At 44.8% G+C, this 131,768-nt stretch overlaps 1 protein-coding gene across 1 annotated transcript; it reads right to left on the reverse strand.

The window, feature by feature from the left end:
• Positions 1-4,584: 4,584 nt before the first annotated feature.
• Agk (acylglycerol kinase) lies at positions 4,585-66,255 on the reverse strand. Its single transcript, XM_051174625.1, has 15 exons — positions 66,153-66,255; positions 45,878-45,917; positions 42,416-42,495; positions 37,959-38,034; positions 33,224-33,316; positions 30,903-30,935; positions 29,011-29,105; positions 22,919-22,988; positions 17,302-17,381; positions 15,738-15,795; positions 12,686-12,833; positions 12,230-12,327; positions 7,441-7,511; positions 5,691-5,775; positions 4,585-5,463 (listed from the first exon to the last, which is right to left on the reverse strand). The coding sequence occupies exons 1-15, from the start codon at positions 66,251-66,253 to the stop codon at positions 5,326-5,328; spliced, it is 1,266 nt and encodes a 421-aa protein (XP_051030582.1). The 5' UTR covers positions 66,254-66,255; the 3' UTR covers positions 4,585-5,325.
• Positions 66,256-131,768: the final 65,513 nt, after the last annotated feature.

A 131,768-nucleotide genomic window follows, 5' to 3' on the forward strand; every position in this document is an offset into this window, starting at 1 on the left:
TTTGTGGATACCCATGCTACGCATAAGATACTAAGTGTAACAAAAGCCTCTTAAAGTGGACGTTGTCCATTTTGTTAGCAGATGGTAATATTTAATTAGCTATTGATTGGTAGGTAATATTTAGCTATCGATCGGCTCTGGACTGTTTCTCCAGAGTAAAAAAATAGTAGAGCTTATCTCCTACCAGTCTTCAAAGGAGGGAGGGCCAAGTCATTACTTGGTGTTATTAGCTTTGACTTTAACTATGAAGCCTCTGTTATGCTGGGCGCCGATCCAGGCCAGCGCCAGCCTCCTACCTGGGGACCATCCGGTCCTGCTAGTTAGGAGTGCAACGTGACAGGAGGTATCCCTCGCCCCCCCCCCCCCGGGCTGTGGGAGCAAAGCTGTCTTCATTGCTGTGACAAAATAGGATAGGAACTTGAACCGGAACTTACTTGCTGGAAACCCATGTTCCCGTCTGAGTGACATTCAGACAGTAGTGCCAAATGCCTCCCAGGAAGGTCCACATACATAATTATCTAACATATTTTAGGTAGAAGATAAAGGTAAATTAAATCATAGCTAATCGCTGTGTTCCTTGTGGGGGCGAGGGGAATGAACTTTGTCTCGAGGGACTGAAAGCCCGTGCAGTGAGAAGGTAAAACGGAACTCAGCCTTCCGCTAGGATTTCTGGAGACTTTTAAAGGGCGGTAGCAAATTAGCCTTCTGGTGGCAAGCGCTAGCCTCCTAGAGATGCAGGTACTCAGGAACGGTCTTTTTCCTAAAACTGCACAAGCAGAGTGGACTGAGGTGCGTCCTCCAGGTCCGGTGCGATGGTCCTTGCAGAGCTACAGAAGGGTTGCAGGGTGTGGATGGATAGAGCTGAAGGGTACTGCTCTTCACAGAGACCTTGCCTTACCATGAGAAGAGTTTGAAAACCGACATGTGTAGAAGACCAGCAGGCCCTCTAGGGGCTGCTCCTCCCATCGGGCTCCCAGCTGATCCTGAGAGCTCTCTGTCCAGTGCTCTTATGGCTCCCACAGGGTGGGGAGGACCCTGAGTCCTATGAGCTCATTGCTTCTCACCCGATGAAAACCTTTTTGGATTCAAGTAGGGGAGGGTGAGGAGCTGAGGGCCCCTTTATAGCCCTGGGTTTTGACTATTCCACTTTATTGCTAATACCCCTCTGTTCCCAGGAGCTACCGGAGTACTGACCGTTGTAGGGGAGAGGCTGGATTAAGGGAATGTTTTCCCTATGAGAAGCGGAAGTCTATTTTTATGTCAGTGGTGAGTTTTGAGTACTGAGAAGTTACAATCTTAAGAAGGAAAGGGCAGCTCTGTATTTTGATAGTAGCTGCATTGAAGTATGAGCACAGATTGGTGCATTTTTCCAGCAGCACTGTTGGCCTGGGAAGGATGGGATGGGTCTCAGCCGTGGGTGAAGCCCCCGGACAGAAGGGGTAAAAACAGTCTTCCAGTGACTGCTCCCTCTTGGCCAAGGGGGAGGGTGGGAATGGGGCAGGGTTTTCTAACTGGCACTTTAATTCACTGTAGCGGCTGGAAGTTGGGTGATGTAAATTTAGAAAAGGAACAGGGATTTTCTGGTGCTATCTAGAGAATGAAGATGGGATAGATAAAACTCTGCTTTCATCTTCGTAGACTTTATTCTAGGATTTCAACATGGCCCTGGCTCTTAGAACCATGTTGACTTAAATTCTGAAAAGTTATAGCAGAGGGTTTATTTATGTTTGCAGCAGGCGCCTGCCCACCCAGTCTAACGGTGAGTTTACTTTGCTTCCTAACGATACGGGGGGCAGAACAGGGTTTTATAAATTGTGCATAGATGGAACTTCAATGTGAAAAGCCCATACAGAGCAAATATATTTAATTGGCATTGTATCTGGGTAAAGTAAGCAAAGACATGTAAGTTAGGAAAATGAGTTCTGAGTTGGCTGTGTCCACATCAGCCATCAGAAATGGGGGGTTCCGGGCCCCTGAAGTGCCAGCAGGGGTGGCTTCTGGGATGGGGCAGAGGCAAACAAGCACAGCTTCCTTTATTTGTTCAACGCGTGCTGGGTAAACTTTTGTATAAGCCTGGAATGTAACCCTTTCCTGAAAAAGAAATAGTTGTAACCGAGGAAGTCTGTTTTCCTAGTTGCTTTTCTTTTCCTTTAAAGACCTAAGTGTCCCCTGTTGCCTTAAATGTAAAAACCTATTTTGAGTAACAACCCCAGCCTAAGAGTTATAGCAATAAGAGAACCCGAATCTATTTTTGTTCCAAGCCTTTACCTCGTATGACGGAGTCAGAAGGATGATTGGTAAGTTTTGCTCTGGGTACCGCTGCAGACCCATGTCTTCAGTCGTGTGTTTACAGATCTGGAGAAAGCTGGGCTTAACCCTGAGGCTAAGTGTGAATGTTTCTTCAGTTGATTCTTCCCGTGGTACAAGTAACACCTGTGTTTATCATATCTGTATATATCTGAACCAAGTTATGTGCAGAAGTTGATAATAACTATATTTACAAAACAAAACAAAAAAAAAAAAAAACAACCCCAGTTTTTACAATTAAAGTTCACATTTTAATTTGAGCCCGTTTGCTGTGATCTTTTACCAAGTGCTTTTTGGTAGGCAGGGATGAGGGTGGCCCAGCCTGTGGGAAGAACAGTGCTAAATGCTGCTTTTACTTACAGGGACGAGGACAGACAAGGGCAGCTGCCACCAGTCTTTTCTGAGACTGTGCTTGGATAAGCACCCTCCAGGTAATGGAAACTAAAGTCAAAGAGCCAGGACTGTGCGCCCTCAGTCCCCACAGGAAACTTCTAGACTCTAGAGAAGCTGTCCGTTTCAGAACTCTCTATCAGAGTTTTACGGGGCATTTCGGTTTTACCTTTGAGGGAGTTATTTTAAACCAGTATAGAGTGAATTGTAACACTGGTCACATAGCTAGGTTTCTGTTTTCTAAGTAATAGCGTGCTTTCTAATGTTCATATAATTATTCTCATAATAATGTCCTTAAAATGTCAGTTACTTGTATAAGGGCCCATGATCCCCTTTGTAGAGCTGAGCATCTGTATGCCTGTTGTTAAATGTGTGTGTGCATATGATGGGTGTCCAGAGAACAAAGCAGTAGACAATGAAACTCAAGTCCTTAGAGGAAGCTAGGGAGTAAAATTCGGCCCCACACCCCTCAAAAGAGGGTTTCCCTGTGTTAACAGCCTTGGCTGTCCCAGAACTCACTGTAGACCAGGCTTGTCTTGAACTCAAGAGATTCTCCTGCCTCTGCTACCTGAGTGCTGGGATTAAAGGTGTGCAACACCATGCCAGTCACATGTGTAAAATCCTTAATCTGGGTCCAGTATCCTTTCCTAACCATGTGGCATTATCGGCAGAGCTGCAGCTTTATACAGCGTTTTCAGAACAAATGCTGGATTCGAACCTTCACTGCTGTTACGAAAGGACACGGCAGCCCCTTGACCTCCGCAGCTGGCACAGGGTAAGTGACTTATGCTCATCTTCAGACTTATCTATTGTTAAAGCAGAACATTTACCTCCACCAGAAGATACAGAAAGCAACAGACAAGCCTTATTTTTTGTGGTCTTCAGTTACGGGCTATTTTCTAGGTTTTGTCTACTCTGTTCATGCATTGATTTTACCCCAGCGGGACGTGTGGGTGGATATATATATACATTTGAATTTTTCTTCCTGCAGTTCCTGCTGCTAAGGGTGGTACTTTCCCTTTCCCAATGACAAACCAATTTCATACAGTGCAGCCTTGTAGAGTTCAAGGACTCCTGGGCAGGAGCAAAGGAAATGGTCATGCTGGTATTAACAGAGAAAGGTACTGGGCCCGGAGAACCTTCAGTGCTTAGGACCTGGTCCAGTTCCCAGCACCCACATGGCAGCTCACAACTGTAACCTAAGATCTGATCCTCACACAGATACACGTGCAGGCAAAACACTAATGCACATAAAATTAAAAAAAAAAAAATGTAACTAATGACCTGGCCGGAACTCTTTATAGGAAGTCAAGTGTTATCAGTTCTCAGCTTGCAACAGATTAGAGGAAGATCTAATCAGGTTATTAGTTAAAAGATCATTATTAACTTTAACTTCCCACTAATTTCAAAAAAATTAAAAATATTATAATTCTTAAAATGATGTAATTACAATTCTTATGCCCATCTACTTTCTGGGCTCCTAAAAAATAAAAACGAAAAAGGGATATAACTGATACTGGATACCCTTGTCTCACTGGAAATAATATTTATATACTGGATAAATGAACTAGTTAGAAACAAGAACATTCTAATAACATAACTTTTAATTACCAAAAAATTAGTTACTGCTTCAAATAACTATTTGTATATAAAACAATAAAATTGTTAAGTGGTAACTCACTATAAAACAACTGTTTTATTAGATTTATAATTTTTCTAAGGAAAAGCAAATGATAAAAAATGCCAAGCATAAAAATAAACTATGATAAAAAATCCCTTATAGCGATATATCCAGGGGCGAAAAAGCATAATTTAAACTTTTCAAATAGTGAAGAGTTATTTCACGAGTTTATTTGTATAAATAAACGAGAGGTGCATTTAAATTACACTGGATATGTTTAAAAGAATGATGGAACACTTTATTTTTAAACAACAGTATTTACACACCAAGTGGAAAATGACAGATGTCACAACATGAATTCGTGATTTTTTAAAAACATATATATATAATACACTTGGGAAAAGCAGGTTTATGGAGTCTTTTTAAAATACGTGCTCCAGGTCTGGTTGATGCACCTGGGATCCGCCTGCCAGATTGGGTGGCCTCAGTCGCACACAGGACAAGCTAACAGTGAAAAAGCACTACTTTGTCTGAGTAGCATTTGACGTTAGCCAGGGCTGGAAAGGGAACAACCTCACATCTGCTTTCCAGACTGACACCGGCCAATGTGGGGGTGGGGGAACAGCACCCATGGCAGCCCAGAAGGCAGCGGCTTCCCTGGGATGCCCTGGGACAGTCAGAGCCTGCAACAGGAAGCAGCTGAGTCTACACAGCCCATTCTCCACTGCGGGGAGAGCTCATGGAGTGCAGGAGTGACGGCCTGAGAAACCACTATGTAGGGGGATCAACTATCACAACACAAGGAAGGCGTGGGTTAACAGGATGTTGGTCACCGGCTGGCTGGCTGGCTGCCGTGTTTGTGCTAGGAAGCACCACAGGAGGAGGGGCAGGAGTACTTGCCAAGAACATTCCCTTGGGATCCTGCGACAACACTCTGGGGACAGATGAAGCCACCGTCCGTCCCCTTGTGGTCCCACAGGTGGCTCGAAGCGCCTCGATCTGGCGGCTCACGGGGATGCCGTCTGCAGCATCTGCGCTCTCTTCCGTGGGTCACAGAAGAATTTCAGTTTCCGGGGCAGCAGCTTCACCTCCACAGGCATGGCTTCATACTCCTCGCTGTCAATGCTGAAGGAGCCCTGGGTTCCCTGGGGAGAGGAGGGTTCTGAGTGCTCCTCTGACTCACTGTGGATGAGGACCGGTCCCTGCTGAGGGATCAATCTAACACAGTCGCCCAGGGCAAGGAAAATTTTAAAGTATTTATCAAAAGGTAAGAGCCCTTCCATATTATAGATGCTTGAAATCATCAGGGAACTAACATGTAACAGAGCCAGGGAGAAACTTGGCTTAGAGCCTGGGATTGGGGCCCCCTTACCTCGGGAAGTAGCAGCGTGCAGTGGCTGGCTTGGAGACACTCCGTACCAGCTGCTCGCAGGCTAGGGTCTCTCATCTTCTTACTTCTATTAGTATAAGAAAAAGCAAAGTCAGGCTCTTTGATGGCAACTGCATCAAAGTGCAGAGAAGCCCAGGTCTCCCCTGGTGAGGGAGAGTAGGGCAGACGAAGGCGACCAGGGGTAGGGTCTGTGTGCCAGGTGAGCACACTGGCTGGCTGAAGCGACGTTCTCTCAGTTCTTTAAGTGGCTTGTTCTTCAGCTGCTAATCTCTTTACAAATGAGGATGTAAGTAAATCCTTCCAGGAAAGCATGAGACTCCTGGGTAAATAATTCTTCAATCTCTATAGACAGTGTTATACTCGCTGATAAAACTCCATATGGGACAGCCCACTTAGCACATTTACCTTTACTTACAGCCCTGGAGTAAAGCAGCCAGGCACAAACATGCCTGACCTCAAGGCATATGTACCCCATTGGGCTACTTACGGTAAATACAAAAAGAGTTAGGAGGCAGAAGCTTAGGGCCAGCCTGCGCTACCTGGGAGTCAAAGGCCGTAAGGGACCCTGTCTCAAAAAAAAAAAAAAAAAAAAAAAAAAAAAAGTCTATTATCTATCGTTATTTGGAAACAGCAATTTCTTCATGCATGGAATTATCAGTCTCAACATCAGCTTTACCATGTTCCATTAAGATATTCACATGAATTACACAATTTACTTCCCTCAAGGACGAAAAGGAAACGTGCTGATAGGGATGCCACCTCACTCCACAGATACAGTGGGGTTCTTTGTTTGGGTGTCAGTTTATAAAGGGGATTTGAATATGGCTGCTGCTACCAGTAGCCAGAATCACTTAAGATACTGTGTGATTTGTGCACACTGTAGAAAGGAAAGCCTTTTTCCTTCTTCCCTTACTATACAGCAAGAAAAAAGTCAAAGGCTCCAAGGAGCCATTCAGTATCTGAAGAATTTGTATCAAAGGCGACAACAACTCAGACTAATGAAAGACACTCTGCTGCCTCCGCCGGCATAGATAATGAATGACTCAGCATGGAGACGGCTGCGATGTCCAATCCCTAAACGGGCTCCAGGGGGAGCACCAGGACAGTGCAAGGCACTGAGCAGATGACTTGGTCGGCATGGAAACACACAGCTCCTTAGATACGGGGAAGATGTCTGGAGGGTGTACAGAACTCCCAGCCAATGAAGTTCCAGCTAAGGCAGGACCTAAGAGTCTATTGGCTTAGAGAAGGGGAAGCCTGGGCAATGTTCAGGTCCCCAGTGTCCTTTCAAGTCTGTCCTTGATGCTCTGGGAACAGGAAGAAGACAAGGTGAATGAAATGCACAGTAAAAGACAGTGGCAAGTGCTCGACGACAATGACAAAAGCCTCCTTGAGCCAGCAAGCAGACATGGTAATAATGTCCTTCCGATTCACAGATGGGAAAGGACTCCGACAAGGCCAGTGAGGAGCCAGTCACGTTCTTGGACTGAAACTAGGATCTGTGGCTAGGTCCGCACCACTGAATTCTTCCATTTCAACTGAAAGGCACACCGTAACATTCTCCTCCCAAAATGAGCAGAGGAGGCAAAAGTACACAGGCATGCCAACTCCATTACGAAAAAGAGCAGCTCGCAGTAGACAGACATGGCCCGGTCTCCATCTTAAGACAGCTCACTCTGCACAGACAGGTTATCTCACGAAGCTCTGTCCCCACAGGCAGGCAGGCACTTACCCCATGATTATGAAGTCTCCTTTGCTGACAGAATCGGGTTCAATGCAAATATTCATAAAGTCTTCTTTGCTCTAGAAAGACCAAGGATTTTGGAAATTGAGCTAATGCAGCTGGCACCCATAGGTGTCTGTGTTCTTTAAAATGCTCTAAATGCAAACATGACAGGCACCCAGAGCAGCAAACGGCACCCTATTAATTTATTCCCCTATCCATACAAAGCCCTGGGCTGTGCTGTGCTGTGGGAAGTCATCAATCCTGTCTGTGTCCCTCTGCAGTTTGCTACTAGTCATTGGCTAGCACAAGCCTAGCCTTCATGAAGCAATCCCAGATCTTCTGGAGGCTTTCTTGGAGGATTTCAAAACACACAGGGCCAGGAGAACACACACAAGCCTGAGTTTCAAAGGTGCCGTCAACTAGATTACAAACACAATGTTGTGACACGTTCACACTTCATTCAACCACCCACTGAACATTATCACAAAGGGTTGCATCCACAAAGAACCTATACTTCCCTACAGGGAGTGCAGGGAGGGACAGAACAATAAAACAGTGTATTTCTGAAAATAGTAGGAAATAGGTATGTTAGAAGCTAGCAGAGGCCTTCAGGCCAGGGCAACCCTGAAATATACAGAGAACAGCAAAGAAATCCCCATGTCTGGAGCAGAATGAGTGGCAGGGACCATCTGGTCGGGTAGGGCTCTGTAGACCACTTTAAGGAACGTGTCTCTTAGGCTGTGTGAAATGGAGAGCCGTGGAAGGTTCCAAGGAGGGTAATGTTATGGCTTTTTGTACTGGGGTCACTCTGCCCGCTGTCTAACTGCAGGGTGGGCAGTGAGCCAGTAAAGAACATTACTGAGAAGTGAGCAGTACCATCAAAGGTTCAGGGGATGCCAGGGCAGCGCTAAGGGCCAGTGATGGGTCGCGGCATTGGGAGCTGGCGGGGAGGAGGCGCACAGCCATGCTCCAGTCAGGAGACACCAACTGTCAAGGCCCAGAGAGAGTTCTCAGAAGGCTATGGTTGCCACCAGATTCTGCTGTGTGCTATGTAAAATAGACATGCAGTAATTAATGTGTTGGTGTGTTTGCATTCCACTAGAATCCACAGAAACTGAAATTCTGTGTGATTCCAACTGTTTAAACTGTGGCAGCTGGCCAGGTGGGCCTGTTGTTACCCTCTACTGACAGCTGTCTTCAGCTTTTTCAGAGGCACAGTTAGGTTGCCTAGCACTGCTCCAGATTCTGCTAGAAGAAACGCCAGCCTGGAATCAAACTGCTTTTGTCCCATTACTGAGGACATGTCTTTTTAAGAACCAACACCCCAGGTCTGACAGCAGTTTGCACCTTTACCTGGTAGGAATACTCTTGGTCCTGTAAGGTGACTAAAATTTCCTAGGACTGAGCCTGTTTCTTGTGATTTCTTTCTTCAACTCAGATACTTCTATGTATGTATCAGTGGAAATACGGATGGAGTTTACAGACATCTGTGGATCCCTGGCTCAGCCCTCAAGGCAGCCTTTGAATTCTCAAAGATGTCTTCCCGGAGGAGACCCTGAAATCCTGGTAAGCCGTGCCGGAGGCTGGGGCAGACATAGGGCACAGCTGGCCTGAGAGCCTTCGCTCTGGGACCCCTGTTGCTGCTTGTTTCCTGCCAGTGTTGTCTAACAGTTGTTTCATAGATTTTGTTCAGCGTTTAAGGGCCAAAGGTAAAGCTAATGCTTGTTCCATATCTTGGCCCATAGTTTCATATCCATTCAAAAATCAACTCATATTGGCAGCTTTAATGAGAATCTTAAATTGGATGATGAAAAGATGCTTAATAGAATTTAATGCCTAAGACATCTATCTATTTAAAGTTAATAAAACTCTTAGCAAACCTAGAGTTTTATTAGAAACTTCCTTAGCTAGTAAAAGGTAGCCAAAAAACTGTATCAAATTCAAGAACAAAGCAATGGCTCCCATAAGCATTGCGCCTGTCCAGCACCACTGAAACCCTCACAGAGAAGTAAGGGAGACAGAGAATCAAAAGTGGCAATGTCTGCTGTTGATGCTATAGGTCTGCTGCAAATCTAAAGAGGCCATAGGCAGACATGAGAATTTAATGAGGACGCTGATTCAGCATCAACACGTGCACACACACACTAATCAATTGCATGTCTTTTTCTTTAGTCAGCTAGAAAACGGAGTTTTGAGAGATAATTGGTAAGAGCACCAAAAATAAGGTACGATAGTATATACAGCAATAGGCAAATACCATAAAACTTCATTGAGAGAAACTGAAGACCTCGGTAGATGAAGAGAAACACAGCACTGATATGCCAGAAGGATTAATACTATAGAAATGCCATTTCTCCTCAAACTGATCTATATGTACAGTGCAACCTTAGAGAATCTAATAAAACATTCTAAAATATTTATAGAAATCATGGGGCTCAGGAGATGACAGTGCTTGCTGCTCTTCAGAGGAGCCGAGTTCTGTCCCCAGCACCCACATTGGGTGGCTCACAGCCACCTGTCCAGCTCCAGGGAAAGAGGTGGGCAGCATTTCAACAACTGGTACTAGAATGAATAAACAAAATTATAGCCTTACCTTCATTCACAAAGCTCAATTATAGGTAGCAGTTTTCCTTTTTTGACTAAAAATGGAACCAGTCACCTCCTAAAAATCATTTTGTTAGTTTTTCATTCAGCAATATATGGTGAGCATTTTGCCACATTAATAAATATAAAGGTTACTTTATATTTACTTTAAATATTTATTTTATAAATATATATTTAAATATAAATAAAATATATTTAAATAAAAGCACAATATTCATTTATCAGTCTGTTTAACATGTATTGCTGTTAAAGACATCACATTTCTGACTGAAGATGGGTTTTATACTATGGAAGTATCATCTAATGATTAGCTTATTGTATTTGCTTTGCAGAGTGGTGAGAAAAAGGGGAATGTGGTAAGAAGTACAGTGTCACACGCCTCCGTAATCAGCAAAGATGAAAGCCTCGGCGGCAGCAGCACAGGTAGAGCTGAAATTACATGCTCAGAGAAAAGGACACGAGCAAATGCTGGGGATACTGTTACCAAAGGAGACGTGTAACAGGAGTCTTCTTTTCAGACGTCCCTCTGAACACAGCACTTTCCAATCTCATCAACTCACTCATGGTGGTGTGTATGTGTGTGCATGGGTTCTAGACACTCAACATTATCAACTAGTATTACAGCCTATAGTTTTACAAGGGTAAGAGAGAACTCCCTTCCCATGCACAGCACCTGAGTGCTACTGTGCTGTAGCACATGGCAGTCCAAGTAACTGTTTCAGCTGGCATTTCTTGGGCATTCAACACTAGATACATACATCTGTATATGAGATATATATATATACACACACACACACACACACACACACACACACACACACGCATCTGTATATGAGAAAGTGTGTATGTGTGGGGGGGGGGTTTGGTTTGGTTTTTCGAGACAGAGTTTCTTTGTGAAATGGTCCTGGCTGTCCTGGCAGGCTGGCCTCGAACTCACAGAGAGAGAGATTCACCTGCCTCTGCCTCCTGATTGCTAGGATTAAAGGTGTGTGCCACCACCTCCCAGCTGAATACTTTTTTCTTTAACGTTAGTACAGAATGCAGTTAAGTACAGAATGCAGTTAAACATTCTCACACAGGCACATATGGTGCAATCTGAGGATAGTATGTAAGTAATTTATGTAAGATTCTTAGGACAATGACTCCCACGTAATAAATTCAGCAGCAAATGTTTCCGTTTGTGCATTTTCTATTTTCAGCCATTGGGCCATTATTTAAGAAGTGAACAGAGACAGTATTATTGATTTAAGAAGTTTGAGATAAGGAATGCTAATAAATGCTGGTCTGCCACATTCTAATATTCTCCCTAATTGCCATTCAGAAGATGAATGAATCAATATAAAATTTGACATAAGGGTCATGCTTAGAAAAAGTTTTGATTAATTCAACTGGAATTCCTTCAGATACAAATTATCTGTATAAGTAGAAAACAAAGCAGTACTCCAAACATGAATGTTGGGATTAACGTTCCCCACTACCCTACAGCTCGATTGGCCAGGACAACAGTGAACAGACTACTCTGATTTTCATAAAAGCTGAATATATTATAGTAATTAGCCAACAGCCACATTTCAGAATCCAGCACAAAGCAGTAATACCGACACAAATGTGTCCCTTGCAGTGTATCTGACAAGGTGGGGTAGTTGTGATAGACTGCAGCTCCAAAGCCATTTTTGGAAAATGGAGAATGTTGTGTTACCAACAGTGCCAGTTAAGTCCAAATTAAAATTATATCTGATAGGTGGCCTACACGTGGCACACTGACCTATAATTCCACCATTCAGGAAGCTGAAGCAGGAAGGTCACAATTTGGCTAGCCTATACTATATAGCAAGACCCTGTCTTACCAAAAACAAGCAAACCCCACATGTGTGCAGCAATAGGTCTGTGTGTTTCCCCTGGGGAATCTGAGTCTGTATACTTAATATTAATATAGTCACAGAATAATGCAAGTGAAAGTTCAGCTTTTTTCTAGCTTTTCACCTGTAAAGCTTTTGTCCTGAGTCCTCCAAAGGTCACCCAAACATGTGCACAATACTTGTTCAGAGTGTGCCCCAACACACTCAACTACCATGTCTCAAAGGCAAGCTCACATGGTACAACATAAAAATAAATACTGAATTAGTGCAAGAAAGGCACCTGTTGTTTTTCCCAGACACCAAATTCTCTTTTTTAAAACGAGGCCACTTACCATCAGGTCAAGTTGGCTGTTTCGGGTTGTGATGGACAGTTCAATGGTGGACAGTTGTACATCTTTCCAGACCTCTGGGCTCACCTCTCGGGAGAAGGCTGTGGGAGTCCATCAGACATGGGTTAGTGCTTCTATTGACATTACACACACACACACACACACACCCTTAGACTACTGAGCTGCTGACTTCCTCAGCCCTTCGTCTAACTCTGGACTTCATCTTTCCTATACAAAAGGATAAACACTGATGCCCTATGCCTAAAGCAAGCTCACAGCATAAATGTCAGTGACAGAGATTCACAAGACATTGAAGCTTGCCCAGACAACACCCCAAGTCTGAATTCAACTGGAACGGCTCATGCTGTAGTTAAGTGTCCAGAACTGATTCTGTGTGTCTGCTCCACAGCACTGTGAATCTGGGCAGAGCTTGTAACCTACAGTCACCACGCTGCTCACCATCCTGTGGCTGTGCCCAGAATGAAGCAAGCCTGCGTAATATTCTCCTGTAGAGCGAAGGTCGGGGAGGGGTCTCTTCAGGCTCACTGGGCAGTCTCTCCGTAGGTCCCGTGTAGGAGATAGAGGCCTGATGAGTCTGTGGCCACTCCTGTTGATGAAGAAGAAGAAGAAGGTGGTTTTCAGCATGTTCATAAAACTCCTAACTTGGGGCTTTGCTCTGCAAAGGTCAGAATCCTAACAAGCTAATTGTGTCTCCAATAGGCAGAGTCCTCTCTACTTTGGAATATGAAGTCTTAAAGCTTCCTTTTCCTCTTCAAACCCTGACCTTAAAACCATGAATACAGTGACCTATCGTTTCTATTACTTCCCCTAACATACAACAGAAATCAACCTTGGGTTTATCAATGGCACACAAAAACCTCCCTCAAATGCCTACTTCACTGCTGTATCATACTCCATGTGGAGGACAGGATGCTTTGGCCAAGACTCGATTCAAATGCAGCCTCATCAATGCCTCAAAGCCTATCATTCTCACACTAGATATGTTTATACGTTTTTATCTATTAGTAGTATCGGGAGGGAGGGAGAGCCTTAAATCAGGGCTTAACATTTACTTGGGTGAGGGGAAGCACCGAGGAGCCTATCTGTGACGTCACAACCCTCAGGCCCTGGGGCTCTGCGACAGTACACATGGATATTTACTCTGTGCCGCCTTTACCACCAGTCGCCTGCTTTATTTTCAGAAGACCAATTATTCCAAAGCATATCAGGCCCGTCAGGGAGAAAGTCCTGATTCCTTCGGGTGTCACTTCCATCGGGGAAAAGGGAGGCTTCCCCTGTGTAAGGGTAACCAGACCCCATCCTTCTGTGGATGGGTTTAACCAACTCAGTCGTCTCTTCCTTTCTTTCCCCTCCCCATTCTCCTCTCCTGCTTTGGGATATATAAAAGACACAATGTGTTCATGGAAAACCCAACGCTCTATTGCCCTCCTGTTTCCTGAAGAAGAAACAATCTACCCTTGCTATTACCATACATCCCCCCCTTTACTCTCTCCTGGACCTCGCTCTGTAGACAGGCTGGCCTCAAACCCACAGAGATTCACCTGCCTCTGTCCCCTGAGTGCTGCGATTAAAGGCGTGTGCCAGCTGTCTCCATTTTTCCGCTCCCATTTATTTCTTAGCTTTCTTGTTATACTCTAACCCATTACTTTGGAGTCCTGCTCTTATTTAAACCCCTGCGGTGGCTTCCTAACCCTGTACGTCTCCTCTCCTCATTATGGGCTGAGATGTGGTCTCTCTTTCGGCTTTTCTTAGTACAGTCACTTTCCACCTTAGTTTTCTAAACGTTTACAGTCCTAAGTGCTATCCCTCCCATCTGTTCCTAATGGCACCTTCCCCAAACCCACACTTTGAATGGCAGTGGAAACATTTATCTGAGTTCCTGATAGATCACAAGTGTATCTATACTCCTTTGTACCACCGATATGCTATACTAACCACATACCAAACTGAGATTGTTCTTACCCTAATGTCATCAACGATAATAATTAATAAACAAAAGACTAAGTTACACAAGTCTAGCCCCTCAGCCTAGAAACCTTACAATCTTTGACCCATCTGCCATTAGCAACCCCAGTCCACACCACAGCGGTCAGTCTTCTATCTACTGTCTTTGCCTGTAGTTACTCATGCCCACCTGCATGTTAAGGCCAATTTTTCCACAGTGCAGATCTGTGTACGGTACCTGCCCAGGTCAACCCTACCCTTGCAGTTCCATTGCAGAAACTCTACTGCACTAACAGTGACTTCACACAGCTCGCCTCTCCATCCCCAAAGCCTGCATCCAGTTCTGTAGAGTCCCAAATTCAGCATAAATGCCAGCTCCCCAGAAGGCTTTGTGGTCCTCAGTCAAGTTTAGGAGGCCCTCCTCTGTCTCCTCGCCCATCTGTCCCTCCCTCCTGCCGTCTGTCCGGCCGCCATGCTGCTGCACTTCTGGGGAGCTCTGCACTGTGTGCTCTGTGCGCCAATCACAGCAATAAGGACACTGAGTGGAGGGCGACTGTAGGACCCAGAGTGCCATCATTTAAACATACGGCTCCTATTTCTGCCTAGGTGTTACTACTTCACCAGGCAAATTATTCTCCTTAACAACAACACTTTTTACTAATCAGTGTGCCTTTTCTATTTGATTTTTTAAAAGTATTGTGTGTTTATTCCAAGAATTTTACTGACTTTAGTTTTTTACATTTAATTTTTTTTTTTTTTTGTAAAGTGCACACACCCCATCCATCACCACCACCACCAGATGACTCTAAATATTAACATTGGAGCCTAGTTTCTCACACCGATTTTGAGATTAGCCAACTAGACTATAGTCTGCATGAAAGATGAACACAGTGTAGTTGTCTACTGAGGGGCTTTCCTATTTGCTTTTCCATCAATATGAAACTGTTGAGCCTCTTTTCCGTACCTGGGGCTTTGTACATGCTAGGCAAATGCCCTGCCATGCTGCCCTGCTACAACCTCAGACCTTACTACTGTTCAATGTGTTTTATGTATGGCACTACCCGGTAGGACTCTGTGATGAGGGAAGTGTTCTTTATCAGCACTACCCAATACAGTAAGCACCACACTTACTTAACCAACACAGTTTAAACCCTACTCATAATATGCATACTCCCATGTAATTTAGAATCATTACAACCTTTCAGCTCATTACCAGATACTAATATAGACACACATATTAACGATCTGGACATTTTACTCATTCTGTTCAAGGTTTGTCTGGCAAGACTGGTTGAGTGAGTAGCAAAGGCAAGTATCTAAGACAGACATGAGAGAGTGAGGACAGATAGGTGGTTAGATAGACACCAGGGGGCGCTTGTATATCAAAACAGGAATGTTTTCTGAAATTATATAAATCACGTGACTCCATTTTGGTGTTGAACATATGATATGGTTCTGTGAGGAGGAATAAATGTCTCAAATATGTGCATCACAGAGAAACATAAAATTAACATCCTTCAAACTCTACATTGTAAATTGCATTTACCTGAAGAGTGCTGAAAAAGTGGGCTGCTTTGATTTTTAGTGGACCAAGATACCAGTACCTAAGAAAAACCAAGACAAAAAGATGAAAAGAGCTACCAATGTGCTAGGTGTCAATCATCTAAGACAATTCATCAGGACTGTACCTCTGTGACAATATGCAATTAGGTGGTAGAATTGTACCATCTAATGGTAGTTAATAAGTGATGTATCTAGCCTAAGTCTCTGACCCCTAAATTTATAAGTCATTATAATACAGACTTTCACCCATAAAATAAGTTGAGCATATGGTCAAAAGGGCTACACGGAGAGAGCAATAAGGCCACATAGAGAGAGTATTATAGATGCTGTGTTAGAAGATTCAGGACTGGATCCTGTATCCCAGGGCCCTTCTCAGACAAAGTGCACACATTCATATAAACCAGTATAATTCACATTACTCATGTTAGATAGCTTTAATATGCCAAATGTTAAGTCTCGGAGTAAAAATACATTGCATATTGCTAAGCACATAAAAGCTCTAGGGAGGAAGGTGCCATTCTTTAGATTAGCTCTAATACCAACATGCTACTTGATTTACGTCATAAGGCCTTTGTTTAGCTCCTATTACATAGAGAACCACATATAGAGTATAGACATAGAGGAGAACAGTGTAGAACCTCTATCTTTGGGCCCTTACATAATAGTAAATAATAAGTGACTACATATGTCCTGGTATAAACTGATCACTAGTTATTGGTAAGAAAAGTCAAGACAAAAGAGTAGCCACGCTGTGCAACAGAACCCACAACAGTAAAGTACAGGCACGGAGCGGAGAGCGGCTGGGAGTGAACTGAACCTGGACAGATGAGAGGAGGAAAGGACAAGGCTTAAAACCCCACACAGCACTGGCCATTAGGGACGCTGGCACAGCCAAAGGGCAGCCCTTCTCAGTTACCGTCCAGGTCAGTATTGTGATGGCAGTAATGAGGGCCTTCTTCTGAAGCTCTTTATACTTTATTCCTTCTCCCAGTTTGCCAACTAGAAAAGCACCCTGATTCTGGCGACTTCTAAAGAATCAGCACATTGCAGTAGTAAATTTGAACACTATGCTTTTAGTCTTCCTATGGCCAACAAGGGGATGTTTCTCATTTCACACCAGAAGTGACTCAGCACTCAGGCCTAGCCAAGGTATCACGTGACCACTGCAGACTCTGAAACATCGTTCAGAAAAGCCAGCCAAAATACGGAGCAGGTAGATGCGCTCTCCTGAGACAGCCTCTGTGCTAGTGCGGAACTGGCGATCACTTTGGAAAGCAATCTGCTCTGAGCAGACTTCCTCAAAGAAAGCTAGCTAAGCATGCTGCTGTATGATAAGCAATGCCAGTTCCTCCTGTGTGGAAACAGGCAGGCACTTCTCTGTCTGGAACCTTCCTGTCCTTTCGGCCCATAGACGCCATACTCTTACCTGGGTGCTCCTATTTCATTATCAACACCTAATACGGCTTCCTGGCCCAAAGGACTTACTACTCGATGGAATAAAACTTTTAAAGAATGAATCGTCACATATCACAACAGTAATCCTTTACTTGCTAACGTTGACGCCAGCATCCCTGAAGGATCCCCATCGGAGGCCAGTCATTGCAAATACAGGTAGATCCTTTTCGCCCTGCAAGTTAAATACAATCGATTTAGCTTTGTAAATATAGTAAATTCATAAGTATCTAGAAAATGTTCTTGGCCTATTTCTCACCAGCCCAAACATTTTATATGTAAGTTCAAATATTAAAGCAGTTTACCCTATGAACACATGGTAAGAGAGCTTGACTGATACACACTTGTATTAGTTCTCATGAATCTGCTGGCAAGGGAACATATTCGCTGTAATTCTGAGTAGCCAAATTCCAGTAGCTGAAAACTGATAGATAGAAGGTCCCACATTCTAGGAGGAGGTACAGTACTGTACACAACTCCACAGAGTTTGCTGAAAGACAGAGGGACCAACTTGGATTCTCCCATACCACCAATCCTCTGCCCTATGCAATAATAAGCTCAAATTAAGGATCTTTGGCACTGAAGTTGCTGGCCCTAAGAAAGCTCCTTGCACCTTGTTCTCATGGGATCAAGGGCTCCTTCACTCCCAGCCTCAGCATCATTCCACTGTGTGAAAGCCAAGCACGGGGAACCACACCAGGAGCGCTGTGTCACCCCTTTGGTGGGTCTGCTCACACAGGAGACTGGCTTTCCTACTGTGTAGTCAAACAAGCGAAGAGGAGAATGGACTAGAGAGAGAGCAGAGCCAACAGAGAGGAGCGGATGGAGCCCATGAGACAACCGGCTGACTGGCGTGGCAAGGACATGTTTGTCTCTAGGTGCCGAGCCGAGAGTACTTCATCTGAGAGTTGCGGGCCAGGGACCAAGGCACTCAAGTATGAAGAGGCTGTGGAGAGTACTTAGCCTGAGAACTAGAGGACGAGTTCAAAGAAATGGAGCCAAAACAGATTTCCAACCTCAAAATGCAATGTCATGGGGAGGTATACAAAAAGAAATTCAGGTATGAGCCCATCAGGGACCTAGCAGCAAGTCATCAGCAACCAACAGGGGGCTTTAACACTGCCAGTTAAGCAAGAGGAGTTTCTGCTAACCCTCCTCACAGGCTCCAACAGGAGACAGTATGAGAGCACAGTGGAGCCAAAGTAAGTATTTCAAAGACACTGCTAAGAGGACCAATGACTAGTTGATCTAGGAGATGAGAGAAGACGTTGGTAAGTGTCATGTGAACAGAGACTGAAATCAGTGTAGTCCAGATGAAAGGCTTCTGAATGGCCTATGCGTTTACTGAGGGAACACACACTGCACTACCTAGGGCTCTGAGCAGAGAAGTGATATGCCCTAACGTGTGACCACACATTGGTTGCTGAAAACAGCCCATGGGGAGGCAAGGTCCTAGCCAGAGAGCTCTGTGGTAAGATTAAAGTCACCAGGGTGGCCACGAGAGACTGAAGGAGAGACACTGGCCTCTCGATCGGTTTTGGAGATGGAGCCAACATGGCTTCCTGCCTCCCTCCCTCCCTCCCTCCCTCCCTCCCTCTCTCCCTCCCTCCCTCCCTCCTGTGGTCCTTTCTAATACATCACAGGAAGAAACACACCTTGACTGCCTCACCAGATTAAACACTCAGCGACATGTGAGCACACAAGGAACAAGCTAAATATGACACTATTATATTCATGGTTTCTTGTACTTCCGGAGAATCTTCAGTTCATGTTAGCAGGTTGTGCTTGTGGGAGGGTGGGAGGGAGGGAGGGAGGGAGGGAGGGGGGGGGAAGGCTGGCATCAAACATTACCTATAAAGTTTATGGCATCACACTTTGTCTACAGAAATTTTTCTTCACATTCTGAAAGCAATTTTTCAGAAATAAGAAAAGGAAGAAAAAAAATCAATTAAACTAAAGTGGTTCCTCAGAAACTAGGGTAGAAGCTATTGCTCCACACTTTCTAGAATTGATTAAAATTTTTCTGCTCCCTGGGCTGTGTCATTAATATACAGAGATTGTAAAAAAACATCTGACATCAATTTACAAAATGAGCATGAGGGAAGGGGGTTGAGGCAAGAGAGACTTAAGGACGAGCACAGCAAGAGTTTCCAGTTAAGTTTGATTTACTTTGCAATGTATCAAATACATAGATAACAAATACTAAATCACCGAGTTATTTAAAAGATCTCCTGACTCGCCTCCTTTGGTAAGAATCATATTTTACAACAAAGTCTTTATAGATACTAATCTCTACTAGCTATCCTTTAATCATAGTCCTTCTGTTTTGTGGAAACAACTTAGCTGTATTACATGCTGAAGAGCAATTGCAATTTAGATTATGATTAATGAGGTCATGATGGAAAGTCTAGACACTGCTGCATGAAGAAAAATTAAAGGAGACCTGGCTGTAAACTTTAAAGTTACTGTTGCTGATTTTTTTTTAAATCCACCCCCAGCCCCCATGAATGCCTGGCTTTGCTTGACTCTTTTCTAGCCAGCTCTTCCTGCTTCTCTGTAACTGTGCTTTGCTCCTGAGTTTTCTACCTTTCTTTAGTCTGTGTTTCTTCCTTCCTATTCCATGGCTGGCTGGGTGTCAGGGGGTCTGGCCGCTGGCATCCTCCTCGCCTCTTTTTCTTGCTTCCCTCCCTCTTCTCTCTAGCCTAGATTTCTCCTCCTATTTACTCTGTCAGGCAGCCCCGCCTGCCCCTCTCCTGCCTGGCTATTGGCCGTTCAGCTCTTTATTAGACCATCAGCTGTTTTAGCAGGCAAAGTAACACAGCTTTACAGAGTTAAACAAATGCAACATGAAAGAATGCAACACCCCTTTCATCATTACACAGATTTCCACAGCATGAACCAATGTAACGCATCTTAAACTAATACTCCACAACAGTTCACCAGTTATAAATATGTACTAGTAAACTACATATGGGTTAGGTGTCCCTTGCCTGAGAGGTTATAAGGCCACAAATGCTCCCTGTTTTGGAGTTTCTCAGATTTTAGATATTTTCAAAAACTATTGGTTTAAAATTCTTAATGCCAAATCAAAAATGTGCTTTCCAAATTTTGGAGCCTGTAGCATTTTGATCTTCAGATCAGGGATGCTCAACCAGTGTAACATCAAATTCCAGGGTTAAAGTTGGGGTCGTGGCACAGTGTATAGATCCTTAAACGTCTTACAAAACCATAGAGTGAGTGAGTGCTAAACGCTCATCCACAGTGGAACTGGCACATGTTAAGGCTGGATGTAAGCAAACACACACAGGGTTCACTACGGCAAGATGATTTTAACTCCACAGCTCTGCCTTCTGGGCCATTTGCTTTTTTCAGTTTTGTTTTCTAAGTGAGATGAAGAAAGAATACTTGCTTAACTCTTGACTAAATATTTCTATCTTGATAATGTTCTAGGCTTCTAAAAGGATACTGACCAAATATTAGAAACTGCTAATGAACCATTTCTTATAATATATGCATGCATGCATGCATACATGCACATATATATAGGCAAAACTGTAAATAGTACAATGAACACTATTTATACCTCTCATCTAAAGTCAGCATTGATAAAGTGTTCTCTTTATATCTATCTGTTTTTATTTTGTTTAATTTATGTGTATATTCACAAGCTTGTCTATGCACCACATACATGCAGTGCCCACAATGGCCAGAAGAGGGCATCAGATTCCCTAGAGCTGTATTTCCAGCAGGTTCTGAGCTGTCCCTCTAATGCTTTCCCCAGGCCCTGTGTATGTTCTGTGGTGTTAGGTTTGCAGTTATAGACACCACCCCAGAATATGTCAGCAGTGACCTCCTGAGAGCAAAGACTTACATGGGAGGAAATGCAACACTCTTGGAGAATCTAATGCTGAGATGCAGTCTCTAAAATACAGTACATGTATAATTGGTTTTCAATCTTGAAATCCAGGATTCTTTACCAGATTTGGGATTTTTTGTTTGTTTGTTTGTTTTCTGTTTTATATTGTTTTTCATCTTGAACAGACCACTTACTTTCTTTGGATTTTCTAACTGATATTTTTGAGACAGGCAGTATAAATGTTTAGAATGACCCAGAGTTTGGATTTTTCTGATTACCTCTCGATTAGATTCAGATTATCTGACATTTGGGGCAGGAAACTACATGGACATGGCATCATTCTCAGAAGGCAGATACGGCCAGTTTTCTACATATGCTAGATTTCTCTGCTTCGAATATAGGTTTGCCCCTTTTAATGACTAAGTAAATAATTTTAGGAATGCTTGTAGATTTGCTTCCCAATGGATTTCTATCCATTGCGTTCAGTTTCTGCTGATGATCTTGACATAAAATCAAATATCAAAATGATTAAAAAAATAAACATTAACATACTATCACTCCTTCTATACTTACAACATGGCAATTCTTCTGTAATATTACCTGGACCTCAGGAACTCCCCATTTTTATGTAGGACATTATAATCTATCACAGTTAATAATTTTGATATCCACACACCAGTAGGTTGGCTCTTAACATCTTTCTGTGATGTCCCTATCAATTTCTGAGTGATTTTTTTATCTGACACTTACTCATTGAGTCCTGGTAGATTTTTGTTTGTGTTTCTAAGAGAGTAGTAATTACAGCCCAGAGGCTGAGTGCCCGCCCGGTATGCTGTGAGGTGTAATTGCTTCTATGCCCTTTCATTGGCACAACTAGCCAACATATTTCTAAATCAAATTATTCTCTACAAATCTACAAATAAGAGAATGTTACACAGCTCAATAGAAAAATGTAGAATCCTAAGATGCAGGAAACTACAGAAAATCTATACAATCCTAACTATTCTTAAGCCCGCACCAAAGCTAAGATTCCGAGATAACTGAATGACAAAGACCAGCGGCTCTGGCAGGTCCTATGAAGTAGTTCACTTGTGGCTAAGCACGGATAAAGGTACAGCCACCATTCAAACAGGTACAGAACACTCATCCCAAGTACTTTATGTGTCTTTTTTTTTTTTTTTTTTTTTTTTTTTTTAAAGCAGGGATTCATGTGGTACAGGTTAGCTCTAGTTGCTGGGTAGTGGAGGATGACCTTGAACCCTTCACCCTTGTGCTAATACAGAGGGTTAGCCTATAGGTATACAGCAAAAAGTCTGGCCTCGGGGGCCCTTCTATTGCTCAAAACAACCACAGATGGATTTCTTGCAGTAAGTGAGGAATTAAAACTATTTATCATTATATTAGGGAGTGATACAGAGGAATTTTTGTATGTAATAAAGAGGCCAACAGGTAATTCAAAGCTAATGTGTGAAAAGATGACTCCATACAGTTAACACCACCAAAGTGCAGACTTAGACCGGCCACGCTGTAAATTATATATCATGACTTTTTTTTTTTTTTAAAATCACAATTACCTTTTTCGGTGAGGTCCTAAGGGTTAAACCCCATACAGGTAAACACACATTCTATCATTTATCTACACCTTCAGCACCAACTACAATGGTATTTAAAGTGGGATCACATACACATAATTAGTGGTAAAAGAATCATGCATAATAGTGCTTTTCTGGAGATAGGAAGAGAAAAAGAATGCTCTGTTCATCATAATCTCATGTGAGCTGTTTAAACTTGATTCTCTTTGATGTGTGCTTATTACTTTGATAACTTTTCCGAAATATGAAGGAAAGATTTTTTACCTTGATCTGCAAGACGTCAAGTGGAACCGTCTCTCCTTTCACGATGGCAAGCGTGGCGTCTGTGATATGTCTAAACAGGGAAAAAATGCAGAGAAAGCTGTGTGCAAGGTAAACGCCACCTCCTTGAGTGCACAGCACGCCCACGTGTACATACACATCCACGCTCACACTCAAAGCAGTCAGGGAAAGCTGGTCGTGTGCAGAGTTACCAATTCAGAACAGTGCAATGCTCTGAGAGACTCCCAGAGAAAGATTTGGAGCTTACGTAAGAGTGATCATCTGTTGACATTTACTGAATCACTCCATTGTGCCTATTATTGGAAAATGTGGTCTTTGATTGGGGTGGGGGGATTCTAAAAAAACCAAAGAACAGAGACAAGGACAGCTTCTTGGCAGCAGCAATTTCTCGGGTGGGCTGTTTGCTAGAGACAAGCAGAGGCTTGCGGCTCCTGACTCCTGACTCAGCATAAGCAGCAAAAAACCACATGGCTCTTTAAGAGGCCCTGCTACCAAACAGTTGAATGGTGTGTACGAGCAGCTGCTGGCAGCAAGAGTTTACATTATTATCCTTCTGAGGCCTCTGATGGAGTTGAAGGCAGAAAATTATCATCATGGTTTTCCTTAGCTGTGATAAAACGATAAGTTACATAAAAGACTTTAGACTCATAAAGATAGGATAGAATACTTTCTCTGAATTTTGCCAAATGTTAATGGACTAAATATTGTAACTGTAGTTCTTACTTGATAACTGTTTCATTATTTATAATTCCACTCTGTTAAAGTTAAAACTCTCCTTTTTACTTAGACAGAAAAGAGGAGATGATGGAGGAGGTTCTTCTGTGTATATGTTTCTCTTATTGGTTGATGAATAAAATACTGTTTGACCAATAGCCAGCAGAGGCAGGAAGAAAGGCAGGGCTAGGAGATAAGAATGATGGGGTCCCCCAAATCAACAGAAAGCAGTCTACAGCTATGCCCACACTTCAAACAAACAAACAAACAAACAAAAGGTTATTGGTTATGGGAGTTGGTTACAAGTTGTTATTGATAATAGTCACCAAAAAAAAAAAAAAAAAAAAAAAAAAAAGCTGAACAAAGGAGAACAGATTCAAGGATATCTTTCTGGAAAGAAAAAGGGGGTACAGAAATAGGATTAAAGGTAGATCACTGAATCTACCTTTAAACCAAAAAAGCAACTACTAGTCTTAAATATTTTACAGGTATAGATTTTGGTATACTGATACAAATTTAAAGTTAATTTTGTTATAACATATGTATATTTCTACTCATTTCAGGTACTGTGTTTATACAGCTCATTTAAAAATATACAATTAAAAGTAAAGGTCAATAGTCATCTATAGTAGTCAAACTTAGTCATGTGAGTTGGATTTTCAAGTCATAACAAATATATTTAAATAGATGGTCTTCAAACTCCTCAGAGACTTACAGAAAATTAATAGGATTACCATGTAATTATAATTAATGGTGAGAGATAGTCACCACAGAAGTGCATGCTGATGTCAACAAAACTCAGGAGAAACTAGAATACATCTCTAATGCTTGCTTAATCAAGTAAAGTTATTGCAATTTCAAAGGACTATACTTATTTTCAAACACTGTGTGTGTGTGTTAGGTCAGGTTCGTAGTAATATTTAAAGGCAAGTCCAGAGATTCCCTATATAACCCTTCCCCTCCTCCTACAAACACAGCTGTTTCATTATCTTATCCTCTCCACCCCCAAAACTGGCTGGCTCATCTGTCACACTGAAGACTTACATTGATTTATTACTGTCGCTCCTCATAACCCAGTTTTGATCACCGTTTCAGTCTGAATGGGCTGAGATAAACGTCAATTACATGTACCCACTACAGTGGTTTATACAAAGTAGTTTCACCACCACACAAACCTCTGTACCACTCCAAGCCCTAACAACTCTCCCCTTACTGTCACAATTGTACCTAGTCCAGATCTCCAACAGTTGGAGCCACATCGTGCAGCCTTTCCAGACTGTTTCCCTTTACTTGTAATATGCATCCAAGTTTCTTTTTTCTGTGGCTTCGGCTCTTTTTACCGTGGAGTGAGATTCCACTGTTTGCACGCGCCAGTTTGTTAACCCACTTGTCAGTTATCACTTCTTGCATGAGCTGTGCCAAAGCATCTTTGGATGAGTTGTTGCAAGGTTACCAACTTATGGGCCTGGAGTCGCCTGTTTCCTTCATAACCTTCTTCATGTCCATAGGCTCTCCAGTGGCATCTTCTCCTTCGTCACTAAAATTAACCATTTGCATTCTTTCTAGTTTTTATTTTTCCTGGCTAGAGATTTGCTGACCTATTTCTAAGAACCAACGTTTCCACTGACTTCTGTTTTCAGTTTCATTGAGTTGTTATTATTCCTTTTCCCTTGTTTACCCTGGATTTAAATGCTTCTTGCCTTGCGCTACAGTGGCTCTGGCTTGTTTCCCCTCCCTCCTGACTTCAGAGGCATGGCTGGCTGCAGACTCACACAGTGTGCCCTCCTGTTCTAATGCGTACACCAAGCGCTTTAAGTCTCTTTTTACTGCCACTACCAGGTGGAAGTCGCTTTTACTTAGTTCAAAGTATTTTAAAATTCCTCGACTTCTTCCCTCGACATATGTGTTATTTAGAAGTATACTGTATAATCTGCACAGACCTGAGACTGTTCACTTTCCACTTTAATCTTCAACTCTTTTCGACCCCATTATTAGTTAAGGAAGGCCTGAAGAGTAGGTTGGAGTTAGGTTACTTCCCTCCTCCCATGGGGAAGGCCAGAGCCAGCTAGAGTCCAGCAATCCCTGTTGAGATCCAGTACTACCCCAGAAGCTTGGGTTCTGAATAAATAGTTTCTCCTGGTGCAGACCTTGCAAGGGAAAGACTGCATCAGAGTATTAAAAATCCTTCCTTTCCCCTTTTCTAGTGCTTAGCGTGGGATCTTCACAAATGCCTGGAGGCACGTCTCACACGTCTTATAGGAAACCCGTAAGGCTGGGAGCCAAAGGGCTGACCACACACAGCCGCACGGTTTCCTGCGTCAGCACTCACGGCCACAGCAGCTTCCATCCACGCGTCCCTGCCTCGGTAAGTCACGACCCTGTTCCCACCGTCTCTTCAGCCACAGGGCAGCTGCTTGGCTGCTGCCCTCCCCTGCTGTTCCGGTCCTACAAGAGTGTGTGGTGTGGTTTCCACCTTGGTGCTGGGCAGGCACTCGGCCCGCCAGCTTTCCGTTTACCCTTCCACTTAGAATCAGGGTTACTAAGTCGGAACCCACACACAGTACAGCCTGTCCTCGTAGACATGCCTTTCCATGCTTTGTCAAATGTATTCATGTAACCAACACATCACCAAAATACCCGTTCCCAGCATCTCTCCAAGCCCCTCCTCAATCTGCAGCCCACTCCCAACACCATCACCGGTTCCCGGCAATTAGCGTGTCCAGTTTAATATTTTGTACAACTGTCATATAACAGAAGAAAAAGCACGGGGTTGAGGATATTCACGCTACTCAGTATATCAACATGGTGGATGGTTTCTTTCTATGGTTAAATAGCACTCTGTTGTATGGATGCACCATGATTTGTACAGCCGCCGAATCATGAGTTGGCTGACACTAGCATTATGCCTGCTTTGTAGCAACTAGCAACAGAGTCTACAAATAAGGTTTAGGTTGCTGTATGGATCTGTGTTTCTGCATTTCTCTTATAAATGTGTCGTAAATGCCTAAAAGTATGACACATTTATGTTGAATTTGATAAGAAACAGCCACATTAGTTCCTATCAAGGCTGCTTGATAGGCATGCTTATGTTGTCTTAGAATGCTTTTCTTCCTTTTAAGTAATGTAAGCCATAGTGAGTTGGAGAGATGGTTTAGTAGTTAAAAGTACTTGCTGCTCTTGCAAAGAGCCGTGGTTCGATCCCTGGCGTTCACATGAGTGTACAGCCGCCAGTGACTTCCCCTGGCCTCCTTGGCACCCGGATTCTATGTGCAGGCAAAACACCAGTATTTATCATCTATGAACCCCTTGTTCTCCTTTCAATGTAAATGCTGCCTGGGCAGTGGACAGCAAAGTCTCTCAAATGAGATTCCTTCTACTTGAAGGAAGCAAGAAGTCTGCCCCTAAGTCTAGGCCCGTTTGTTCCGAGTGTGTATGGGCTATGTACGAAGGAAGTACCACAGATGTGTGCATTGTACCCACGTAATCTGAAGAGCACCTGGCACACGGGGAGAGACTCAGAAAGAAGTGCCTTTGAGAGACTGACCTAAAAAACATCCCAAACTATTGCAATTCAAAAAGGCTTTTTGCATTAAATTGCTTCGCCAAATTGCTTGGCAGAAGACAACTAAAATGCAAACTCAAATTTATCATTCTCTAACAACAGCTCCAAGTTCTAACAGAGAAGCACTGTAGCCTGGCACTTAGGATTATTTACCTGCAACAGTCCACATTCCAAGAAAAAAGATGTTTTTCCTCTTTAATAATTATGCGACAAGAGATCTTGACAGCAGGGCAAAGGCAAAGCTTGCTCTTATTAAACAGCCCCAGGCAGCAGCCATGTTAAAAAGTCTGAAAAATTCTGAGCCCAGGGCAGTTACTGATTACCTAAGGGCCCTGGAGCATGCTTATACATTAGACTTTATTAATCTTTAAATTATAAATAGCAGCAGCAACAATAGTAGTTTAAGAATGTGGAAAAAAGCTGCTCCTGAAAAGCAGAATGCTACCTCAGATCCTGGGGGTGTCCACATGGGAGAGTAAATTAGCTTTTGGACAGCCAATGTTTTCTGCAAGGAAAATAGCCCATCTCTGACCACTGACATGCTATTGGAAATGCTGGCTACGGCAGTTCAATAATCCTGATACAAAGAAGGCATGCTCACTAAAGCAGTCAAGTCTTAAACTGGACAGGGTTTACATCAGATCACCAAAAATGCCTGAGTCATTCATTCGTCATTATCTACCGCCCCTCAAAGACTCTAACCTGTGAACAGAAAGTATGACCCATTAAAAGGCTTCCCCTGTTTGCTAGGAGAGTGGCTGCAGGGTCCTGTAATGGTGTGACATGAGAAATATTAGAATGAGGGTCTGATAAATATTTATATGCATACCGGGGCATTCCTACGCGCAGCTAGGCTTTTATGAGCATCACAGAATTATTAAAAGATATATTTGTTGGCCCTCAAATTTTTAACAGGGAAAGTCAATCTATAATATAAGAACCCGTATTAGAAAAAACTGTAAAGCAGGAAAAAAAAAATATTTAAACCAAGTAAAAGTCACTTGAGTATCATTACTATTGACTTAGAAGGTTGTAACAAGGAAAACATTCTGAGAAATTTTAACTAATTCAGCAAATATTTACTTCCTGACATCTCCTGTCACAAACCTTACATTGCATGTGGTGTAAACCATTTGCTCAAGACTGTGTTATTAACTGCTGTGAAAGCCAGGCCTCACCTTTCGAAGGATTTGGGCTTTGTTCCCTAAAGCTTTCAAGAAAAAAGAACTATTGTAACAATAATCTGCCTGACTCCCAAAGACACTGTTAGACTCTCGGCAGTTTAGATGTCAGGACTTGGCCCTTCTCTATCTGCTATGTCTGTAATACCTAGCAATCCAGGCAGTCACGGAAGGGTGGGACTGCACTGAGTTCTTCTACTGGCTTACAGCTGCAAGGTAAGGAGGCCAATGGAGGCCAGCGGTTCAGTTACCACAAGAGACTTGCCATTTGACATCCTGTGTACCTAAAGGAGGCCATCAGTGCAAATCTGCCCGCAGCTTACACCGTAAAAGCAGAAAAACTGGCAGGTCAGAGATGCCATCTCCAATCAGCTCCAATGACAGACAGAGAGTGCTTGCCTCCACCCTGACGTTAGGACTTACTATTTAGATTAGGAAGGCACCACAGCTCAACTGGGAAACACCCCAATTCTCTGAAAGACTGGATGCTCTCTCTTAATCTCTCTCAATAACTTCAAGTTTCTTTCAAGTTACCAAAATGTGCACACCATGCATGTGGTTTTCAGTCGCAGGCGCTAGTCCCCCACAAACGTTAGCATCCCATATTGACAACCTACTGGACTTTGTTTCCACTTTCGGCAAAGAGTGTGTGACTCAAACTACTGGTCTGTCCCAGCGGGATGAATCCAATTGGAATCTTACTGAAGGTGGCCTGGTAGAACAAAAAGAAGAAAGGTGCACTGTTACAGTCAGAGAGTTAGGGTTAACAGAGGCACATGCGTCTCTATGACAAAGCTACTGGCCCGTGTCTTCCTTCTCAACTCCAATCCCCATCCCTAGGCGAATACTCCAGGTGAGGGAGTTTCTAAAACAAACAGCCCATGAAAACACGGAGACGTGGAATTTAGAAGATGGATTTGGGTACTCAGTGGCTGCAATTGTTTGTATGAGTCTGGGTTAAGATGACACCAGTGTGAGAGCCATTCGAAGCTCAGATAGGAAATAGGCAGATAAAATTCAACTAGAATATCTACAGTCTCTACAATGACCAACGACAGGTGACAGTGTTTTATATGCTGCATCAAATACAAACAAAGCAGAGAGAGTAAGTCAAATAGCTGTCAGTTAATGACAAACTAGGTGATTTAAATGCTACACATACAATAGTTATTTGAAGATTCTTAGAGACTATTTTGAATACAACCTCCTGTTTTTACTTAAATATTTTCAACTATGGCAGGAAAACGAATGAGATGTTACAAAACCCCATAAGCCCACAACCCAGAACATTTACCATTTTGCCTTTGATGTTTTAAGAAATAAATTGATCTCAAAACTAAAGTAAATAAATAGGCAGAGACAGATAAAGGCCTTTGAGATTCTGGTCTCCTGCCTCCTCTTTGAGGAGATCATTATGCTAGGTTGGTATGACTCTTTCCCAACTACATTAATTTTTTTCTTACTACATACTTATATACTAAATAACACACAGTGATCGTATTGTTTTCCTGCATTCTAAAACCGTAGAAATATCTCACCCCTTCTTTAGAAACTTACTTCGTATTTAATTTCTAAGCTCTAAAGAGGTAGACATTTACATGTCTAGATCATTCACGTGTACACAGGCACAGCTAGCTGTCTGTGCACAGGTGTGAGGAGGGGCGGCGTTAAGGGTGCACAAAGGGGCCCGGGGTGACTTCCCATCTGTGCCCTAGGCACTGCCCACATTGTTCTTAGACAAGGTCTTACACATGGCCAGCCGGCACTCGGATTAGCAGCTGCACCACCCACTACACCTAGCTGATTTTATATGGGTCTTGGGCTCAAACACAGGTCCTTGTGCTCACCCTTAACTAAGTAAGCCTAGTCCATTCACTTCAGTGCTATCTAGTTCCTCATATATGAACAGATCACTATTAATTTGGGAAAGAATTCCTAGAAGAAAAGATTCTACAGGAAACTGCTGTATAGCACAAACTGTTGTTTAAAGGTCCTGGGTTCTCTAGATTACCAACAGAGGAAGTCAGTCCACCGCGGCTCCATACGAGTGACCTGTGACGAGGAACCAGTACTGCATCATCTGTTCAAACATCTAATCCTGGCACAACTGCACTGAACTGAAACTATAACTCAAGAGTTGAGCACGGTGCTCTGTGCCTGGAATCCCAGCGACTCCAGAGACCAAGGCAGGAGAGTCACAAGTTCAAGGCCAGACTGGGCAATTTGTCAGAACCATGTATCAAAAGAAAAACTAAATAAGGAAAGGGCTGGAGATATAGCTCAGTGATATAGGACTCACCCAGCATGCCCAAAGCCCTGGGTTCAATCCTCAGTACAGCATATATATATATATATGTATATATGTGTATATATATATATGTATATATATATATCTACATATATGTATATCTACATATACACACATACATATAAATAGGCATTATGCATCATGAGGAGCAAAAGACAAAAGAATGATTAAGTCAAACTTTAAATTTTGTTACAGACTCACCTCATCTGTTCTTCGAAGTAATCCAGTAACAACCTATGAATATAACAAAATTATTATAAACAACATGCATTTTCTTTATCATAACAAAATTAGATTCAAATTTCATGTACTACAGCCTTACTTGTTTTCTTCTAGAAACTATGTTAAATGATGTACTAGAACCTAAAAACACATAATTTTCTCAACTATGATCGGGGCTAAATTGGATTTTACTCTTAACCTAGAAGTAATAATAAAAACTAAGACAGATTATAAAAATTCCACACAGCGTTAGTAGAACTATGTTTGAAGGTCCACAAAACATAACTTTACTAATGCTTACATGTTGTAGATTCTATAGGAATGTGAGCTCTTTGCAATTGTACCCTTTGAGGTGCGCAGAGGAAAATGCCATACTGTATTCAGAAATCTGTACTCAAGTGTTTCTTCTTGAGGGCAGTGAGGACAAAGGGGCTAAGCAGCCAGCATTACTCACTTGTTTACTGTATTCATTTTTGGGGCAGGGTCTCATTAGGTGCCGAGCAACCCTCCTGCCTCAGCCTGCTCGGCGTGCCTAACTAACCCTTTCTCTAGCCAATGCCTACTTTCATGACTACAGATACAGCAAATGTACAATTTACTGTCTTTCTTTAAAAACATTTTGTCATCCCCTGTCTTGTCCTACCTGGCTGGGTTTCAGTATTAAGCAGGCAATCAGAACTCTCCACATCTCATTAACAGGCTATAAAAACAATTACAAGATCATTGGCAGGAACTTTTTAAAAACAAGCTCACTAAGGCGCATATAAATGCCAAGACAGACATAGGAAGGTTTCTGCTGTTCATCTCTGGTCCCTCACACTGAGGAAGCCACCAAAGAGAGGTCAAAGGTAATGCACAGGTGTAAAACTGATGAGCCTACATTACAATCGCCATCGAGACTGGTGCTTAGATTGGTGCTCACGGAGCTGTACACTTACAGGGTTTCACAACATGGGATGACGCGGGTCGGTCAGCCGTCTCATCTCCCAAGTATCTTCCCCGCGCTGAGCCCCGCCCTGAGCCCCGCCCTGAGCCCCGCCCTTCTCACCCTCCTCTTATCCCGGTTTCAGACAGTCTCTCGCCTTTCACCTTTTTACACCCTCCTTGTGCTTGGCCCACAAGTCAAGCAGCTGAACTGTAAACTATAGTCATCTCATGGTTTCTTTTCCTTAGTAGTGATCACTGTGCTCCCTCCAAGTCTTGTCATGACTGGACAATTCTATTTTTGTTTTTTCACGCTAAATAATCTATTACTCGAGTGTGCAATTCTACTGACCTATTAAAGGAAACCTTCCTTCCTTCCAAGTTTTGTCAGTTGTAAATAAAGACACTGTAAACGTCCATGTACAGATTCCTTTTGTATGCACAATAGCTGTGAACTCCTCGGATAGCTTCCAATGAGCACAGTCACGGACTACATGTAAGAGCGTGTATGTTCAGTTTTCTGTGAAACCATTCATTTTCCATTTTGCTTATCCTGGACTTGGTTACTTTATAGGAAGAGTGACTAAATGGTTCTGCATCCCCACCATCGATGAATGGCAACTGCCCACCCTCATCAGCATTTGGTACTGCTGTGTTCTGGATCATAGCCATTCTCACAGGTGTAGAGTCTCACTAAGGGTCAATGACGTTAACATCAAAGAGAACAAAGATGAGGTGTATGCGCAGCACACATGAGCTTGTCCTCTAAAACAGCAACGGAAAAGGAGACTCACACATCGGAGCAAGCAGCGCCTCTTCTACAGATGCAGTTTTAAGAGTTAACGCTACACAATGAGAATGATGTGAATGGGCAGAGAGGCGTTTTCTTGAGAGAATCTGTCATTTGATGAGAACGTATCTGTATAACAGGATACACAACATAACAAGCCCAGCCCATCCGTACCCATTCTGCCTCCTGTCTTATTCAGTATTTGAGATTTGAGGTCTAATCTTGCTTTGTAGCCCAAGATTAACTAGAACTCAAGATCTCCACTACATCCTAAGTGCTCAAATTATAGAGCCTTGCTTCTTTTATTTAATTTTATTAAACAATTTTGATTATATGTAAGTCCTTCTTTTTGCTTACCAAAAACAAGGTAAGAAAAGCTTAGGGCTATATTAACTTGAAAGCAACAGCCCTAAAACCACAACAATCATAAACAATTTCCTTAACTATTGTTGCCATTGTCCTAGAACCTAATGTCCATTTTTCTCCCCTTAAAAATGTTCCTGTTCCGGACAGGGGGGTTGGGGGTGGGGGGTAGGGTGGGGGTGAAGGGTAGGGGGTGGGGGGTAGGGTGGGGGAGGCAGCCTACCTCCTGCAGTGTCCCATCTCCTCCAGCAACGATGATCACATCTGTGCTTTCTATCAGTTCCAGGAGCTTCTTGGCTTGTCCCTCGTAATCTGTCTGAAATATAAAAGGCGGCTTTGGTAAGTCTGTCACTGGAGGACCACGGTTCAAAGGATAAAAAGGGGAGATACGTTCTTTAAAGTTTTACATTGGTTCTATTGATTTTACACAGGTGACAGACAAAAATTCTATGAAAGCAGCTAGGTAAGGAATTTTATAGCTGGAAAGGCTTCAGAAACTGTCCACTCAGCTCCTTGTTTTAAAAATAAAGTTCAAGGCCAATAATTTGCTTAGTCCAGTGTGGCTGCTATGGCACTGACCACACGCTGCCTTTCACCTGAAGGCAGGAAGTCCAGTGCATATGCAGATAGGAAAGTCTGTGATGAGACGAGCGGACTTCAGAGCCAAGGGGACCTACAGTAAATCTCAGCTCTGCGAGTGGCCTTAAACTCATTGGATCTTAATTTCCTGATCAACGAATTTCCATGTATCAAGGGAGGGCTAATCAAAGCTTCCTGTACTACTGCTACACAGCAGAATTTAAGACAGCGAGAAAATTGTTTACAACTGGTACTGTGTTAAGTGGATAGAGATTATTATTGTTTTGCTATGATGCTACATAAAAAAATGAAGATGTGTTTTGAAATATAAAAGAGCATTCCACCTTCCCATTTTTACTAAGAATATTCATCTCAGATATATGCGTGCACTTAAATGTACATTTCAGCCACCACCAAGGTGTGCATTGATATGTACAGCCCTGAAGAAAAATGGTAAAAGCTTAAAGGGCAGAAAGCAAATGAAACAGAAATACTACCTTCAGTTCAAAACACACTAAACAGTCTAGTAGGCAAAAACCAATTAATTAATTATCAGATGGCTAAAACACCTGTAGTATAATTTGAACTATCTGGTCTTTGTGCTCTGTTCCTAGCAAAGAGCTTCGAGGATCCATGGAAATTATGTTGTTACCTCCAGCATACCCTCCAGCATACCAGAGTATGTGGTACAGAGGTAACTTTGGGAGGACCCCGGATGGTTTGGGGATGGGAACTGGGCAGCAGAGATGCCAACAGAGGACTTAAGGGTTAGAACCTTGTTTGTTCCATACCCTGACTTCCGGGGGGGGGGGGGGAGAGGAGCCTAAAAACGAGTTCATCCATCAGGAGTCAATGACTTCATCTGTGGTGGCACTATTAGGAGATGTGGGAGGAGGTGTTGTCACTGTGGCTTTGAGGGCTTCTTCCCAAGTCTCACTCGGTGTGACAGTCAGTTGACTTGTTACTGCCTCTGAGTCAAGATGTAGGACTCAGCTGCAGCACCGCATCTGCCTGCGAGCTGCCATGATTCCCTTCCCGATGATAATGGACTGAACCTCCGAAACTGGGAGCCAGCCACCCTCAACTGTTTGCTTTAGGAGAGTTGCCATGGTCATGGTGTCTCTTCACAGCAAAAGTAAACCCTAACTAATACATCATCCATAAGTTATATATATATATATATATATATATATATTTACATATATATATATTTATATACCTATATGCATATTTATGTAGAGAAATTGTGTGCCAACCCAGTAAAATCTTAACAGTCTGGGTGAAGTAGGTAACTACATATGTATTGTTTTTGTAACTTTTTTTGCAAATTTGAAACTGTTTCTAAGTAAAATTTAAAAGATAAGAAATTAAACTTTCAAAGATTAATAGTTTCAATTAAACTACAAGAAGAGAATATTAATATTTCTACTAAGATTTAAATCTAATACCTATTTTTTGAGTATGTAACATAAATAATATACTAATTTTTATATATAATTTCAGAATATCTTAAATTATAAAAATTACAAAATGCAAGAGGCCATAGGCCTTTGGTATTAAGGACTGGTTAAATTTGCTGAAGATATCATTATAGTTACACAGGAAAATGCCCTTCCTTATTAAAATATATATCCAAGTATCTAGAAGTGAAATTTGATACTGTTTTATTTATGTCAGAGAACTCAGCTACCATGTGAGGATGCTTGGATGGGCCACCAGCCGTCACATCAACCTGACGTGTAAGCAAGGCAGTTGGGCAGGAGAGAGGGCTCAGTCACTAGAGGCTGACGTTCACATCCAAAATGTAGCAGCACTCACAACAAGCATTTATGGACCAACATCATCTCAAGATATAAAACTTGAAAAAACAGATAAAATTATCTATAGGAATGGGAAAATGCAGTCATGCTAGCAGATCTGCAACTCCGATGGCGGGATAGTTTAGAGTAGCCATTATCAATCAGGGAGGGAAAGAGAAGATTGGTTTGTAGGACATAAACAAACAGTTTCCACTAGTTGATAACGAGTCACTTTTTGGCACATACACAACACTTTTTTTTTTTTTTTTTAAATAAAAACAGACTATTAAAACCCAAAATCATCACACAGAATTTTTCTTGATGATGTAGTTAATTCAGAAATCATTAACAAAATGATACCCAGAAAAACTTTAGATCTAGAAATTAAATAACCCACAGGTCTAGCAAAAATCATGATAGAAATGAGAAAGCCGTCAGCAGTGGTAAGGAGAGAAGCGGTCAGAAGTGATGGGCGCAGGCGAAGCAACAGCTCTAACAGGGTTAAATAATACGGTCGGAGGGAAAGTAAACCAATGGGAAGTCAGAGCAGAGAACAGCAAAAAGTGAGGCGAAGGAAATCGTTTTCAAAGAAAGACCAGACAGCCTGGGCAGTGAGAAGACTGCGGGGCGGGGCGGGGCGGGGCGGGGCGGGGCGGGGCGGGCGGGGCGGGGCACACAACAGTACAATAAGGAGGCACAGCTAAGGTGTAGGGTAAAATGTGACGTTACAAAAGCTACACAGTTAAAAGATAACAAGACGACATTATCAACAACTTGATGCCAATTAATTTGAAAACCAAATAAGAGGAACAAATTCCTTGAAGAATTTACATTGCCAAAGAGAAACAGAATTTATGTATTGTAGTACTATTTTAAAAGCCTAATAATGCAGGGTCTCCCTTTAGCAAAGCTCCAGGCCCAGAGTGTTATCCAAGGGTTTCATCAAATAATAAGGAACTATTATTTGATCTTACACGATCACCCTCAGGGCTCTCAGACTTGGACTGCGGCACGTTATAGATGCTCACGAAAATGATTCTCCTTTATCCTAGCCCCAAAGGCAAGCAATTGCAAGATCAAGCCTGACAAGTTAGAAAAGAGAATTCAAAACTGCATGGCAAATTGTACTACATGACCTTCTCTAATCTCTATGAGATACTCAAAGTGTAATTTAGAAACAGATGAACATCAGTCATTCTAGGATGGAGAAGGGAGGGGTTTAGGAGCTGCCACTACTAATTAAGGAGTTAGTGACAACCGGTGGCTTCTCAGGAAGGGAAGATAAGTTTTCATTAGGGGTTAGTAGTCCCTGGTAGGTCCACTACTCCAGTCACAAAGTTAGGAGGGGCTGAGGAGTTGGGGGTACAGTTGGGGGGCAGATCTAAGATGAGTTGGGGGAGGAGTGGGGAATGACAATTATCAAAATACATAATTTGAATGCAATTCTCAAAGAATCAGTAAGATATCATTAAAAACAGTATTTTAGCAACGGAGGGTATAAGGGAGGGTGGAGACGGAGGGGATAGAAGGGGAGACGGTGCAATTATAATTATATTATAATTTCAAAAGGAATAAACACAGGACTAAAACACTGGAGAGGCAGGAGCTGAAGGCAGGGCTCTGCGGTTAAGTGACTTACTGCTCCTCCAGCGAGCGAGTCTGGTTTTCAGTCCCAGCACCCACATGGTGGCTCACAATAGTCTGTAGCTCCAGTTGCAGGGAACATGATACTCTCTCCTGGCTTCTGTGGGTACTAGGCATGTATGCAGGGCTTGTACATACACACAGTTTCCTTTAATTAATTAAAAATAAATAAAGCAGAAGACTAGTTTTGACTATTCATACTTCATACACGCACACATGAAGTTCAACAAGACAGAAACCTGAGACACTGTCTAAAATGAACAATTCTTCTAACTTTGTCTTTTTTCTTCTTACCTAAAATCTCAGAAACTCTAATGATTTCCTTTTTAAAATTCCTAGTCACAATTCTTTACGAGGAAGAAAATGTTCACATGCTAGCCGAATTACCAAGAAATTAAACCACTCAAACTAGAGGGCTTTGTATTGTGGGGGATGCACTCCGACAACTAAGAGATAATGGAAAGTCTCAGGGTCTCCATGCACCCGTGCGAGCCCATGTTCCATACACCCATGTGGGCCCATGTGTGCTCCACGTACCCATGTGAGCCCGTGATCCTCGCACCCATGAGAGCGCATGCTGAAATGAAAAGCAGACAATGTGGAAGAGAAAACAAAACCTCTTTGAGTAATTAATAGAACAAGACACAACACTGATCTTCTTCTTGTCTTAATGGAAACTGAGCTCTGTTTTGAAGGTAAGAGCAAAGGATATATTAGAAGTGGCGGTCTCACCGGGTGGTGGTGGCGCACGCCTTTAGTCCCAGCACTCGGGAGACAGAGGCTGGGGGATGGATCTCTGTGAGTTCGAGTCCAGCCTGGTCTACAGAGCCAGTTCCAGGCCAGCCTCCAAAGCCACAGAGAAACCCTGTCTCAAAAACAAACAAACAAGGTAAAAAGGTGGCCTTGTTCACATAAAGACTCAGGAGTCATTCTCACCTTGACAACAGTCACATCCATGCCAGACAGGTGTAAAATTGGGGCAGCATTTTTTTCAAATAGAGTTCTGGCTTTACTGTAGACAAAAAGGGGGAAAACACACACAATTATTTTAAGACATTCTCAAGCTGGGAATAAAAAATATAACCAGGTACCCTAGAGAACACAGACTTTACTTGTTCAAATATAGTGAGTTACCCTAGATAGAAAAAAGAATTTGTCCTTGTTTCATACAATCAGCTTGTATACATTTGGGATGCTACATCCTCTACACAACAGTCAAAACAACAAAGCTTGACCCACTCAGAATTCCCAATGCCAGGGCCAGCAGAGGTACAGATAGGACAGAAACAGGGCTTGTCTGCAGGACTCATTCACAGAGCACGCGCATTCTATTGCAATTTATTCATATTCTAACAAAGGGAGTAGAGGTATTTACTGTAACATTATTCATATGCCCCAGGGGAACAAAACAGATTCACTTATGATCTTCTGGGAAGAGAGACATTGTTATAAAAGTTTAAACACTAGGGGTCATCCCAAATCTTTAAAGTTGTAGAGAAAGAGCAAGTGTTTTCAGGACAGCTGAATTTACAGCAGGAAAGGAAGTCAAAGGTGTCTGTTAGGGCAGATGACTAGCAAGAATGGTTAACGAGGAGCTGGTCTACACCTCCCAGGTGCAGAAGCCCATCTCTGTCCCTCCAGCACTTTGTACATCTGTCCATCAACAGTGTTTTCACTGTTGCAAACCTGTTTAGGACTAGAGAAGAAGCTTACAAAAATAGATACCAGTTCTTAGTAATTGTTGAACCCTCCAACTTCTAGGATGGGGAATTTCAAAGGTACTTATTAGTAAGTATCTGACAGATTAGTATAAAAATGAATGAGGTAAATTCTGAGGAAAGGCGATCATGATTTGATATCTTACAATTAGGGAAATCATTAAGCAGCCTTTGGATGGGTTTGTGCCTGTCTCATGAACATCATTGCATTAGTGCACTCTAGTCCAATTCAGGTCACAACTAAAAAAACAGTCTCTCAGCACAAATGGCAGAGTTGATATCAAATAAATATCAAAATATGTAAACTAGCAGGCCTTTCTTTTACCCTGGTATTTTCAACTATCACGCACGCACACAAACAGTATTAAAACACCTAACACATTCTTAGTTCTTTTCCTAAAATAGTTTCTTTAAAAACCAATGAAGTATGCGCTTTACCTTTTTTAAATATACAAGAAATACAAAGGCAGCTATCGAGGAATACTTAAGAGCTGAACACAGAACAAATTCACCATCTTTACTGAAAGCTAGACCCACAGAATAGCACATGAAAGGAATATTACTTAACTTATCAGGAAATGCGATGGAAACTGAAAAGACCCCTCAAGATCCCACAAGAACCATCAAGGCTCTAACTGGGAACACAAGTTCAGTGTTTGCCACCTTCTCTGATGCTTGAGTAATTATCAGAATGAACATGAAAAGCTACTTGGGAACGGACTCCCCCTTCCCCCTCACCAGTCCTGCACCATAATAAAATGTGAAGCTAGGGACATTGTAAGGGATGCCTTTACTGCTGCAACGCTAAGAGCAGAACACTTGGGAGCGGATCAGATCTATCTCCTAAATGCAAAACGTTGACAAGGTCTCACTCTGTTACATCAATCACAACAAATCTGTAGCCTCCGGTGAGTTTCAGAAAAACGATTTGAACATTTGTTGTTTATTCATATCTTTATATGATGCCACAGGTTCAGAAAATCTCTAAAATAAAAGCAAAGACTTTTCTTCAGATTGAGAAATAAGTGTTGCCAGTAAGAAATACATTATTTATTACATAATTAAGGGTGCAATAGCACCAGGCCTGAATAAAAACTTTATGTACTTACAGCAATTTCTAGACTCAGGCACCACAGAAGATAATTACTCTTTAATGTATTATTTATTAACACTAAACGCATAGTTATCCTATTTCTTAAGAGTCTACTGAAGTTTTAAACCAGTCCTACATAATGAGATAGCTGTGCAATAAATTATACATTGTGTTTGCACATGGCCAGGAAGACAAAAAAGTGGCATTAAATAGTAAAAGCTTTAAAACTAAAGGTGCTGGAGAGCATCCGTGTCCTCCATGTGTGTAGGGATCGCCTTGATATAGGAAGCAGTGCACTCAGGAAAGGCTGTCTGGCAGCATCTTAATCCACCTTCACACGTATTGCACTTACAAACAAGAATCTGCTTTAACTTTAAATGTGTAAGTAGGAGCTGGAGTGAGGGTTCAGTGTCTAGGGCTGGCTGAAGAAGCTCAAGTGTAAAGACTTAGAGTTCTGACCCCTGGAACCCCATAAGTGCCTGGTGGGTGTGGTGGCCAGCCAGGGACAGAGGGCAGCGGATCCCCACGGCAAGCTAGTTGGGGGCAGCAGACATGGACAGGCTCTGGGTTTGATTGAGAGGCCTTGACTCAATGAAGACGCTGGAAGAGCAACTGAAAATGATCCCTGCCACAACCCCGGGCTTCCATAAGCATGTGTACACACGTGCCCACACATGTGCATACACACACCCCACGTATGTGTGAGAAAAGGTTTAAAAAACAAACTTGTAGTACATGCAGTTATATGTAAGATGGACCTAAATGTTCTATAAAATATTAAGTTTAGCCTGGCCGTTGGTGGCTCATGCCTTTAATCCCAGACTCGGAAGGTAGAGGCAGGCGGATCTCTCTTGAGTTCGAGGCCAGCCTGGTCTACAGAGCTAGTTCCAGGACAGGCTCCAAAGCCACAGAGAAATCCTGTCTCGAAAAACAAGAAAAAAAAAAAAAAAAAAAAAAAGTGGCCTGGGGGAAAACAAAACAGCAGCAAAAACAACAACAACTTAACAACACCATTTCTATCGTAAAGAAATTGCTAAAACCCTGTCACCAGAAATTGAAGATTTTTAAAGGACAAGCACAAGAAATAGCAATCTTTAAAGGAAGGTGAAAGGGGACTTGCCAGATTCTCGGGAAACGTGAGGATGCAAAGTGGAGAATATTCTGAGCCCAGCAGGACACCGACAGCAGCGGCAAACCTCCAGGACTTTGTATAAACAACCGATACTCATGAGCACTGTCCCATTTCATGCAGTACAGAAGACAGCTGCATCCCACATGGTAATGCTCCAGGGCTGTGTTTCTGTCTATTTTGTCGTTTACTTTTATAGCTGAGTAAACTAAGGATTTAGGAGGCTGAGTAATTCAGAATATTCTGGAAGCAGAGTAACACACATACACACACACACACACACACACACACACACACACACACACACAGAGAGAGAGAGAAAGAGAGAGAGAGAGGAGAAAGAGACTGAGTATTTCAGCTGTACTGTGTAAGGACTTCTTAATATGGTTTATTATTGATAGGAAAATGGGTGTTTATGGAGAAGGGGAGTAGCTTTAACCAAACCTAGCAATAGTCTATAAGCGAGGTTAGTCTGCATAATCAGGCACAATTTACAGAAGGGGTCAATATACCCCTTACTGTGAAGTCTAGCTCAAGCTTCCCCAAAAGATACTACATACCCCCAAAACTGAGTTTTGGGCTCTTGCTTCTTTTTGATCCAGACAAAGGGCCTATACACATAAAATCTGGCCCCAACTAGTCATTATCGATGTCATGTGACTTCAATTTTATAGCATCCAACCTAATACATATATACATACATACATACACACACACACACACAGACACACACACACACATATATTCACAAACTACTAAAACCTAGAAAACACAATTGATCTAGACACCTAGACCCTGGAATGATAATAGGTATTTTTTTTTTCTTCTTCAGTTCTGTCATCCTGTTTTTTAAAAAGTACATTTTAAATTCTTCTTCTTTTTTTTTAAATGACCAACCTCCTAACTAGCACTATAAGCTTTCTTTTTCCTGCGTATGGCTTCTTTCTCCCACTTAGGATAACTTGAGTCCCTCCACACGCTCTCTATAGTAACCCTCCTTTTCAGTGGGTACAATAAACTCACCAAAAATACAAATCTTAAAAAAGGTCCAGCTATCTGTCATATTTCCCCCAGAATCCCTTTATGCGGCCGTTACTGAAGAACGCGGGCCTTCTGACACTAGGATACTGCTCTACAGGCCACGTCCTCCCTTGGAAAGAACACTGTCCTGAACGCACAGTGCTCTGGTCATCTCTGCAGGGTCTGTCTGTGATGACCGCCTAGCACAGTTACGCGGAGCAGGAGAACACTCAGTCCCGCGAGGACCACTGCCAAGCTGACAGGAATGCTTGCTGTTTGCGGAACACCAGTCATGCTTCACAGCTAACTGCTCTCCCACTGCAGAGTGATGGTCCCGGTCATCCCAGTCCTACACAGTCTAACCACCTGTCCTGTGCTGGTTTTGTCTTTTGCCTTTCAGAAACTGAACACAGTAAGGCCCAGGCTGAGATACCCTTTGCAAGCTGCAGGGTTGAGAAGGACGGTGGCTTTCTTCACTTGTGCATTGGGAGGGATGAGCTGGTTGCCAAACACCTGAAAAGGAAAAAGAGAAGTTTTCAAACAAATGCCCTTTATTCAGCTAGTGATCAAATGCTCTTTATTCAGCTAGTGATCAAATGCCCTTTATTCAGCTAGTGATCAAATGCTCTTTATTCAGCTAGTGATCAAATACTTTTTTTTTTTAATTCCCAGAGAATTTACTTCTAGCCAGAGAACAAAAGCTCACTCATGATCTCCATAACAGAACCCACTAGCAACATAAAGGTACACCGCTATTCAACGACAATCAGCCTGATTTTACATCAGGGTAAAAACCTTGCTTCACTATCAGTGGCAGTATCTTCTAGAACCCATGTTAACAATCCTTCCTCCTTCAATGTATCACTAAAACTTATTCCCAAGGAATTTATGTTATCAGTTAGTTTCCATATCCATATACACAAAAGAAACCCATTATGCAAACCTTTCTACTCCATTGGCTCTAAGGCTGAATGGAACTAAGAAGCAGAGAATTAAATGTGAGGATTCAAAATGTCAGAATTGGAGCTACTGCTGTGATGTAGAAAAGAATGATGACAGAGAACACTAAAAAGAGCAAAACTTCAGGCCTTGGGTGTTAAGAAGCAAGTCTGAGCCAGGTGGCGGCGGCGGCGCACACCTTTAATGCAGCGCTCGGAAGGCAGAGGCAGGGGGATCTCCATGAGGTCAAGGCTAGTCTGGTCTACAAATCAGAGTTCCAGGACAGCCAGGGCTGTTACACAGAGAAACTCTGTCTCAGGAAAGAAGAAAGAGGAGGAAGAGGAGGAAAGTCTGGGCTATGGCAGCAGAATTCTAGAAGAGAAGTATAAAGATTAGAGGGGAAAAAATTCACACAAAGATACTGTATTGAGTGACTCATCCTAAATGTGACACCTCCCTGACTGTCCATTACAAGTCCTTTCTTTCTGTGCTGGGAAGATGACTCAGTAGGTAAATGAAGAGTAAAGCGCGTGCTGTGCAAGCATCAGGAATTGAGTTCAGACCCCTGCACCCAGGTGAAAAGCCGAGCGTGCCTGTGTCTGTGCAGAACGGTGCTGGGAGGTGAAGTGGACAGAGCCTGGGTGCCGCAGGTCTAGCTAACATGCAAGCCCATGTTCAGAAAGAGACACTGTCGCAAAAATATGTGGGAAAGCTATTTCTTTATGAAAAACAAGACAAAACAAAAATGCCTGACTGATTATCAGTTCTGTTCTCTTTTTACTCATACTCAGATTTTGACATTTTGCTGCGAAATCTCCAAATATTGTACTTTGTTCTGCTCCACCTCATTCTAGAGTTCCACCAGGAAAGACACAGCTAGTCCAGCTGTGGCAGTCTGACTGCAAATGGCCCCATGGACACATAGGGAGTGGCACTGTTGGAGGAGGCGTGTCATCTGTGGGGTGGGCTTTGCAGTTTCAGATGCTCAAGCCAGGCCCAGTGTGGCACTCTCTTCCTGCTGTCTGCCAATCTGGATGTAGAACTCTCCAGCACCACGCCTGCCCAAGTGCTGCCCTGCTTCCCACCATGACGACAATGGACTAACCCTCTGAACTGTAAGCCGACCCCAATTAAATGCTTCCCTTTTAAGAGTTGCTGGGTCCTGATGCCTTTTCGAGCAATAGAAACCCTAACTAAGACACCAGCTCTCTGGCAAACCAGACTCCAGATCTATAGCACTAAACTGTACCTCCCTGTCCTCGTTTCTTAGTCCCTACAATTCCTAACCATACCTGTAACTCAAGTCTAGGTTCCATAATGGATCAAAACATTAGTGAAGCCCAGCAGTGGTGGTGCACGCCCTTAATCCCAGCACTCGGGAGGCAGAAGCAGGAGAATCTCTGTGAGTTCGAGACTAGGCTGGTCTACAGAGTGAGTTCCAGGAAAAGCCTACAGAAGCCACAGAGAAACCCTGTCTCAAAAAAAAAAAAAAAAGGACATTTGTGAAACTAGAATTTACATCGTTTTCATTTTAATCATTCACTAATTTAGACTGTAAAAGAGCAGAGGAAAACTAAAGAAAGCTTTACTTTTTACTGGACCAACCCACCTCAGTCACATGGGAGGAGCTAGACCATGTGCAGGGCACTGGAGGGCATCAAGGTCAGGGTGTGGGGGAGTATCTAACAAGGCCTTATTCCTGGGGAAGCAGGAGGAGAGGGAATTCAGAACAAAGGCAGAGGATGCACCTTTGGTAAGAGGAGGGACTGTCGACAGGACGACCTGGAACTCAATATAAGGGTTATTTGGTAGTAACCTTAATTTGATCCTTAAAAGTACTGCATACACGTACTGGAATATCATTCTGAGACTCAGAAGAAGATATAAAAAATTTGTGTCGATTAAAAAAATAATTCAAAAGCTTGTTTTTTGGGCAGAGGGTCTCCCAAATTTCAGGCTGGTCTACAATTCATTATGTAACCCAGGAGGTAAGCTCATGGCAATCCTCCTGCCTCAGCTTCCCAGAAACTGTAATTATATATAGTTTTGAACCACCACACTGATCTTTAAAAGAAGATTTAAAGTTTATTTACATTAATTTTTAAATAACTTGAAGCTATACTAGATGGTACATCTGTGCAGAAATAAAATCAAATTCTCATAGCATATTTAGAGCCAGGGAGAGTTTATTAATAGTATCTACTGTCATTATCATCTATGAAAACACTTCCGGAACAAACAAGATTTGCCACCCACTTCTACCAAATGCGTTCTCTTTGTCATTTTAACTTTCATACATCTCTTTAGACATTTCTGACATTACGAGCTTAAATGGCATAGAATAAAAAAGCACTGAGTCACAGAGCTCCATCTGCAGGGTATAAATTACAAACACGGAAGAGAGCAAAGCCGGGGTCTTGAGTCTGAAAGGATTTACCACCACCACAATCTGATAAACGGGTGCTTGAGCAGAGTCCCAGGGAACTGGACAGCAGTGTGAAGCCATGAATCAGCCGAGCTAGTTAGGGAGTCAGGCTTTAAAGGCAGGAGCCAACAATTTTAACAAGATTCAACTTTGAGGGTAACATCTGCTCTGAGCCATTATCCTAGGGGGGGCAGTTCAGTCAGGAATGAGGGTTTAGCCACCTCCCCAAGGATAACTGCAAACATGTATCACTCCCAGCTCTTCAGCCAGTCCAGTTAAGTGTTCTTGGGAGTGATCCAGAAGTAAACAAGTCTAAAGGGGTGGGCGTCAGGCGTCAGAACCGCTCTTCACCAGATGGCTAACTTCCACCCGTTCTACTCAGGATTGGCTGACAGCCTAACCCATCTGGAGGTGGAGGGAAAGACTCAAACTGCACTGATGCAAGACCCCATGCAAGTCCCTGGAGTGGCTGCGTCTCCTGCACCGTGGAGATAAGGGGTGAGTTAATTTCATCACAGAAAATGGCATTACCTGAGCTTCTTGACAGGCTGCTCTTCTTAGCAGGTTATCACTATCAAAGCAAACAAGAGAGACCCAGCATTAGCATTCCTAGAGATTAAGACCCAAACAGAATTGCTGAGTTCTTAAAAAAAAAAAAAAAAAAAAAAAAAAAAAAAGGTGGGGGGGGGCGGGAGTGGGGAGAGGGGGAGTACCTTAAGTCAAGATTTCTTAGAAGGCCTGACACCAAATCAGGAGCCCATGGAGCATAGTAGGGAGGCACATTCCCCAAGCACAGGCTCGTGTTAGCTATCTCCGCATGCTGGTGGGTACAGTGCCCTCGACCCCTGAGACACCTACAACCCAAGCTCCAGAACCTGAAACCTGTGACTCCAATTGCAACAGGAAGTGCAGATTAATTCAGGGCTTCAGGACAGGGAGCACATCTTGCATCATCTTTTAGGCAGAGCAGCCTTTCCAGCTGTGGTCAGAGCACATGTGACTCTGGGAGGTGGCCACTTGCTGGCTTTAAAGATGGAGGGGATGTGAGCCAGGATCGCTGACAGCCTTGAGAAACTGGAAAAGTCAGGAAGTAGCGCCTCCCCTAGAGCCTCCAGAGGACAGTGGGCCTTGTCCACCTTTGCACTTTAGCCCATGCAACAGAAAGGTAAATACTGATGGTGTGTTAAACTGCAAGCTATCAGGCAACACAGGAGACTAATATACATGTCTGGGGCTTCTCTTACCCACAGGACATTACTCACAGGTCATTTGCCAAAGCTAAATTTGATGTTTAGCTGCTTCTGCTACTATTTTATCCAAGTCCCCTGTTTTTGTTTTTTATATCACTATCAGATACTCCATTATATCACAAATGGAAATAAGAGGCAAAAGTTTGGCTTCCAAAAGTAAAACGTTCTATCAGCATGCAATCATGTGGGGAGAGATGGCTCAGTGGTTAAAAGCATCGAGTGCTCTTCCAGAGGATCCGGGTTCAATTCTCAGCACCCACATGACAGCCCACGACTGTCTGTAACTCCAGTTCCAGGTAATCTGATACCCTCACACAGACACACATGCAGGCAAAACACCGATATGCATAAAATAATAATTAAAAAAATAATCTGTCTAAAAGGGAAAAAAATACAACCATGTGTTTAACACAAAGCTCTCCAAAATGTGTAATGAGAGCATACTACATGACCCCAATTCCCTGAGCACACTACATGACCCCCTGAGCACACTAATGACCCCCCCCCCGATTCCCTGAGCACACTACATGACCCCCTGATTCCCTGAGCACACTACATGACCCCAATTCCCTGAGCACACTACATGACCCCAATTCCCTGAGCACACTACATGACCCCGATTCCCTGAGCACACTACATGACCCCCTGAGCACACTAATGACCCCAACTCCCTGAGCACACTACATGACCCCGATTCCCTGAGCACACTAATGACCCCCCTGAGCACACTAATGACCCCCCCCGATTTCCTGAGCACACTACATGACCCCCTGAGCACACTAATGACCCCCTGATTCCCTGAGCACACTACATGACCACCTGATTCCCTGAGCACACTACATGACCCCCTGATTCCCTGAGCACACTACATGACCCCCCTGAGCACACTAATGACCCCCCCGATTTCCTGAGCACACTACATGGCCCCGATTCCCTGAGCACACTGGCTCCCCTGAGCACACTAATGACCCCTGATTCCCTGAGCACACTACATGGCCCCGATTCCCTGAGCACACTGGCTCCCCTGAGCACACTACATGACCCCTGATTTCCTGAGCACACTACATGGCCCCGATTCCCTGAGCACACTGGCTCCCCTGAGCACACTAATGACCCCTGATTCCCTGAGCACACTACATGGCCCCGATTCCCTGCAGAGCCAGTTTTTAATACTCTGTACTCACACAGTTGGTACTGCTAAGAAAATACAGGAGAATTTTAAAGGAAAAAGAGGTGTTACTTTACATATATTCCTTGACCATCTCTACAACACTGGAGGCCTAGAATTTGGAATTTCGAGAGTAATTTCAAGACAAATACTGGTAATTAAGGACGAATGAGGAGAAATAAAATCAGTCAAGCTACAAAATACCCCCCCAATGGTTGATGGCCTGAAAGCTATAACAGTGCTCCATGAGTATCACAATGAAAGCTAGCACAGTGCTCCACACTGCTCCATGAGTATCACAATGAAAGCTAGCACAGTGCTCCACACTGCTCCATGAGTATCACAATGAAAGCTAGCACAGTGCTCCACACTGCTCCATGAGTATCACAATGAAAGCTAGCACAGTGCTCCACACTGCTCCATGAGTATCACAATGAAAGCTAGCACAGTGCTCCACACTGCTCCATGAGTATCACAATGAAAGCTAGCACAGTGCTCCACACTGCTCCATGAGTATCACAATGAAAGCTAGCACAGTGCTCCACAGTGCTCCATGAGTATCACGATGAAAGCTAGCACAGTGCTCCACAGTGCTCCATGAGTATCACGATGGCTCCAGCACTCAGGCGCACACTGATAGTGGGGCACTGCTCTGTTACCAGGCCTGGTCCACAAGGGGCCCTGGCAGCCAGGTTCAGGTCCCACCTGCTAGGTAATAGTGCACAGGTACCAGGTGGCAGGGAGCTGTGCAACCTTCTGCCACCCAACACTTGTGAATATGTGCTGCTCTTCCCTCAAACACAGACACCACGAGGTAAATCTGAGGGTACAAATTTCATTTTTAAAGACAGCAGAAGCTGGTGACAGCCTTTGCGGTTTACTTGGCATTTCACACCTATTATATGCACTGGAATACTTAAACACTGAATTTAGGGCACCCCATGGCACAGATATTACCAGGTTCTTTGCAGCGATGGTAGCATGGTACTAAGGGCCCCTGGCTGCACCAATTACTAGCTAGTTTCCATGCAACCCTGGGAATACTGCTTCTAGTCTTCCTGGATCCTCTCAAATGTTTGCTTTTAAGATATTTTGTAGTAGGCCAATTCTGTTTGCTCCCAGTGTTTACCCATGACCCCTGTGACTCTACCTAAGCGCTCTTGCCTCTACAAATGCTACAGGCTGGTCTCTCCACCTCTGCTCATTCCCTCCTCTGCTTCCTCCCAGGGTCCTCCCATAGCACAGGGTGACCACCAGAAGGCAATGGCTCCTCTGGGGTTGTAGGCAGAGAACTCACCCTTGCTTTGTGTCAGACATGACTCCCAGGCACTATCTATCTAAAGAGAACAATCCCGATGAGTATGAGAACGTAAGTTAAGACCTCTGATTATTTCCCTCCTAATTTCCTAATTGTTGCTCCACATAACATTTTGATAGTTAACCAGTGAGAAGTATTTTAAAGATCATATGTCTGTTGAGATGTAATCTAATGTGCAAAACAGAATATGCTGTCAAAGGTATCTGTAGGAAAGCAAGAATATGCACTGGCTTAGCTCTTACAAAGAAAACTGCAGGGTAATCATGGCTAACTCTAATATCTGAATTACATAAACTACTGTGATCTTACTCTTTCAACCAGAATGTTTATAAAAGACAAATACATTCACAAAGAAAGAGTCCTTGCACTAAGATGGACAGTCCCTCAGTATCCTACAAGGGTGGCTCTAGGACATCCTCCTCTACTACACATACCCAAATCAACACTCAGAATATTTAAGATAAGGTAAGTGCTACCTATACAAACAGTTGCAATATACTGTCCAGAGACAAAAAAAAAAATCTATACATGTTCAGTATATTAATTTTTTTTCTGAATACTATTTATCGGCAATTGGTTCAGTCCACAGATGGCAGTCAATTATATTCTGATGATCTATAGCAAACTCTAAAACTACTTCAAGAAATTCCAGAAATGTTTCAAAAATATGGCTTTTGCTAGAACTGGATGTACAGTGAGAGCTACAGCTGTAGAGAGGACTGTGGGTCCCATAGGCCATCTCCTCCTAATGTCCCCTCCCCACACATGTGGCTTTACCCATCTCCCAATCCCAGCAGGTAACCCTGCTAAAGCACATATAGAAGAATGCAAATAGACCCCATCTATTACCCCCACACTAAACAAACCTAAGTGAATCAAAGACCTTAACATAAAACCAGACACACTGAACCTGACAGAAGAGAAATGTGGGAATAGCCTTGAGCACATTGGCACAGGAGACAACTTTCTGAACAATAGGCACTAAGATCAATGATTAATAAATGGGACCTCATAAAACTGAAAAGATTATGTAAGGCGAAGGACACTGTCAATCAGACAAAGAGGAAGTCTCCAGAATGGGAAAAGATTTTTACCAATTCCACATTTGACAGAGGGCTAATATCCAAAACATATAAAGAACTCAAGAAATCTGATATAAAAAACAAACAAACAAGTAATCAACTTTAAAAATGGGGTATACATATAAACAGAATTCTCACTAGAGGAACTGCAAATGGCTGAGAAATGCTGAAAGAAATGTTCAACCTTCTTAGCCACCAAGGAAATGCAAATCAAAACTACTTTGAGATTCCATCTGACACCTGACAAGTGGCTAAGATCAACAGCACAAGTTCATGCTGGAGAGGATGTGGAGCAAGGGGAGCCCTCCCCCACTGCTGGGGGAAGTACAGACTCACACGGCCACTTTGGAAAATCAGTATGGCGGTTCCTCAGAAAACTGGGAATCATCGCTCAAGACCCAGCTCTACCACTCTTGGGCATATGCCCAAAGGATGCTCCATCCGACCACAAGGACACTTGCTCAACTATGTTCATTGAGGCTTTATTCATAATAGCCAGAACCTGGAAACAACCCAGATGTCCCTCAACAGAAGAACAGATAAAGAAATTGTGGAACATTTATACAATGGAGTATTACTCAGCTGTTTAAAAAAAAAAAAAAAAAGACGTGAAATTTGTAAACGAATAAATGAAACTAGAAAAAATCATCCGGAGAGGTAACCCAGACCCAGAAAGATAAATATAAGGGGATATAACCCAGTAAGTAAGTTCTAATAATGAGGAATATGGAGTCTCAACTGGCATCTCTTGTTGACAGGCAAGGGTGCATTTAATGGAGTTGTTGGCCAAGGGGGTCCCAGACTGATGCTAAGACAAAAGGCTGCCCCCAAAAACACTGAGAGCAGGGCCCCATTACACAACTCACTCAACACGGAGAGGTCAAGCTAGCACCTACCTACACAGAGCCTCCACCTCTACATTCTAGGTCTCTCTGGTGCAGGAAGATACTCTGCAGGCTACAAAACGAAAAACACGGACAGCAAATGATACACAAACCCTTCGACCCGCAATCTGTCCTGCCTGTGTAAATGCTAGGGTAATGGTGGCACAGAGCTTGTGGGAGAAGCCTGATTTGAACTCGGGCTCACTCCACAAGAAGGAACCTACACCCAACACTATTTGGGTAATGAAGAATCAGAGACTAGACAGCCCAGAGACTTAGGGTAAAACCAAACACAACTGTTCAAAACAATCAACAAAATGATTCCTAATACTATTCTGCATACTCATGGATCAGTCGGTGCTTTATGCAGTCATCATCAGAGAGGTTTCCTCCGACAGCAGATGGGAACAGACGCAGGGACCACAGCCTGAAATTATGTGGAAAGTCTAAACTGGAGGTCTCCGTCAAATCCCTCCCCGCAGAGCTCAGGGAACCCTTTGAGTCCAGAAGAGTAGATGGAGGAGCAGGAGGACACCAGGAGAGCAAGGCGCTCTGAACCAACTAAGCAAGGCTCACATGAGCTCACAGAGGCGGCGGCGGCGAGCACGGGGCCTCCAGGGTCTGCACCGGGTCCCTGGGCGTGTCCTAGCTAGTGGCTGAGTCTTTTTATGGCATTCCTGGGAGAACAAGTGGCTCTCCTTCTCTTTTGCCTCTCTTGGGACTCTTCTCCTACTCGGTTACCATGTTCAATTTTCATGATCGTTTTTGCTTCGTTTTATGTATTTTATTTTGCTATCTTCGTTGTTACCTGTTAGGAATCTTTCTTTTCTAATGAGGTGGGGAGAGCTGGGAGTAAGACAGGGAGGGAAACTACAGGCAGGGTGCATTATATGAGAAAAGTCTATCTTCAGCCAGGCGGTGGTGGCGCACGCCTTTAATCCCAGCACTCGGGAGGCAGAGGCAGGTGGATCTTGGCGAGTTTGAGGCCAGCCCTGTCTACAGAGCGAGTTCCAGGACAGCCTCCAAAGCCACGGAGAAACCCAGTCTCAAATGAACCCCCCCCAAAAAAAATTCTATTTTCAATAAAAGAGAAACATGTAGGGGGAAAAAAAGGAAAAAAAGGCAAGGCAAAGAGCTACTTTTTCCTTATTTCCCATCATCCTCTTTGATGGTGCTTTATACTTCTTGCTTTGTTTCTCCTAAAACGTAGCGGTGTTCAGACCGCCAAGAATTTGGTCATCTCTCTCTCTCTCTCTCCAGATATTATGGTTTAACTATGAACTATCTCTGGTCCATGTTTCAGACACTCAGTCACCAGTATGGGTGCTACTGAACGCTGTGGTGCCTTAGGAGGCAGTGCCTAGCTGACTGAGGGTCACTGTCCCTCCCCTGGTCCTGGCTACCGTCCTCCCCCCCCCCCTCTGATCCACATGCTCCCATTGTCATGCCTTCCCCAGAGTGAAGAACTGTACCTCACGGGAAACATGACTCAAAGTAAGACTTTTGTCCATTACTATAAGTTGTTTCTGTCCATTATTTTGGTCATAATGATGAAAAGCAACTAACACAAGTTTCCAGGAAAACAAAAAGACCAAATATAAAGCTACCCTTGCCTTTAACCCCATCACACATGAAACTTGCGGATTATAAACTTCCTTAAATAATGGATAATTTGTCAGTATTTTCTCCTGTACAACCCACAGCACAGCCTCTTGTAGACAGTGGGAACTCAATGAATACTTGTTAATAAATAAGTGGCAAATGTTTGAACAGGAAAATTGACTCACTGTCCTCGAAAGGGACACTTGCATCATTGAAGGGAAACTGAAGGTTAGTTTCGTATGAGAACCTGGCGGCCCTGAAGAGATTAACTGAGAAAGCTCTCCAGTGTAGCCACGGGCAGGAATGAAAAAGCCACATTCACAGGAGCTGCCAGGTCAGAAGGACCTCAGGCTGTGTGTGAGCATGGACATGCAGAACAGTATGCAACTGGTACTCTTAAAAACCAAAGCAAGGAGTTCCTTCTGTATACCACGGAGCCCAAGGATTGTTCCAGTGTCAGAAAACTCCAGATGCCTAAAATAGACGAGGAGTCTGAATGTGAGCCAGAAACCTACCCACCAAACACAGAAAACCGATGTCAACTGGCAGCCTGAGTTCCTTCTACACAGCAAGGTGCCTCCAGGACACTAATGGTAAATACAATTTACATACAAGAGGTGCTCCAAAATGTAGTCGTATCAGTAAGAGTCCCTGAAGACCTGCTCAGAACCAAAATGGAAGCTCTCTGACAGAAAGAAATGAGAAGCTTCTGGATTAGAGAATAAGGAAGGAAAAAAAAGTCTGCTGATGCTACTGCCTAAGGCTTTAAAAAAATATGAACTTGCCTGCTACTACAGGTAATGGGGTGCTCTCAATTTATTCCAAGCCATAAATGTTTTATTTATTACATTAGGACTGCAAAATAAGGTAAGTTGTTACTTCAATAACAGCTTTACGTGGAGAAAAGAATTACATTGATCCATCTTATTTCCCAAAAAGGATATTTCCCACTACAGTTAGAGGCAAATTGCTCAGCAATTTCCACCACCAGTTTCCCCTTGGTGCATGCAAACACTGTCTTTGCTTTGCACAAAACAGATTTCAAGTTTAAATGTTTACTGCGACCACGGAGACTTACTCAGGCTTCCTAAAATAATTAGTCATCACACTGCCGGGGGCTGTGCTCACTGGCTGTCGATGGAGAAGAAGGGATGGGAAAACATGATAGCAAAGCTAACAGTGGATCTTAGGAGTGACTACAGAGGGGAAGCCATTTCTAATTACAAATGTCAGCCCCTTCCTCACGCCCTAAACACAAAGGCTGTGGCAGGGGCCTCTGCTACACAGAGAAGAATGAAGGACGAGCCAAAGGACGGTATATACAATGAACCAAACACTCCAACAAACAAGCTTTGCCAAATGTGTGAGCACACTTACTCAATGAGATTTGTGGTTCAACCCAGAGTTTTGAATTTGCTCACTGTCAAAACATGATTCCTGTATACTGAGAGCAATGTTAAGGTCTACAATCCTGCTTTTACTATCTTTGTTTCTTTGACAAAACACAAAAGGCAAACAAATACATACTTATAGTCAGAGCAAATAAATACTTTTTTGTCAAAGGTGTCCAAACCCAAGCTAGAGATCTGGAATTTTAAGGTTGAAAGCTTTTTAAGAAACGATCTAGCCCATTGCAATTTCCCTCCATACATCTCAACCCCCATCAATCAAATGGTATGACACCACTCCACCAGCAACAATGTTCTCCAGCAGTGATTCCAACCTAGGCAATGACAGAGAAAGAACATGGAGAGACCCAACCTGTCTCAGAGCCCTAAGATTCTCTCTGTCTCTCTGTCTCTCTGTCTCTCTCTCTCTCTTTCTCTCTCTCTCTGTGCGTGCGTGCGTGCGTGTGCTTACACCGTTTTCTCAACTCCTTTGAGCTCCTAGAAAATGACTAATTGGCCTGGCGTGAGGAAACCTCTGGCCCGGGACATGCTTGGGCAGGAACTGAATCTGCGATACTCCCTGCGTTCTACAGACGTTCTCAGAGAAATGCAGCCCAAAGCCCTGTCCCCTGCTCATCAGTCCCCTCTTCAGTTTCTCAGGGCACTGCTGGGGCTGGGGGGGGGGGCTATCACAGCCTTCCTTCCTGCCATCATTTAACAATTCCACAGTACTAATCAGGCAAAGACTAGACGTCTACCCAAGGTAAGAAGGCCTCGCCACTAACTGCTCCAAAGACTGCTCTGAACAGCTCTCATCTGGTGCCCATTCTTTCTGGCTTTCACACTTTGAAGTAAGAAGCCCCAACACCTTTCCCCAACCTTACTGTCAGATCACAGCACCTGTCTACATGTGTGCAGAGCAAGCTATTGCTCACACACAGTTGAACAATCTCCTGTTTCTCAGTGGCCCTCCTCATAACCCGTTCCCTTCCAGCTCAGGAGAGGAAATTATTCAAGCAAAGATGGCACCCTTGAGGGAATCCCACTCCCGACTAAGCTGTCCTGTGAGCGGCCTATGCCCGCCACACCCATCCATCGGCCAAGAGAAAGGGATCTGGAAAAGCCCTAACCTGCAAGCCTTTTCTTCCCCTAGAATATGGAGCTACTCCAGTTTCACTGTTCTGATACTCACGGGAGCACACGTGGGTGGACTGTATAAAAGCTCCATCCTGACGGGTAGCTACATTTCCGTAAGGTCTACATTAGAGGATGCTTCAGCTGCCATCAGAGAGCATTCTTTGCCCTATAGCTTTTCTTTTTTTCTTTCTTTTAAAGAGTTCTACTCCTGTTGAATTCATTTTTAATTACACATTTATTTGTGTGCACACACGTATGTGTGTATGTGTGGCAGGTACATATGCACAGCGCATGTGTGGAGGTCACAGGACAGCTCACAGGTGTCCGTTCTCTTCCCACTGGAAATTAAACTCAGACGCTCAGCCTTGGCAGGAAGTACCGCCTTAGTGGCTCCTATCTAATTCTGAGAAGACATTCTTTCAATGTTCATTCACTTCTATTTCTCTTTATTTTTTCCATCCATTTAAACACCTTAGTCCAAGTTTCCCACCCCTCATACAAATGTATCCTTCATTTTACTAGGCAACCAAAACATTAGCTCTCTAGATTCCAATGACCATCATCATACATTGGCAAGTGTGTTTAATTAAAAGTAAATATACACTGAGTCTCAGTTATGTGCAAGGTACTCAAGTCTAGAGAAGAAGAGAAGACAAAGTATTACACAGAGATTATGAAGTTACTCAAGAATGCAGGCAGAGAGCAAACCTAGCAGTCTGTCTAAAACTTCCCCCATGGGATGGCATTCACTGTGTTCTCAAAGCTCCACAACAGAGCTGGACAGCTTCTGACTGACCTGAAAACACATGCGTTGATGGCGACCATGATCAGTGTTCTGTAGTTTTGAAACATGACATCCTTGAAATGTCGGTTACTACCTAGAAAGGAGCTGCTGTCAGCATAGGTAGGCTTGCTTTTGTACAGGTCTTAGATACAGGAAAGTACTTTTTTTTTTTTTTTTTGTAAGTCAGAAATCTGTTTTCCACACAATCTAACAAAAGGACTTGGAAAGAAAGGGAATATAATTAAACTTCATTGTATTTAAAAGTTAAAAAAAAAGTTTCCTTATTCCCTATCAAATCTGGGCTGACAAGCATGTTATTTAATTGCCCACAAACGAGCTTCTTTAAATAGCACCAATTAAACCCCAATTTCAGCATCGGCCTGTGCACAGGGGTGAGGGTTTGAAATGACTGAAAAGCCAAACAAATTGCTTTACCAAAATTTTAACAAAGTCAGAAACAAAGAGAAGCTGTGAAGGGGAATAACCTCCTCCTTCCATCAGCCACTGGAAAGGCAGCTGCTGCAGGGAAGTTAGCCAGACCCCCCCCCCCCACACACACACACCCCACCCCCGGACAACCACTGCAGAATCAGAGGCTGCTCTGAGTGGGAGGGCATCAAGGTGAAGCATCTGCTCCCAGACATCCAGAAATACCGGGAACCAAAACACAAGACATTCCTGAAACCATAATCTCCACCGAAAGAAAAATATCAGTCTAGTTAAGTGTGGCTCATGTATAATTTACCCTGTCAGGGTCTCAAACTCAGTGTGCCTAAAATAGAATATAATATCTCTTCCTCAAACCAATTCTCCCTGGTGACTTTCTTCTTTCTGCATCACCAATTATACCAGTCTTGAAGCCATGAAACGATGTGTCCCATGTCCCTCTACCTCAGCCAAACACCCAGTCAGTTACCTACAATAACAGCAGCTAGCATCTGCAGAGAGCTAAATTTAAGCACAGCATGAGGTACTTGACCTCCTCATTCGGTCCCTGCAACCCACCTGCCAAGCACATACAATTCCGCCTCATGGCCTCATGTGGGGATAAGGAACTGAAGGCAGAGGTAAGTGGTTTAAGTAACTTGACAAGGCCACACAGCTGACAGGTAGCAAAACTGAACCCAGAGATGCCCACACGTCCTCGGAGCTGTATTAGTCCCAGTACCACAGTTTCACAGCTGCCCATCTGTGTCCCTTTCCTCGTGCTACCCTCAACTTTAGGCCATTGGTAGCTTTGAGGTCAACTTCTGAAATGTGCCTTGCACAGGAGGCTAAGTTAAACTTCTAGAATGTTACCTTGTTCATAATACTCTTGTCCCCTCAAGATCTTTACAACCTCTCAAACACAGGATCCTGTGTGCAAGCCTCCCACAGTCTGGCTTTTCCAGTCTGATGAACACATGCAACTTCAGTCACTCCTTACCAGTCTCCACAAATCCTCTACACTGCCATTCCCTGTGTGCTTGAGCACCTAGAACTCTGTGCCACTGAGTCCCCAAGGCCCAGCTCAAGTGGCATCTTTCTTAGATTTCCCTCATGAGGGAAAAGCCAAGGGATGTTGTTTCTGTTAGGGTTCTAAGGAAAATCTGTATGACAACTCATAGGGATGGACACTGTTCCTGCCTACAACCTCCGGTTTACAGGCAGAGAATCCAAACTGGAGATGCAGTTACTCAGGGCCTCCCTGCTCCTGCTGGTTTGAACTGGAGTGCTCCCTGTACTTGTACTGGTTACTTTTCTGTTGCTGTGATAAAACACCAGGCCGATGAAAGCCATATAAGGAGAGTTCATTTGGGCTTCCGGCTCCAGAGATTGACGGTCCATGATGACAGAGTGTGAAAAACTTTACAGGGAAAAGAAGGCCATTTACAACTAAACCAAAAGACACAGGGGAAGCTCTCAGAGGGTAAAGGCGCGTGCCACCAAGCCTCACGAACTAAGTTCAATTTCTGGGACTCAGATCGGGGAAAGAGAGAGCTAACCCCCCCCCCCCACGCTGTCCTCTAACCTCTACACATGTGCTGTGGCATACACTAGCTCACATGCACACATGCAAATACAACACACAAATGTACTAAATTAAAAAAGGAATCAAGGAAGTGACAGCTTAAGAGACCTAACAGTCTAAGTAAATGAAGTGTGAAACTTAGCTTTTACATAACAAACCCGTAAAACAGACCATTTGGAAACAAGAAAAATAAAAACAGACTTAGATGGCATGAAAAATTATTTTTGTTAGGTTCATCACAATGGCACTTATTTTACGTTTTTGCTTTAAGTCTTGTTCATTGGAGGGGAAGTCGGGGTAGTCAGGGTTAGAATGGCATTGCTATTAACTGCTTTGTAATATTATTATAAAAGAAAACAGGTAAAAGGAGATTAGTATGCTAACAGAGACTTTTGTGTTTGAACAAAGCAAATCAAAATGATTGGTCAGCTCGGCTGCTCCACAAACCAAAACAAACTGGAAGAACTGCAACCAACTAAGGAATCGGACGACGTGTCCTGAGACATGGCAGGGAGGCTTGGAAAGCCACCTGACTGGCTATGACAGTCCATCAGCCAATCAGCTATGGTTCTGTTGACTGTTCACAATTCAGCTTATTAACTAGGTACAAGACCTTCAGCGCCTGACCTGAGCTCAGATGCTGTGAGAATACTATATCCTTAGTTCGAGGGCCTGGTGCAGGGGCCTAGTCCAAATCAGTACTGTTGTACAAATTACTAAACAAGTGTAAGGCTGGTATTTGTTTACGTGGTAACTTCTTGTACTATCCTATCTATTTTATGTTTAAATATTGTTTTCCTAAAACACCCATGACAATTACTTTGTAGCCCTTAAACAAGAACAGCATAGCACATGCAGCCTTACTTCTAAGCCCCAAGGGGCGGGGGGGGGGGGGAGGGAGGGGAAGAAATGGGTGCTATCTTCAATATATGCCAGGAGATACGAGTGTCTCTCAGGTGTCACAATGGTGCTATGGTTTATTAATCTCATGCTACATCGAGGCAGTGAGTGGCGGTGCATACCTCTAGTCTTACTCGGAAGGCAGAGGCAGGCAGATCTCTGTGAGTTCCAGGACAGCCAGAGCTACACAGGGACACCAGCCTCTGTCTCAAAAAATAAAAATAAAATCTCATGATACTGTGAGAGTAATAAGCACATCATCAAATTATTACAAGAATGAAACAATGCCATCAGTATCAAGAGCTGAGAATCCAGGCCAGCAACACTGGCCTGAATGGCACTGAACAAACCCTGTGGACAACTTCAGAACCACTGTTTAGGAAGGCCTAATGCACATGTAGTCATGTGTTACAAGACTCGGAGGAAACAAACTTCTAAGTTCAATGCAAACCTATCAGCACAGGGCCCACAGCATCACAGTTGCTCTGCAAGCTTAACTTAAGGTGACTGAGATTTAAAAACATCTTCAGGAAAACATACCAGCAATTCTAACCACGTTGAGATGCTAGATATTCCCTTGAAACAAGTGAAGGGAGTCTTGAGTCACAGGCAAGGGTCAGTGATAGAACTAGTAATACCAGAAGTCTGGCTGGAGCCAAAGACATAAACAGAAATGGGGGGGAGGGGCAGAAAGAAGCAGGGTTAGGACCATCGCGTGCTGAGCCAAAGGGGCTAGCTGAACAGTGGTGACAAGGGACAATGACCAATGGCAGACTAAGCGAGGACAAGGTCTCCAGTGATTACAGGACAGGAAGAGCATGAATCAGATCCAGGGGTTCAGGTATGCCTTGTGTTAGTCTTTACAGTTAGTCTGTGCCCTACTCTCCTGAAGTCATGCCGTGTGGGGTCTAAGGTTTATTTATACTTATTTTATGTATATATGTGAGTACCCGCATATATGTATGTGCACCATGTACATTCCTGGCGCCCGCAGAGCCAGAAGGAGGTATCAGATCCTCCTGAGGACAGAGCGGGAGACTGTGCAGGTGCTGGCGAACACACACAGGTCCTCCACACGAGCGGCGAGTGCTCTGAACCACAGAGCCATCTCTCAGGTCCTACCTGGACTCCGCGCTAGTGTTTCTCAGACTGCCTCATTACACGTGGGGGACAAGTGGGAACGGGCTCAGATCGTATTCAGTCACCTGACAGGTCCTTGTCCTCCGGTCCCGCTGGGCATCTCTCCTGCCTTTCAAACGCCCTCATCACGTGTGCTGCGCAGTTTCTACATCAAATCACTCAGGGCGTTCCATGAACTCATGTCTACAATACACTGAGCTAGAGTTCTGCAGTTACCTTATTCAACCCAGTAACATACAACTGTACCCATTCCTCAGCTGAAGAATATCCAGCTTCAAGAGCCCAAGGTCACACTGCTGGGGTTTGTCACTGCGACTCCAGTGACAGCCTGCACACACACAGCTTCCTCTCCTCTGCTACTAACGGACGAGGAAAGCGTGAAAGGCTGTTGCAGGTGAATGCTGGCGTGATGAACTAGCAGCCCGGGAGATACTCTTCCCCAGGGATCCCAGAAGGCTCGGTGAGAGCATCTGGAGCTCGGAGAGAGCATCTGGAGAGGGTCTGCACTCTCAGCCCACAGGATCATTTCCCCCTCTTCAGTGGCTCTCACAGAGCTGCCTTGAGAGCCATCCCTGCCAACTACTGCAGCCTTCAGCAGGAAAATGATACAGGAGAAATCTTAAAAAAAAAAAAAAAAAAAAAAAAAAAAAAAAAATTACTTTCTTCTTTGAAACTTGGGAGAAGGGAGAAAATGGAAGGAATTCTCAAAAGAGAAGAAATCTATAAATAATATAAACAATGGAATAAAGCCTACACATAAATGTGATCTCAAAAGAGTAATAGGAGCCTGCAGTAAAAATGAATTATGGGCAGATAAAATAAATTAAAATCAGCCCCCCCAAGACCTGCTGTCAATGTCCCCTCGCCTTATGTTTACATGGAACGTCAAGAGAACATGGATACCTAAAGAAACACAATGGTCCCAGAGTCTACATCTCTCACCTGAGAACAGCTACGTCACGGGTCGCGGGGTCACTTACCAAATAAGCCACGTAGGGATGGAGTGTGGGGACACCAGAGTGAAAGACAAACAGAACAAAAGGACAGCCTGAAAGTGACCGAGAAGATGACAGACGACTGAACTCGGCAGGTGAAGACTGCAAAGTACGCATTCACTAGGAGGCCACTTACGACCGTCAAGATCATGCTCAATAAATGATGAGGTAGGAACCAAATTTTACCAGCCTGGTTTTATTTACTTATTTTGGTTATTTGAGACAGGGTTTCTCTGTGGCTTTGGAGCCTGTCCTAGAACTGGCTCTGTAGACCAGGCTGGCCTGGAACTCACAGAGATCCTCCTGCCTCTGCCTCCAGAGTGCTGGGATTAAAGGCGTACGCCACCAACGCCCAGCTCAACCTGGTTTTAAAGTGGCAGAAAAGTTAAGAGGTTAACATTAAAAACTGTTAGAAATGGAAAGATAGGGAGGAACAGACAGACGATGAGGCACAGGCAGCAGGCACGGAGCCTGGCGTTGGACAGTAGGGCGGCTGCCTTTCACACGGAAGGAAAGAGCACAGGTATGCATGGGGACTGCCGCCTATGACCTTCAGTGTCCTCTTTAAAATGGGAGGTAGGGTTGTCTGAGCATGGAGAAGGCGGAAGATGAAACAGAAAGTCATGAATATTACAAGTGCATTTGTGAAAGATGGAAGAGGAACCTGACTACGGATGAAATGCATTATTGTTTTAAGGATCAATAGCCTGGATGTGTGAATTCAGAAGGGATCAATGGAGATGACCCTTTGCTTCTGAATCCTATCCTTACGTCCCCTCCCATTAACAAAATGTGCATTGAGTCCCTCTATGTGTGGGGCTTCAGGACAATACACGCAAGACGAAGTCCATATAGTATTATGATAAGAAAAGAGCAAGCAGAAAAAAAATCAGTACAACAGCAAAGAACTGTGTGTGTGCGCGCGCGCATGTGCGTGCATGTGTTTGTGCACGCGCGTGTGCGTGCGTGTGTGCGCGTGCGTGCGTGTGTTGCACTTTGTATAGGTGAGCTCACCTGTACTTCTCTACTTGAGAGGACAGAGGTTGATGTGGGGTGTCTTCCTCTATCAGTCTACACCCTCATTTTGGAGACAGAGTCTCTCTCGGGGAACCTGGGACTCAGTTTTGACTAGACTGGCTAGCCAGGAAGCCCAGGGGACTGTCCGTCCTGTCTCCACAACTCCAAAGGTGGGCTGACAGATGCACACGCCATCTAACTTTCCTGTGGGTGCACGGCAAGCTCTGGGCCCATTCAGCCATCTCACTGGCCCGCAATAGCAAGGGGAGTTTTATAGGAAGAGTTCACAGCATTATGCAGATGTGCGCCGCCCTTTTGTCTGTCCCTTCCATGGCTGTCTTCACCCACCGCCCTCCCCAGCTTTTTAAGTCTCTGTTCAGCACACCATTGCCATGCTGTTGTCTGTGCAAGTGACAGAGAAAGACAAAGGGAAGGGTAGCAGGAGCTTGGGGGCAGAGACAAGGGGGAGGAGGGTGTGCTGTGTAGGCCAGGCAGTACAGGAAAGGGGCAACTGAGTCCCAGCGAGTGTGGAGGGAAACTAAACTACAAGTGCTAGGTGAAGGCACATGCCTACAGCTCCAGCACATGGGAGGCTGAGGCAGGAAGGTCCTAAGTTCATAGCCAGCTTGGGCTGCATAGCAAGACCCCATGGAGTTGAGGGTTGGGGGTGGAAAAAAAAAAAAAGAAAAAAGAAAAGAAAAAGGAGAAGGAAGAAATAAAATGCATCTAAACTGGAAGGGAAGAAGAAAATTATCTCTCTTTACAGATAACATGATCTTTTATAGAACACCAGAATAGTTATAACCCAAACACAGGAAAAGTGTTAAAACCATAAAACAATTTCAGCAAAGCTGCCAGACAGAAAAAGAATTAACAAAGAAAACTAAGAAATCACACAAGAAGATAAAAAGTAACAAATATTTAGAAGTTTAGGTAGGTGAGAGATGTGTTCACTGAAAACCACAAACAGACAGGAAGACATCATGTGTTCATATATTGGAAGACGATACAAAGCACTCTACCAATTTCATGCAATGGCACTTCACAGAAATAGGAAAAAGCCACCTCAGAATCGATATGAAATCTCAAATAGCCTAAATGGCCAAAATAATCTAGAAGAAGAAAAAAGCTGGAAGCTTCTCACTTTGTAATTTCTCAACTTCTTGAAAGGCAACAGTAATCAAAACATGGTTCTGGCGTACAGACATACACACAGATACACAAAACAACACAAAACCTAGAAACAAAGTTCCATTTCATATAAAATATCTTCAACAAAAGTCCCAAGACCACACAGCAAAGAAAAAAATACTTTTCTATGAATGGTGCCAGCCCAGACACCCATATGCAAAACAACGAGGCTGTGCCGTGCCGTAGTGTTGCACCATATGCAGATTAAACATACAGGCCTAAACAGACCTGCACCTATGAAGCTCCTAGATGCAAACATGGGGGAAAGCTTAGCGCCGCTGCATGTGGCACCCACTTCTGGGATGTGAGTGACACTAGAAGCTGAGGCAAGGGCTGAGGAGATGAGTCAGTTGGGGATGTACACGCCCTGCGTGCACGAGGATCTAAGTATGCAACCCCAGCACTCACGTGAAACACCAGGGTGACATCTGCAACCCTCGCCCCGAGGAGCAGACAGAGATAACCAGGACCTGCTGGCCAGTTAGTGTCACCCAATCAATGAGTTCCGGGGTTGATGAGTAACTGTCCCCAAAAACAATGTGGAGGGCAATTAAGGAAGACACTCAACACGGACTTCTGAGCAACACACGTACATGCAGACACATACACCACACACAAAAATCTACTCAGAGCAAAGACAGACAAGCGGGCCATCAACTTTAAAAACTTCTGGATTCCCAAAGACACAACAAAGTGCAAGGCCAACATAAAGACGAGGAAGGAAAAACCCTGCGAATCATCTCCTAAGGGTTAATATATGGGATATATAAAGAATTCAGACAGCTCAACAACTAAGCTAAAGGAAGAACTGGGCAAAAATCTTCAACAGACTTTTCTCCAAAGGAAAATGGGGGGGGGGGGAGAGTGAAAAATACTGTATCTTTAGAAAAATGAAAATAAATACCGCAACACACTGTAGTGAGATAGTCCTTCTGTGGCACTGACCACGCCCATTGGGGGTGGAGCCATGGGCGGAGGTGACCTGAGGAAGGAGGTCGGAGGGGGCGAGGAAGGCGCCCTCTCTTTCTGGCGTGACTCGGACAGGAGAGGATCGGGTTGAATTTCCTGGTGTTCATCTGTCTAGGTTGTAAGTTATTTCTCCCTAAATAAACATCTATTCAGCCTATTTGTTTATCCTGATCCTTATTTACCGCAATAACACACCTCACATCCATCGCAGCAAAGCAAAGGTTAACGCAGATGTAGAGAAACTGGAATTCTTTTTGCACTACTGATAGTACTGCAAAAGCTGTTAGCAAAAACAATTTGAAGGCTCCTTAAAAAAACTAACATTCCCACACAAAATCCAGCAGCCATCCTTCTAGGTATGTCTCTAAAACAACCACAACCTAAGAGGCGTTTGCTCTCCCAAGTCCACTGCAGCATTATTGCCAATGGCCAGCAGGCAGAAGGAACCCGAATCTCGGCTGGTTAATGAGTCGCGCATGCTGTACACACACAGAGGTATATAATTGTTCAGCCTTTAAAGTGACAAGGCTACCCCCATTCTACAGTGTGAATACTGAGGGCAGCTGACAAGTGCAATGGGCCAGCCACCGACGGCAGACTCGCGAGGGGTGAGGGAAGGGAACCAGGACGTCCAAAGGGCGTAGTTTCAGCTCTGCAAAAGCAAAGGCGTCCAAGAAATCTCCTGCACAACAACGTGAGTGCACTCAGCATCGAGCCACTGTGAATAATCAAGGTGGGAAACCGGAAAGTGAGAAGGCCCATGAGGCATCATCAGCCTATGCAGAGGTGTGATAAAGAGAAGAGCAGGCACGGGAGCTGCCTCTGCAGCCGTAATCTCAGCACAGGAGGCAGGCCTGCCTTCTGTCAAGCTGTCTCAACCCTTTCAGAGCAAGGCCTCTTCATCCTGGAGAACCGAGGGCCCTTTAAAAGGTCAGACTTCAGGGAGTAAAGGGGACCTCTGAAGACACAGATTTTCACCTGGCGGGCACGGGGGCCCCCGTGACCAGCATCAGTGTACCTTAGGGTCCCTGCAAAGGCAGTACAGGCTCCCCTGAGCACCAGGTCAGAACAGAGGAAAGGTCTGCTCTCGTTCACCTTTCAAATGCTAAGCTCAGTGGACACTAGCTAACAGAACTCGGTGCTTAGCTCCGAGAATACTTACAAAGACAGAACCACTCTGCTGCAAAATACCAGACCACACACTCAGGGTCAAGGTTTCTGTCAGCGGTAAGCTGAGAGCACTCATAGAAGTATCAAATGTGGATGTCTTTCCCAATATTATTCCTCACGCTTCCCTACTCAGCAAAGCAATATTGAATGTGTCTGGCACACACAAGACGTGGCATTTGGTCACTTATAAAGACTACAATTATGTTAAATCTTTATGACATTTTTGCATTTTTTAAATTTTTTTTTGTTTTTATGATTTTTATACCAAAGAAAAATCTGTTTATGAGCTGGCACTTTCTTCTCCTGCTATGTCTGAATGCTGATACAACCCATGATTATACTAAATTCCTTATGCAAACACAAAGGGTGCTAAGCTGTGACCTCATTTAAATTAACCAATCTAATGAAATAGGCGAAGGTAGTCAGTCACAGGGGATGGAGAAAGCAGAGCCAACAAATATCCAGCAACCAGGGGCTAACAATAGTGTCCACAGTAAGACAAACTGGACAGCAATCCCAAGGAGATACAGGAGTTACGGTTTCAATGTACTACTACTTGGGAGAGGACCGTATTCTGTCCAGAATGTGTCCTCATGTCTTCAATAACAAAGTGAAGAAATACCGCTTGCTTTCCGACCTCATTAACCACATGCATTAATGTGTGTGTTACAGGTATAATTAACTGTACAGTGTCGTATGGGTAATTACATGGGACAGGTCACCAGAAGCGTTTGCCTTTGCTTTTTCCTTCGGGTCTCCCTGTAGCAGGGTGCAGATGGGGCAGGACTATCAACATTTACCAGTGCTTTCCATAGAGCCAGTGACCTCCCCACGTCAGCAGACACAGCCCCGCTGTAGTCTTCTTCCAGTGATTTCGAAGTGTTTTGAAGAATGCAGTCATCTTCTCCTGCAGGTTTGACAGGCGGGAAAAGAAGAAGAAAACACAATTATCCAAGATAAGCATGGAGCACCCCATTATTCATGCCCTGTGGTCTCCCCATCCCCACTCCCTTTGCCACGCCTGCTGTGGCTCTTCTCGCCCTTTCCGTCCAGTCTCAGCAGCAGCGCCTTCTCATCCACTCAGCAACCGTCATTTCCTTTATTCACGCTCCTTTTGTTTTTTTGTTTGGTTTGTTTTGTTTTTCGAGACAGGATTACTCAGTGTAGCATTGGAACCTATCCTGGAACTCGCTCTGTAGACCAGGCTGGTCTCGAACTCACAGAGATCCGCCTGCCTCTGCCTCCCGAGTGCTGGGTGAAATTAAAGGCGTGCGCCATCACCGCCAATCATCTTTCCCTATCCGCATTAGCAGGGAGGAGGAGGGAACAGAGTGGAGAAGAGGGTCTCCAGGCTTCCTGATGCCTGACTTCTTACTGTCTCACTGTTCCACTACTGAGTGTTTGTCCCCTACATATGATGGATCCAAAATACCAGCAACGGCTTATTCAAATCAGAAGAAAACACCAGGTCTGCAGTATAAAATTAGCAAAAATATGCATTAAAAAAAACAACTCAACGCACATGGCTAAGTAAAAGATGCTCAATTAACTAGAGACATGCAAAGTACAAAGAGCTATTATTATCTCATATAAAACTAAGTTAAAATGATATTCACTAATGACAAAATACAACCAGAAAAACACTCTTCAAGACAGGGTTTCTCTCTGTGGCTTTGGAGCCTGTTCTGGAACTCATTCTGTAGACCAGGCTGGCCGTGATCTCAGAGAGATCCTCCTGCCTCTGCCTCCCAAGTGCTGGGATTAAAGCCGTGCACCACCGACGCCTGGGAAAAAAAATATTCTTGCCTACTTCCTGTAAGTAATTTAAATTAGCTCGTTATGGAAAACCAAAATGTTTTGCAATGGCATCATTTGATGGTATTTATATTTATTAATATGTTACTTAGCTTATCCAGTGGATAAGCTGTAAATGTAGGGCTTTGGTCACTGCTAGAAGCTACACATCAAGTGAAATCTGGCACATGATAGGTATTTTAGCAACATCTATCAAGTGAGTGAGACATACAACAATTCAAATTTTTTAATGGAGAATTTTCAGATGCAGAAAAAAAAAACTCAAAATACAATGTAAGTAAAATTAGCAGGGTAAAGACATCTATAACCAGTGTTATCCCAATTATGTTCAAATAGGACTATCAATCAAAAAACCAATAAGCAAAAGAAGTTTTACATAATTTCCTCTAAGTTGTAGGATGGCAATTGACATCTTAAAATTACTACATATATGCAACGTTAAGTTTTTCTAAAATATATTATTACCTAAAGAGATGAAAATCATTTCTTCCTTTAACTTCCCTTGGTTAAAATTTCTCCCCTAGGAAGAAACATCCACACCGCAAATATCAATGAAGCCATCAAGGCTAGTACAGAAAAAGTCCCAAAGGCCTGCGTAATTATTGACTTCTCTCCATCTGGCCCTAAACACTCATTTAAGAGGGCTTTGATAGACAGCACCTGCCCTGTGTTAAGAGCTAGGGCAAGGAAGAGAAGTCTCGAAGTCAGCTGCGCATAATCATTAAATTTCTAAGTGCCATACAACCACACAAGCAACGCTGCAGCACCGTAGGATGAATGTTGAGGGATGAGGACATGGGTCCACAACCATGGGCCTAACTGGGATGGACGTGGAGGGGCCAGACAGACCCTACAGATTCAGAGGAGTCACAAAGTGAAGGCATTAGGAATATGCTATGGCCTGAGCATTTGTGTCTCCAAACTTGTAAGTGGCTGTCCTAACTCCAACTGAACTGGTATTAGGGTGTGGAGAAAAGGGGGCTATAAGGGTGTTGTCCTCATGAGTAGGATCAGCACCTCTCTAAGAAGAGACATCAGCCAGCTGTCACATTCCATCTACCCCAAAGCCCACCACTAAAGACACAGCATCAAGACAGCCATTTGCAAACTAAGACGATTGTACCACACCCAGTGCAGCCATCCTGGGTTCAAACTTCCTGTCTGCACATTGTGAGAAAGAAATTGTTATTTAAGACACCCCAGTTATAGCAACCCGAGGAAAGAAGTATACAAAAGCCACATGTTTTTGTGTGTCTGTGCGCATGTGTATAAAGACTACATACAAAATGTATACATACAACACATACATACATACACACACGAATCAAATTATGTTCTAAAAAACATAGGAAGGTGGCAGACTGAATTTCTCTACTCAGCCACAGCTAAGACTCCTGTAACAAACACATTAACAAACAAAAAAGGGATATAAATCTATTTAATGTTTTTGTTTTTTTGGAGACAGGGTTTTTCTGTGGCTTTGGAACCTATTCTGCCACGTGCTCTGTAGACCAGGCTGGCCTCGAACTCACAGAGATCCACCTGCCTCTGCCTCCCGAGGGCTGGGACTAAAGGTGTGCACTACCAACACCCAGCTTCTATTTAATGTTTTACCTGACACAAAAATTCAGAAATAAAACCCAGTGTGCATTAAATTTGATGAGGAGTAGAAAGCTGTATATAAACATGACTGAACAAGGTGCTATGATTTAAAGACACCAGCAAAGTCCTTCTGTGTCCCCTCACCTTAAGAAATAAAAGTGCTCACTTCCTGCATGCATAAGGCAGGCATCTCTAACACGAGAGCCTTATACAGGAAGTCCGATTCAGGTTAGGACAGTGACAGCTTCCTGTTTCTGTTTCCTGAACTGCCAATGCACTACTTTAGGCACTAACAGGTGCTCAGCACCATTAATAGAGTCTAAGTACAGGACAGCTTCTAGAACACTGGTTCTCGGTGCACAAAATTTGCTGGAAATTTATATTCTTGGTTATTACCTCCCTTCTGCCAAAGCCCCCTTTGTTCCAGAACTGAGAAATCATCTCATTTTTAGTTAGTTAGCAGTTACCACCATAACTGTAATGTGGGGATAAACAAAGCAGGCTTTGAGAAACAGTAAAGACAAAAAGAAAAAAACTTTGAGCCCACACTAAGGGCTTTGGATATTATGAAGACAATGAAATGAGAGACTTGATATTTTCAGCAGATAGATGACATAATCATATTTGAGCTGCAGAATATTAAAAACAGACTGCTAGAACCTGAAAGTAACGCTGAAGAAAGCCACGGCAGGGAAGGGGGCGGGGACGCCATAATTTCTAGGCAGCTCTAAAGGGAGGAGCAAGAGTCCCCAGAGGGTTTGGAGGTCTTGCCCTGGCAGCACTTGGTGACCAAGGGATTGCAGGAGGTGAGAGATGAGGAGGCAGGTCGGGTTTTGTGCCTGGGCAGCAGATGGAAAGGTCGCGATTTCAAGCCTTTGACTGATACTGCAGGTTTGTGGGGGAAAGAGTGTGCAGCTAAAGAGACCCCAGCCTGTTACACCTGCCCAGCGCGCTTACGTGGAGCCCAGACAGATGCCTGGACCCCGCTGCTTGGAAACAGGAGAAATGGAGCACAAGCTACAGACCCGCTCATGCCTGTGAAGGTAAAGTGTGAGGGTTGCCGAAACTACCCAGGTGGAGGGTAGTCCGTCAGTCGAGGGCACTGAGTGGCCTGCCTTTTTAAAAGCCTCCCCTACTCCATGCCAAGTCCCTTTTGTCATCAATGATTCATATATTACCAAAAGATGGGGGGGGGGGATGCGCCGGTAGCCTAGTGTGCAAAGAGGAGTCGTCCAGGTGCCTGAACTAAATCAAATCCTCGCTTCGCTTCTGTTCTGCCCCGGATAGCGAGACCCTGATTATTAACTTTTCACAAGTAAAATGAGGAAACACCCCCACCACCTGCCCTGATTGCTTAATTTGGCCGTGATGGGGTTGTGTGAATAGAACCTGTGAATTTCCCCGTACTTTAAGTTGTCTTCACAAATACGTACCACCCGGACAGTATCTATTTCCCTCTCGGTAGCCAGGATTTTCATCCTCATCAACGTCAGTTAAAAAAAAAAAAAAAAAATCTCCATTTTCTTTTCTTGTTTAATCGTTACAGCAGCAGCAGCACCGCTCTGCCTTTAAGGCGGGCTGTCCCTCTAACGCCCAGCTCCCACATTTCCAGCCGCTGCCTCCGCGGTGGCCAGGGCGGTAGGAGGAGGATGCTCCGCTAGAGCGGAGCGGTAGCATCCCTAACCCACTACAGAGCCGGGTACACGGGAGGGAGGGAGGCAGGGAGGGAGGAGTGGCCCGCCCGCCCCGCCCCGCCCGCCCCGCCCGCCCCGCCGTCGGGGGTGCGGCGTGCACAGGTTAGGAACTCCGGGGACTCGAACTAGCACACCTGACTGCAGCGGCCGCGGCCGCCACGCCGGCCCGGTGCCCTGCTCCCGCCGCTCGCCCGCCGCCACCGCCCGCACTCACCGCCGCCGCTCCGCTCCGCCCGGCTTCCTGTGTGCGCCCGCGAAGCGCTTCCGCCCCGCACGGGGAAACCGCTCCCGCCGCCCTCGGGTTCCCACTCCCGGCTGCGCAGGCTGGGAGGGGCCGGGCCCTCCCCGCCCTCTCCGTCTCTGGCTCGTGCGTGCGTGCGTGCGTGCGTGCGTGCGTCCACCCGCCTGTCGCCGGCCCATCGTTTCCCCCCCATCGAGAGTCCACCAGGATAAACACAAACTGTTCTGCGATTTGGAAGTAAATCGGAAAGCGATGACAGGGGCGAGGCGATTGCAGACAGGGGCGAATAAAGCAGAGAAAAGAGAGCCGGGCGGTAGGGGTCGTGCAGGGGGCGGGGTGGGGGCTCTGTGATAAATGAAAAAAGAAAAAAGAAGCCAAAGTTTGAGCTCCCCAAGTTGCAGGGAGAAGAGGATCGGGTCAGGGTAGAGGAGAATGAAGCTCAAAATCAGGGCGAGCAAGGAAGCAGGAAAGGTGGGCAGGAGAGCGGCCTGGGACGCGGGACGGCGCGTGTCCTGGAAATACAAAGATTACTGAACTGAAGGGGGGGCAGATGCAGGCGAGCTTCCCGCTCCCCCTCTGTTCGCCCAAGACCAAGGCAGTAACAAACGCTTGTGTCTCCATGGCCACTGCTGTCGTGACATGGAACAGTCGAGATTCACTCACCCCAGATCTAGACTTCCGTGGGATCCATTCACAGATCTAGACTTCCGTGGGATCCATTCACAGATCTAGACTTCCGTGGGATCCATTCACAGATCTAGACTTCCGTGGGATCCATTCACAGATCTAGACTTCCGTGGGATCCATTCACAGATCTAGACTTCCGTGGGATCCATTCACAGATCTAGACTTCCGTGGGATCCATTCACAGATCTAGACTTCCGTGGGATCATTTCTGTGGTGGTGGTGGTGGTGGTGGAGGGTCTGTCCTTGACGCCCCACCTGGAGAGAATGGGCATTCATTTGCTGCTCTCTCCCTAGGGAAACCCAACGGGAAGTGAATTTATTCTGAGCCAAATAGGAATGGCCATAGTTTTGGGACACAGACTCAAGTTGCCCTGAATGGCTTGTTCCACTGTGGAAGAGGTTAGTCGAACGTTTGGACTCACAGAATAAAATAAAGTCATAATTTTATTTGGGATGTCAGGTTGGCAGATTCCAGCAAAGCAGGCACATCTCTCCCATTGGGTTTCGGATGCTGTGTGATGATTTGGGTGGGCAGAAGCTTACAGTTGTGCCATTCCTAACGTTTGCTCTAGTAGTCATAAAGCTGGGCCGGGTAGAGGGCTTGGTGGCAAATGGCCATTGAAGGTAAGACGGGATGATGTTGGCTGTCCAGCTGCAACATCCCATCTCTCTGTTGTGAGGTCTGTGGACTCTTGAACACCAACGCATCTTTTTTCCTCAGAGCTTTAGATCACAGACATTATGGACACCCATTCAGCGGGATAGGATTTCGTCAGCAGAGCTGTGGGATCTGGTTTCCATTTTCCAGACAGTTTACATTCTGTGCCAACAACCCCATGCCGGTGTGGGGATCGAGCCAAGCAATACAACTTCCTTCTCTTCTTCCATCTTTGCTGAGAGCTGTGTGATGGGCCTCAGGGAGAGCTCTGAGGTCGGGCTCATGCTTAGTGCCCTTGAAGTGCCCACCCCCTCCAGGCTTGCACTCTACCCTGCCAGGTCCTGGATTTTTCTTCTATAGCTTAGATTACACGTGAACATTTGAAGGACAATGAAAACATCCAACAAGGTTATGTACAGTAAAGCATACTTCGTGTCCAAATTCTTACTGGGGCAGTGTGAGCTTCCTACTATTCTGTCCACTTGCAAATTGGAAGATGGAAACATATCATATTTTTTTTTTTAAATTCCCTTTCAGTCTAAAATATTTTAATGCTGAGGGAGTCAGTGAATTACTTTCCAAATTTCTTTCCCCAACTGTCTAAAATGTTTATATTTGGAAATGGGTTTGTGTAACTCCTTGACTGAAAGCTAGAAAAACCTGAGGTTTGTGGGATTGTCCATATGCTTTAGGTATTGGGAACCGGTGAACTTTGATACATTTTCAAATCAGAATACACACACACACACACACACACACACACACACACACACACACACATATATATGGTTTTTTGTTTGTATGTTTTTTGGTTTTGGTTTATTTGTTTGTTTTGTTTTTTTAGATAGGGTTTCTCTGTGTAACTTTGGAGACTGTCCTAGAACTCACTCTGTAGACCAGGCTGGTCTCAAACTCACAAAAATCCACCTATCTTTGCCTCCCAAGTGCTGGGAACAAAGGCATGTGCCACTACCGCCCAGCAGAAAACAATATTTTAAAAAACCTTAAAAATAATTTCACGTGCAAGTGCTGTGTGTGTGTGTGTGTCTTTGTCCTTTTTTAGGGCTAATGTCTTGTTTTAGATCTTATATGTGAAGGGAACACTACACTCATTTCCGGATTTAGGACCTCTCAAGACCAGAATTGCTGCCACATGGCCATCTCCTGTGAGTGTGAACTTGACCTCATGGAATGTTCTAACACTCTGTCTGAAGTTTTTGTTTGTATGTTTGGTTTGTTTTTTTGTTTGTTTTTTCAAGACAGGGTTTCTCTGTATTGCTTTGGAGGCTGTCCTGGAACTATCTCTGTAGACCATGTTGGCCTCAAACTCACAGAGATCCTCCTGCCTCTGCCTCCCGGAGTGCTGGGATCAAAGGCATGCACCACCACTGCCCAGCCAGAACCAGGATCCTTAATGATCTCATGGAACCAAGTGGCCAGTCTGTGTCTGTACTGTGCCCAAATACTATACATCCTATAATGCAAAACAATGAAGTTTATTTAGATGGAAGGCAGGAGCCATGAGCACCAATGGACAACTTATAAACCACAGGCCGTTGGTGGCCAGAGTGAGGACATTGTTTTTAATAGGACAAGTAGAGGCTTTAAGGTAGGAAATAAGTGAAAATCAGTGGCAGAAATAGCCGGCGGACATCAGTGCTATGCTTAATCTTTTACTGTTGGTGGCTCATTCTCCAGTCGTTTTGACTGGGCTGTGCTCCTCATTTACCATAGCTGCATTATCGGTAACAGGGAAGAGAGTTCCAGGAAAAAGGTGTTGAGATGCTTGTCTGCCTGTTGGTAGACTTTCCTGTATCTCTTCCGATAAATTCTGTAGTGGGAGCAGACGCTCCCCAGTGTAAGCGTTTCTATCATGAAAAATGTGAGCAAATTCTTTTAATATTCACTTTGGTGTATTTACTCACTTTATGCACACAGATACTTCTTTAGACTCTGTGTTTCCTGTTTAAAAAAATATGAAGTGATGTTCTTGTGGTATTTATGCTTAAAATCCTTTCCTTATTATGACCTTTAATATCCACTGAATCTACAGCTACCAGATTGGAAATATGCAAATGAGGCCTTTCAAGAAACCAGTAGCTTCCTAGGAGACAGAATATTTTCCATGTCATTGCATGGGATTTTTAGAGAACCCTCTGTGAAGCTCCTTGTCACCTGTGTCTACCAGGGCACTTTTCTTCTTCTCCTCCTCTTCCTCCTCCTCCTCCTCCTGATGGTTCCTTGTTTTAATGTGTCTCCTTGTCGCCCTGTACCACCTCTTCCCCACCTCATTTGGGCCCCAGCTGGCAATTGTAGCTGCCTGTTCTGTGTGACTGTTTAGAAGGACAAAGGCCAGGCCTAGGATGAAGCAGGGTCTATGATGTTGTTCTTCAAAGCCAAGGCTCCCAGATAATCCAATCGCTACATATTCTGAAACAAGACGGGGAAATTCTACCTGTAATGCATCTACTTTTGTTTTTAACTTGGTGGGTCTTTTGTTTTATTTTCTCTTTTAGAAGGAATACATCCATCAGCTTCTTAATGGTTTGGTTTGGTTTGGTTAGGCATTGCTATCGTTTAGGAAAGCTGAAATTTCAGTCAAAATGATAATTCTGCCCCACCATTCTAAGAAACAACCACAGTTAAAATAGCTGCATCTTTTCACCTGTATTAAATAGGAGTAGCTCGTTAGGTGGAGGGACCAGAGAGCAGCAGCAATCTAACGTATCCATAAGATTCATTCAGCATTTTGTTTTGGGCATGGTGGAATAGATCTGAAAATCTATTAAAGGTGTGGTGGCACACACCTCTTACCTCAACACTCAGGAGGCAGAGGCAGGCACATCTCTGAGTTTGAGGCCAGCCTGGTCTACAGAGTGAGTTCCAGGACAGCCAGGGCTGTTGTACAGAGAAACCCCGTTTCGAGAAACAAGAAAAAAAAAATCTCTATACTCCAATATCAATAAATTCTATCTAAAACAAAATTATCCTAAGTGCATAACAGAAAGAAAGCCAGCGGGACTGGGAACCAAACAGGACATGATCCCAGAATGGATATGTGCTTGAATGACAAGCACTTTCCTAACTGAGCCATCTCCCAGCCCTCTATAATTATCATTTTTTTAAAAACATCAGGGCATACCAAACTCTTCCTAGCCTGAAGGTCTCCGCTCCATCGTTCCACTTACTTAGCAGCTAACTTTCATTTGCCCTCCTGTGCTCACATCAGCGTTTTCTCCCAGGAAAACTCTCTTACGTACATGTGTGATTCGTCAGGGTTGGAGTACAGCTCAATGCTAAATCAAACACAAAAGTACTCTGGAGAAAACAGAAATGCCCCCACGCAACAGAAAAGTGCAAGCCCCAAGACCCTTGGTTCAACCCCAACACCATAAAATTAGGAAAAATAAAAAAACTGACAAACTTATTCCTATCTCTTCCCTAGCTTTCTCATCTTATTAGTCTCACAGTGACCTGTAAATATGTATTTAATAGTTTGCTTATTTAGTTTTATACCCAGCATCCTCTCCTTGATGACATTCCTAATTATACAAGAGAGATAATATTGTTTTTTGTTTTCCTTCAAAATATCCATTTCCTCATGTCCATATAGTAAGTACTTGATAAGGTTGAATGACAGAACGAGCCAGACACATCCTTAATTTCCTCCCCAGCCCCACATGCAAAGACCATGCGTATTTACTCAAACTTAGCGTCTGGCAGCACTAACCTCCACTGCAGGCTCTGAAGAGAATCCAGCCTCCCTGCTCCAGGTCCATCCATGACCCTTCCACCCGCCCATACTCTGGAGGGCACCTACTTCTCCCACACTACAAACAATCTGCTCATGGGCCATCTCCTTTGCCCACTCTTTCCTTCTTAACAGAGAACCTACTAAGACACCAGAATCTACCCTTTATAGCCCTTGTTTTCCGCGCTCCAATTTTGATTTTACATGCAGTAAAATGTACCCATGCTAAGTACTCAGATGCATGACTTTTGGAAAAGGTAAACACTCCCATACTGGCCTCGCGAAGTTATAGAGCATTTCTAGCGCCACCTAGGTGCTAACCCTTCCCGTACGCCTCAGTCCGTCCCCTGCACCGTGCAACCTCTAGTCCATTCCCCCTTACCACCTACTGCATTTGTCTTCTGCGGAGTTGCCTAAAAAGCAGCCCCAATGCCTAGCAATGGTGCGTTCCTTTTATGGGACCTGTCCTGTCCTGTGGATTTGTCAGTTTGTTCATCCATTCACTTGTTGATTTCACTTGTTGACGGATAGTTAGATTTATTTCTCTCTTCCACCACGAATAAAGGTGGATTTAACGTCTACATATACATCTGTGTAGGCATATGTTTGTGTTTTAATTTGGGTAAATAAAATGATAGCCAGATTGTATGGTTAAGTGCATGCTTAAAATTTTAAGACATGGCCAACCTATTTTCCAGACTGCTTGAAATTTCATATTCCTAGAAATTGTGTCCAATAGTCCCAGGGGCACACATCATTATATTTATGTCTTTTTTTTTTTTTAAATCTGAAGATATCCTGATCCGTGTAATTGTCTACAGCCGATAGATCTTCCTTGATGAAGCAGCTGCTCAAATGTTTTGCACATTAAAAAAAAAAAAAGATAATCTTTTTCTTATTGAATTGTAAGAACTCTTTATACATTTTGATTTCATGTTCTCCTCCATATGTTTTGCAAGTACTTTTTTACCAGTCTATGCTTCGCCTTTTTATTTTTGAACAGCTCATAGAGAAAACATTTAATTGGGGCTTGTCTACAGTTTCAGAAGTTCAGTCCATTATCATCATGGTGAGGAGCACAGCAGCTTGAAGACAGACAAGATGCTAGAGTAGCAGCTGAGAGTCCTACATCTTGCAGGCAACAGGAAGTTGACTGAGACACTGGGCCATATGCTGAGCATAGGAAACCTCAAAGCTGGCACCCATAGTGACACACTTCAACAAGGCCACACCCACCCCAACATAGCCACACCTCCTAATGGCGCCACTCCCCGTGAGATTATGGGGGCCCATTGCAGTCAAACTGCCACAACGAGTTTTGCTAGTTTTATTTTTCTCACACTACCATCCAGTTCCCACACTGTTTGACAAAATACCGTCCTTCCTAGCTCTGGCTTACCTTGGGAAGCCGTTGGATCGCGTATATACTGATTTACTTCTGGGTCATTCCTTTTCCCCCCTTGGTCTCTCTGTCTATCCTGACACCAACACTATTCTTGTAATGGTTGCCTTGCTTGTCAGATGGACAGGATTCAGAGTTACCCGAGAGAATTACACACATATGGGCATGGCTGTGCGGATTTCTCCTTAGATGTTTAAGTGAGGAGGGAAGACCTCCTCGGTGCGCAGCACTGGCTCATGGGCTAGAGTCAGACTCACTACAAGGGGGAAGGGGAAAGCTGCTGTACTCATCTCTCTGCTTCCTGCCTGGGCACAGCATGACCAGCTAACTAACTGCATGGTTCTTTTGCCATCCACTGGCTTACCTTCCCCGCCATGATGAAGCACCCTCAAATGTTGGAATAAAGTAAACTTTGCCTCAGTATTTCACCACAGCAGTAAGAAAAGTGACTTACACATTTCTACTTTGAGTAGTAAGAAGATTTTTTTTTTTTGGAGATAGTATAAGTTATCAAATTTTATTCATGTTGAATCTATTGGGGTTTTTTGGTTTGTTTGTTTGTCTTGGTATTTTTGTTGTTTTGTTTTGGGTTTTTTTTTATTGGTTGACTTGTTGGATCCATTTTAAAAATACTTTAAACTCTCAGTCTCAGCACTCAGGAAGCAGAGGCAAGAGGATCACTGTGAGTTCAAGTCCAGCCTGGTCTACATAGAGAGTCCTAGAACCATCAGGGATACAAAGAGAAAGAGGGATAGCTCAGGGGGGGGGGGGAAAAGATATTTAACCCTTCAACAACATTGAATTTAAATTCCCAAACATGATATTTATCTCTATTTAGGTGTCATTTAATTAATTGCAGCACTGTTTAAGGATATAAGTCTTAGATCCTTAAATATAATACCTGTTTTTATTTTTAGAAATATTATAAATGCTGTTGTTTTATTGCTTTCAATTTCAATTTCTAGTTGCTTGGTGCTAGAATATGGAAATACATTTTTATATTTACACTGGACCCTACAATGTTACTAAGGTGAACTAGAACTTATGTTGATGTTGTTGTTGGGTGGATTCTCTGTGTATACAATCAAATCATCTGCATGAAGATGTTACTGGTGACAGGACTTTAGGGATCCCAGAAAACAAGATTCAGCCACATGTAGCCTTAGAGCTGAGTGTACTGCAGTGTGAAATGAACTTACTCAGTGTGACCACACTGTGAAGAAAAGGAGGGACCAGGTTAGCAAGCCCTACTCTGGAGGGAGCAGGTTCCTATGTCCTGCTCTGGAGGGACCAGCATCCTAAGCCCTGCCCTGGAGATATTAGCATCCTAAACCCTGCTCTGGAGGGACCAGCATCCTAAGCCCTGCCCTGGAGATATTAGCATCCTAAGCCCTGCTCTGGAAATATCAGCATCCTAAGCCCTGCCCTGGAGGGATACCAGCATCCTAAGGCCTGCCCTGGGGATACCAGCATTGTCTGTTTGAGGACAGACAATGAGGGAAACACAGTTATACTTAGTCAAGAGCCTGGTCATACTGCTCACTGATTGATCGTTAGCTCAGGTCTGATTCTATGATGTCCCATCAGGGGGATCTGTTTATAAGCCTCACTGTTCCAGGAATCTGAGATAAACTGAGGAAAACTGACTCAGACGGAGATCACCCAAGAGGGGAAAAATGGAGTCAGTTAGGACAGTGACTGCGTTCTCTTTATATTCTCACCCTTACAGGAGTCCCCGTCACAAAGGCAGTTTTACTGCTAAGAATCTGAATACGTAGTAGCTGTTTTTACTTCTATAGCTCACCATGGCTATGTTAAGTCGAGTTGGTAAGAGTGGCTATTGTTGTCTAGTTCTTAATGTAAGAAAAGAAAACGAGCACTCAGAGTCTTACCATGAAGAATGAGCATAATAATGCATTGTTCAGAGATGCTCTCCGTGTTCGGTGAGTCATCTATGTTTTCTAGTTTTGAAATGGTCACAAATTGTTCATGCCACACTCCCCATCTGCACGTGTTTCCTATGCTAGGCTTAGGGCTGGAATGTAAGTTGAAACATCATAATTTATCATATTATATATTCCTGTACAAAAGCCCAATGCTTTAGGCTCAATTCCCAGCACCACTGCCAGAACACACAGACACGCAGATACAGACAGACAAGACACACACACGCAGATACAGACAGACAGACAGACAGACAGACAGACACACACACACACACACACACACACACACACGCGCGCGCGCGCGCGCGCGCGCATGTTTATTGAGCTCTTGATTCTAGTAGCACAGAGGTCCAAACAACCTGTAGCTAACAGCAGCAGCACCTGGTGATGCCCCCTCAGCTACATCACAAATGGCAGGGAAAGCAGAAAGGGGGAAGAAAGGGCATTCGCGTGAGCAAGGAAGAAGCACCAGGCTCCCTTTTCAAACAGCCCGATTCCTTGGGAATTCATTCATGGGAACCTGACTCACCCCCCGAGAGACGGCATTAAAGTATTCATGAGGGTAGAAACGCAGACTTAATTACCTCGGTTCCAGCCCTGTCTCTTAAAGGTTTCTGCACCAAGCCATCACCAGGTTGTGGCATCAAGGTTCAAGCCATTTTCTAAAGAACGCACTCAGAATGGAGTAGCGAGTGGGCTGGCACAGGCCGAGCGGCGGGGAAAACGCAACAGGCGCGTTAGAGCTGAAAGAGCCTTACGTTGTCTTAGGTACCGTTTCTTCCAAGCCTTAGATACCATTCCTCTCAAATCTCATTCAGACCTTTTTGACTTTTCCAGTTAGAGGCTACTTAGTACAGCTACAAATGCCCATGGCGCACAAGAGGCTGGTAATAGAGCGAACAGTGTGTTGATCAGATTGCTACGCCATCACCAAACTGACAGATTCTAAGACAACCAGGATAGGAGTGAGATGGGCAGATGAAGACGGCTACCAGAGTGGGAAGCAGCCCAAGAGGAGGGCAAAAGAACAGAGAAAGTTAGAGGGAGCCAGAGATGCATTTGACGGCTTCATTGATGATGCTGGGTGACAAGCACCAAGCCAATTAAAATTCCGTTCTCTTATATTAATTCTTTCTTCAGCAAGAACGTTTGCAAACAAATATTTGCATGAAATTCTGCATTGAACTATTTTGGCAAGTATGCCCAAGACCCGTTCGAGGAGACTAGGTGTTTGTTCGGCTCAGGGTCTGGACCTCTCCAGTAGACTCTCTAGCACACTACCTTGCCAGCCAGCGTTTCTTTACAGTATCTTTTATAGAGGACTATTGCAGAGGAAAGCTGCACACACACACACACACACACACACACACACACACATACACACACACACACACACACACACCAGTTGTGCAGTACCACCACCAGCACCACCAGGACCACTTGCAATAGCAGCAGCAGCAGCGATTCTGTGAGCTTGAGGGCCACTAAATATGCGCCTTCTATTAGAACTCAGCAGGAGTCTGATACGCAGATGAGCATAATGGATTTACAAAAGGATGTCTGTCATAGTAAAAAGTATTATATATAACAGACTTCTGGACACTGGGTCCAATGGAATGCATTAGTATGGTAAAAGTACAAATAGAGTCCAAGACCGTAAACAGAGATTTAATTTTCATCTTTTCCCCTTAATATTCAACCCTGAGGGTGGTCCCTTAAAATTTCCAAGTCTTTGTTTCTCCCTCATTATAAACATCACACTGCAAATAAATAGATCAGTAGATGTCAAACCACCTAATTTGTATCCATAGCCAAACAAATACAATTTCTCCTTCTAATTCCAAGCTAGATGTTTGTTAAAGCAGATTGTAAGTATTCTTTATTAATAATACAATTAATATAATTATCATTCATTAGCAGCCACTTATCAGGAATGAATATATATGTGGCTAGAAAGATGGCTCACATTTGAGAGCATTTACCACTCTTGCAAGAGACCTGGGTTCAGATCCCAGCACCCGTATGACAGACAGCTCACAGGAAATAAAGAAGACGAGCCATTCCATATATTGAATATGTGTTTAACAAGTGTAATAATAAACTTCTGTTCGCATTACGAAAATTCTAGTTCCTGCCCGAGAGACGGTGACGCAAGCCTTAGGGAGAATAATTTATAGGTTCAGACTTAGGCTACCAAGGCAATTTTGGGAAAACACAGTTTAGGAAAGTTAACGGCTGCTCTGGAGAAGTCAAAGGCACCCGGTCCTGTTGTGGCTGCCATCTCATTTCCTAGACATTTGGCTCTGGACGTTCAATGGAGGCTTACTTACACTGGGTCACATTCTCTTCTTGGCTTTTCAGTTCTTCATTGCCCTTGCGCAATTATTGTCCAAAATTTCACCACGATTTGTACACACATAAAACCCTGCTACTAATTGTGCACGTAATGGCTGAGATTAAGTGGTGTGACTTAAAACTCTCCGGCTTTAATCCTAAAGCTCCCAATTTGTGCATTACCACGGAGTCTCGTATCTGGGACCTTTAGAGGGAGGCTTTACCACTGGCAGCTTTAAACCAAGGCATTTGGGTCCTAGTCAGTGCCCCTTATGAAGGAGCCAGATTGGGAAGATACCACGAGGTGGCGCCAGAGATTGCGGTAGCAGGTGACGGGGACGACAAACTGCACAGTATTTTCCTGTTGTGGACCAGCACCAGGCTAGTCTTTCATTTGTTGTCCGGGGTCTTAGGGGAAGTTTGGCTAGAGTCTGATGGAGTATGGTGTAACAGTCCGTCTACAGTGCTCAGCAACTAGTAAAAAGGTCTTAAGCTTTGCAGTAGCATTTCCAACGTCTTTACAAGACCATTTCTTTTCTTTAGTCCCTAAGTCTGGGGACCTGGTTGATGCATCTTCACTCACTCATGTGAGTATATATAGCACGGAATTATGTGTCATCTATATACTCGGGACTTTGGTCTGAGAAGTCCAGGCTTTTGGTTATTCTATTTTTCTTAACATACAATCAGAAGGAGGCTCAGATATCATGGAGTAAGTGTGTACTCAGGCCCTGTACTTAGGAAACAAGCTTCTGGAAGCTGACATGTGCATAAAGAAGAGGGCATAAGGGAAATGTTGTGTTTTTGTATTTGTAGCCAGTCCACAATCCATCCTCTGCCAATACACAATACCTGCATCCACAATCCATCCTCTGCCAATACACACTACCTGCATCTACAATCCACCCTCTGCCAATACACACTGCCTGCATCCACAATCTATCCTCTGCCGATACACACTACCTGCATCTACAATCCATCCTCTGCCAATACACAATACCTGCATCTACAATCCATCATCTGCCGATACACACTGACTGCATCCACAATCCATCCTCTGCCAATACACACTACCTGCATCCACAATCCATCCTCTGCCAATACACACTACCTACATCCACAATCCACCCTCTGCCAATACATACTACCTGCATCCACAATCCACCCTCTGCCAATACACACTGCCTGCATCCACAATCCATCCTCTGCCGATACACACTACCTGCATCCACAATCTATCCTCTGCCGATACACACTACCTGCATCTACAATCCATCCTCTGCTGATACACACTACCTGCATCCACAATCCATCTTGTACCATCGCATGAAGCCTTGTGGTCTCTCTATTCATTGGTTCACACTAAACCTCCCCCGTTACCCTAGTTTCCTCTTTGATGCAGTTCTTGGACATTTAATTTAATTCCAAGGCAAGATAGTCTTTTGTCACTTTTTTCCAAGTAAAATCTTTTGGAAATGCATTTCTAATTTGGAATATTGTTCAGCAACAAAACAAAATGAATTAGGGTTGAGGGGCTGTCTCAGTCAGTAAAATGTTTGCCCTGTGTCTTAGCTGGGTTTCTATGGCTGTTATAAAACACCATGACAAAAGCAACTTGGGGAGAAAAAAAAAAACCTATGCTTTAACATCACAGTTCATCATCAAAGGAAGTCAGGGCAGAAACTCAAGCAGGGAAGGAAGCGGAGGCTAGAGCCAATGCAGAGGCCATGGAGGGTGCTGCTCACTGACTCATTCCCCATGATTTCCTCCTTCCTTCCTTCCTTCCTTCCTTCCTTCCTTCCTTCCTCCTTTCTTCCTCCTTCCTTCCTTCCTCCCTTCCTTCTCTACTTTTGAAATTTTTAATGATTTATTTATTCTTATTTTATGCGCATTGGTGTTTTGCCTGAATGCATGCCTGTGTGAAGGTGTCAGATTCCCTGAACTACTATGCTAGTGCTAGGAATTGAACCTGGGTCTCCTGGAACCAGTGCTCTTAACTGCTGAGTCATCTCTCCAGCCCCCAGTCTACTTTCTTATAGGACCCAGGACCACCAGCCCAGGGGTGACACCGTTCACAATGGGCTGGACCCTCCCCATTAATCACTAATGAGGAAAATGCTCCCTCCACAGGCTTTCCTATAACATGATCTTATGAAGGCATCTTCTCAGCTGACGCTCCCTCCTCTCAGATGACTGTAGCTTGTGTCATAAAACTATCCAGCACACCATGCAAGCATGAAGAAGTGTGTTTGGGTCCCTAGCACCTATGTAAAAAACGGACCACAGAGGTGTGCACCTGTAATTCTAGAGCTGGGGAGGTGGGGGCAGAGGGACATCCGGAGTCTTGCCGCGTCAGTGAGCTCCAGGGTTAGTGAGAAATGCTGACTCAGAAGTAAGACGGAGAGCAATAGAAGACATCCGCATCAGCCTCCGGCCTGCATGGGTGCATGGACACACACACACACACACACACACACACACACACACACACACACACACGGACTCAGTGGGGGACGGGCTATCAAGCTTTCCGATGAGGAGGCAAGGGGAAAGATTAAATGGGTCTGAAAAGGCAACATTTTGCACGACTCTTAACTAATTGGCACTCTGGAAAAGAAAGCTATAGAGATGGTAAAATGATCGGCGGTTACTGAGCTTCAGGTGAAGGAAGAGGGGATAAGGGGAACAGGAGGGATTTCCGGGGCAGTGAAACTATTCTGTCTGTCATAGACGCATCAAAACCCGTGGAATGTACAACACAAAGAAGAAACCCTCTTGGAAACCGCGTGCTTTAGGCACCGGCTGACAATTACTACAAACCGATGGGAGGAGTCAGATAGGGAAGCTGGGGAGCTGGCAGAGAGGCGCGCTCTCTCCGTGTTCTCTGCCCTACGTTATGGTTAAGTATAAAATTGAGGAAAACAGATGACCTAGCACACAGCACAGCTGACTAGGGTCCAAGTTAAAGCCCTCCAATGCACAAGGTGAGACCGGCACATGGAGACATGTGACGAGGAGGTGCCTGGTGACGAGGAAGCAGACCAAGGACGCGAGGAGGAGGCTTGGCCCTGCTGAAGCCTGGACTCCGCCTTCCCGACCCGCAGAGCAGGAAAAGCAGTTCCCACTGTCTTAGTTGTGGAGTCGTGGTTGGACAAATGCAAACCCTCTCACCCTAAAGACCTTCTCAGGCCCCGCGGTTCAGAACCGTTTACGGATAGCCTGTACCACAAAGCTGTGTTAGGCAAACAGTAGTTCCATCCAACGCACTTAGCAAAACAAACAGTACGTCTTACTTTTCCCATGTCCATAAACAGAACCTGCCTTTCGTCGTTCTTGGGATGGCGGTGGTGGAGAGGGGGAGCTTGTGGTGTTAGTGGCCACAAAGCAAGGAGGGAAGCAAGCTCACGTCTGGTGCTTGAGCCTCCAGGGAGCACTGTGCAAAGCTCTGGGGATTTCCATGGGCCCTTTCTAAATGTTTGTGCTTTGGCCTTGTGGGCTGACTTAGGGATTAAACCTGAGTCTCTAATATTCCTGGCCCCGTTACCTATGCTGTGTGTATGTTGACTAGGACTTGGATGTGATGTCTCATACAAGGCATCTTCCCCTTACATATGTCCTAGGCTGTTCAGAAATAGTCTCTGGGCACTACAGAAATCTCTCAGTAGTTAAGAGCACCAACTGCTCTTCCAGAGGATCCGGGTTCAATTCTGAGCAACCACATGGAAGCCCACACCAGTCTGTAATTTAATGCCCTTTATGGCCTCTATGTAGATTTGGCACACACACATAGTTCACATACATACATGCAAGCAAAACATCCCCTGCAAAACACACACACACACCTGGAGAAAATAGTCTCTGGGAGTTCCTCTAGTCAGTTGCTCCTCTACATCCAGTGTTACCATAACAACACAGATATTGAAATCCTCTCGGGGGAAATCATTGGAAATAGCCTCAGTGTGATTCCTACTCACATTTCCTCCATGGTGTCTATTCGCCCATCCAATCACCTCTGAAGCCCTCCCCGGGCGGGCTTGCTCCTGCAGTGACACCTCCTGACCTGCTCCCCTACTGGGCACTGTATTACCTCCCCCTGGCATCCCCTTCCATGCCAGACCCTCTCCCACCCCGGTGCCTGCTGAAGGCAGGGAGCAGCTGGTGTGCAAAGGCGTTTCCATGGGCGTCTTCTCCTCAGCCTTAGGGCTCAATGGGAACTCACCTTGCAGAAGCACCGGCTGAGGTTTGCAGCTAGACATTCATGGGTCAGTTTCTTCCCTTCCCTCCCTCCAGTCCTACTTCCTTCTTCTTCTGAGACATGTGACACATACTCTATGCTGGCCTCCTAACTTGCTATGCAGTCTAGGGCAATGGTTGGCTTCTAATCAATCCCCTGTCCATCTTCTGAGAGCCGAGAGTATTGACGTTCCTCACCATGTCTGCTCTATGTGAAAGGCCGGGGGCACAACCCAGGATTTTGTGCATGCTAAGCAAGCCCTTTCACCTGAGCGACACCCCAGGCCCTATTAGTTTCTTATATAATGCTTGCCCCATGGGCCCCTTCATCTTACCCAAGCTCTACGTTTTTTTTGGGGGGACGGGGCATCTTTTAGTACTGGTCACGTAGTAAGCACTCTGAAAAATTAAAATCCAATTGTGATGATTACTGGGATGAACAAATACATTCTGTTTGTATTAGCATGGATAGACGTGGGCGGAGACTGTGGGAGAGCTGGCCTGAGGAAGGCGGGAACTGCTGTCTAGGCGGAAGGTGATCAGGGCTGGGTAGAAAAGCTTCCAGGCCTGGAGGGAGCAGTGTGTGTGAAGCCCCAGGCTGGGAGGGGGTACAGCATGCTCTAGGATCTGAAAGACAGAACTAAGACAGCAAGGAGAAGATTCAGGAAGAGCCTGGTGTAGGTGGGTCCACCGGCTCTGCTAAGGAGGTTGGACTGACGAGAAGCCGTGGTAAGCTCAGAATGACGTGAATCAGGTTTGTAAAATGGGACCGCACTGGCTTTGGAGACTTTGTTAGACGAGGATTCGGTGGGATGCAGCAAGGTGTGTGTGGCTAGGTGGAACTTACCAAAGCCTGTAAGGAGGAGGTAACCCGAAAATCTAAATGCATGGATGGGAGCAGGGACTAATGGGCAATTCCCGAGAATATTTATAAGAGCCCGAGAATGCACTTTTCCTGAGCATGGGAAGCCATGTAGGAGGTAGGAGTGAACGTGAGAGGGAGAGCTGGGAAGTAGAGATAACAGGACCGGTTTCTCATCCGGCGACGCGTCTCCAGGGCGAGCCAATGGAGGGAAGCCCCACAATGGCCATCCCTGACTGACCCCAGGCAGACACTTCCTTAGCTTTGATGTCAAATGCTGAGGCCAGTTTGCTTGATTTGAGAGGTCCCACTTTTACTTGCATGAAAGGTAAGATGCAGATGCACTCATGTCACAGTAAGTACACACAGTGGCGCTATTGTGAGGCGTGGCTTTGGTGCAGTAGGCGTGGCTTTGTTGGAGGAAGTGTGTCACTGTGGAGGCGGGCTTTGAGGGCTCAGATGCTCAAGCCACGCCCAGTGAGACAGACCACTTCCTGTTGCCTGGACGTCAACTCACAGCTACTTACTTCCAGTCCCAGTAAGCCACAGAATTTAGCAGCCTCAGCCACGCGGTTCTGGCTTTAGAGTTGAGCACAGAAGAAATGGGCTGTGGAACTCGCCTCCACAACTAAGGAAAGCGGCTGAGGCCAGGTGTGTGGCAGGGATGTCCCTGACTGAAGGCCCAGAGAGGCCATCGCCTGAAGCTGTGAAGTTGAACCCCAAGATGTTGCAGATGCCAGAGCCTGCTGAGGAAGGCGGATAACAGGGAGCAGAACCAGCCCGAGAGAAAGAAGTGTGCTGCAGCCAGCAAAGCTGACAGGAGTTGGGGTCTGAAGAGCTTTGACATCAGACCTGGAGATGCAGAGTTTGGAGTCTGCCCAGCTGGTTTTCCGTCTGGCTTTGGTCCAGCATTTCCTTACTACACTCCCTTCCCTATGCTTTGGAATGAGGATATATATATATATATATATATATATATATATATATATATATATATATATCTCCTGTGCCATTGTATGTTGGATGTATGTAATCTGCTTTTTGATATTGATTTTATAGGGAATCACGGTTAAGAGATTGCATGAGTCTCAGAAGGCACTGTGAATTTTTAAGAACGTTTGAGACTGTGATACGAGGCTTCTGAAGTTGGATTGAATGCATTTTCACATTGTGATATGGCCACAAGCCTTTGGAGGTCACCGAGTAGACTGTGGTGGTCTGAAAATAAAATGTCCCCTAAAGGTTATGGCACTATTAGGAGGTGCGGCCTTGTTGAAGTAGGCGTGGCCTTGTTGGGGGAAGTGTGTCACTGTGGAGACAGGCTTGAGGTCTCATATATGCTCAAGCCGTGCCAGTGAGACAGAGCACTTGCTGCTTGTGAATCACAACATACAACTCTCCCTTATTTCTCCAGCACCATGTCTGCCTGCATGCTGCTATGTCCCCCCATGGCGATCATGGACTGAACCTCTGAAATGGAAACCATCCAATTAAATGTTTTCCTTTATGAGAGTTGCCATGGCCATGGTGTCCCTTCACAGCAAGAGAAACCTTAATGAAGACACAGGGGAAGAGGGCTGTATGGTTTAAATATGAAATGTCCCCAGATGGTGGCACTACTTGGAGAAGTCTTGCCTCCTTTTATTCGGGCGTAGGAGGTGTGTGGCCTGGCTGATGACAGAAATTAGTCTCTAGGAGCTGGCCTTGGAGATTATGCCTACCTTGAGTTGAGTTCTGACATGTCTCCACTGTCTGATCTGGGCCATGTATACAAGCCACCACTGCATGCTGTCACCTCTGCTGATGTGGTCAATCCAGCACACTGAAACACTCCTCTGAGACGGTGGCTCTAAGTGAATCCTTCTTTCCCTAAAATGTGGAATTCTGGGAGAAATATTTAGGAGTGGTGGGCAACTGAGAGCCAGGGTTATCTGATTAATCCACAAGAAGCCCCCATGTCACACAGGAGTCCCAAATGGATTCACCGCTGGAGGTGGCCATATTTTGCTTTAATCGTTTTGGCTTTCAGGCCATCTTTCTGCACTTTCAGATCTGGTGGGTTTTTTTTTTTGTTGTTTTGTTTTTTTCTTTTCTTTTACTACTTGACAGATTGCATTCTTGGTTGCCTTTTAATTATTGAATTGCTGTTTTCTCCACAGCCTCTGACTAGTAACCTTATTATAACAATTGCCCAAGACTCAGAACTGAACAGTGCACAATAAAAGTATACAATAATGAAAATTCTTAAATTGAATAAAAGCCTCTTCTAACATGTAGCAAGCGGAGTGTGCTGGAATGGATTGTGTGCGTCACTAACTGTATGAATGATTTATTTTAGGAGTAATATCAGCTGAAGAACATTGTGTTTCCATCTTAACACCGAATACACAAGCCAGTCCTAATACACTCATCACAGAGACTCTGAATGAAATAGTCTCATGCAGAGATTATTAATCTATAAATAATATCCTAATGGCCTGTTGGTGTTTATGACCACTGCATTAAGATGGATGTATTTCCAAGTGGCTGTTTCATGCCCAAACATGTTTGTAACTCTGGCTATATACAGGGCACATGTGTGCGTGTGCATGTGTGTGTATATACGCGCACACACATGTGTGTTTTATTTGGTGAGATTGTTAAGGTAACTATACTATGATATCTAAGCCAGAACCTGCTTCTGTTTGCTGTACAGTTTTAAAGACGAATAAGAAAAGAAAAAGCCCTCATGTAATATTAAAGAAATTCCTAATTTTGTGACTTGAGAAGGCAGAGGGCTTTGTAAATAGTTAATGAGAGGGTTACATTCTAAATCCTATACCTCCTTTACCACAACAGCACAAAGAAATCACATGGTCTCGGGAAAATGTTGGTTTTGCTTCTGTATTCAACACGTTTGATGCCAAGTATGTGGGTTTTCCATGGAAAGCGGTATTGACACTGTCTCCCTGGGGGGGCTCAGATCCAGCAGGTTAAGGGCATAGTCTTACTAGACTACCCCCACTCAGATGCCAGTCATGAGCAGTGTCTAAGTTATCTACCAATCAGGGCTCTCACACCCTCCTTTCTCAAGCTCCACAATTTGTTGTGATGGCTTACAGAACTCGGGGAAACACTTGCTTGACCTTACTGGGTTATCATAACAAATGCAGTTCTCAACCTATGGGTCATAACCCCTTTGGGAGTTGCATAGCAAATATCCTGCATATCAGATATTACATTACAGTTCATAACAGTAGCAAAATTATAGTAATGAAGTAGCAGTAAGAATAATTTTATGGTTGGAGGTCACCACAACATGAGGAGCCGTATTCCAAGGGTCCCAGCACTGGGAAGGTTGAGAACACTGGTCTACGAGCAGTCAGAACAAAAGGCACAGGGGTGAGGCCCGGGGTGGCTTCAAGGGAGCTTGTGTCTTTGTGGACTTGAGAGGCATCACCACCCCACCCCCTGGACATTGCTGATGTGCTCACTAACCAGAAGTCACCACAACTCTGTTTTCCAGAGACTTTTATGGGGGTGTCATCATATGGAGATGGCTGGTTGTTCATCCAACATCTAGTTCCTTCCCTTCCTGGAAGATGGGAGTTAGGGCTGCAAATTCAGACTGATAAATGAGGCTTCATCTTAACTACCTTAGTGGTGACAGGCATCCAAGAGCTCAATACGAGTCTTCTCTTTGAACAAAAGAGGCTCCTGTTGCTCCCCAATTCCAGTAAAGTGGAAACTCAATGTCTAAGGACCAAGTATTAGATCCTATTATGCCACTATTTAGATTAAAGTGATTCAAGAAGCTTGCCAGTAGGAATGGGAGATTGATGGGAGATGCCATTATGTATATATGTTTCTCATACTGGTTAATGAATAAAACACTGTTGGCCAATAGGAAAGGAAGGTAGGAGGGACTAGGAGACAAGGAGGAAAGAGGAAGTAGGAAGGAGGAGTCAAGATGGAGAGTCAGGAGAAGGCAGAACAGCCTGCCGCCTCTCGCCGGTAAGAAGACCACGTGGAAATATTAGATTAACAGAAATGGGTTAATACTTAAGACAGGGCTAGCCGATAAGAAACAAGTAACACGCCAACAGAATTATATATAATACAGAGTCTCAGTGTGTTAATTGGGGCTGGCGTGGCAGAGGGACCAGACCAGGCGTCCGGCGGAAAAACCCTATTCCTTACATATGGCGCCCATGTGGCTAATAAGAACTTCCACTTAAAATTTAACAGAAGCTTAAGAAAGGGTTTCAGAAACAAAAGAACAGAGACAAGCAAGGTTTCTTGGTAGCAGCATTTTTCTCAGCTGGACTCTGCTTTGCGAGAGACAAGCAGTTTGTGCAGCTCCTTTAAGGGAAGATTCCTGACTCAGCATAAGCGGCAAAAAAAAACTGTACGGCTTTTATTGCTAACAATTTATCGGTGTGTATCAGAGCTGGCAATGGCAGTGACCACATCTCCAAGTCGGCAGCATGCTGCTGGACGGCAGCACAGACCAAGGCGGTGAGCACAGCTTTCAGTGCTAGCGGTAAAAGTACCCGCCGCCTTCTTGGACAGACCCCGGCTAACACAGCTATGATTTTCATTTTAGCAATGTTGTTGTTTAACAGATAAAGACTTGTGGCCAGACAAAGATAAAGATTTACAGTAAAGGCAGATTCATATTAAAAACCTCTAAAGGTTTACAGTGTGTTTTAAAATATACGTAGACATGGAAAAAAAATAAAATGGTTTTAAAAAGACAAAGAGGAACTGGGTGTTGTAGCACACGCCTTTAATCCCAGCACTCAGGAGACAGAGGCAAGCAGATCTCTGTGATTTGCAAAGTAAACCTGGTATGCAGAGTGAATTCCAGGACAGATAAGAGTTACACAGAGAAACCCTGTCTCAAAAAATAGAAAAGCCACAGATGGAAAGAATCTGGATACTGTACGGTATTGTCTTTGTGTTGTTTGACTGCTGAGGAAACAACTTAAAACAAATGCCGCTGGATCAATCCAATTTATATATTTTAAAAATGCTTTGACTCCAAAATTTAAGTTCAAGGACAAGTTACTGGGGAAAAGGATTTCTATTTTTGTTTCCACAGAAACTAAAAAGCTGTGGATTCCTTCCAGACTAATGTGGTTTGAGCAAGCCAGACCCCCTGAAACAGCGTTCCTGGTGATCCAACATTCAAAACAGCTTGAACAAGGCAGCCTTGCAGACTACAGCCAGGATTTCTTCATCTTCTTAGGATTCCCCCATAACAGCGCCCCCTATCAGCAGGAAGTAGTTTGGAAAGAACGACGCCCAAATTCCCAAATATTGTTTATAAATGTTTGTTTTCATTTAAATGGGGTTGGTTATAAATGGTTAATGATCACAACCAATATTTTTAAAGGTAAAAAGGGGATTATGGTATAGATATGAATACTTTGTTTTGGAATGGATTTTCATTTATTGATACAATTTAAGGTCAATGTTGTTATGTGTATATTCTCCTTTTGTTTAGGTATTGTGTTTATATAGCTCATTTAAAAATGTATAATTTAGTACAGATTTTACCTATAATAGTAAAAACTTATAGCTAGGTGAGCTGGGTTTTCTAGATATATAGAGATATATTTGAGATAGATAGGAATTCTTCAAACCTTTCAAAGAGCTACAGAATATGGCATTTAAAATGGTTTAGGGTTTTTCTTGACAGTGAGACATAACTGCTCCTGGCAACGCCACCTGCATCAGAAAGGAAGATGGACCTTGAAGAAACGCGTTATGGAGTTTGCTTTCAATATGGCAAGATTAGCCATTTGGACAAGATACTGCTCTTGTCTGGACTGTTGGACTTTATGCAGTATAAACTGGACATGCAGGACCCACAGGAAAGTGACTGCTGACTCAGGATGGACATTGCTACAGAGTTCTTGCTTCATGGAAGAGTCTGTGAGACAGTCTGCAGGACACAGAGAAAAATGACTGACAAACTCCTAATACAAGAAGACAGTTTAAAGTTTCCTGCTTTGCTGAAGAGTCTGCTAGACACACTATGGCCTATGGGGTGAAGATGGAAGATTACAGAAGAACTTCTGGTGACTGACCAGGCAAGATGTCTCTGTCATTTCTAGAATTTATATATTGCCCTTCTGTGGTCTTTGAAGGAGTTGAAGACAGATAGTTATGGTTATAGTTTTCCTTAGTTAAGCTTAAAGGTAAGTTATATGTAGGACTTTAGACTCACAAAGATAGGATGATGAAATATTTTCTTCAAATCTTGCTAAATGTTAATGGACTAAATAGTGTTAACTGTGATTCTTATTTGATAACTGTTGTGTTATATATTTTGCTACGTTAAGGTTAAAACCCTTCTTTTTATTTAGACAGAAAAGAGGAGATGATAGGAGATGCCATTATGCATATATGTTTCTCATACTGGTTAATGAATAAAGCACTGTTGGCCAATAGGAAAGGAAGATAGGCGGGACTAGGAGACAAGGAGGAAAGAGGAAGTAGGAAGGAGGAGTCAAGATGGAGAGTCAGGAGAAGGCTCGAGTAAGTGTCCCGAAAGGCCCGTGTGCTATAGGCTTCATCGCCAGTCCTTGTCACTACTGGGAAGTAATGAAGCCTTTTATAGGTGGGAACTATTGGGAAAATTTAGGTCACCGGGAGCTATTTCCTAAACAGAACACTGTGTCCCTTCCCTTTTGGGGGTCAATTGGGTAGCTCAAGCTGGGTTTGAACCTGTAACCCTCCTTCCCAAGTCCTCCAAGAGCTAGAAGTGTGGGCACGTAAAAGCACACCTGCTGGCCTTTGCCTTTCTCTGTCTTTGCTTTCTACTCTCAGTGTGGTGGAGAGGCCTCCCCTGCCGTTTGCATCTGTCAGGATGTGTGTGCCACCAGAGCCCCCAAAACAGCAAGGCCAAGTAACCGCAGATTGAGACCATTGAAGCCATAAGCCAAATAAACCCACAATCCTGTTGAGCTGCTTATGCCAGGCATTTCCTCACAGTGGTAGAAGGTTAACACAATCTAGACAAGATGTATATACATAGTGGTCCAACTTATAAGAACTTGGATGAATTAACTTTCAATTATTGCTACAATCAATTCCTATGTAGTGACTCACGACAATCAAGATATTTTTTTTTTCTCTCTCTCAGAGTTCCATGGTTCAGAAATGGCAACTAGTTCCCCGGAGTAAACTCAAGACATCAGCAAGTCTGTGCTCTTTCTGGAAATTAAGAAAGAATCCTTTTCTTTAACCACTTCCATTATAGAGGCTGTCCACAGTCCTTGACTGGCAGACTCCAAATGAGTAAAGGAGCCATCATGCGAGCTTCTCTTGGCTCTTGGCCTCCCCTGATTAATATTCCTTGTGGCCATCCCAAGCCTGCCTGGGAAATTCAAGACAACCTTTCTACCTTAGTCATGAAATTTTCTCCCATCAGCTGCCTGACGTCACCTTTCCCATGAGACGTAACGCATTCACCGGTACCAAAGCATAGAATGTAGACATCTTCAGAGGCTCAGAGACCCCACCAACCAAACGGTAGGCACATGAGGCTTCCCCGCACCCGATTAAACAGGCAGGCAGATGAAGATGGACCCCAAAGGCCATCAGTTGACCTAAAGGGTTCCTGCCTCATCCTTGGGACAGTAAACTCCATAGCTCAACCTTGGAGGGGAGAGCTAAAGAGAATAGAGTTTAATGGAAAAATGAAGTCATGTTAACGAGGGCCTCTTCTCAGTCCAACTGTCTACGTGCAGAATCAATCACACCTCCCCTGCACGCCTAAAAGCGAGGGTGGGTAAAGGGGGTTACAAATGGGAGACTGTCTAGCTCTCTGGCTGGGTAAGTGAGACGGAGGAGGCAGAGTGGGGAGGGTGGTCACAGCAGACGGCAGGGGCCAAAGCCTTTCAGACGCTTCTGGACTTCTCCAGGCTAGGGTTGGGCATATTTCTTAACACGTGAAGTCCAGACTGGAGATAGAGCTGGAGAGCTGCTCCAGCGTGAGCAGGGGAAAGCTACATGGAGTTGCCACTGAGCCCGGCAGAGATTTAGCACATCGAACCCCCCCCCCTTTATTTATTTGTTTGTTTGTTTTCTAGGCACTGTGGTTTGTGATTGAGTGGGAAGTTGGAGAAGACAGCCAAAGCTTTTAAAAGTGCCAATACTCTGGCAGGAAATAAGGAATCGTGGTTGCTAAAAGAGCCTAGCAGCTCCATCCTGCCCCCCCCCCCCGCGCCTCGTTTTTCTTTTCCTCTTCCCACTGTCCTGGATGACCCTGTCTGTCAGGGAAGCAGTCACCGTGGCGAGGAAGAACAGAACTGAGGGAAGGGCTTAGCACCGGAGCTGAGCGGCTGCATCCTGAGTGTGGCTGCTCGTCGGCCTTGAGCCTCGCGGCCGCCAGGTCTCAGCACCCTGCTTGCCTGCCGGCTTTGGTTCACTCTTGCATCCATAGAGTATTATGGGAAGTATATTATGCAATTGGTACTAGGCATGCAGTTGTGACAAGCAGACATGGCAGAGTTATACTCCACGAAGGTAGACAGTGATGACTGAATACCGGAGAAAAATAAACAGGTTGACTCCAGACAGTACCAAGTGTCCACAGGAGAGAGGACAGGGGAGGGGCTGCCTTCCTTTATGGCGGGCAGGCAGAGAGACATTTAAGATACGACTTGAAGGATGGCTTAAATGGGTGTGAGGTATGGATGTCCGCCCACGGGGATGAAGGGAATGCCAAGGAAAACGAGAGACATGAGGGGATTGCTTGGGCCAGCTCCTTAACCCTCAGGGAACAGGGCTCGGCATTGCTGCCCACATTTGGTTCTTGCTTTGTTCATGGGCGACACCTGCAAGCTTGCACCTATCAAATGCTATCTGAATGCATCCTGTTCTTAGGTTATGAATGCATGTATGTGCATGCACGTGCGCGCGTGTGCGCGCACACACACACACTAAGGTAATTGATAGCATGAGTATTTTTATTTTTACAGAACAAAGCTATTCAAAGTAAAAGATTGTGAACTATATATCATGATTAAGATTTAAAGTGCATTTTATGGACTGGCAATATGGTTCAGCAGTTAAAGGTGCTTTCCACTAAACCTGATGACCCGAGTTCAATCCCCAGGACCCATATATTAGAAAGAGAGAGATGAAGCATTAATCTAATTAATCTTTATCAATAAAAAGATGGGAGTCAGATATCAGGGTAAAAAGCTGAAAGATCTTCACTTATGAGTGAGTACATACTGTATTTGTCTTTCTGGATCTGGTTTACCTCACTGTAACCCATTTTGGGGGGGAATATGGGCATAGTTTTATAGACTACTTCCTGTTGATTGAGGGTGACAGCATCTTTAAGGGATCCTGAAAGAAAACTGGGATAGTTCTCAAGTCCTGGGAGTCACAAAGATAAGATAGATAATGAAATATGTTCTCTAATTTTGTCAAATACAAATGGACTGGATATCGTAATTATAATTCCTACTTAAGAGTCATTCTGTTGTATACAGTTTTACTGTGTTAAAAAAAAACTTCGTTTTTAAATAGACAAAAAGGAGGAATGCTGTGAAACAATCCTTCTGTACACTGTGAATATGTGTTCTTTATTGGTTAATACAAACCTGACAGGCCAGTAGCCAGGCAGGAAGTACAGGCAGGCATCCAGACACAGAAGAAGGGGGAGGGGAGTCAGAAAAGTTGTCAGCTAGACACCGAGGGGGCAGGAGATGAGCGTGCTGTGATAATGAAGGTACTGCCATGTGGCAGAGTGTAAATAAGGACTGTGGGTTAACTTAAAATGTAGGAGTTAGTTAGTAGTAAGCCTGAGCTATTGGATGAGCATGTATATTAGTAATAAGTCTCTGTGCATTTATTTTGGAGCTGGCTGTTGGAACAGGAAAACTCCGCCTAAAGAGAGAACTTCTGCTTGCTGTCCTGTAACCACATTTATATACTGGGAACCACATGCCTACATGCATACATACACACACATCCGTGCACATACATATAAGTAAATAAACTGCAACTTGAAAAACTTGAGAATATTTCTTACAACATGGAAACCAAGAATACACAATGCTTTTTACAGGAAATAGGAAACTAGGTGTGTTCCTGAATCTCCGTTACGTAGTGGTAACATTTCCACCTTGTAGAGTTTGGGCCGTAACCACTGAAGGTCATTAAAGTCATACATACTGTCTGTTTTTGGACTTTGCTAACAAATATGCTTTCCATTTATTCCTCTCTGTCTCTGTCCACTCAGTCTCACCTTCTGGTGAGAAAGCCATGGTGTGTTAGACAGGACATAACATGCTGAGCCCTTTTCATAAAACATATTGTTCCTGGGGAGAGTCAACAGATAAATAGATCAGCATGCAAACACTCTGTGGAGGCAGAGCGTGGCACTTGGTGCGAACGTCAGAGAAGACAGTGTTTGGACAGAATTCCAGGCTCAGAAAATGGAAAAGGTAAAGCTGATATGTTTTCTAGGAATTGAAAGTTGTGTGGCTGGAGTCAGTCGGGTAGCTTAGTCCAGGCATTCAATGAAACAAAGCTTTTGGTGCAAGTGATTTATTCTGGAGGTGACTGTAGGGAACACTATGATAGAATGGGGGGAGTTAGAGAGTGAAGGAAGGAATATTAATGGATGGGATATGAATAAATGGGTTCTATCTTAGAGCTTTTATTGTTGTGAATAGGCACCATGACCGCAGAAATGCTTATAAAGGAAAGCATTTACTTGGGGCTGGCTTACAGTTCAGAGGTTTAGTCCATTATTGTCCTGACGGGAAGCTTGGCAGCGTGTAGACAGACATGCTGGAGAAGGAGACCAGGGTTCTACATACAGATCCTCGGGCGGCAGAAAGAGAGACTGTGTCGCTGGGCCTGGCTTGAGCTTCTGAAATCCCAAAGCCCATCCCCAGTGACACCTTTTCCCAATAAGGCCACACCTACTCCAACAAGGACAAACCTCCTAATGCCCCTCCCAAAGTAGTCACATATATGAGTCTGTGGAGGCTGTTCTTATTCAAACCACCACAGGTTGCTGTGATGGGGAGGCAAGATCAATCTTACCAGAGGCCCCTGGGAAATGTATGGGGCATGCTTCAGACATGCTCTATTGGAGGGTCAGGTAGACTCATCCATGTTCTATCTCATTGATATAGATAACTTCAGGAGCCGTAAAGGCATAAAGCATTGCCAGGAAGATGCTAGGCAGGCCCAAAAGAAGTAAGCAGAGGCTACAGGCAATCTCTTGAATGCACAATGGATGTGACTGGGCCATTGGCAGCATCCATAACCCACCAGAAGTCTGCATGTGGGACATGAGAGGCAGACAGGACAACTCTTTGGTTTCTGGCCATGGGTGCTTAAGAGAACACGTGATTATGGATGTGGGGCAGATTTAGGAGGAGCAGTTTGGGACCTGCTGGACATTTGTTGAATAGGCAAGCGGCCACGAGCCCAAGACTGTCTCCACGTCACGTGACAAACTGCAACCCAGCTGAACGTACCATCCGTTGTGGTCAGCTTGTCTAGGAGACAAATCTCTGAGTATCTGTGAGGGCATTTCCAGAGAGATTTAGCTGAGATGGGGACCAGCCTTGTAGAGGGAGGGCGTGGCTCCTTGGGCTGCGGTCCAGGATGGAATAAGAGGCGCGGCGCGGAGTGGGGCATCAGGATCCATCTTTCCTGGCTTCCTGACTGTGGACACCACGTGACCAGCTGCCCCAAGCCCTTGCTGTCGCAGCCAGCGCATCTCTCCCTGCCACCCATTTCCCGACACAATTGCTCCCAAACTGTGAGCCGAAAAGCCTTGCCTACTTAGGTTGCCTTTGCCATGGGCAAGAGAAAGGCAATGCATGAACAAACTACACGCCTAACTTCAGAATATATATTTGTAATAGACGGCTGCCCTCAGTCAGCCGCATCGGCTAGACTTCGTGTAGTCACGGACGGCCGAGTAACCAGACCACATACGACTAAGGCGGACACTTGTAAGGACTCACACCACTGCTCTATTTCACGTTCATTTTCTCTCTGTGTTACACTCATTGCCTATCGGGTAGGGTGGAGCTCTATCCACCTCTTGCTCTGAGTGCCCCTCAATTCGTGAACTATTTCTTGTTCAAAGAAATTCTGCTAAATTCAGTTTGTCAAAAAGCCTGCCACATCTACTAGCTATCTAGTTGGGAGCATTGATGAGGCAGAGAGACACACGTACATCTGGCTGGACCTAGGACTGCCTTCCTGACTTGTAGCCTTGACTGAGTTTTTCCTGGCAGGCCTATAGTCTGGCATGATGTACCAGAAAGCCTGGGTACTCTCATGATCATCCTAGGTAGAGTGTTTGATTGGCATGTACAAAGCCCTTGGTCGAGGATCTGGCATTGTTCGGGAGTGAGGCCAAAGAGAGGGCCCTTTAAAAGAGACATGGGGATTCTGTTAGCAGGTGCAGACCACAGAGCTGTCACTGCCTTCTTGGCTAGCATTACATTCCCCTGGGGGATGTAAAGTTGCTCGTATCACCTCCCTCCTGTGAAATGAGGACTGGGAGGATGGGGACAGGAGTCAGGGACAGGGCAAAGTTACAGAAGGGTACAGAGGAGCCCTGTGGGTTTCCTTCACAAGGCGTCAAAGCTCTCACCTCTGCCCGGTTCTAAAACGAACACATTTGCCTACCCAGAGCCAGGCTGGTGCCTCCTGCCTTTGATTTCCCGCACACTCAACTCTAGCCAGTCATGGCCATGCCTGTGCATACCAGGCTGTTGCACACCCTGATCCCCAGCCTCTTCCTGGTTTTCCTGATGCCCTTAGGAGCGTCCATTGGCTAGAATGGCAAGGACATCCTGGAGTACAACGTAAGGTTGAACAAGATGCTGATCTTGGGTCACTAGTAACCACATAATTGGCCAACTGGCCTCCATTTGTTTTCTCTGCTCTCGTTTGTTGGCAATATTCCTCAACATGAGATTGCTAGTGGACAGAGCGTGTGCAGAAGGTGAGGCATCCAGTGAACATACATGCTGACTTGGAAACTGCTCCCAGGCACCCGGCTACCTCTCCAAAGGTGACCTCATAACTCATGGAACAGCTCCGGATCCCACTCTACCCCGTCAGGTCAGCCTACATCTTGTTTCTTCTTTCCTTTCTCTCTATACCGTCTCACTCCATTTGGTTTTCATTTGGGGGCTATGGACACTGCCAAGTGTACAGGGCACTTGGTACAAAGAGTGTCCCTTGGGATCACCCCAAATGAGGGCCTCTTTGGCCCCCTTGGGGAACGACTACCACGGAGGCCCCTCATCTCCGCACTGACGCCGTTAGATAACAGCCCTACGGGTCTCGGCTGCTGCGTGCGTCGGTGTGGAACAGCTGATGGGCACAGCGCGGTTGTGAAACACCGAGCCCGATACTGCAAGCGGCGTAGGGAAACCAGCTGGCCGTTTCAGTTCCCCCCAAACGGCGGCTGTAATGGCCCAATCCCGAGTCCCTCACGTGTCCACATGGGCTGGATACCCTTCCTGGTACTCACATGGCGTTCCTCAATTTGGTCCTTTTGGACTGAGGTGTGAGGCGAAATCAGTGGGCCTATTTCCTAGATAACGTTCAAAGCCTCAGAGACCAAGGCTTTCCAGGCGTGGGAGCTCAGGTCCAAGAGATCCCCAGGCTGTCATTGTCTCTCAGCTCTTTCTCGCAGTCTTCGCTCTATTTCTCCTGGCCTCGTGGGATTTCCATCCACCTGCTTATTTCAGTTACTCCCAAACCTGTTTTCTGAAGTCACCTCTCTAGAAATGTTTTCCCAGCTCCAGCTCTGGCCTTGGCAGTATTGACTGGGCTAACATGGATAATATAGGGTTCAATGATGGACCACATTACCTTGGCTAACACTAATATGCAGGTTCCAGAAAGACAGCATCTTCTGTTGGCACATGCGGTGGGATTCTTACTATCCATGAACATTTGTAAGAAGTCAAGAGGTTGGGGAGAGTCTTCAGTTGGTAAAGTGCTTCCTGTATAATTAATCAAAAGGGCCTGAGTTCGATCCCCAGAACCCACATGAGAAAGCTGTTTGGGACAGCCCATGCCTGTAATCCCGGTTCCGGGGAGGCAGAGGCAGGAAGATCCCTGGAAATTGCTGGCCAGGCAGTCTAGCCAAATCAATGAGCTCCACGTTCAAAAAGTAACGTGGAGGAAGACGTTCAGTAAGAACCTCTGGTCTTGCACACACACACACACACACACACACACACACACACACACACACGAGAGAGAGAGAGAGAGAGAGAGAGAGGTTCTACCTCACTTCCCATCTTTGATCTCAGACCCACAGAGGTAACCACCGCTCTGAAGGAAGACTGTGGAGCTGGCCTTTATGTGTTCATTCTTTAATACAATTCCCTTTACACGCTCAGAATTGGGTTTGATCATAGAGATCGTATAATGCAGTGGCTCCCAAACGCAGAGGGGGAGGCAGACAGAGCTGAAACAAGCCTTCAGAAGGAGCCAACAGTATTCTCAAGTATCTGGCATTCCAGGTAGGAGTAGGAACGCGGCTTACAGCCTATACTGTCAGGGTTATAGAGTGTGTATCCTTCCTGAGGACCCACAGACGTTAAAGGGGGAGGGGCCTAGTGTGGCCTTCAAAGGGATCTGGCTCACAGCTCTGCTTGGGGGAGGGGTGAACAAACCCATCAGAGAGGCAGGTCCTGAATTCTAGAAGCCCGAGTGTTGGATGCAGCCATGGGGGAAGGCATCGATTGTCTCATCAGAATATTAGAGGGTTCTAATGAAGACTCAAGACAGACCATCGAAGTGAGCCCCGGGGAAGTCTGCTCGGGAATCCTGCCAAGGTTAGGCACGACCAACACTGTTGTTAATGAAGCTAACTGCTTCTCCAATGCCTTCTCTGACCCTCATCAGAGTTTGAAGATGCAGCTAGCAATGATGGAGAATCTGGAAAGGCTCCTTCCCTCCTGCAGGCACTACCGAGCGGGGGATAGGGACACTAAGCTCTAGGTACCCAGATTATTTCATAGGCATAGACACACGAACTTTTTAAAAAGATACCTGCTCTTGTAATTAAAAGAACCAGAAATGCCTTAAGGCATGCCAGAGATTTGCTGACCCTAGGGCAAAAACTAGCCAACAGAGCAGATTCAAAGGGACACGGGGGAGTTGAGTCCCTCTCGTGCACTATAATGAACACACGTACAGGGATGCAGACAGTGACGGGCAGTTGAGCTCATAGGGACATGGTGAAGCATTAACTGACCTCCAGTTAAAATAATTGGAAAGAGTGTAGCCCTCAGGTTTTAACTCGGTCATTTGCTCTGTGAATTCTTATTATCAGGCTGGGCTTACCTATCCAGAAATGGCTGGTAATATTCTCCATCCACATTTTTGCTTGCCATTAGATCCACTGTTATTTATGAGGAAGGGGGGGGGCTATGCCCACTGATTTTTAATCCAAATCATTAGATTTTCTGTAGAGTATGGATAGCATGCTTTTCTTCTCATATATATACATATATACATATGTATACATACATACACACTCACACACACACACATAATTTCTAGCAAAGCCACATAGACATCGTAATGGTTAACATTGTCACCTTGAAAAGTTACCCACAGGTCTCTAGACACTCTTGGGACTTTCTAGAACAGGTTAATTGAAGCAGGAAGAACAACCACGGATGTGGACAGCATCCTGTGGCCTCGCCTCGGCCAGAATATGAGGAAGACCCAGAGGAAAGCTGCTGGCTCTTCGCCTGCTTGCTCACTGCCCGCTGGCGAGTTCCCCTACCCTGCAGCTGCCTCCGCCATTGCTTCTGCTGGGGCCCTTGCTGATGCCAGACATCAACTACTTTGGCCTTCCGAGGGGGACTGGACCGGTAGATGCCTAACCGTCCTTCAGGCCTTTGGCGCCATGAGGCAGGCTACCGAGTGGGCACCCAGCCTCACAGGCAGGGAAGCCATGGGGTTCTCGAGTTCTCCGTGTGAAACAGCCATTTTCCTGCTGCACAGATTGTGTCATTGAAGTGAATCTGGTAAGTTCTGTTCCTCTAGAGAACCCTGACGACACAGGTATGAACTAGCACAGAAATATAGGCATTAACTGCTGCATAAATACAGGCGTGGCTCATGCTAGCCAAATATAAATTATCACGTTAAATTGTGAGTCCTCTGTTTCTCTAAACAAGTGCTATACCTGGGTCCTTCCTTCTACTCCAAATGTTCATTTGTGCTTAAGATCTGATTTAGGCCTAGCGGTGGTGGTGGCGCACACCTTTAATCCCAGCACCCAGGGAGGCAGATGCAGGTGGATCTCTGTGAGTTCAAGGCCAGCCTGGTCTACAAAGTGGGTTCCAGGACAGCCAGGGCTGTATGGAGAAACCCTGTCTAGACAAACCAAAACCCAAAATATCTGACTTAGAAGGCTGGTGAGTGGCTCGGGGAGTCAAAGCACCTGCTCCTAAGCCAGGGTTCAATGACCAGGACCCGCTGGTTCTCAGCTTCCCTAATGCTGCAACCCTACAGTTCAGTTCCTCACGCTGTACTGACCCCAAAGCAACCATAAAATTATTTTCACTGCTATTTCGTAACTGTAATTTTGCAACTGTCATGGATTGCAGTGTAAACAGCTGATATGCCAATGATCTTGGGCGAACCTGTGAAAGGGTCCTTCAACCCCCAAAGGGTCACAATCTGCAGGTAGAGAGCCACTGACAGGTGAGAGGTGACCTTGGCAAGTTGTCCTCTGACCCCCTTACCTCCTCCTCCTCCCACATACGGATCTGCCTAAGAGCTTTGCTCAAATGCAGACTCCCAGGCCTTGTCCTCAGACCTTCCAGCTTAATCACTGTTCCCGCTAACCCCATCTCCCTGAACTTACAAGGACTTGGCCAGATATTAAACTCCCACCATTTCTCTCACGCAGGAAACGGATGCATTAGTTCTAATTTCCTGCCTCTGGCTTACTAGAAGAACGCATACTTGTCTACTTAGTGTCTCCTTTTCCTCAGGTGACAGGGGCAAAGGACCTGCTAACCTGTGGGGTTCATGCTGGCTTGCCCACCAGAAGCATCACATTGATCAATACAATGCTGAGGTCTCTTCACTAAACGCTCTCCAAAGCAGAGATCACACAGGGGATTAGACGCAAGTCGGCTTCCCACGCAGCAGCTGTAAAAAGCTTGGGGTTTAAAAACCTAAGCCATCCCAGTCCATTTAATTGGAATTTAGGGAGATTTTTAGGCAGATAAGGTAATTTCTTCGCATACTCAGAGATAATCAGAAACAGATGTGACTAGAATAGTTAAAATCAGGAGGCAGGAACCCCCTTCTAGTTTAAGAGTTTAATCACAGGTTCCAAAGAAAGACCTTTGAGGTCCAATTCTTTCAAGACTCTGCCATTTGTTTTTTGGCTAAATTTCTCCTTGGCTTTAGCCCATCATTTCAGCCTGTTGTGAACATTTGGAGCCTTGATTTTTCTCTTCTATCTGATCTGCCATCATCCCCCCCCCACTTTGATTCAACTGCAATTTGATTCACAGACTCGTGGAGAGGTTCAAGCATGAAGACCAGGACTGAGGCAGAGCCATAACTTTATGACAGAAAATTAGACCATTCTACAGGCAGACCCTGCGGCGTCACAGCACATGGGACACCAGCGTGCACAGAAAGAGAGGGCAGAGGGCTGCAGCCGCATCCCCTGGAGTAGGTATGGGCGAGGAGACAAAAGCAAGACAGCACGATGGACTGGAAGCATGGCCTATGAGGGACCACAAAACACGCACAGAAATCATGAGCAATGATGCCAAGCTGCCTTTGTCTAGCGGGGGCCACGCACGGATCATTTAGTGTGTACCATCTTTTTAATCTGTACAGCTGCTCCTAGGAGAGAACTGTGACTACTGGCATGAACTTTTGAGACCAACTGGCTTAGACTTGAATCTTGACTCTATGATCTACTAGAAGTGGCCCACACTGAAAAATGATGATGGTAACAGCATCCCTTGGGGGGGGGGGGGGGGGGGAAACGATGCCCTGCAGGAAATGTAGGTAATATATGAGTCTCAAGTCTAAAAGGTTCAGTACACTGAAGATTTGCTTTGTACGTACAACAGATCAAGGGATTGGATGAAAATTTAGAGTCTTGTATTCCGTCCATTTTCTGATCATGCTAGCTAGCTATTAGGTATAGAAAAGTCTCCTGGGGGAAGAGTTAGGGAGTGAAAAAGAAGGAATTAGCGTGTAGATGGTGCACACCTTTAGTCCCAGCACTCAGGAGGCAGAGGCAGGTGGATCTTTGTGAGTTTGAGACCAGCCTGGTCTACAGAGTGAGTTCTAGAGCAGCCTCCACAGCAATACAAAGAAACTCTGTTTCAAAAGACAACAACAAAAAGTAATTATAGTCTCTCTCTCTCTGTATGTGTGTGTGTGCGAATGTGTGTATGTGTTTGTGATGTATTTTTTTAAATACCTAGAACCCAGTCACCTGATGTTTCTTAGTGATAATAAGGTTGGAAAATGGAGTTCACAAAGAAATCCATTTGCTGACTTCGTAGGTGTTGTGACGTAAGACATTAATTCTCTGGTGCGGTATCTGGCTTATAGTCAGTAGTCAGAAATGGCAGTGATGACCATGGCCTCCGTTGCACTTAGAGGCTGCTTTGTGTGCCCAGGTGAGTATGTCCCAGATGTCATTCTTTGCTTTGAGGAGTCCTGGATGTCTAATGACTGGGGTTTGCTCTGCCACTATGGGGGACCTCCAGGTTTTCTGCGCTGCCAAAGCCAGCGTCTTCTCTGGACTTTAGAGGTCATCATAGCTTTAGCAGGATGTGAGAGGGAACAAGATGTGTGAGTCTTTGCTGTTCCCTGGAGTCCTCTGCACAGTGAACTCCTACCCTGCCATGTTCTGCATGTTTCTTCATTCAGGCTAGTGAATCCTTCACAGAAACCTTTGCAGGAAAGCCTGTGATACAAAAGTTTGTCCCTGTGCCATCATCTAGTCAGGGTTTACAAGCAACAGGATGAAGCACCTTACCCTTCTAGTCCCCAAACCCATAAACACAGTCTGATTAAAGTGTTTGAGAGAATTGTATAGAACTTTCTAAATGTGGTGGTATACATTTTTATTTCCTTATCTTGATAAAAAACCATTGCAATTCTCCACTTTATTTCCCATCTTGATAGAATATTTGCCATTCCCCATCTAACTGAGTTTGACAGCCTTGTGCAGGATGCATTCAATGAGTGTGATGTTGGCATCAAGGAGGCCAGTTAAACGATGATTTTCATTTTTGCAGTGGATATAATAAACTAGGAAAAATGGACCATGTTTCTGTTATCAAGATAGGATCCCAGAGATCTAGACGAAAAGCCCGGCCCCAAGTCTTATGAGGCTTGTGACTGGGGGCAACTTTTATAGCCACTAAGTTTGCCATCAGTATCAGTTCCTTTTCCCACCACTGGGACAAGATTGTTGTTGAATAGAGTACTTGTATAACTATGTGGAGATGTGTTACTGTTTTACCTTCCCTGCCTAAGGCACCTGATTGGTCTAATAAAAAGCAGTAGCTGGGCAGAGGAGGGGTAGGTGGAGCTGGTGAGCAGAGAGAAAAGCAGAGCCAGCCAGCTAGCGCCCAGCTAGCCAAGGTGGCACCAGCCGGGAGGCCAATCAGATAAACACAGAGGAAGCAGAAAACCAGGATGGATAGCACATAGATAGGTAAACAAGCATGGGGCAGCACATAGATGAATAAAAACAGGTTAATTTAAGTTAAAAGAAAAGAAAGAAAAAAAAGCTAGCTATAAACAAGCCTAAGCTAAGGCTGAGCATTCATAATTAATAATAACTCTCCATGTTATGATGTTGTAGCCTGCTACCACAAACAAACAAAAAACTTATGGGGTGTTATTTTGGCTTATAGTTTGAGAGGGTAGTGTCCATGATGGTAGGAAACAGGTGTCCTCAGATCTCTGTGGGTCAGGGTACCGAGAAAGAGCAATGCTGGTAATAATCTGACCTCCTTCCCCTGTTTTATTCAACCCGAGTCCTTAGCCAAAGGGTCACACACATTAAGATTGAGTCTTTCTTCCTCACTCAAGGCTCCCTGGCAAGTTACCCAAGACACACTTGCTTGTGTCCCCTAGGTGGCTCCCAGATCACCATGTTAGCTGGCAGTGGCGACCAACCTCCTCAGCAGCCGGGTATTAGTAAATGAGGGATGACCCCATACCTGGATGGCGGAGTGTTTCTGCATGGTACCTGGTATCAATGCAACATGGTTACTTTTGTTAAACATGTACACGTGTGCTCACAAACACAATTTACTTCTCTGTGATGGCAAAGTAGATGCACATCTGCCGTCTCCTTCAAAGCTGGGAGTATTTTAAAGGGATTTTAGAAATTGGCTTTTGAAATGGTCTGTCAAGACATTCTAACTATATTTTCTGGAACCTTCATGGAAGCACGTATTCACCATATTCCTTGTGCACATATACAAAGGTTGTGTGACATAGTGAATGTTATCAGTGAGTCACCACCTACCTCTAAAGAACCTGAGGATAGATAGCTATTTGAAGGGTCAGAGGTATTGATGGGGGGGGGGGCTTCCCAAGAAAACACTAATTAAGGCTAGGGGTAAAGATTTCCCAGCCATCCATACTTCAATCTACTTGCTAGTCTTCTTGGTGTTTGCAGAAAAGGGAGTCTCCAACATCACCTCAAAGCGTCCTCTGAGAATTTGATGATGGTTGTGGTTTTTATCCCAGAAACACACAGGTCTAATTTGCAGTTAATTTCAGTGGGTTCAAGACCTTAATGTGGCCCATCTGTGGATTGCAGGTTAAAATGCTCTTACTATATTTTTGGTTTTATGTTAACAGCAGCCTGAGGCAGTGGCAAGAAATGGCTCCATCTAACTGAATTTGAAAGCTTTGTGTAGACTGCATTTGATGAGTGTGAACTTGGCATCAGGGAGGTTGGTTAGATCCTTCCAGAGACAACAAATCTGCCTTAAGACAGTAAGTGAATAGAGGAAAGAGGGATTTCATTTAGGTTTGTAAAAGACTAGAGACTTGGTTGTATGTGTCGGCTGGTGGTGACAGTTGGTGGCAAGGATGATTCCTAGTTATCCTAGTGCACTGGCTGGTTTTGTGCATCAGCTTGACACAAGCTGGAGTCATCAGAGAGGAAGGAGCCTCAGTTGAGGAAATGCCTCCATGAGGTCCCGCTGTAAGGCATTCAGCAATCAGCGTGGGAGAGCCCAGCCCATGGCGGATGGCGCCAACCCTGGACTGGTGGCCCTGGGTTCATAAGAAGGTGGGTTAAACAAGTCACGAGGAGCAAGCCAATGAGCAGCACCCTCCATGGCCTCTGTGTCAGCTCCTGCCTCCAGGTCCCTGCCCTGTTTGCTCCTGTCCTGACTTCCTTCAGTGATGAACAGCAATGCTGAAGCATAAGTCAAATAAACCCTTTCCTCCCCAACTGGCTTTTTGGTCAGAGTATGTCACTGCCTCGATGGAATCCTAAGACACCTAGTTTCTCAATTTAGATGACAGGCTACTACCATTCACTGAGAGAAGTAGACACTTTCCTCTTCCTCCCTCCCTCCCTTGCTTCCTTCTTTCCTTGTTGTTATGTAGCCCTTCTGGCTTGGAACTCACTATGTAGACCAGAGTGGCTTTGAACTCATAAATCTGCCTGCTTCAGCCTCCTAAGTGCTGGGATTAAAGGCATGTGCCACCACGTGCAGCTAACAGCGGATAAACTCTTCGACTTGATATGCCTATAGGATAGCCCATGGATTTCCCATAAGAACGAAGTTCCCATCATAGTTTGGGAGCAAGCTAGAGACCTACATTTAGAGGTGCCTGAATCTATAGTGCTAGATGAGAAAGCGGGTAAAATATGTGTAGTGTGAAAGGACATGCAGCTATGGACAACATTCTGAGAAACGCTGCAAAGTTATGTTTCCCAAAGCACAGGCATTTCCCTATAATTTTTCCTCAGTCCAGTTCACTTTCTTAGTTTACTTGAAAAGGAATGTGTTGTTACGATAATCAATGAGAAAATAGAATTACTTGCCACAGATATAAAGCAATCCAGAAACCAACTACCAATGAGAACACTTAACAGCCTGCATTGGCATTCTGCCTGCTACAGAAAAGAAGCCCGTTTTCCACATTCTCTGTCTCAGAAAAGGTTGATTAGCAAGCACATCAGACAGGTGCTAAAAGGAACTCCAGTGCAAACCCAGGAGCTTCTCTGTTTCAGTCGGAAGAGTTGAAACATCAATGTAAGAGAACAGGACTCCCTTACTGCACAACTCATATTTTATGGGTGCTGATGCAGGACTCAGAGCTACAGGAACCGTATTTATGCATTATGAGGTTTCTGATTCAGATCTTACACCACCCAAAATTCTCCCATCTGCCATCAGGACTATGAGCCCCTCCCACTGGGGGCATGAGAGAAGATGGAGCCTGGCATCTAATACAAAGATGCCTTCTGAAAGAATGATCGGTGTCAGGGGCTACAGAGATGCCAGGCCAAGTTGGAACCAAAAAGATCCCTAGATCTGGCAATCAAAGGCAATCAGATCTTTGGGGAAGTGAGTTCAATGGCATAGTGAGAGGACAGAGGTAGACTACAGCAGGCTGAGTAATAAATGGGAGGTAATATTAAGGTAGAGGCACTGGGGAGTTTGGCTGTGAAGGAAAGAACAGAGATAGCAGATTTCAGGGAATGTCTGCTTCCGCTTGTAAAGCAGGATATTGCGGTAAATAAGGATCAGGATAAACAAATAGGCCGAATAGATGTTTATTCAGGGAGAAATAACTTACAACCTAGACAGATGAACACCAGGAAATTCAACCCGATCCTCTCCTGTCAGAGTCACGCCAGAAAGAGAGCGCCTTCCTGGCCCCCTCCGACCTCCTTCCCCAGGTCACTATCCCACTTCTGACACCAGATATTGCGGTAAATAAGGATCAGGATAAACAGCAGGAGGTATACCTGAATGTGTTTTTAGATGAGGAAGAAGGGCTGCTTGGCTGTGAGTACTAGAAAGGGAAGGCCCACAGTCTAAAGAGACTAATGTGGGGAGTCAACAGGCAGCAAAGGTACATGAGGACCCAGGTGATTTCCTGGGTGTGGGAGTAGAAAGCTCAAGGAGCCTGCATCTGGAGCCTAAGCTTCCTTGGCCAAGTTGTGGGTGAGGTTATTTCTGAGGTCAAAGAAAACAGTGACAGGCAAGCAGGACCCATTGTTTCTCAAGGGAAGGAGTATATTAGTCAGTTTTCTCTAGAGAAATGAAATCAATAGAACATATCTGTGTCTATCTCTCTCTATTGATCTCTCTATATCTATATCTACATTTATCTATATCTATATCCATATTTATATCTATATGAGAGACAGAAAATAAATTTGTAAAGACTCATCCACCCAATGGGTGGAGACTGGCAAGGCATCCGTAGGCTGATTGACAGGTTGGAGATCCAGGGGAGGGTTGATGATCATGGGTCATGGGTCTGAGACAGAAGCAACCTCAGTCATATGCCCCTCTTCTTTCTAAGGACCTTACTCTTTTCTCAATTATGGACCTCAACTGATAGCATAAGTCCTACCCACATTATCAAGGGTACTCTGCTTAATCTCATCTAAAAAAAAAAAAAAAAAAAAAAGAAAAAAGAAAAGAAAGCAGCAATATTGAGTTCAGTGTTTCCCCTAAATATTTTGTTATCTTGACCTAGCCAAGTTGATACATAAGATTACCCATCATGAAGAGTAATTTGTAAGATAGTCTTATACTTATCGATAGCAAAGATAGGAGAGGACATAGATAAGGACCAGGTTAAAGAGTGTGGAGAGAATGTTCTGGATTCTAGAAGGTTCTGATTCTTAGTAGGTGTTCTCTTGACTATAGGGTTTCGAATGGATCCTGAACTGGTGGATTATCATGGAGGAAGCATGGCACAAGAGCCCACCTTAGCTTCAGGAAGGTCTACCCTCTGAGCATAGATGGATAATGCCTATGCAAGCAACCCTTTCAGATCTGGAGCTGGAAGCTCTGGTCAACGGAACAGCTGTGAATAGCTGAGTGGATGCTCTTGTGCCCATCAGTCATCAGAACGCAGATGCTCTGGGGGTTAAAAAAAAAAAAAACCTATGTGAACTATTTTTCACATTTTCCCCTTCCTCTTGATGACCTATACATTTATTTCACTGAGATCAATACCGTTATTTGCTTATTTCTAAAATTTCCTTTTCTCAGTGTAAATAAGAATTCCAGTTACATATCTTTCCTTCACTTATAAAGATCAAGGTCTTTCCATCCTGTCCTTGGCCAGACACCTTGGAGAGTAGCCTGGGCCATACCTACTGGTAAGCCACCCGCTCTGGGTTGAGGGTGGATCTATTCTAGCCATGGGCTTTGTGATCTGGACAAAGGAACTGAGTATATGCCTGTCAAATTGTCAGGCAATACTAAATTTGGAGGGCCAGCTGAACTCTAGCAGAAAATCATGCAAAATAAGGGTTAGCAATTAAAAAAAAAATTGGCCCACAGGAAAAAGAATTGGACAACATTCAGTACGAATCACATGGCTATGGAAGTATAACTCAAGGAGTTTAAAGTGACCTTGAAGGCCAAGAACCAATGGTCCTCAGCTAGGCAACAGAGGGTTAAACTGACCAGGGTGGCTCACAGCTGTAAGTCCAGCCTTCCCCAGGGGGAATGTGCAGGGTCCCTAAGAGTGGAGGGCAAACCTGGGCTACTTAATGAATTCTGGGTCAGCCTGAGATCCTATCACCAAAAGTAAATGGACAAACAGAAATATCACAGGACATGTGGGAGGGTTATAACACACACACATGCACACACACACACACACACACCGTTCACAGCAAGGGTCTTTGAAAAGACCTTCTTGCTGTTTTTTATGAATTAGAGAAAAGAGGACCTCATTTTGTCTATCTGAATTTTCAAGGGCAGTTATGCATGGTCAAGAGATGCCGGTTGAAAAATAACAATACAAAGAAACCCCACACATTTTCAGTGTACCCATGTTTGTGGATGCTTGGGTCCCTTTTCTGTCCGCAGGTGGTTAGATCTTCAGCTGCAGACTCTATCTACGGCTCTGGAGGGTTTGCCTACATTATGGTCATTACCTTTCCCCAGCTCAGATGCTTGTCTCTACACACCGCCTAATCCAGAAACTCTATTAAAACTGTAAAGGACAGAAAGTGAAGAGAGCTTCAAGACTGACCAGCTCACAGCTCAGGGAGAAAAATGCTTTGTGTCTGCATACTTCAACTTGGAGGACATCAGTGGCTTTGTCTAAAGCCACATCCTAGAAATCCAGCAGTCAGCTGAAATACTTAGATGGTTGTATGTGTCTTTTCTTTTTTGGCAAGCAGCACCCTTCCTTCCTGTACCCGTGGGACCGATCTCACTCACAGCGTAGGACTTTTGTATTTCAGTTTTGGAAGTCCAAGCAAAGTTGCTTTGAATTTGACATTGACTATGATCACAGTAGCAATCCTTTTAGGTTTTGGGTCATGGGAAAAATGTGTATGAATATATTTTCTGTTTTCATCTGACTCTTTGACAATGATGCTGAAGAGGTTGGGGCTCAGATGAAGCTTCGGTGGTAACCTCCTCTTTCCCAGGTTGACCCAGATTCACTCATAAAATGTGAGTACCAATCATAAACTGAAAATATATGCTAAAGCACTACCAATACCCTTCGCTTCCCCATCTTACCCATTGAGTTATTATAAATGACATTTTCATTTTTCCCTAAAATATGACAACTGTTCAAGTTTATGACACAACTTCTTGGCCTGCACATGTTGGCTCCTATTGCGGGTGGCTTTTCTCTTCAAATTCTCAATTTTCCCCTTGCCTGTCACTTTAAAAGGGAGCTATTTTCTAATAAGCTTGCTCATAGGTGATTTCATAGCTGTGCAAATACCAGAGTTCACCTTGTATAAGCCTGCAAGGGATAGCCCATGTATACCTAGGCTGGACAGTGCTGTCTGTTGCTTGTAGGCTGCAGACCTGGACTGACCTAAATACTGCAGGCTACTGCGGAAATAAAGTAAATATGTATATGGCTAAATAAGACATACAGAAAAAGTATACACATAAAATATACAGAAAAGGTGCAGCAATAGTAATTTTCAGCCCCTTTTAAAATCTTACGTGACTACTGTCACACATGAGGCTCATATTTGTAAAGACTGCTAATTGCATTGGCTAAAAATTGAAGCTAGACTATAACCTGGCATGAAGAACACTGAGCTGACATTTCATGACGGGAATGCCATTGGATGGCGGTCTCCAATCTTATTTACCGCTTTCACGGTTCCTTTGACATCGCAGCAGAAGGCACTCTCAACACCCACAGGGAAGATGATCAAACATCAGCTTTCTGAGGTGGGCCTTACACGGTAGTCCTCTAAACATGGTAGAGTTATCTTGAGCTCATCGGGTATGAGTTCTATAAGTGTTCCGAGCTGTCGGTCAGACTATCATTCTTTTGATTATTGTCTGGTCAAGCAGGAGGAGACAATAAACATTCTTTATCACCCTGGACATCTTCATTCATAAAACAGCCACCTGAGGGGGGGGGCTGCTTTTCCTCACCTCACGAAGCTTCTTTCATTTCCCTGGGAACCCTGAAGAGTCTTCCCGAAGAGTCCTCTCAGCCTCTGCTGCTGAATACACGAAGGCTCTCAATCCATGGTGCCAAGAAGCCAATGATACAGACCCAAGGTGCTAAGGACCATCCAGATCCATCAAGCCAGGCTCAGAGAAGGTCACAGGGCCTTCTCCAGTAGAAGTGGCAAACTGGAAGAGGCTAGGAACTGTCCTTGAGGCAGAAAGGATCCCCTGGACTTCCTTGCACCCCCTCCCAGTGCCTGCCTTGGACTTGGTGGAAGACACCCATGTTCTTGTCCCTTGGTGTGTCTACCATGATGAGCTCCATCAAACATCCTATGTTTTAGAGACGCACACCAGGCTTTGTACGTTCTGTCTAACTCTGGGATTCCAAAAGTCGTTCTAGAAAGGGGCCAGTTACAAACTCACTTCAGGAAAGCATATCAAAGTTTGGGTCTCTAAGAAGTAGGCTGGTGATAAAGAGGTCAGAATGCCTCCTTTTAGACCAAGGAACCGAACCCAGAGAAATCCTGTGCACTGGCACAAGGTTGCCCAGTCAGTAGTCAATAGGGACGTCCCTTGAGCCTAGGGATTTGCAACCCTGACTTCCCTTCACTGTAAAAAGCCGTTGTTTCCTTTACCAATAAATTGTACTTTCTCTGTCAGCTTTTATGTCTGCCTTTCCTAACTTATCCTTTTTTCCCTTCCAGACAATAGTAAAATAAAATAGAGATCGGATAGTCCTGGTTTCTGCTAATACCCCGCACATCCTCTAAGAGTGGGTATATGAGGAGATAACTATAGATGTTAGTCATAGGAAAACGGTGCGGAGGCGGAGCAGGACGGAGCAGGTGTAACACTCAAAGAGTAGAGCGGTCGCAGTTGGCCACAGGTGGAGGACGCAGCTGTGAAGCATTAGTGCTGAAAAGCCCAAATGTTAGCGGGATGCATTTATGTATTTATAGAAGGGTGACATAAAAGTGGAGGAGGAGGGCATTAGGCTTCAATCTATATTAGTCAGATCTCCGTCAAATGTGAAGCTCAGGTTGTCACAGTTTGAAAAGGGAGGGCTCCCAGAAGGAGGAAACAAAGCAATAGGAAATAACAACCAAGAGCCAAAGTTGAGGAATTTGGGCTGCGTCCGATGGCAATCATTTTTCACATGCTCAGCCACTGCGAGCTTGCTTAACAGGCAGGGTGGAAGTGTGGCAAAGGACAGGGGACTCAGCCAGGAATGTGCCAACCAGCTGGCCTCTCAGCACAGGATTTTAAGATGCAATCTTGTCACCTACCTTCGGGCATGGTGAAGACCTCTGCCTGGGGTTCCTCTCGGTGGAGACGTGGAGGCTCCGTCAAGGATGGCTGCTCTGCTGTGCAGGATTCTTTGAACATAGCGTACCTTGTCCATGTGCTGTTTATAAGGACTTGGAGAGCCGTCTTGGCCCCTCACAGGCTTACCTCTATAGTCTCTGCCTTGCACGGGGCTTCTGAAATGTCTCCAACCTGCTGGTCTCCAAGCACAGGACTGTAGAGGGCCATTTCTCACCTATATGTGAAAGATTTACTCATTCATTAAAACCCCACGAATGCTTAAACCATGGCAATCTTACTGCTTCCTCCCATTGCTTGAAGGACCAGAACTTTGATATTGATCTACAGAAGCCATATTTTTGTCATCTCTAAGGCTTAACATCCAGATTGTTTGTGATTCTTTGCTATAAAGCAAACGAACGATGTTACAATGAATGCCCTTGTGTAATTGTCTATATATGAAAACAGCTGTAGAAAATTTCCTAGAAAGGAAATTTCTGTCAGTGTCTTTAAATTTTTGATACTGCCCAACTCTAAAGAGCCTCCGTCAATGTACCAGCCCACTACCGGTACCAGCAGAGCTTCTTTGAGACACGGCACTAAGGAAGGGTGACAGGCAAGGGGAGGGGCTGTGTGATTTCATACCCCATGAAGCGTTCCTTGTTGGTGCTACTCTGGGGGTCTTCGGTGCTCGAATGTAGAGGACAGAACAGTTGTGCCTTTGTCACTGGGAACATCTGTCAGAATCTGGGCTGAGTTTTGCTCACTCACTGACATGTTTCTGCATTTGCAGGGGACTCTTGGCTTCCCTCAAAAATGACCCATTTGTTGCTGGCTATTTGGGTGATCTCTCAGCTCCCGTGGTTTCCTGGAAAACTATGGGATGTAAACCACTAAACTAGACTCGTATCCTATGTTGTTTGGAAAAGCATATGCTAAAACATGGTTTTCATTTTATTGTTAATGTTTGGATTCTTATTATAAGAATTTTCAAGCATTCTCAAAGATACGGAAATGGTATGAGATGATTCCATGGCTCTATCCTACCCATCTTCCATCATCCCTAACTCAAGACCTATCTTGTTCATCTAGGCCCTACCAATTGCCCACCTCATAAATTGTATTGAGGTATATCCAACACTCTTAAAATTTCACCCACAACTTCAAACACATTTAAGTGTGTATTTTTTTAAAAAATAAGTTCTTTAAAAAATAATATATTCCCATTGCCATTAGTGTACTTAACTAATTTTTTTTTGTAAACTCAATCCAGTGAGTGCTCAAATTTCCAATCAACATACACAACTTTTTAACCCAATTTTTAAATAACGGAAAAGCTAATATTCAAGGCCAGGAGAATTGTGGTCACCCCCCCAGCTCTCATGCCGTTCTCCTTAGGTGACTTTCCCTTTACCTCTGCTTATTAGCATTTCGGGGCTTTCTAGAGCCAATTAATCTAAATGCTTTGCGTTGCTGCTGCTGCCAAGAAGGAAAGAACGGCAAGAATCCCTGCTGCAGTAACGGAAACCAGTGTCAACTTTTATATAACTTCTATATATTACTGACCAGATCAATAATTGTCCACTGAATTCAATAAAAGTTGCAAAAAAAAAAAAATCTGTCTACTCCCATCCCCATGAAAGAGACAAGTTAGGGTCAGAGGATCGTTATTGTCTGTTCTTGGTAGATAAGTGCTTTTCAAAATGAAACAGATGTAGGAGCTTCTTTGAATTTAAGGCCCATAATTTCTTTCTCATCATGCCGAGGATAAAACCCAGGCCCCGGGCTATTGTGTGCATGTTAGGCAAGCCCTCTTTCTTCTCTTGTACTATATTGCCGGCTTCAAGATACATACACTTAATATAGTATTTGTTTAAAAGTTACAGGCACTCTTTTAGAACAACCTCCTGTAAGCTAGGGGCCTGGGAGTGGGGAAGAGAGAGAGAGGAGGAAGGATTTGCCCGTGATTCCAGACTCCAAGCAAAGCCACTGCTAGCCCTAATGTTCCCTGAGAAAACAGACACATATCAGCTACGAAGTGCTGAATTCCCAGACGTTTGTACACCGGACCCCGTATTTTTTCCACCACGTTTCTATTAGCAGCAGTTTGCTCTTATAAAGAAATAAGGGACCTCGTGCTGAAATTTAGGGTAAAAAGCAAGAAACAGCTGTGTCATTTTGCTTTCTGTGTCTACAACCAAATAATTAGGTGATTTTATAGGTCGGTAATCTACAAAGAAAGAGTTTATCTGGCTCATGATTCTAGAGGCCCAAGAGCATGCATCGGCCCCTTCTCTGGGTCTGCTCGTGGCCTTCCTTTTGCACGGTGACATGGTGTACGAAGCCACGTGATGAGAGGGGGCGCATTTCCCAGAGTCCACCTTCATGACAAGCGTACACCCACGGGCCCTTTAGCCTATGAATGGGTTAATCCATTTGTGCCGGCTCTGCCCTTAGGGCCCAATCCTCTCTCGTGGGCCCCACCTTTAAAGCCATTCCCATGTCCATTTAGGGAGAAGGTTTCTAATACATGGGATATATGGAACACATTCAAAGAATAGCAAGCTAAATAAAGACAAAGGGACAGGGAAATGCACGCGTTACTGAAAAAATTCAGAAGGTTGACAGAAGACCCAAAGGCCATTGCCATAATCTTTCTTTGCTGCCTGCGGGGTGAGTTGGGGCTGGGGCACGGTGGAATCAGTAGTGGGAAGAGATTGGGGGAGGCACCGATCAAAGGAGCACCTGCATGTCCCCTCGAGGAATAATGGGGACAGTGGAGAGTGCACGTCCACACCTGTGGCTGCTCATCTGTCTCTAGAAGTGACAGCTGATGGCAGGAAAAGGGTTGGGGAAGGTAGACGGGCAGGCGCTTTCTCTTCCATTTGAATTCAACACTACCCTGGCTCTGAAGAGTCTGGAGTTTTGCTATCCTAATATTTTTCTGCATTCTAGTCTCTGCCCTTCATCTGAACCCAAGTGCCTGCACGTCCAGACATGGTCCCAATATCTAAGACCCACTCAGATATCACAAGCAAAATAACTGCTGCTTCCCAAGGGGTCATGGGGAGGAGGAAGATGCAGAGGAAGCAGGTGTGTGTGTAGGAGGGTCTTTATATAGATGACCTCGAGAGAACTTGTGCGGATCTGTAGAGAGATGCGTGACTAGGAGCCTTGACTGGCTGTGACTGGTCCAGAGCAAGCAACTGAAGATTCACGATTACCTTGGCAACCAGATAACAGGGAAAGCTGTTACTTGGAAATTTTCACAGGCTCCTCTCTTCTTCCTGCGTGTGATGTTTGGCTAACTGCAACACATACATCAACAGTCTTCCCTCAATAATAAGCTTCTAGGATCACAAGACGCTGCACGGAGAGAAATGGGGTGTGTGTGTGTGTGTGGGTGTGTGACAAAAACAGAGATCACAGACGTGGGGATGGAGAAACCAGTTTTTTCCAAAAACGGGTGAGAGGTTGTTGTTGATGATTGCTTCCCATTGGTGATGACAGAGAGCGGGGGGGGGGGGGGGACGACGAAGTGAAGCAAAGCAAGGATAATTTGGACCATGCCAGGTAACCCGACGCCTTTATTCACAGAGGAATGAGCAGAGCTGGCCGCCGTTTCTGTGTCTGTGGAATCCGTCCCTTTCCAGAGAGGGGGCTAATTATGGGAACCCCCCGCATGCTGTCTGAGCCTGCAGGGTCTCTGGCAGGCACAAGCCTCCTTTCATGTATTTACTGATGACCCACAGCGCTGCATGCCTACTGTTTCTCAGGCACTGTGCTAGGCCTTGTGGCTTCAAGTCACACACAGAGTTCTTGCCCCTCTGAATGTAACCCTTTAGTAGGGGAGACTTAGTTTTTAAAAGTGAGCACTTAGTACTGGATAGCTAACTGGGAGGGCTCTTCCCTGGGGATTACTATTTTCTCCCAGTCTCGGCATCCCTTAGGGGCCTGCAGATCTTTATCTAGGGCTGGGCCATTTGACATTTACACCCTCCGTGGTAGCATGTCTGCTGGGCCCATCTCTGTTCAGATCTTGTTTAGGCAGCCATGTTTTTTTGTGGCTTTGTGGGTATAGCTTCGCGGACATTTCTAAGAGATACAGTCTCACAGCATACTTCCTGTTCCTCTGGCTCTTACACTATTTCTGAACCTCTTCTGCAATAGTCCCTGAGCCTTGGGGATGGGAGTTGTGCTGTAGATGGATCAGCTGGGGCAGGAAACCATAGTACCACTTGCTCTCTGCATTTTGATTGTGGTTTTCTGTAATGGTCTCTGTCTGTCGGCCAAGCCTGAAGTCCTATACACACAAATAACATTATATAGACTGAGCAGATTGCATTTATATATTTAGGAATGCATGTGTGTAACAAAAAAAATGAAGGAAAATATATCAGGTCATGGATTTGAGAGCGATCAAGGGGAAGGTACATGAGTTTGAGAACCATCAAGGAGAAGGGTACATAGGAGGAATTGGGAGGAAGAAAGGAGGAAATGAAGTGATTATTGTATAATTTCAGAAAAAAATAAGTGAACAAACACAAGAGTTTCTCATTAGAATGGAAATCACTGCAAAGCCAGGCCCAGATTCGCTTTTGTTTTGGGGTCAGAGAAGGCCATCTGAAATTGTGTCGCTCTGTGTGTGTGTGTGTGAGAGAGAGAGAGAGAGACAGAGAGAGAGAGAGAGAGAGAGAGAGAGAGAGAGTCAAGGCAGGGAGCTGAGCATCGCTTGAAGAGACCGAGTTAGACCGAAGTGGCTCTAGATGAGAGTTACAAGAATGAGGGTCAACAGAGATGGTGGACGAAGTAAGGGTGTAGCAGATCAGGGATGTTTGGGTTTGTCTTTAGCCCAACGGGAAGCCACTGAGAGGTTTCAAGCTTGATGAGATAGGATTTATAATCTCCATGAGGTTGCCAGGGATACATCAGATGGGAGGTGCCAGCATGGAAGGGTGTGGGTCTCTTGGTGCACTGTTTTGGTTCAGATGAGAATTCACAATGGCTTTCCCACCACAAGGCCTGGACCCCAAGTCAATCCTTTTATGTTTGCTTGTACATTCTCTTTAACAGGGGAAGCATAACACGCAGTGAGACAGAGAGATGGGCTCTTCAGGCTGTTCCTGATTTTCTACTTCCCATGTGATCTTAACAAGTACAAAGGTTGAGACAGATGATCATCTAATACGGTGAGTTTAACGCTGAGTACACAGTCACGGACTCAGAAAATTGAATGCAGGGTTGCCAGCTATTGCAAACTTCAAATTCTGGTCTCTGATTTCTGCTTTTATGGGGACTCTGACAGTACTTGATTTCCCTCTCCTCAATAAGAAACATGTATCTGGGACAAAATAGGAGGACTCGACTTCGTGGAAGGAATCTAAGCATAGCCACTGGGTAATAAATAGAAAGATGTCTAAGCATTTTTGAAGTTATGAGCCACAAATGGGAAAGAAAATCACACTATAGCTAACAGAAACAAAACTAAAACAAAAAAGCAAAACATTGCATTCTGGAGCCACAGATATGTGGGTTTTGACCCCGTTTTCTACATACCAGCCGTGTGGACCTCAGGAATGAGGCTTAATTCTGTGAGCCATTTTCTCATCAGCAAAGATCTATAAAGATCATGCTTCCTACACAGGATCATAGTAAGGAGTGGCTCACAAAACACACAAAAGGGCCTGGCCTTCAGCAGGCCCAAGTGCATGGCTGGCTGGGAGCCCCTGGAAAAGTAGACAAAGGCGGCTGCTGTGTCAGCCTTAGCACATCTGGCTCCAAGGAAGGCAGGGTGGTTGTCAATGGTCACTGGGCTTCTAGACACTAAGACACACTGGGTGGCCTACACAGCAGATTTTTTTTTTTTTTTTTTTTTTTTTTTTTTTTTTTTTTTGCTTCCCATTTCTGATGCTGGAAGTTTGGGCTCAAGATACTGATAGGATGGTTCCTCCTGAGACTGGAAGGGAGAATCTACCCCAGGCTTCTCTGCAGTGTTTGGAGTTTGTTGGTTGTCCTTGGCATGCCTCAGCTTGCAGAACTGTGACCCTGACCTCTGCCTTCACATTCCTATGGCATTTTCCCTGTGTTTGAGGTAGAGGCTCATTTGCAAAAGTGTTCTTTCTTTCCCTCTGAAATGGCTTAAAAGCCAGTCCATATTTTAATTTCAAAGAAAGCCTTTAGTATAAGAAGAACTGGGTTATTCAGGACATGCAATATTCAATAAGACGAATCTACACTTGGCCTTCAAAGTAGCTAAGGATAGATTTTATTTTTGCTTAGTCCTAATTTTAGTATAGAAGGAGCTCAATCCTTAAGCATTTGGAAGCTATATTAAAAGGTAAGCCTTAGGCCTCTGGGGACTAGAATCCAAATTCTCAAGCTCAGATAGATAGACCACTTTCTGAAGGCCATTTGGTTTTTATGACCAATCAGTTCAGAATTAATGAGAACTACTTTGCATAGACAGCACTTTACCATCTAAAACTGTACCTTGTGAGGACTCACCCCAACTCACCTTGTAGATATAGATTATCAGAGTCCATTTCTTTTTTGTCCCTAACTCTTTACTGTTCTAGCCTATGAACCTCAGACCTCAGAGATAATTAACTTTTAGGACCCTCAATATTTGAGCATTTATCAGATTGAATTAAAATTGGGGTTATGGCTCAGTGCTTGCCTATGATATACACAAGGCCTAGAGTTGATCCTATGGCAAAAATTAATTAAGAAACAAAACCAGTGATTAGTAAACACAGCATCTAGAGACTGGGGGTGGGGGGCATTTTCAAACTAACTTCAGATGCCACTGTGGAGGAAGGGACCTATAAAATAAAAACTTATGTAGACCCCATAAAAAATTTCACCTTTTGAGACATTGCCCCCCACTTTCTTTTCCTTGAGCAAGGTGTTCACTAGAAAGGTGTGTGCTACTGTTTGTCAAGTTGTCTATTTCCTGATAACAAACCAAAGAACTCAGTTGTTGATTTGGGGGAGAAAAATGAAAGCAATTGCTGTCAATACCAGTGTGGTAAAATCCTTGGTTCGAATCCCACACTTTATATAAACAACATGGTCGAATAAAATTGCATCAATTAGAATGGACTCTGTTGTGGAATATTTGTTTAATTATGCAAAGGTCTGTTTAACTATGAAAAGATGTGTGGCATGTGCTTATGCTGTAGAATATTTGTTTAACTGTATAAGGGTGTCACATTTGTTTAATTTTGTAAAGATGTATTGCTGTTTTGTCTTGCCTGCCTAAGGCACCTGATTGTTCTAATAAAAAGCTGAGCAGCCAATATCAAGGGAGGAGGTATAGGCAGAACTTTTGGGCAGGGAGAGTAGATAGGAGGTGGAATTTAGGCTTGAGGAAGAAAGAAAAGGAAGATGTCAGGGGCCAGACAGACAGACACGCAATAAAATAGGTCCAGGTTGGGAAAAAAAAAGCCTTTGAACGGGTTACAGTTGTGTGTAGGTGCTTAAGAATGCACAATTTTGAAATAATTAAGTCTGTAAAGAAAGAGTAAAGTTATATAAAAAGCATAAACTATGTAAAGATGGGAAGTACACAGGGAGCCTGGATCCCATATGGTGCTTTGTTGACGTTAACTTTTTTGAATGCTAAGGAGTGAGTGACAGCTGCTGAGAGATATGGAATTGTAAAAGGAAGTGCTGAATTAAACCAGCCTAGCTACTTTAGGAGTGTCTTAACATTAAAAAGGAACTCAGAAAATGTGTTGAATCAGGGGAGACGTTATGCTTTTGTTTCCACAGCAAGCGAAAGGCTGTAGATTCCTTCAAAATTATTAGAGACCAGATTTGACTGGGGTAGAACCCCTGAAAATCTTAGCTACAGACATGAAGAAATAAATCTAGAAAAACTACAAGACAGGTGATGTAGGTGCCGATTCCCTTCACATGGGAACAGCTCTGAGACTGGATGAGACAAGATAAATCTTGTTGGTTACACAGAGTCCTCGTGACTGATTATTACATGCCATCCTTTCATAGGGCATGGATAGAGGTTTGGTTATACAGTCCAAATAAATGTATGAAGTTGACAGACATCTTTTACCTTCTCGAATATAAAACAACAACAAAATCCTCATTGGTTGGCTTGTGTAAAACACACAGTCCATGCTTGTGTTGAGGTAGATGTGTCTATTACCTTTGAAAGTGTTCAGAACAACTTCAAGGCAGCTAGTTGAGATGGATGGCCCAGCCTCACAGACTACCCTAGCCAGGACTTTAGATAAGCCCTGCACCTTCCCATCACACACAGGTTGGAGGTGGTGGCTCGAGAGAAAATGGCCCTTTAAAGGGAGTGGCAGGGATCAGGTGAGGTGGAAGTGTGTAATGGTGGGAACAGGCTTTGAGGTCTCTTTCGCTCAGCCTTCCCTCAATGTGATGGTCAGTTGATTTCCCGCTGCCTTCTAGTCAAGATGGCGGCCACCATCGCATCAGCTTGCACGCGGCCATGCTTTCCATCATGAGGACGATGGCGGAGCCTCTGGAATGGTAAGCCACCACCTCAGTTAAATGTTTTCTTTGTAAGAGTTGCTGTGGCCATGACCTCTCTTCACAGCAATAGAAACCTAACTGTGATATTGAACATCACATATTATAGCTAGTTTTCTTAGGACCATTATCTCAATATTCTCAGGGTCCCTTGGGGATGCGGTCACCTCCAGACAACAGGAAGCAATCTAGAGAACACAAAGCCCGCATTCCCAAGAGTGGGGGTGGGCGGGTTTTTGATCATTTGGTGGGTTAAGCATGTTTGTCATCTTTTAGTGGGGATATAGCAATATGGGATGAAAAGACAACTATTCACCTCAAATATTTTACAATGATGTGGGGATTTTGTATATTGATATAAATTTAAGGTTATCCTTGTTGTATTGTATAAAGTTTCTACTCTTGTTTAAGGCATTGTACCTATACAGCTCATTTTAAAATGTAATATAAAGTTCTTAAAAGTCCTTAAAAGCTATTATTACAAACTATTTAGGATAATTAAAAATACAGCTTAGCAGTTATTTATCTATAATAATCAAACTTGTTGTCATGTTAGGTATGTCTCCAAGGTTAAGCAGATAGATTTTAGATAGATAGGCTATGTTTAAATGCTTCAGAGACCTACAGAATATGGCGTTTAAGATGTTCAATAACCTAAGGCTTTTAATGACAGTGAGACATGTCTGTTCCTGGCAGCACCAACCTACTTCATGAAAGGATGATGGGTGTTGAAGAACCTCCATATAGAATTTGCTTTCATTGTGGCAAAGCTAGCCATTTGGGCAAGAAACTGCCCTAGCTCTTACTGCTGACAGTAAAAACTGGACAAGCAGGACACAAAGAAAAAAAAAAAAGGCTTCCAAATTTAGCCAAGACAAGGTATGAAAGTCCTTCAGAGTTTCTGCTTATCAGAAAAGTCTGTCAGAAATTCTAGGCCCATCTGCAGAAGATGGATGCCCCAATGTTGCAGAGAAACCTCGGGTGACTGTCCAGGCAGCCAGATGCTTCTGTCATTTCTATAGCTTTGGAAGATACTTGCTCTCACATCCTTTGTTTACTCAGGTAGCATTATATCCTTTTCAGGTTTCTGATGGAGTTGCTTTTTTCTTTTCTTTTTTCTTTTGTTATTTTGAGACAGGATTTCCCTATGTAACAGACCTGGCTGTATTAGATCTAGGTCTGTAGACCAGGCTGGCCTTGAACTCACAGAACTCCCAAGTGCTGGGATTAAGGGCATGTGCCACCACCACCGCCTAGTGTTAATGTAATTCTTACTCGATAATTGTTCTTATTGTATATAACCTTACTATGTTAAAGCTAAAATCTTTTTTTAAATGTAGAAAAATTGGGAAAATGTTGCAGAATGTTTGTTTAATTATGCAAAGATCTGTTGCAGTTGTTTAATTATGTAAAGATGTACTGATGTTTTACCTTGCCTGCCTGATTGGTCTAATAAAAAGCTGAATGGCCAATAGTGACAGAGGAGAGTAAGTAGGAGGAAACATTTAGGAAAGAAGAAAAGGAGACTACAGGGAGATGCTAGGGGCCAGCCAGACATGGAGGAAAGCAGGACATGCACTTTAAAAGAAAGGTAAAAGGGAGAGGTGGCTCAGAAGTTAAGAACATTGGCTACTCTTCCAAAGGTCTTGAGTTCAATTCCCAGCAAGTACATGGTGGCTCACAGCCATCTGTAGTGAGATCTGGCGCCCTCTTCTGGCCTGCAGGTGTACATTCAGGCAGAACACTGTATACATAATTAATAAGTAAACCTTAAAAAAAAATAAAAGCCTTGAGACAAAACGTAGGTGAATAGAAACAGATCAAATTAAGTTAAAAAGAGCTAATAGGACAAGCCTAAGCCAAGGCTGATCATTCACACTTAATAGTAAGTCTCTGTGTCTTTATTTGGGAGCTGGTGGTACATTCCAGTTACAGGACTCAGTGGCTCCCTCCACCATCCTTCCCCTACCTAGAGTTCAGAATCCTGACCCACAGATGCGGATCTGTGTGTGTGTGCTTGGAATACAGATTGTTCTCATTCTCTTCCCACCCTCGTGTTACTAGGGGACATCATCGCCTCATCACCCAAGGCCATGCCCAGTGCTTCCCACCCAGTCTGGTTTCCTTTACTCTTGATAACATTATCCCCATACTAACTACTACTGTTCCTAATCGGTCTCCAACTCCTGCATTCTGCTGTCAGCTCCTTGAAGGCACAGGTTTCTGTTTGTTTTGTTCATTGCTCCACCCTTAGACGATGTCAGACTCATAAGTAGCATTGTGACTGGGGGGGGGGCGTGTACTGTTTTATTTCCAGTAGATTGGGGTGGGAGATGGCTTCTTTAGTCATGTATAACACACTGCCAAGATGTACAGTGTAGAGAGAAACAAGGAGGAAAAACTTGTGAGATTGCCCACCCTTTCCTCTGGTAGAGCTCTTGTGGTAATCACCATGAGAGCACAAGAAAGCCTCACAAATGGTGGGTTCTGGTTCTGCTCGAGCTCCTCACTGACTAATTGGGAGTGCATGAGGTCCTAGACAGGGCTCTTAGCTCCACCCCCAAACAACTGAGGGACAGATGCCCAGCAGAGACCTTTAGACAGGCAGAACCATGGACAGCGTCCTTACAGAGGCCACAGCCCACCAACCCAGGAAGAACCAAGCTCCGCCCAGTGATGCTGGCCAGAAGCACCCTAAGTTCTCCAGCAGCACCATGGAGAACTTCCCTTCCACTGCTGTCTTTCAGGAAGACGGCTGGGATTCGATCTCTGTGCCATCCCATCTGGCTGGGTTTCATCAGCCAGTGGGACTCTAGACAGGCCATTGCAACTTCCAGTTATTTAATAATAAACACTTGCCTATAGTGCTTGCTACATATCAATGACTCCTTTAAGAAAGTGCTCAGGGACTGGAGAGGTGGCTTGATGGTTAAAAGCACTTCCCAGTGCGCACACACACACAGTGTCTCACAACCATCTGTAACTCTAGTTCTAGGGGATCTGATGCCCCCTTTTCCCCTCCCCTGCACACTGCATGCATGTGGTATACACCTATCCACCCAGGGGAAACACTCATACATATAAAATAAAAATGAATACAGACAGACAAAATAGGAGCCCTTTTTAGTCTCACAACACACTCCAGGGCAGTGGTTCTCAACCTTCCTATTGCTGCAACCCTTTAGTAAAGTTCCTCACGTTGTGGTGAACCCCACCCCCCAACCAACAATAAAATTATTGTCTTCATTGCTACCTCATAATTTTTCTACTGTAATGCGAGCATCTGACACGCAGATGGCCTTAGGCAACCTGTGAAAGGGTCACTCAAACCCCGAAGGGGTCACAACCCATAGGTTGAGAACCACTGCTCTAGGGTAAGCATTGTGATCCCCACTTACAGAGGAGAGCGAGAGTAACTGCTTTGCTCAAGGTTAAGTGCGTGCTAGTGTAGGCGTCAATGCTGCACTCAAGCAGGCTGACTGTTTGCAGCTGTGGTTATGAGGCCATTAGCTAAACCACGCCCCATGGGCATAGCCCTGAAGCACTGACATTAGGGTGAGGTTTATAGTCTCCTCATCCCTCGGTCCAGTTGACAACAAGAGACAAAAAGAAAACCCCTCTCTCAGGACAGTCTGATTCTGATCTTCCGTTGGGGCTGAGACCATCGGGGTCACATCTACACCTGCTCTGAAGCAGCTGTAATAGAGTTAGTGTCTCCTGAACATCTGCTCGCTGGGAGAGATATAGTACCTGATTACTTTGTCTTGATCTCCTGGTTCTTTTCTCTAACTGTTGGAGACAGACCCAACAGAAAGATGCTTTCTAGAGATACCAGTTTAAAAACATACCTTAGCAGTATGCTGAAAGTCCAATGGTGGTTACTAGATATAGAGGCAGGGAAGTTGGATTTGGTTGGTGTTATGAGTAGGTTTCCCTGCCGGTCTTGTCCCACCGCTGCGCCAGCCCCAAATAACACACAGAGACGCTGTGTTAGATATAAAGCTGTTGGCCTGTTACTAGTTTCTTATCAGCTAGCTTTCTCTTAAATATTAACCCATTTCTATTAATCTAAGTATTTCCACGTGGTCTTGGCTTACCAGCGAGAGGGCCTGGCGTTCTACTCTCTCCGTCCTCCATTTTGAATCTCCTCCCTACTACTTCCTCTCTCCTCCTTGTCTCCTAGTCCCTCCTATCTTCCTTTCCTATTGGCCAACGGTGCTTTATTCACTAACCAATATGAGAAACATGTTTACAGAATGACGTCTCCTGTCAGATAAGCACATGCTATATGGAAGCACCCATAAAACTCCATCAATATGTATAATTAATTCATGTTAATCAAAAGTAAAAAATTAAAAAAAGATACTTGGTTATGGCTTGAATGAGAATGACCCTCCACACGTTCATATATTTGCATGCTTAGTTCCCAGTTGGCAAACTGTTCGGGAAGAATTGGGAGGCGTGGCCTTGTTGAAAGACGTGTGTCCCTTGGGGTGGTCCTCGAGGTTTCAAAATCCCACACCAAGACCAGAGTTTCTCTCTCCGCTTGCTGCCTGTAGACCCAGATGTGAAGCCCCTCAGCTACTGCTCAGTTCCATGTCTGCCTGACCCTCTAAAACCACAAGCCAGCCCCCAATTACATGCTTTCGTTTATAAAAGACGCCTTGGTCACGGTGTCTCTTCACAGCAAAAGAACAGTGATCAGAACAGTCTGATATGGCTGATTAGACCAAGTTCCCCTTACCCCCAGCCCCCATATAGGCGACACCACTGGACTTTCACTCAGCATACTTGCTAAGCTATCTTTCCAAACTAATATCTCTAAAAGCTGCGGCCTTGCTACAGGAGGCACATCATCGGAGGCAGGCTTCCAGTTGTGTCTCTTTGTGTTTGCTACTTTAGATGTGATCTCTCAACTTCCGGCCATCATGCCTTGTGCTCTCCCACATGCCTCCCCACCCTGATGGACTCTATTCCTTGGGAACAAAAACAGAAAAGTAACTAATGCACAGGGCTAGAGGCTATGCACCATTGGTGATGAATATTGGTTATCAGAATCACCATGAAAACATACCCCTGGGTGTGTCTACTAAGGTGTTTCCAGAAAGGCTCCACAGAGCAGGGAAGGCCCACTCTGAATGCAGGAGCCCCGGACAGCGTTGTGGAATAAAACAGAGAAAACGAACCGGCTCGGTTCCTTGGCTTGGTCACTGTGGACGGAATGGGACCAGCCCCCTCATAGTTCGGCCTCTGCATCTTCCCTTCGCCAACTGTTCCTTCTTTAAGTTACCTTTGTCACGGCAGTAAGGAAAGCAGTCAAGTCGGGCGAGACCCATGCGCAGTGCACGTTTCCCCGGGCGAACACTCTAAATTCCCTGGAAGCTTGGCTGGCGCTCCGTGGTTGCCAGCTCTTTCTGGATGTTGTCATCCAGCACTGCTGTGAGAATTAAATGCTGTTTGTGCAGATCTCCTGGAGGAAACAGCTGAAGCGTGCATCTGCGCCCGCCTCAATTCTGTCCCACGTGTCTTCGATTCCTGCTAATTTGAATCTGTGTCTTTCAAGCAAATCACTGAACCAGAGGGTGGCTGGGGGGACTCCCAGAGAAACGCTTAAAAGGTTTAACACTGGCCGGTGAAGAGCAGCTCGGGTGGGTAGAAGATTTGCGGTCGGTGAGTATCTGCCAGCGCTTCCTGTACCCCAAGCGTTATCACGCCAGAGTATGGAGAGAAGCCCACATCCCTTCCCTCAAGAGAATCCACCAGCTCTAACTACCACAAGACGCAGCACAGAGCTGTGAGGCTGGAGAAGAGACATTTTCCTAGAGTGTCTCCAGGGACCGCCCTGAGTATTCTGCAAGGATACTGCAGGGTCAGTGATGGGGCGGGGGTTAGTGATGGGGGGGTTAGTGATGGGGCGGGGTTAGTGATGGGCGGGGGTTAGTGATGGGGGGTCAGTGACGGGGCGGGGTTAGTGACGGGGCGGGGTTAGTGATGGGGGGGTTAGTGATGGGGCGGGGTCAGTGACGGGGCGGGGTTAGTGATGGGGGGTCAGTGACGGGGCGGGGTTAGTGACGGGGCGGGGTTAGTGATGGGGCGGGGTTAGTGATGGGGGGGTCAGTGACGGGGCGGGGTTAGTGACGGGGCGGGGTTAGTGATGGGGGGGTTAGTGATGGGGCGGGGTCAGTGACGGGGCGGGGTTAGTGACGGGGCGGGGTTAGTGATGGGGCGGGGTTAGTGATGGGCGGGGTTAGTGATGGGGCGGGGTTAGTGATGGGGCGGGGTTAGTGATGGGGCGGGGTTAGTGATGGGGCGGGTTAGTGATGGGGCGGGGTTAGTGATGGGCGGGGTTAGTGACGGGGCGGGGTTAGTGATGGGGGGTTAGTGATGGGGCGGGGGTTAGTGATGGGGCGGGGTTAGCGATGGGGGGTCAGTGACGGGGCGGGGTTAGTGACGGGGCGGGGTTAGTGATGGGGGGTTAGTGATGGGGCGGGGGTTAGTGATGGGCGGGGTTAGTGATGGGGAGGGGTTAGTGATGGGGAGGGTTAGTGATGGGCGGGGTTAGTGATGGGGCGGGGTTAGTGATGGGGCGGGGTTAGCGATGGGCGGGGTTAGTGATGGGGCGGGGGTTAGTGATGGGGCGGGGTTAGTGATGGGGCGGGGTTAGTGATGGGGCGGGGGTTAGTGATGGGGCGGGGGTTAGTGATGGGGCGGGGTTAGTGATGGGCGGGGTTAGTGATGGGGCGGGGTTAGCGATGGGCGGGGTTAGTGATGGGGCGGGGTTAGTGATGGGGTGGGGTTAGTGATGGGCGGGGTTAGTGATGGGGTGGGGTTAGTGATGGGGAGGTTTAGTGATGGGGCGGGGTTAGTGATGGGCGGGGTTAGTGATGGGGCGGGGGTTAGTGATGGGGTGGGGTTAGTGATGGGGCGGGGTTAGTGATGGGGCGGGGTTAGTGATGGGGCGGGGTTAGTGATGGGGTGGGTCAGGTGATGGGGCGGGGTTAGCGATGGGCGGGGTTAGTGATGGGGCGGGTTAGTGATGGGCGGGGTTAGTGATGGGGAGGGGTTAGTGATGGGGAGGGTTAGTGATGGGGCGGGGTTAGTGATGGGGCGGGGTTAGCGATGGGCGGGGTTAGTGATGGGCGGGGTTAGTGATGGGGCGGGTTAGTGATGGGCGGGGTTAGCGATGGGCGGGGTTAGTGATGGGGCGGGGTTAGCGATGGGCGGGGTTAGTGATGGGCGGGGTTAGTGATGGGGTGGGTCAGGTGATGGGGCGGGGGTTAGCGATGGGCGGGGTTAGTGATGGGGCGGGGTTAGTGATGGGGCGGGGTTAGTGATGGGGTGGGGTTAGTGATGGGGCGGGGTTAGTGATGGGGCGGGGTTAGTGATGGGCGGGGGTTAGTGATGGGGCGGGGGTTAGTGATGGGGCGGGGTTAGTGATGGGGCGGGGGTTAGTGATGGGCGGGGTTAGTGATGGGCGGGGTTAGTGATGGGGCGGAGTTAGTGATGGGGCGGGGTTAGTGATGGGCGGGGTTAGTGATGGGGCGGGGTTAGTGATGGGGCGGGGTTAGTGACGGGGCAGGGTCAGTGATGGGGCGGGGTTAGTGATGGGGCGGGGTCAGTGATGGGGCGGGGGTTAGTGATGGGGCGGGGTTAGTGATGGGGCGGGGTTAGTGATGGGGCGGGGTTAGTGATGGGGCGGGGTTAGTGATGGGGGGGGGTCAGTGATGGGGCGGAGTTAGTGATGGGGCGGGGTTAGTGATGGGCGGGGTTAGTGATGGGGCGGGGTTAGTGATGGGCGGGGTCAGTGATGGGGCGGGGTTAGTGATGGGGCGGGGTTAGTGATGGGGCGGGGTTAGTGATGGGGCGGGGGTTAGTGATGGGGCGGGGTTAGTGATGGGGGGGTCAGTGACGGGGCGGGGTTAGTGACGGGGCGGGGTTAGTGATGGGCGGGGTTAGTGATGGGGCGGGGTTAGTGATGGGGCGGGGTTAGTGCATCTCCTCCACACCCTGCTTTCCCCTGAACGGAGCGGGCTTTATAATTCATCACAGACACAGAAATCAAAGTTGTGTTTTACTGGAAAAAGAAGGAGAGCAGAGCGTCATGCTCTTCGAGGCTTCCCCTGGGCAGTCTCCTAGGCACTGCACGGAGTATTCCGCCTCAGGTAGATGCTGATGATGCCACCCAGCCCTCAGGTCAGAATCCTGCCACACGGAAGACATGGGATCTAGTAGATGCATGTTCCTGTCCCATCACCTCTGCCCAGAGGGGAAGAGGCCTTTAAACCCCACCTGTCTTCCCTCAGAGATGTTCACGTAAGATCTTCTGCCTATCTGCCAAGGGACACCCCATCTGTGACGAGTTAGGGAGAATGCCACTTGGGGATCTGGTCCATGGTTTTCTTCAGGTGTTTCTACACTCAGGATATCTTTCCAGAATCGGTGACACATCACCCACCTCCGACCAGCATTTATTTTTGAATTTTTTTCTCTTTATTTTTATTTATTTATTTATTTCAAGACACAGTTTCTCTGTATTGCCTTGGAGCCTGCGCTGGAACTAGCTCTGTAGACCAGGCTGGCCTTGAACTCACAGAGATCCACCTGTTTCTGCCTTTCCAGTGCTAGGATTAAAGGTGTGCACCACCAATTACTCTCAATATGCAATCTTTAAAAAGAAAAAAAAATCCATAGCTGCTG

This window comes from Phodopus roborovskii, unplaced genomic scaffold (assembly GCF_943737965.1).
Source record: "Phodopus roborovskii unplaced genomic scaffold, PHOROB, whole genome shotgun sequence".
Classification (NCBI taxonomy): Eukaryota; Metazoa; Chordata; class Mammalia; order Rodentia; family Cricetidae; genus Phodopus; species Phodopus roborovskii.

Bases quoted from the DNA above. Each gene is read 5' to 3' on its own strand.
- Agk (XM_051174625.1), bottom strand. From the start codon at position 66,253: ATGACTGCATTCTTCAAAACACTTCGAAATCACTGGAAGAAGACTACA. The intron at 42,496-45,877 runs GTAATGCCATTT...TTTCCTTTTCAG, and splicing joins CAGCCTGTCAAGAAGCTCAG to GTGTTTGGCAACCAGCTCAT. The intron at 7,512-12,229 runs GTAAGTGGCCTC...TGGTCTTTCTAG, and splicing joins ACAGCCAACTTGACCTGATG to AGCAAAGAAGACTTTATGAA.